Genomic DNA, 110,630 nt, shown 5'->3' with positions numbered 1-110,630 from the left:
AAAAAAAAAAAAAAAAAAAAACACTAGATTTTTAGCAACAGGCAATTGGACAGCAAATCTAGTTAGGGTAGAGAGACTGGTGGTTATAGCTCAACTGGTATTAATTAAAAGGCCCTGAGTTCAAAACTCCAGTACCACTAATACTTCTTTTCTTCTTTTACTTCTTCAACTGGGAATTTCCCATTCCCAGTTGTCCTGTTAAGAGACAGAGTTGGCCAGTATAACTAAAAAACACAAAATATGTTCCACCCTTCTCCTGCATATCCCCAAATAAAAATTTATTCAACAAACCTTTTGCCTGTGCTTATCTGTTTATCTGTTCTGGTGGAACAGATAGGATGCAGCAGTTCCCCAAAGTGACTACACAGCTGCAAATTAAAAGAAATTAGAAGACCAAGCACAATCTGCCAACCAAAACCTCAGCCTGGTTCACTGAAATATGACTGAACTTTACAGTCATTTTTGTTATGTGCTCACGTGAAAGAAACAAGACTCACATAATTTAAAATTAAAAGCTCCACTGGGAGAGTTTATTGCCCATCAGTTGAGACAGCCTTTTCTTTATTTGTATATATGATGGTTACACAATATTAATAATGTGCAGCTTAAACAAAAGTGCTAAAAATATCTGACTAAAAACATGAAAAAAGTGGCAAACAGGACACACAAAGTTGACGTAGTACATGAGAATTCTGACGTCTTGATTTACAGTTTATGGCCCCTAATCCTTAAACTATGCCTGCTTGTTATACTTCCTTATCTAGTTCTGTGGAGGTAATTTAGAATTTTAGCTCTCTCAACTTAGTTTCTTTTTCATTAAACTTAGAAAGGCTATCAAAATCCCCTATCAGAATAAATGAGTCGAGGCACTTACTCTTAAATTTAAGGGAAGTTCTGAACTAAAAGTACATGATGATGGGAGTGGAGGAAAGGAAAGTAATCCTAGAACTGGAAGTTGCAGTGACAGTTTCAAAAGGGTCAGCGTGGGACACGTTGGCTCCGGGAGGCGTTGGTAGCCGGGGAGTCTCTAGGGCAACATCAGATGCAAACAGTGCTTTGTCCTTAAGTCCCTCACATAATTTAAATTCCCCCTCTTGGATAGGAGCAACAGGCAAATCTAGTCTACAGCCGGGGAAGGAGGCGGGCGCGTGGTCAAGCTCTTTATCCCGCAGGTCCCCGCAACACTGAGCTGCGCATGCGCCTGGAGGCAGCGACCAGGCACCGGGTGCTCTCTCTCTCCCTTTCGCGCCTGCGCAGTCACCCATCTCGCCGCAGGCGACAGCTCACTATTTGGCAAGGGGGATGGGGCTGGGAAATGATTGGGGGGGGGGAGCTAAAGCAGGAGGCGCGTTTGTGTTTCTTGAATGCTTGGGATAGGAAGAAGGGACGCTTGACTACGCTCTGGCTTTCGCAGGCTACTAAACCCAGGGAAATGGGGCAGAGAATGTATGTGTGTGTTGTGGGTGGGGGAAACATTCGGGGTCAGTCACCTCGTAAGGGAGGCCCCCCCACCCCGACGGGAACCCCCCCCTCCCTCGACTTTCTTCCCCTCCCCCACTCACCTGAGAGCGGCGGCGACAGCTGCTGGTCCCCGTCCCCTTGAGCTAGCTTCATACTGTCCGCAACATCCGGGACCTGCGGGACCGCCGATACACAAATACACACACTCGGAGCGCGCACACTCACACACACATACACACACACACACTCACACACATACACACCGACACACACCGGCCGGGGCGTCCTGGCGTCAGCACGTAGACGCAGCGAGCGTGTACCCGCCGGGCCCCACCCCGCGCGGCCTCCTCCCCTGTTTCTTTCCCTTCCCCTTCCCGGGCTCTTCTGCCCCGCCTCTTTCTTTAAGACTCCGCCTACTTGCCCTAATGCGCATGCGTCCTTCCCGGGGCCTTTCCAGAGCCCCAGGATTTGAGCGGAGGGTGGGGCTTGGGTAGAAAGAGGCGGGAACTGGAAAGGGGTCGCGTGCGCGGCGAAGGAGGCAATGCGGAGGTGCGAGGCCTGAACAGATGCCAGAGCCGCCCAGGGTCCGAGTGGACAGTGGCAAAATAAAGGTATTTCACAACAGAAACTTTCCAAGCTGTTTAATGATTACCAACGGCCTTCGGATGAATCTGCTCTCTTTTTCTAAGCCAACCCTCTATATTTTTTAACTTTTATGGCCATGTCAGAAACTTTTTAATGAACCTTTCAAAATCTACCATCTGGGAAACGAGAACAAACAGGACCATTCTTCCTAAGGAAATCGGGGTGTCTAGATGCCCTTAACTGAAAGGAAGCCGATTCAAGGACAATTTGTCGTCCTGGATACCTGAGTCCTCAGCTGGCCTCACATCTTAGCTCCCATGGGCCAGAAGTGGTTCCCAAGCTGAGAAAAGGAAAATCTCCGAGCATCTTGGCCCTGGGAGAAATTAAAAAAAAAAAAAAAAGTACCTGCATTGAACAATAATGTCAGCATTGGATATTTGTTATTGCTACCGTTCTTTTCTTTAACGTGAACTCTATGAAAATAATTAATTCCTACTGAATCAAGCCCGATAGTTGCTCAAAGAGGCAATGTCTCTCTTCCATACTAAGATAATATCACTTCAATAATATACAAACGGGCATAGCATTGAACAAGCATAATGTCATGGAGTGATCTACTGTGGGCCCTGCCTTGGGAACAGCTTCCGGAAGCCTTGCTGCCTCTAGGCCTGTGGGATTGTCTCCAGGAGACAGGGCTTGCTGCCTCTTGCCACATGCAGCCTGGTGCCAGGTGGCTGGTGAGCCTGTTCAGCAGGGAAGGCTGGCAGCCCACAAACAAAGCCACAGGGGTTTAGAGAAAAACTTGACTGCCAGGTGTCTCCCACTTTCAGCTACAAAAGTAAATCTATAATCCCACAGTTGAAATTTCCCTAGGAATCCTTGTCAAGACATTCCAAAACTACGAAAGTATACACAACCTGTGTTCCAGACAAAGTGACTTTTATTGTAAATGAAGAACCTAAATGCTCCTATGATGTGGTTATTGTGTGTACTCCACTTTAAGGCAAAAAGTGTTTTTGTCACCTACTAGGCAGACACTTGAAACTTTCTCATTAGAATTCACCTATCATCTTTATCAACAGACATTCATTCCTTTAGCCAGAAAGATTTTTGGGAAAATTCAGAATACCCCATAATGACCCAGAAACCTGTTACTACGAACTGGCTCCTGTTGTCACTGAGGGTGTTTAACTACACATTTTTTGGCTTTAGATTTCCTAGGAAGACAGAAGAAGAAAAAAAAACAAAAGATTTAAAAGGCAGAAGAAAGAAAAAGATAACCCTGCAAGGAAAAAAAGTGGAAGTGGGTCACAGGGGTACAGAAAGAGCTGGAGAGAGGGAGTCCTGCTTTAGTTTCCTCATAGTTGAGGCAGACTTTGCTCAGAATCTGGGAGGGAACACCTCTGGGCAAGGACTCTGTGCCAGCAGCTTGCATAGACTGGACTTGAATCCCCAGTGACCTGGAAGGACTTGAGAGGTCCTAGGCTCATCTGTAACCCTGTGTGAAGTGTCTCCCATTTTACTTTGGGGGCTATATCACTCACCTGAGAAATGATCCCACCAACCTCTGTACAAAGGGCTTTGATTTGCCATGCAGCTGATTAAACGATTGTAGATGTCCTTGGAAGCACTATGTGGAAGAATTTTAAACAGCTTCTCCTTTTTAATATGCACTTCCTCTTTGGTTTTAATTATTTTGTTCCTACATTTTCCCTTTCAATTTACTAAAAATCTAGAAATGTAATTAGAGCAGAGGCTGGGCTCAGAGAAAGCTGCCAGGATTTCTACAGCATGATTAAATATACCAGACATCCCTTTAGTGGAGGACTAAAAAATAAGATTCTCATTATTATCTTTCCCTTATCCAGGAAAGAATCGGCATCACGTACAGATACGGATTTATTGAAAATGCAGCACTAATTAAAAACTTACCCAGCCTCTTGACAAAGGGGGGGCACAGTTATTTCATTATTTCCTCCATTTAATGTTTTGTTGTTATAACCACTACAAGCCAGAAGCCCTCCTCACTCCTCTTTCCTCAAAATAAAATTCTTCTTTCCTCATGAGGGACTTAATGAGGCTTTTATCTATGCAACAACAATCAAGCTTACAATGGCACAGATTCAATTCACTGTTCCTGGTGTTGGTGGGAAGCATGAAGAACTCATTTTCTTAATCCAAAACACAAATGACAAAGTGTTCATTGGCCATCATGTGCTAGGTCTGGACAAGGGATCTGTACCCAAAGACCCCGGGATATCTGGTATTTATTCTGCCAACCAGGATCTTTGGCTCTGTTTTACAGTCCAGTAAGAAAAAAAAAAATATGGTTTTCCCTTGAAGCTAAGGGGAATGTGGAGGCAGACAGGCCTGAAAAGTACAAATGCCTATTTTGATTACCAATACTTTAGAAAGATAAGCCTTTGTTCTCTGTACAGCTCTTTTGTTGAGCAGTCAGTAGCTGACAGAATTGGCCCTGGCACAATGGTTGCTGTGGTAGAGCCCTTTGTGGACCCTGGAGATGGATATACAAGATGAAAGACCCTCTTGAAGGTCTGTACTCTACACATGTCCAATCTACAAGAAAAAAAGAGGCAAGCTGGGCACTATTGGCTCATATTTGTAATCCTAGATACTGAGGAGGCTGAGATCTGAGGATGGAGGTTTGAAGCCAGCCCAAGAAGAAAAGTCTATGAGACTTCTATCTCCAATTAACTGCAAAAAAAACTAGAAATGGAGGTGTGGCTCAAGTGGTAGAGCACCAGCCTTGAGCAAAAAAGCTAAGTAAGAGCACAAGTCCCTGAGTTCAAGAGTTCAAGATGCAGTACTTGCAAAAGAAAGAGAGAGAGAAAAAAAAGAGAGAAAGAAAGGAAAGAAGGAAGGAAGGAAGGAAGGGAGGGAGGGAGGGAGGGAGGGAGGGAGAGAAAGAGAGATGATATGGTGATATGTCCAGGGGCATAGGTGTAAGACCATATACAAAGAAACAACAAGAACCTAATGATGAAGGCAAGCTGGGGCCATGATGAATTAATAGAAAATTGGCAGTGAACAAATTTCTATTGATTGATCATATTTTGTGAAGAAGCTGTGGTTTGCCTGGAAACTCAAGTTCAAACCAAGCACTAACACTATAATATAAGCAAGGATAGCTTATATATTCTATTATATCGATGGTTCATGTCTGTAATCCTAGCTACTCAGGAGTCTGAGCTCTGAGGATCACAATTCAAAGCTGGCCCAAGACAGGAAAGTCCAAGAGACTCTGATCTTCAACTAACCACCAAAAGGCCAGACATGGAACTGTAGCTGCAGTGGAGTAATAAACTCAGTGACAGCTCTTAGATCCTGAGTTCAAGCCCAAATAAATAAAGCAAAAGCAAACAGGAAAAAAAAAGAAATACAATTTTCCTCCCTCCTCACCTATCTCTCCAATCACAGAACAAGGGAGAAGATAATCCCCACCTTATCATATATGACGTGAGGCTAAACTGAAATTATGTTTGAACATAGTACCTAACATAAATAGGCCTACTTATTTTATGGGTGTGCCTTTGAATGTGGATTTGGGGTCTTTAGTCCCTACTCTCATATGAACCATGCTTATTTCTCTCTGAGCCATTTATTTATTTAACTAGTACTGGGGCTTGAACTCGGGGCCTGGGCACGGTCCTTTGGGGTTTGTGCTCAAGGCTAGCACTCTACCACTTGAGCCACAGTTCTATTTCCAAACTTTTAGTAGTTAATTGGCAATAAGAGTCACACCTACTTTTCTGCCCAGGCTGGCTTCCAAACAAGATTCTCAGATCTCTGCCTCTTGAATAGCTAGGATTACGGGCATGAGATAGGATTACAGGCCCCTCTTGAGCCTTCTTTAGAATTCTCCAGGAGGCATGGAGTCAAGGAAACAACACAGACTTCTCAGCTAGAGCACTGTTGCCCCTTGGAAAAGCTGTTTGCTCTTGGACCCAGTTTCCTGACATATTAGCCAGAGTTCCTGGTTCCAGAACCACAACACCTCAGGTTACATGAACCAGAACTGGAACTTACTATAGAAATATTGTATTGCTGATTTCCAGAACTGACAGGAACCAAAAAACCAGATTTGGAAATTCAACTGGAAGCCAAGGGCTGGTGGGGGAAGAACAACAAGCTCCTTTAGTGGGACAATCTGGTGAGGAAGTCTAAATGTTTGTCATGGCCACAAAATGCCACAAGACACAGCTCCATTGGTAGGTCACACTGCAAACTCCAAACCCCAGGAGGCAGAATCCTATTGGCTAATCCTAGGCCACATCCTTTGTCCTGACTACCAATGGGAGCTATGAGGACCAGCCTCACTGTGGTGGTGTGTGAGGGCAAGGTCCATCCAGGCCTCCTGCTCATTCACAGTTTTCTTCAGCTGGGACTCAGCCCCCAAACAGGAAGTAGATCAGAAACAGGACCAACCAATTTCCCTATCTTATCAGTGAACTGGGCCTTTCATCACAGGGAAATAAAATAGCACTGATTGACATATTTGTTCAGAAGTGCTTGGCATATAAAAGGCAGTCTGTCATTTTACTTCCTCTTTAATAAAACAAGAGGTTCAGAATAATGTTCTTACCTGGGTATTTGATTTCAATATGCTTTTAGATATTGAAGTTTTGAGTTTTTAACCTAAGAAAATGACTGAGAATCAGGGTATCTGAAGGGCAGGGTGCCAGGAAAAGAAAAAGCAGTAAGAGAGCAAAGGAAATGGTCTAATTAAATTTTACTATTTGATTATTATCTCCATCTCTGGTCTTATTTATCTTTAAGATGAGTCTAAAATTTATCTGATGTCATTACTTCAAAATAATATTAACTGGAAAAGCTTAATGTTTGCTGGGCTTGGTGACATGGGACTGTAATCCCATCACTCTGGGAAAAAGGCAAGAGGACTTTACTTTGAGGCCAGCCTGGGCTGCCTAGTGAGACTATATCTCAAAGGAAAAAAAGTAAGAAAAGAAAGGAAGGAGCTAGATGCAGTTGTTTATGCCTGGTAGAGATCAGGAGATCAAGGTTCAAGACAATTCAGGCAGAAAAGTCTTTGAAAAACCTACCTCAACCAATAAAGCTGGGTGTGGTAATACACACATGTCATCTCAAATAGTGGGAGTATAAATAAAAGTCTAGAAGTCCAGGCCAGACTCTAGTTATTAGAAAAAAAATAACTAAAAGCAAAAAGGGCTCTAGATTTGGCTTGAGTGATAGAGTGCCTGCCTAGCATGTGCTCTGAATTCAAATACCAATACTGCTAGGCACTGGTGTCTCATACCTATAATCCTAGCTACTCCAGAGGCTGAGGATTAAAGTTTGAAGCCAGCCCAGGCAGAAAAGTCTAGGAGACTTCAATCAACCAGCAAAGAGCCTGAAGTATAGCTTAAACAGTAGAGTTCCAGTCTTGAGCAAAATAAGCCAAGCAAGAGGGCAAGGCCCTGAACCCAAGCCCCAGTGTCAGTCGTAGCACAAAAGGAAAAAAGGAGAGAAAGAACAGTCCTGCCAAAAAGGAGAAAGGTTCATGTTTGTTTTAAACAACATATCTTACCAAAAAGTGATTGCATTCATTATTCTAAATTATTTTCAGGGTAGTTTTGGCTATTTGGGTTTTTGGGGGTCCTATTCTGAATGGGATTGATTCACCACCTGTTGCCATCCCCCCAAAAAAATTTTACCAAAATATAGATAATTAGTTTAACAAAAATGAAAATTCTTTCTGTCTCCACTCAAGTAGGAATTACTTTGGATTTTATAATTTTTAGATTATCTTTGCCGTGGCTCTACTTGATCAAGGTGAATTGATTTCAATTGAAAGTTTACTCTGCCTTACAATCCTATCTTAAAAAAGGAATTTAATCTAAAATTCAATTACAGCAGATCTGTGCCAAAGTGAAAAGTCAACTAGCACTTACTAAAGGCTCCCTGGCTACAGAGCTCTGCCAGGATACTACAGGATGAGTCAAAAGAAATCAAAAGATTGGCCCTATTCACAGACTTCTCCTTTCAGAATAAAAGAATTTATAACTTAAAGGGACCTTAGAGATTCTCTAACCCAGTAGCTTTCAAATGATGCTTGCTTCTGAGGCTCTAGGCTGCTGTAGATTTGCCCAAGGGCTCCAAGAAAATAGGAGTACCCATGGTGATGAAGTGGGTCTAGCCAAGACAACCTAGTACTCCATTCATTCAGGTCAGAAATTAGGTGTCATCCCTGACTTCCCTATTCTTCTGCTACTGTAATCACACAGAGTGCCTCTGGAATGCCTGTAAATCCTTCTTTCATTGTGTCTCTTGATCCATCCTCTACTCTCCATCCTGTCCCATTCAGGTTCAAGCTACCACCCTCTTTTGTCTGGACCACAAAGACAAAACACTCTTTGCACGTCCCTCTACCCATTCTTCACTTAGCAGTGGAGGCAACCAAACAAAAACTGAAGTTATTGTCACTCCACATAAAACCTGCTCATGCCTGTAATTCTACCTACTCAGGAGGAAGCTGAACTCTGAAGACTGTCATTAGAAGGCAGCCTGGACAGGAAAGTCTTTGAGACTGTCATCTCCTATTGCCACCAAAAAGCCAGAAGTAGAGCTGTGGCTCAAGCGATAAAGCACTAGCCTTGAGTAAAAAAGCTTGGGAATAGCTTAAGTGTTTGAAAAAAAAAAAAAAACGTAATTGAAGCCCCAGTACAAACACAAAAACAAAAATAACTATTTTGAATGGCCATTTTACCAATAAGACCAAACATAGACTTTGAACCACCAACGACAGAAACAGCCTTGTGTTCATTCGTATCAGATTGCTTTGTTTTCCATCCTCTGTCTAGCCACACTGGCCATCTATCCATTCTTGGAACCCCTCAAGTTCTGTGCCTGCACAGAACTCTCTGGAGCACTTCTCCCCTCGCTGATAACATGGCTGGTTCTGCGTCATCTTTCAGGTCACAGCTTCAATGTAATTTCACAGAATCTTGTCTGATTTCCAAAATAAAGACTTTCTGTTATTTTCTGTCATTGTACTCTGTTTACTTCCTCTGTAACGCTGAGAGCAATTGTTTTGCATATTCACTTATTCATAATTAGTCTCCCCTACTAGATTGGCAGTTCCATGAGGACAGGGCCCTCCTTACTTTTCTCTCCATTAAATCCTGGTTTCCAACGCCACGCTGACTATGGACAGAAGGCACATACTTACTAAGTGGATAAAAAAGACTTGGGCAAAGGGTACAGGCAGAAAGGGTACAGAAAGCACATGGTGAAAAAAAAAAATAGTACAGACAAACAATGATCCTCAGGCCAGAGAGGGGATAGCATTTTTGAGAAGCTCCCTGTACTGTGTCTGGGGTACAGAGACAAGCAGAAGGCTGTGGGAGATGGATGACAAGGCTTAGGTAGAGACAAGCAACATCTGTCCTCTGAGAGCCAACCCACAGGACTGGGAACAGGAGGTACTGAATTTCCCAAAGGGAATTTCCCAAAGGTGCTTTTTGTGAGCGAGGGGAGAAACCAAGGCTGGAAGCCAGCTGTAGAAGGCCACTATTCTTGGTTTTCCTCCCAGTTCTTTGGCTGTTCCTTCTGAGTCTCCTTTATGTGCTCTTTCCTTAACCATATATTTTTTTTAACTCAGGATCCCATGCTTGCACAGTTTGTTTTTCGAACTACTTGAACCATGCCTCCAGTCCCAGATTTTGCTGTTTATTTTTGCTGGAGATGGAGCCTTGAACCTTTATCCTCTAGATCTAAGTAGATCCTACGTAGCTAGGATTACAGCTGTGAGCCATCAGAGCCCCACTCCTTAGTCACCTTTTGAATGCTGACTTTCCTGGGATCCATTTCCTTCCTCTCCTTTTCATGCTTCTCCTCATCTGTCTAGAGATGACTTCTGCTCTGGCTGCACTGCCAGCCACTGCTCAAGAATAGTCCCAGTCTGCCTTGAGGCATCTTTTGCTCTCAAGCCCCAGATTTACGCACCCAGTTACCCACACAGTGTCCCATACACACCTAATAGTCAGCAATTCTAAAACCTGCTTCTCCAGGCTTGCCTGTGTCTCATCCTGTAGCTCAAGCCTGAGAAGCTTCCCTGACCACTCTAGCTACATCCAATGCATCATCACCAAGTGCTGACCATTCATCCTTTACTCATCTCCCACTTCTGCCCACTTCCTTCCATCTCTACTGACACTTCCCCAAGTGCTTCCCTGACTCAAGCAGCTTCCCAGCCTCTGGGCTTTTTCCTTTCCAATTTGTTCTCCCTTCTACAGCCAGAGTGAATTTTTTTTAATGCCAATTTGTCTGGACACTGGTAGCTGATGCCTGTGATACTAACTACTCAGGAGGCTGAGCTCTGAGGATCCCAGTTTAAAGCCAGCCTAGCAGGAAAAAGATCAGGAGACTCTAATCTCCAGTTAACCATCAAAAAGCCAGAAGTGGAGGCATAGTAGAGGACAGCTTTGAGCAGAAAAGCCAAGTGAGAGCAAGAGACCCCGAATTCAAGCTCCAGAACTGGTACAAAATAAAAAATAAAATGTCAATTTAATCAAGCCACTATTTTGCATACAAACCTTCAATCACGCCCATGGCCTTCAGAAAATAAAGTCCAGATTCCTTAATAAAACCAGTGGCCTCTGCTTTTGGCTTTAGACTGATTTTTCTCCCTTCCTGCAGGCTTAGCTATGGGTTTCTGGTCATATAAGATCTATTTTCAATTCCCTGAGTAGACCAAGTTCTCTTTTTAGTGTATGTTGTTCCCTCTCCCTGAAAATAGTCTTTTTTCTTTTTTTTTTTTGGTCACTTGTGGGGCTGGAACTTTGGACCCTGGGTGCAGTCCCTGAGCTTTTCAGCTCCAGGCGAGCACTCTACCACTTGAGCCACAGTGCCACTTCTGGTTTTCTAGTGGTTAATTGGAGATAAGAGTCTCATGGACTTTCCTGCCCCTGATGGCTTTGAACTGCGATCCTCATATCTCTGCCTCCTGAGTAGCCAGGATTACAGACATGAGCCTCTGGCCCAAGGCTGAAAATAATCTTCTTTACACTTGCTTTTCCCTGCCTTCACCCCCACCTCACCCTTGTTAATTCTCTACTGATTTTTTTTTTCCTGTAATGGGGCTAGAACTCAGGGACTTGGCTCTCTCCCCAAGCTTTTGTGTTCAACGCTAGCAGTCTACCTCTTAAGTCATAGCTCCACTTCTGGTTTCTTGGTGGTTAATTGGCGATAAGAGTCTCACAGACTTTTCTGCTTCTTCTGGCTTTGAATTGCCATCCTCAGATCTCAACCTCTTGGGTAGCTATGATTAGTTGATAAGCCACCCAACCTGGCTCTCTGCTGAGTCTTTAAGCTTCAACTTGTCTAGCTGTTCCTCTAGGAAGCTGTCAAATATCCCCATCAGTGGGAGCTAGCTCTTCCCGCTTTTTAACCTCAGTCTTGCTGTAGTTGCCTGCCTGATTCCCTCTCCATGTTCCTTGTGAAACTCAGTTCATCAGGGAGGGGATTTTCATTTCCTTTTTCTCTCTCACAATTCCAGTGCCAAGCAGCATTCTTAGCATATCATAGATCTAAGTGGGTGTGGAATGAGTACATGAATGAATGAATGAAATAAACATTCCCTCAAGTAGTTGGTTCCTGCTGTTTGGGGGTGTGGAAGCTTCCATTAGCTTCCTCTTCCTGCATCCATTGTTTGGCCACAGACTGGTCAGCAGCCATGTGAACCCAGAACACTCATCCCAAAGGTTCTTTGACTCAGATCTTCTGCTGGGAGCTAGTCTTCCCTTAAAAGGCCACCTTATCGGAAAGTGCCTCTGATGGCATTTATGAGCTCTATTTTTATCTGTATTGGAGAGCCTCAAAGTGAATTCCCAAGCCAAAGACATTAAACTCAGGAACGTGGATGAGCAAGGAAACATCTTGATGATGGCTTTGAGTCACAGCTTTGTTCTCTGTGGCAAGGACCTCCATCTTCCCCATTGCTGACCCTTGTTTTTAAGGACTGACTGACTCAAAAGCTTTCCATCCCACATTTATTAAAACTAGATCCTGCAGCACTTACTGGTGGGTGTGATAGTGTTATAGTATATAATATCCTCTGTCCTCGGCTGGGGTCTTTAGAGCAGAGAACAGAGTGGATGGCTAAACAACTCAATGTATATTCAAACTGCCTTCCTCCACACACCCTCCAAATGGAAATTAGTCATGAATGATGGAAGGAAATGGCTAAGGTGGCAGAGAAGAGGGGAGGGCTTCCAACCTGCCTGGCTAGAAGGCTAATTGGAAGAAGCTGTAGACAGAGAGGTACCCAGTAGGACTGGCAAGTAGTTGAGGGCCTGTACCAAGGAAAGGATGCCTCTTCATAACCCCAGACATGCCGAGTGAGTGATGGGAGAGAAAAAAAAGGAGCATGGAGAGAGGGAAAAGACGATGATGAATGACCACAGGAAGGGAGTATGGTGGGAGGGAGCACAGTGGAGGGCAGCAGGGATGGAGAAGAAGAAGGAGAAAGAGGGAGGATGAATATTTCCCCTTAAAAGTCCAAGTGGATGGGCTGGGAATGTGGCTCAGTGGTAGAGTGCTTGCCTAGCATGCATGAAGCCCTGGGATAGATTCCTTAATACCATATAAACAGAAAAGGCCAGAAGTGGCACTGTGGTTCAAGTGGTAGAGAGCTGGCTTTGAGAACAGAGAGGCTCAGGCTCAGAGCCCAGGCCTGAGTTCAAGCCACAGGACCAGAAAAAAAAAATCCAAGTGGAATAAGCAGGCTTGAGTCAAGTGGTAACCCCAGAGAGATTTTTTTGCAGTGACTAGAAAACCATGGGGATTAGATGCATGGATTTAAAATGAGAGGCTGGTTTCTTTCTTGTTTGTTCTGTTTGCTCATTATGTCTTTGGGAGTATAAGGGAGGGCACAGAAATGGAGGGACAAAGGGTGGACAAATGCAACAGTGATACTCACTGGACACTATGTTGAGAATGAACACTACCACTTGTGGGTAGGGATGGCAGGGAAAAACTGGTAGAGAGCAAGGGAAGGGGTGACATTTTATAATAACAATTTAACATTTTTTTAAAATGGTAGGCCAGGAAGGTATTAAGAAATTCTCTCACTTCTGGATTCTAGACCTTGATTTAACCTTTGGGAGTGGTGCCACATCTCTGTAATTCCAACATATGAGAGGCTGAGGCAGGCTGATTATGAGTTTAAGGCCAGCCTGGGTTACATTGTGAGACCCTATGTCAAAGAGAGATGTAAAAAAAAAAAAATAGGTCAGGTGCAAGTGGCTCAAGCCTGTGATTCTAGCTATTTGGGAAGCAGAGATCTGAAGGATTGAGATTTGAGGCCAGCTTAGGCAAAAAGCTCACAAGATTCCATCTCAACCAATAACTGCGTTTGTAGTATGTGCCTGTCATTGCAACTAGAGACGTGAGTACAAATAGGATTGCAGTCCAAGCTGGTTTAGTGGTAGAGTATAAGTCAAGACCCTATCTTGAAAATAACCAACACAAAAAGGGCTGGCAGGAGAGAGAGGGGGTGGGGAATAAAATAGACCTTGAATTTGCCACCATCCTTGCTCTAAGGAAAGACAGATTGTGTCAAAGGCATTGGAACTCAAGCACTGAAGCCACCTTGCTTCTCTCTGCCTTTTCCTGTAACCAAGCCAGCTCAGTTGAGGATACTTCCTCATTGTCTCTGCCCTCCCTTCCCCTATTCTCTCTCCCCAGGACCACACACACACACACACATACAGCCCAGGCAGGACTACAGCCTTTGGCACCCCTGCCTGCTTGGCCACTTGGGGTCAGAGAACTGACAAAGAGCTTGGCATCTGGGTGAGTCAGCCAGCACTGCCTGGGGGAGAGAGCATTTCCTGGAAAGTCTAGCTTCAAAGCTTCCGGCAGGCCACACACTGCATTGTGCCAGGTTTGGAGCCCCATGCCCTGTGAAGGCTGGGGGGGGGGTGTAATTTTTGGCTTTCAAGCTACCTCTCATCAGAGAGAAAGAGAGAGAGAGAGAAAGAGAAAGATACACACACACACACACACACACACGCACACACACAGAGTAGCATGTAACAGAAATTTCCACAAGCCAGCCTAGAGAGTGGACTCCAACTTACTGAAGCTGCCAGCTCTGCAATGTCCCACTCAGAAAAAAAAAAATGCATTTTCCTAGACTCCCTAGAGACTCAGGCCTAAGATGGAAGATCTGATTCCTAAATCATCTAGTTGCTTTTCAGATGAAATTTACTTTCGAAGTGTCAGATGCCTCCTTTTCAAGGATCTGCTTTTATTCACTGGGGCAGTGAGAATTCATGCCAGCCACCCTTCGTAGGTGTGCAGCAAGTCACCTCTCTGGATGAGGAGACGGCATAGCCATCTGGGAAAGCAGCCAGCTACTCTGGGGTCAGGTTCCTTCTCTGCTCCTGGGGGTTACCACGAGGAGTGGAAAACACCCCCACTCTTTCTTTCATTTGGGAGGTTTGATGATTCCTAAGCCCCTTTAGCCATTGCAGGGGTAAAGATCGTTATGATGATCTCAGTTTGGACAAGTGAGAAGAGAAAGCTTTTTATCTCTGACCCACACCACCTCTTGCTATGCAATGGGCACTCTGGTGGGCAGGCAGTGGGTGGCAGCAGCTGCCAGACACCTTCCCCTGAGGATGTATCAGTTGGTGCCAAAAGCCTATATAAGCTCTTTCTGATCTCGGTGCCAGTGGCTGCAGGTTCTGGAAGGAAGCCAAGAAGTCCACCATGAGCCCTGTATTCCCCTTCCTGTCATCATCCAAGAATGGGGAGGGCCAGCTCATTGAGTGGCTACTGAGAAAGGACCTGATGATTCTTGGACACATTTTCCAGCTGTCATACCTGTTAATATGGGAACTCACACTTGTATGCACACACACACACACACACACACACACACACACACACAGAGTCAGCAATAACTCTAGCGTCAGGCTTTCTTGTTCCATCTGTCCTGTGCTCAGAGCAATGGCAATAAGAACTTTAATCATTAAACTGTTGTTTCTAATTTGTCTCCGCCCTCCCCATCTCTAGGGGATATAGTGAGGATTGAACTCAGGGCTTCACACTTACTTGTTAATCAGGTGCTCTACCACTTGAGTCACACCTCCACACCTCTAGCTCCTTGTTGCATTGGCTATTTTCAAGATAGGGTCTTGCTTTATGCCCACCTGGCCTGGTCTGCAGTCCTCCTACTTGCAAATGCTACCTCACCCAGTCATCATCAAGATGGAGTCTCGGGAGTGTGTGTGTGTGTGTGTGTGTGTGTGTGTGTGTGTGTGTGTGTGTGTGTGTGTGTGTGTGTGTGTGTGTGTGTACTCACTCGGGCTTGAATGCAAGGTCTAGGCACTACCCCCTTAGCTTTTTCACTCAAGGCTGATGTACTTGAGCCACAGCTCCACTTCTGGATTTTTAATTGTTTATTGGAGATAAAAGTCTCAAAGACTTTCCTGTCTGGGCTGGCTCTGAATTGTGATCCTAAGATCTCAGCCTCCTGAGTTACTAGGATTACAGTTGTGAGCCACCCGTGCCTGGCTGAGTCTCTGGAACTTTTATGCTCCAGCTGCTCCAACTATGATCCCCTTGATCTTTATCTCCCAAATGTAAGTTTGAGCTACTGCTCCTAGTTTCCTTTCCTTTCTCTTGCAGACCTGTGTTAGAGAACTACCATAGCCCATTGCTATATTAGGTTCTAAAAATACAAAGATATAGGAACTCGAAATATGGATCAAGTGATAGAGCACCAGCCTTGAAAGAAAAAGCCAAGTAAGAACACAAGGCCCTGAGTTCAAGCCCAGAACAGGACGAACACACACACACACACACACACACACACACACACGTTCCAGTCCATCTTAGTCCCCCTTTACCCCCCTTTTCTCTCTGGGGTTTGATCTTAGGGTCTTACAGACTTGCTAAGCAGGTGCTCTTCCACTGAGACATACTTCCAGCTCCATTTTTCTTTGAAACAACAAATTTGGTGCAAGTAAGGGAAGTAAAAAGTCATTGTTCTCTGTAGTTAGCATATGGAACTATTGTTTGTCACGTCATATTCCACCCTATTAGCCTGCTCCTTCTCTATTAACTTAAACTTACTGCTTAATTCATGTATGTTCCTCTGCAATGATTGGGCAGCTGTTAGGATTTAAGAACCTTAACGTGAAAGCCATCCAAGGAGGGAACAGTCAGCTCTATTTGAGGTAGACCAGTTAACCCCTGCACTATGTCCAAGCATTTTGTTTACTGTCTCCTTTCCTACCACCCCCAATGTGAATCATAAAAAAAAGTCCACCATAGTGGAAGTGTGGCTCAAGTGGTAGAGCATTGAGTGAAAAGGTGAAGCAAGAGCACAAGGCCATGAGTTCAAAGCCAATCCCACGCTCACATACACTAATTATAGAATAAAGAGAAAAAAAAAAGAGGAGAAAGGAAAGACACTGGTGTGCTACTTTACACTATCCAGCACACAGCATAGTGTTCAGCACATGGTCCATCACGATACCTACTGGTGCAATGTGTTGAATGAATAGAGTTGCTAGAAGCACTAAATGGAAAAGGGAATTCCAAGCCAGAGGAACTCTGGGCACAAAGGCCTGAGAGTAAATAGCATCCAAGGAAACTGCAAATAGTTCCTCATGAGTAGGGGAGCTGGGAGTGTGAGGTGGGTGGAATAGAAGCAGGCTGGAAGTAGCAGGAGCTGAGACAGGAAAACACACTCTAGTGGGATCCTGAAGGGCTTTTCATGCTGCATTGAAAAGGTAACTGTGGAACTGGACGTGATTTGGGAGTGGAGTGACAGGATCAGGTTCTTTATTCACAGAAATAGCTCTGGCAGGGTGGTAGGGTAAGGAGAATGTTCCAGAGGAAAGACAGAAGCAGCAAATAGAATCTTCCAATTCAACACCCGCTTTCCCCTTCCTGAAGCCCCTGGAACCCGCCTGGGATCTATTTTAGGAGAATGGTGCCCCCTGACGACCAGGTCTGAAACTGCACCTTTCCTGGGCCATCAAAGGAAATTAGAAAAACTTTGGCTCTGAACAAAAGCACCTGGAAGCCTAATGTCCTTTCGCAAGTTGTGATGAATGTGAGTGTGCCTTCCTAGGCAGAGAGGGGCCCAGGAGAACATTTGTTCTCATGAAACCAGAGACATACCCAAAATTTATGTGTCGTTTATCTGATATTCAAATTTAGCCTAGGATTCTGTGTTATTTGTTCAATTTGGGCAGACATAAGAGAGTGACTACAGATCCAGGAGGAAAATGAAACAGGATGGGTTATTGACATTGGATATCTCTGTGTCCTCAACCTCCGGCCTCCACCACCCACAGCTGCCTAGGACAACTCTAATTGCAATTGAATCCAATTATCCCACCCTATTTGGGAAATCATGTTTAATTAAATGAGACTGTGTGGTGGACCACCTGGTGACACTGAAGAGAGTTGGGGACCTTTTTCATAGGAAAACAAATCTCCCAGCTTGATATGTCACAACACATACACTTTTGTAGGACATTTTAAGGAGTTTCCAGTCTTCATGGATAAGGGAGTCATTTCTGCTAGTACTGTGGCCTGAATAAGGCACTTCAAGAGTCCTGAGTGAAAGGAAACCACATCTGGCCAGAATTTAAATTAAAACATGGTGCTTCCATTAGCACTGCACACTAAAACAGAGAAAATCAGAAGTGGCAAGAAGCTAGTGCCCCTCCCTTTTGGTTAGTACCTGAACCACATTCCTCTTTTTCCTTTTCCCAAAATCACAAAGAGGCAGGCCTATTCAAACAGAAACGGCCCGTCCTGTGGGCTTGTGACTCAGTGAGTTGAAGGTTCTGAGTCCCACTCAGGCCCCCTTCCTGTCTGTCCTGCCATAGCCCACTGGCTTCAGGCCTAGGACTGTGCTCTGGCAGAAGTGGGTTTTTCACCAGGGAGTAGCTGTCCTCCAGATTATATTCTGGACACTGGGGGTGGGGGTGGAGAGGGGCTGGGTGATCAATGCCACAGTATGAAGTCACTAGGGGTAGATCTTGGGCAGAGCTCCCGGCAGTTTCTTGGAAACCTCCACAGTTTACTTTCCTCCTGATCCCACTGAGGAGCTGAGGTCAGCCAATGGTATTTTGGGCTCTCAGAATGTCCTAAATTATAGACCCTTCATTTCTTCCTTCTATTTTTGTCTGCATGCTTATTTCACAGGGGGGCTCCACTGGGCTGCACTGTGGAATGTGGGCTCTACACTGCAAGGTGTTGTCTTTTGCTTTGGTTGGTTTTGTTGTTTTGTGTTTCTGTAACTATGGGTTGAACCCAGGCAAGTGGTTCAATCTTTTTTTTTGTCAGTCTTGGGGCTTGAACTCTTGGCTTGGGCACTGTCTGTGCACTTTTCAGCTCAAGGCTAGCGATTTACCACTTGAACCACAGCGCCATTTCTGGTTTTCTGGTGGTTAATTGAAGAGTCTCATGGGGACTTTCCTGCTCAGGCTGGCTTTGAACCATATCCTGAGTAGCTAGGATTACAAGTATGAGCCACTGGCAGCTGGCTGTGGTTCAATCTTTGAACTATATCCTCAACCATTTTTATTTTTTGAGACAGGTTCTCAATAATTTGCCCGAGCTGGTTTTCAACTTGGATCCTCCTGTCTTAGCCTCCTGAGAAGCAGGAGCCAAATGCCACTGCACTGGCTCACACCACAAGTTGTATCAAGAAATCAGTGATGTGTGAACAGAAAATATCATTGTATGCTGAACACCTTCTGCAATCGAAAAACTGATTTATCATCAATATAACTGAATGATTGCCAATTACAACTTCTTTGGAAGAAGAGAGCTTTTCCTTGAAACACAAAGTCCTTTGCTAAACTATAATGGTGATTTTTTTTTCTTTGTAGGTCATGGGGCTTGAACTTGGGGCCTGGGCACTGTTCCTGAGCTCTTTTCCTCAAAGCTAGTACTCTACTTGAGCCACAGCTCCACTTTCAGTTTTCTGGTGGCAAATTGGAGATAAGAATCTCATCGACTTTCCTGGCTGGGCTGGCTTTGAACTACAATCCTCAGATCTCAGCCTTCTGAGTAGCTAGGACTATAGGCATTGAGCCACCAGTGCCCAACTGGTGATTTCTTCTTTTTTTTTTTTTTTCAGTGATGGGGCTTGCACTCTGGGCTTGGACACTTCCCTGCGCTCTTCAGCTCAAGATGAACGCTCTACCACTTGAGCCACAGCACCACTTCTGGTTTTCTGGTGGTTTATTGGAGATAAGAGTCTCACTGACATTCCTGCCTGGGCTGGCTTTGAACTGCAATCCTAAGATCTCAGCTTCCTGGGTAGCTAGGATTATAGGCGTGAACCACCAGAGCCTGGCTGATTTTTTTTTCTTAATGGCCTCATTAAACAAACAAACAAAAAAAATGGGCTAATAAAGGAGGATGAAGAGGATGAATACAATTGAATTAGATTGTTGTGCAACTATGAAAACAAAACAATGAAAACCTGTGGGAATTGTTTTGAGGAGGGAGATGATAAGAAGGGGTGAGATTGATTGGAAGATATTGTAAATGTGTGGAAATGTAAACGGGAAATCCCCCTCTGTATACCTATAATGTAAGCTAATATAAATCAATCAGTAAAATTTAAAAAGCCAGGCTCTGTTTGGTATTTCATGTCAGTAATCCCAAACCAGCAAAACCCTACATGATGAACTAAAACTGTAAGGATTGGAGTGTGGCTCAAGTGATACAGTGCTTGTCTAGCAAATCTAAGGCCCTGAATTTAATCAGTACAAAACAAAAAGAAAACACAGTATCAAACAAAAAGAGAAGACCTATGTCAGTCCCCCAAATTATTTGGAAATTCGGTCAGGAATTGCCAGAAAATCCCAGCAGCTGGGATCCATTGGCATAGCTTGCTGTTAAGATGAAGTAGACCTCTGGAGAGAGGCTCACTTCCATTTCCTGCCTCCCACAGAACCATGTGACTTGCAGTTGTTGCACCTTGATGGATTTCCAGCTCCCTATCCCAAATACAGGCAGTCTGCTTCTGGCCCCTCTTTCCATAGGAACATCCGAAGGATGAAAGGGCAGGCACTACAGAGCTAGGAGAAAGCAGGAGCTCTGTAAATATATTTGCTTACTGTTCCTAAGGACAGCTGGTGTGCTTTTGATGGGAAGTACTGAATGATCCTTCAGAGACCTGGGGTAATTTCTCTGCCAGGACACCTGGGGAAAACAACCAGCTCCACTCATAAAATGTGCAAACTGTCCCTTGATGAGTGGAGTCAGAAGGCAGAGGCAATGGGCGGAGATCCAGGAGGCGACCAGAACTTGGGGACATACCCAGGAACCTACTGCAGGTCACGAAGCCTTTCCTCCCCTAGATTTTTCCATGCCTAAGAAGTGCAGATGTTTGCTCTGTGGGCTTCACAGGGTAGTAAGGAGCCAGCTGCTACTTCAAGTCCTTTAAAAAACAAAATGTGATTCCTTGTTTTAAGGCTTTAACTTTAAAATCCTTTCCCTAGGATTGCATCCCAAATCAAATTTTGGGGGTACTCTGGCTGCAGGTTAAGAGATACACAGGAAAATGAAAACATAAATCATGTTACTGTGAGCTTAAAGGAGGTAGACCCAAACTTTAACCAAAATAGACCTGAGTACAATGAACCCCACACTGAAAACACGGCTCAGGAAACTTCCATGTTGGCTCCCTCCCCTCTGCACATAGCTGACAATTAACTGCAGAGATAAGTCCTTTGATCTTTAGAAACCCAAGGCACCAGGCTGCCCAGGGTTAGTGAGCAACAAGGCCTCTGTTTGAACTTGCCTAGTATCAGCCCTGTTGTGAGCTAACGGGAGTTCTGACTTCAGTCAAATCTGGCATGCTCTGTTCCCGTGAAGCTGCAGTTAAAAATGCCACCGAAACAAGCTGGCAGCTTACGAAACATTTTCAGGAACCTTCAAGTGGAATGACACCTCACTTGAAAGCCATTGTCCTGCAATGTGTTCTCATTGGAACTGACCAGAGGCTGGAGACAAGAGTGGAAAGGGGCACCGAGGCAGCTGAAAATCCCTCTCCCGGCTTGGCAGCGGAGCCAAAGCTCCATCTGCTCCTGCTTTCATCTTCCCACACTCTCCTGTCAAGCCTTACCATGCCCAGACCCCTTCCTTCCACCTGCATTACTGGACAGTGATTTGGTTTCCTGTCTCCCTTCATTAAACATGGGGCCCACTAGAGTGTAACTGCTAGTCCTGCTTAACTTGGAAGCCCCAGACTGCTTAGTGTGACACCCAAAAGGAAAGACAAGTTAGATGAATAGATGGGAGCGTGAGTGAAAATGCCAAAACAGGGTTTCCCAGCCCACTGCTGGAAGGGGCAGACTTGTTCCATGAGCCAGCCACTTCTCTGCAACCAAGTGAGAGCCACCCTGACCCAATGAAACTCACTGGGTTCTGCCAGCTAGCTGGGAATGGCAGGGGGACAAGTCTGATAGGCAGAAAGTTGTCTTCTTAAACCAGCGGGTCCAGATGATGCTTGCCTTGCAGGCCCCTAGTCCTGCTGAAATCCTCTACCTAACCAACCCACAGAATGCATGCCACTCGAGCAGAGAAGCCACTAACTGATGAAGCCTTCAGGATGAAAAAGAGGGGAGAGGGGTGGAGAAAGGAATTTCAGCCAAATGTACTGCAACTTCTCAAGAGGGAGTTCAAAATGAAAGGGGGCCTTTGGGGTCAGAGCTAAGGAAATATGCAGCCCTAGGGAAGGAGAAGAGTGCAAGTGGGGCAGGGCTTGAAAGGCTGGGTGGGGGTGCAAGGCAGCACTCAGGAAGGAGGCCGGGCTCCCATCTGGAGAGCCAAGGGGCTGCGGCTGCCGAACAGATGGAGGCCAAGTTGCAGCTGGTAGAAACGCACTTTCATGTGTAAAGTTTGGTCCTCGGAGGATTGCGATTTCCAACTCTGAAGGCAGCAGTGGGCAGGTGGCTCCACTCCATGCTCCGCCTTCTCCCCCATTACCACCCAAAAACCCGACAGCGGCTCAGTGCCAGGACTCAGCCACCATGCCTTCCGCCAGCCTCCTTTCAACAGGCAGAAGCTGGCATGGTGACACCTTGGCAAAGCTAAGGATGGCAGAGCACTGCAGTGCTTTAGCAGGGGAATAAAAGGGATTAATCCAGCCTCCCTGGAGGGGACCAGGTGGACTGAGAACAGACGGAAGAGATGGAGGGGGGAGAACAAGTATATTCGTAGACCTTGCAAAGCTGCTCACAGGACACATGCAGGGTCTCGGTAGAGTTCTGGCGGAGGGGTGACAGTGAGAACAAGCAAAAACTCAGCTGACCCTGAGGCTCTAGACTTATTTCATCCCGACCTTACGGCAGTTCTTAAGAAGAGAACAGAGTTCTCAGGTTTTTCATGACATGTTTGCCCGCCCAAGCTCTGGAGAAGTGATTTTTCCATCCTCTGGCTGTAATAGCCAGCAGCCACCTGTCTTAGCACATTTAGAGAGCTGGCCCAGGGGAACAGAGGCTGCTGGCACAACCAGTCTCTCAGAGCCCATCTTGGTCATGCACAGGCTAGTGGGGAATTACCCGACCAACCATGCTAACCACAGAGCAGCAGCGTGGGGTGCAAGCTTCAAGCTCTGCCTCTTCCTCTCTTTATTTGCTTTAGATTGTACTCCAGGTCATCAGGAACAGAAACTTCCCACGTTAAAATCCAGATGCCCCTCCCTCTTTTTCTCTTCCTTTTCTTTTCTTTTTTCATAATATATGATTTTGTGGCTTTTCTTTTTCTTTTTTTTAAAGACAGAACCCAGTCCCTTATCATTACTAAAGTCCATTCTCCCAAGAGATGTCACTACTGGAGAGAGCAACCAAAGTGTTCTTGGAGTGAAGGTAGTCTCTCTCTTGCTAGTGGGATGTCTTCTTTGCTCCTTTCCCAAACTTGGCATCAAGACCCAAACCTACAGAAAGCAGAAAATGAGCTCAGTTTTATTGGAGGGGAAACCCAATGATTTGAAGGAGTCAATTTTAGTTCTTCAAAACTGGGAAGTAGCTCAGTGGTAGAGTACTTGCCTTACATGAGGCCTTGGGTTCAATACCTCAGCACCACATAAGCAGAAAAAGCCAGAAGTGGCACTGTGGCTCAAATGGTAGAGCACTGGCCTCGAGCTGAAGAGCTAAGGGACAACACCCAAGCCCACAGTTCAAGCCCCACAACTGACCAAAAAACCCCACAAACTGGGGCTTTAAATAAAACTCACAACACTGATTTTATATGACCTTCTCAGAGATAACAGATTATGAAATGAAAAAAAAATCCGCCAAGATACTGGTAAATACACACACACACACACACACACACACACACACACACACACGTACGCATGCACGCGCGTATGCATGCACGCACACACGCACGCATACAGAGACTTAAGTGTCTGGCTGGAGGCATGGTTCAATGGTAGAGTACCTTTCCAGCACTGTGAGACTGGAGTTTAAACCTCAGTACTGCAAAAGAAACACAATCTTTCTCTCTCTCCCTCCCTCCCTCCCTCCCTCTCAAGCTATTTTTCTCAGCTCATCCATAGCACCATGAGTCAGTAAGGAATAAGCACCTGTCCTGTACAGGATCTGGGGAAGGCCACATTACCCAAAAAAAAAAAAAAAAAAGCTTTCTTTTTAGCACACACCTGTAATTCTAATTTGGCAGGAAGCAGAGATAGGAGGCTACCCTGGTCAAAAAAACAAATAGGGTATAGTGGAATATGCCTGGAATCCTGGTAGATGGGAGACAGAAGTAAGACGGTGGCCTAAGGCCAGCCCCAAACAAAAAGCCAGGGGCTCTAACTGGAAAAGTAAAGCAAAAAATGCTAGAAGCATGGTGCAATGTTTGTCTACCAAACAAAAGCCTCAAGCTCAAACCCGAGTAAAAAATTTCCCTCTCTGGGTGTGGTGTATACACCTGGTCAGCACTCAGGAGACTAAAGCAGGAGGGTTTTGAGTTTGAGGCCAGTCTGACCTTTACTGTGAATCCCTGTCTCTTAAAAAAAAAAAAAAAAAGTGGGGGAGGGAGTGAGTTCTCTAAAACAACTAAGTAAATCTCAAATACACAAGTAAATGTTGGGGAAATACCATACTAAAGCTCAGCCACTATTCTTTTGTGGCATAAGGAAGCATCTGCTCTGGGTAGAACTTACCTAAGAACACAAGTATAGTGCCCACCCACTGCATGGAGCTGATGGGGTTGGCGAAGAGGATCACAGAGGCCAAAATTGTGAAGAACTTCCGAGTTGTGGTGATGATAGAGCAAGTCAGGGGACCAAAATAAACAACTGTCATGAAGATGAAACTCTAGAGGGTGAAAGAAAGGTGGATCAGGCTGGTTATTGGGTGTCTTCTATGAAACTTAAAGACAGATAGATACCAGGAGCTAGGTGCAATGACTCATGCCTATAACCCCAGCTGTTTAGACAGCAGAGATCAGGTTCAAAGCTAGCCCAGGGAAAAACGTTAGCAAGACCTCATTTCAACAAATCAGGTATACCGGGGCTAGGAAGGTGGCTCAGTGGTAGAGCGCTTGCCTTGCATGCCTGAGGCCCTGGGTTCGATTCCTCAGCACCACATAAGCAAAAAGAAAAAAGCCAGAAGTGACGCTGTGGCTCAAGTGGTAGAGTGCTAGCCTTGAGCTGAAGAGCTGAGGGACAGCGCCCAGGCCCAGAGTTCAGGCCCCACGACCGGACCCAAAAAAAAAAAAAAAAAAAAAAATCAGGTATAGTGGTCACAACTATAATTGTAGTTACCAGGAGGCATAGGTAGAAGGGCAAAGAATGGAGGTTCTACCTAAAAATAACTAAAACAAAAAGGGCTAGAGGCATACTGTAAGTGGCAAAGTGCTTACCCAGCAAGATCAAGGCCCAGCATGAGGCTGTTGAACCCAAATACCAGTACTGCCTTAGCCCCCCCCCCCAATGCAACCTTTTTAGGAAACCAATGCTACAAAAGGGAAGTCAAATTGTCCTGTCTTTAAGAGGGCTGGGAATGTGGCTTAGTGGTAGACTGCTTGCTAACATGCATGAAGCTCTGGGTTTGATTCCTTAGTACCACATACAGAGAAAAAGCAGGAAATGATGCTGTGGCTCAAGCCTTGAGCAAAAGAAGCTCAAAGGACAGTGCCCATGCCCCAGGACGGGCAAAAAAAAAAAAACCAAACACTAAACAAGGGGGCTGGGAAGGTGGCTCAGTGGTAGAGTGCTTGCCTTGCATGCATGAGACCCTGGGTTCGATTTCTCAGCACCACATAAACAGAAAAAGCCAGAAGTGGTGCTGTGGCTCAAGTGGTAGAGCGCTAGCCTTGAGCTGAAGAGCTGAGGGACAGCACCCAGGCCCAGAGTTCAGGCCCCATGACCAAAAAAAAAAACTAACCAAGGAACTCACCTGACCCAGGGCACTGGTCAAGCCAAAGAGCACGATGTTATAGATGACAACTGGGTACTTTTCAGCAAAGCTCAAGAACTCCCAGAGCTCCCCAGTGAACAGGATTCCTACAGAGAAATGTCAAAAGGAGAATGGTACATCTTGTATGGCATACACGCATGCTTATACACCGTCTACTGAAGTACCCAAAGGAGATGGGGAGCAGAAGTATATGGAGTGAGTTTGTACTGTTCCATCATGCCTCTCAAGTTTCTCCCTTTTTATTTGATTAGAGAAACTAAAGACTTGATTTTCACAAGAAAGGCGAGTTAATAATTTACTTCAAACAAAGTGATTGCAAGCAGAGATCCTCAGCTACTGCAGGGACAGTAAGCGGCAAATCTCTAGCTCAAAGAAGTTCCTAACACAGGTCACCTCCAGAAGCTCCTCCAATGACCCCAGAGTGCTGCCCAAAATGCTCTCTACAAGTACCCAGACTTGAACAATTAGGGAACCTTGGTTTCAAAGTAAACACATTCATGACAAACTCTCTTCTATGTGTATCTAAGTTTGTTTCCTGTGAGCACTACACCAATACTCATTTGCCTCTTGAAAGGGAAAGCTCCCAGATACTCCATGTATTTTACCTGGCACAGATCTACCCCTACTGTGTTAGGTAACAGATAGCAACAGACCCTGCTAGTGCAGGTTTTTGGGGTTTTGGACAAAAGGGCATCTCGAACCAAGTCTGGTCTAAGCCTGTGCATCTGAGCCAGGGATGACTATATGAGAGAAGTCTGCCCTCTGGTGCTAGGTGGGAAGAACAGCAGAACTGCTCCTTACCACCTCCCAGTAGCAATGTCGACCAAAGGTTAATGTTCAACATCATGTGGTTGGAGCCTGTTTGGTAATGAGCTCGCATGTGGTCCTGGGAAACACCTGTCAGTCCATCCAGGGTCAAAGACAAGAGCTGGGAAAGAAAAAGGAACAGTCTACAGTGAGCTGACCATCAGAGTCCCTCCCAAACCCAGGACACAGGATTATAATCCTCAGGTTCCTCAAAATGCAGAGTTCACAGGCCAAACAGGAAGACATGCTATCTGTCCTTCTCCAACAGAATTGAGAGGCTGAGCCACATCATCGTACTGAATTCAGGAAGCCAACCACCTCCAAATAGAATGCCTTGAAACTGCTGTACATGAGACTGAAATAGGCTGTGTGAGCCACCCCCTTCTTTTGCTAAAGCTAGAAAGAAAATCTAGTCCCAGCAGGTTAGCGTTTTAGCTTGGAGTATAGTGACCCAGAGAATGAATTCTGTAGGCAGACTGCCTGGATTGGAATGATGACTCTGCTCCTTAAATAGCGTGTGATAAAGGGCAAGGGACTTAATCTCTCTGACCTTAATCTGTAAGATGTAGACTGCTGTAAAAAAATTCAATCAATTAACTTGTGAAACACTTGGAACAGTGCCTAATACACAATGACCCCTGCTGTATTATTTCCAACTCTGCTTCCATGTTCTTTAGAAACCCAGTTGAGAGAGATACTAATCCTCCTCAGCTCTCAAGTCTCTATGACTTAACACAAGGATCTGGACACAGGCCTCTGAATTCTCTTCACTAGGGGAGCTTGCCTATAGATAAATATTTCAGGCTTCCCATCAGAAAGGAAGTGCAAGCAGTACGACACCCTCTCCTGAGAAACACTGGTCTTCTGGCTGCCTTGGTGGGTCTGTCCTTTGGTTGACTTTGCCAGAAAAGGTTTCCCTCTTAGCAAGACCACATACCAGGAGCAGCTCTCCATAGCCAATTGTATGTTCTTCCATTCCAACTACTTTCTTGGGTTTGTACATGAAAAGGGCCACTCCAGCCACAATTAGCAACACACATAGGTACTTGGCCAATGGGTACTTCTTCTTCAAAAGAGTCACCCCGAGGAGCATGACTACAGTGGAAAAAATAGTGAGAAAAATTCAGGCATCCACAAGCATCAATGACCCCAACACCCTTCTCCTAGGAGCCAAGAAAGCCTCAAGGAGAAAAGAATGTCTGGGAAGGAAGATCTATAGAGAATAAAAGTAGGGGTGAAACATGTTGGCATCTAGATAAAGATGATTGAGCAATATTGCTGAGTAGAGTATAAGGTGGGGAAAAGGTAGAGAGCAAAGGTGAAAGGTCCAAGAAGGAATAAAGTAGAGATGGGGAACAGTAAAGAAAGGGGAGCGGTTGAGAGAAACAGATAGCCAAATTGAGATGACAATGTAAACCCACAGAATACAAAAATGAGTGAACATGTGAGGCAAAGTAGGTCTGCCTCTAGCTTCTACTGAGAATTACCAGCTTATGCACATCACGGAAGTCACACAGATGACAAGACAGGCAAGGAGAAGGCCTGGAGGAAAAGTCCCTGGAAAGGCCTATAATGGGATTTTGAAACAAAGAGGGACAGAGAACTCTAGCAGAGGAAGAAAAAGGACAGAAGATGGAGACCATCTTCTTCTGCTTACCTGGGATTGGCTTGCAGGATTTACCAAGGACCTGAAATTAAATTCAGCAAATAATTTCTGAGCATCTACGATGTGCCAGGAACTGTACTAGGTGCAACAATAAGATGAATGTCAGGCCAGCACCAGGAACCTCAGCCTCACAAAGCAGCCCTATCATGACCCAACCCACCACTAAACTTCAGCTGTTTATACACTGAATTCATCAAACACACTCTCTCAGGACTCTTTTATTTAGGTCATCACACACCTGAGGAAAGACTCCTTAGATAATTTCAAAACAATTTCTGAGCCAACCCTCAGCCCACCCTGAGGTTTCACCTGAGTTGGGTAGTTGACAAACTGTAGTGCTGAGTTGCTGGAGACCATGGCACCCAGATAGGAGACAGAACAGGCGGCATAGAGCCAGCTCCGAGTACGATCCACCCTGGCAGTGTCAAAAAACTGGATCACTGGGAGAAGACAAAAAAACAAAAAAACATACAAGAGAAACCTAGTGGGGCTAGGATGGACCACTAAGCAAAAGTTGAGGCCACATGAAAAGAACCTATCTGTCAAATAAGACATAAGCTATTTCTGTCCTCTTAGACTGGGAAATCTGTGAAAATTATTCAACTCTCCAATTCCATTTAAGCCTGACACGTGATCACATGCAGGGTGCATGTAGGGATTTCATTCAGTTCAAGAGAGGACTTATCTCTGCTGGTTGACTATAGGGAACAAAGAAAGCTCAAAACATGTTTGAAGCTGACACATAAAGGAAAGTCAAAGGAAAAATTTTTAAGTATTCTCAATAGAAATTTGGAAGCAAAGACCAATTCTCTGAACATCTGTGACTCAGAAGTTGGTCTAATTTGTGGGTATAATATTTTAATCTCACTTCACATTAGACTTGTAGACTACACAGAGTCTATATGAGGGTCAGGGAAAGTTAGACCTCAGAGTGGAATCAATCAATGCTTAATACCCAGAATGGGGGAGGGGAGTTCCCCAACAAAATATTATCTAAGTACTCACAGATCTTGGCAAACATAGCATTGATCACACACTGGATGAAGACCAAAGTTAAGGCAAAGGTGAACGTCTCCTGTTTGGCTCCCTCTCCATACTTTCCTCTTGTTCTACGATGAAGTGCATAACAGAGCAGAGAAATGAGTATATTTCACTTACTGTCATCTAGAATGCCTACAGCCACTGAAAGCTTTGAATTATCTTGTCTCTGGAGGTAGAGCAAGAGTTTGTAAGGGATATTAAGCTCATTTACAAAAGGAGTTGATGTAATTGGATCTAGATACTAATTACCCTAATGACTCCCCATCTTCCCCCTCAGAAAAAGAATCCGTAGAGGATGGAATTAGCGGAAACAAGGAAAATCAAGCAGTGGACCCAAGTACCCCAGGAAGAAGGTATCCAAGCTAGGAAACAAGGCTGAAGGCAAAACAGGCTGCCCACAAACACCTGGGGGTTCCAAAACACTTGGCTCGGGTCGTGGAAATCTGCTAGAGAATTAGAAGTCCCAGGTTCTTGGACTCAACCATGGTAAAAAAAAAAAAAAAAAAAAAAACCATGTAAAGGAAGAAATACTATCAGGTCCTGAGAACCCTAAACATTAAGTCTAGCGTTTTAGAATTATGGGGATAAGAGGAAAGCCTGGGGGCAGACAGGAGGCCCGAGCCCGGCCTCGGGCTGGACAGAGGGTGCGGAAGCGAGGCAGGTCCGTGTTCCCATTCCCAGGGGTCCGCTCACATCTTCTCCTGCAGGATCCCATAGTAGAAATAGCAGACAAAGACACCCAAGAAGCAGAGCGGCAGGCGCAGCCGGTCTGGCACCAGGGATTTGCTAGCGGCCATGAGACGCCCAGACGAGTCGACCGGAGACCCGCTCACAACCGGCAGCGGCAGCGGCGGCGAAGGCGGCAGCTCCAGGCGGACATCGCCGACCGGCAGCAGAGGCCTCATAGGAGCTACACGCGACCATGCCTTAGTAGGACCCAGCAGTCAACTCCAGAACTGCCAGCTTAGGGTTGCCAAGAGGAAAAGTCCTCGAAATCCAGAAAACACTTGATGAGAAAGAAAACAGGCTCTTGAGATCTTGGCTCTATTCCTGGTGGCGACAGAATTCAGCTTTCTCGAGGCTAATACCTCGATTTTTTATTTTCAATCAGGCAATGTTGAGGACCACTGCAACCCGGAGCTCGACGGAGTGGCCTAGAAGATACGCGGTCGTAGAGTGATGACGTATAAGGATGTGGAGGTCACCAATTGGTTGGGCTGTGCGAAGACAGACAGGTGGGTGGGGACGGGGGCGGTGCTGCCGGGGGAGCGAATTAAAAAGTCTCCGGGTGGACATCCCGGCTTCTCCTGGGTCCTAACGCCTTGAAACGTTTAAGGAGCCTCAACGCCCTCTAGCGGATGCCCACCGTCAGTGATTCAACTCCGCTCTACCAAAGTGCTCAAAACCTGGCTTTGGAGAGTCCTCACGCAGTTCCTGTGCTTCCTATACTAGGAGCAACGCAGTAGACGTCAGCTAGATCCGGGGTCTTGTGAGGGAAAAGGTGGGACAGTGTACACGTGATGCTTAAATTCTGAGCCACAGTTTTCCCAGTCTGTAAACTAGAAATCTTTAGTAAACAGCTTTGTCACCCCTTGACTGATCTGAGGATCAAAAGAGCTGAGTTTTATTAAAGTGTTCTATAAACTGTAAACGGTGCTGTGCAAGTTGAAGGGATTGTCATTACCCTTTCTCAACTCCTATCTTATTTTCTCACATCTTGGAAGTGAAAATGAAAGTTCACTGAAGTGAAATTTCAAGGCTCTCCAATTTACCAACAATGGACCCAAAACTAACTTCCTCCAGCATCTTTCACATTAAATCCCTCATTCGACCCCTCCTCCACCCAAGGGCTGTGTCTCCAACCTGCTGTGCCAAACTGGCAGGGGCCAGACTGACCCCGATTCTTTCCACTCAATCCCCGTGTATTAGCCCAATTCTCAGGCAACCAGTTGGACTCTAGGCTGTTTTGTTTCTTCTAGCTGCCTGCTCTTTGGCACTGACTCAGGCAAAGGAAGGAAACATTGGGCAGTACCACACCCATCACTAGAGGTCTGACTCACTAAGACTTTGGGGGCAAGCCAGCCACCTTAAGGGGGCTTAGAGAAGTTAGATCCAAGCCAGCGCTGGTGGCTCACGCCTCTAATCCTAGCTACTTGGGAGGCTGAGATTTAAGGATCACAGTTCAAAGCCAGCCCAGGCAGGAAAGTCTGTGAGACCCTTATCTCCAATTAACCACCAGAAAACAAAGTGGTGCTGTGGCTCAAGTGGAAGAGCATTTGCTTTGAACTGAAGAGCTGAGGGACAGTGCCCAGACCAGAGTTCAAGCCCCCATGACCTACCAAAGAAAAAAAAAAAAAAAGAAACAGAAGATCCTATCCTAGTCTACTGCCTCTTTTGTATTACAGTGGGGAATTCCCAGCATTTGCTCTCTTGCCCAGTGCCTTAGTCTACTGAATCAGTTGGCACATCCAGGGAGTCAAGTAATAAGTAGCTGGGATCAGAGATTTAGGTTCCAGTCCCAGTTTTGGTCTTTTTGCCAGCCATGACCTCAAACAATTCACTCGACTCAGGTCTTGTGAGATTAATGTGAATATAAAAACATGGGCAGTGGTATCAAATGCTAAGGTTTTCAATCCTAGTGCTCCCATTTGCTATCTGTCTGGGAAAAAGTCAATTAAAAAAATCTTCCCTCACCTTTCTCTCATTGAGTGGTTATCATATTTCAATAGCACCTCATGTAAAGCACTAAACATGATAGTTAGGATAGCCTGACAGAGGATTTGTCTTGAGGTCTTATAGATAAGACCCAGTGGTACTCATGATTGCTGTTGGGGTTCTCAATTCGCCACCTGATATAGTAGTAACAATGTGTGTTTTGTGAAAATGCTTTGTAAATTCAGGGCACTATCAGAAAGTTGGGACGGTTATTTCCACTTTCCCCCAAGAGCTCTTATAGAAGCAGCATTGGACTGAGAAGCTGCAGAACAAGAGCAGTTTCTTCCTACAAGGTTGTACACTGGGTTGTAGGTGCCCACTGAAATGGGAAGAGCCAAAGGGAACATAATGGTCTTAAAGGTGTACTAGGAGAATTAATCTTAATGACATCCCCTTATCTCCTTCCCTTTGCCAGTGCAAGGAACATTCACCAGGCCAAATTGTCGTACACTCCCTCCCACCCCCGCAGTCACCCTCATTTCCTCTCAATTCCACTCTCCAGAATCCAGAGCCTTCTCAGACTCAGTGAAGATGGGTCACATCCCCAATGACTTCCTCCCTCAGCCACTCACAGGCAACATCACACTTTTTTCTGGACAGACTTTACATGGGTCTGCTGTTTCTGTGTCTTGTGAAGAAGCAGGATGTCCGTCTAGATAGCACCCACACCCAAGGCATTATGTGTTTAATAGTAAAGTTAAATGAAACAACCAATATGATCCTGTCCATCTCCATTCCACTCCTCCCATATACTTAACAGAACTTCAAGCTGCTGGGAATCCTTATTTATTTGGTCTATTAACAAGATCTGCACACACACAAAAAAACCAACAACAACTTCTAAACACAAGATAAGAAAACTCAAACATTAACATTCTTCAATTGTGTGTAAGCTCTGCAATATGGAAATATACAAACTTCAAACAGCTGCAAAAATAGTGTCTTTGGGAGAAAATAGAGTTCTACATCGATACAAGAAAAATAGGCATTTTTCTAATCCAGCCTAGCCCTGGGACCGGTGGAGGGTTTGGAGCTACCACTGTCACCTGAAGGAACACTCGCTCTCCCTCTTCCTCCACCACACACCGGGGAGCTGGGCTACTGCTTAAGACAATCTTTAGTCAGGGTGAGGGTGAGATGAAATGCCACTTGGGAAAACATTTGGTTCCCCGCACTGCCAGCAGCTGAATTGGTCAAGTGTTATGGCCCTTTAGGGCCGCTTTGGTCAGTCTCCAAGAGGAGGGAGGCATGAGGATGGGTACTTATCTTCTGGTCTGCTCTTCTGTGTCTCTAGAGGTGGAGTAGGAAGAAAGCTGTGACATCCCCTCCCCCTCAGTCACAGCCAGCCTGCTCCATGCCAGCAAGAGCCTACTCTAATTCAACTGGACTCACACCCTGGGGTGGGGGACTCAGGACCTAGGTGAGTTTCCATCAAATGAGGGAAGTGGCAGGTACACAGGTGTTGAGTTTTGAGTTGCCCAGCTGCTAATGGAGGAAGCAAGTCCCCTCACATTCAGAGAGGCTCATATCCATCAGAAAGAGGACTCAGGGCTTTGACACAATAAACGAAAGTGCTCGAAGGTCGAGAGGGAAAGGCCTTCCCATCCCTCAACTCAGGGAGCTAAAGAAAGGCCTGCCACCAAGGCACTGGTCTCCGTAGCAGAGTATGTGTATGTGTGGAGGGGGTCCCCTCAGACTACCAAGGAGCTCTGGAAAAGTACAGACTCTTCTGATGGCGGGTTGTGCTGCCATGGCTCGAATGGCAGTGGGGAGGCCTTGGAAGCCTCTGGATCCTTCCGAAGTGGTGCTCTGGGGCTGGCAGGAGGAAGAGGAGATCCCGGATTTGAGGGGCAGTTGCGGAAGATGAAACCCATGCTGGGGAAGAGGGGCTTCATCAAACTGACAGGGCAGAAGGCTGAGCCGGTCGGATTGAAATGGACTTTGTTCTTGTCAGGACAGGAAGTCAGAAAGGCCAGATCAGGACCTGGGGACCTGGAGAATGAAGAAACACAAAGGTACACAGAGAAACAGCCAGTGAGGAAGGGTTAGACATGTCACTACAGCAGGGGAGTTGGATCTCTCTGCTCAAACAGATGGCAACTTGACCAAAAAATAAAGGCTATAGTCTTTAGGTCCCTCGGTTCTTACCATTTTTGTGTTGCACTGGGGATAGTACTGCACATAGCACTTCACAGGTATTTCGCTCATTTTAGGCAAGTACGCTCCACTGAGCTATAATCTATAGCCTATCCTCTCTTAGTATGGCTAAATAAGAAGAAATACAAGATAGCTAGAAACAGGAGAGATAGCTACCCAACAATGTGATTCTAGAAGAGGAAACGAAGGGATTCTTTCATTTGAAAGATGTCATCAGGGAAATGTGTCAGGAGCAGACTATTTGCCAAAAGTCAGAGCTCCAAGCACAAATGGCTTTCTTAAACCTGTAGTTGAAGGTGTGGCTCTCAGCTTTTGACCTATTCACATTAGAGCTGGATAATTCCCAGCTGCAGGGGTGGATAGGAAAGTACTTTAGGATTATTTAACAGCATTTCTGATCTCTACTCACTAGATGTGAGTAGTACCAGAATGCCCCAGGCTGTGACAACCATGTCTCTTGGGGTAGAGGTGTAGCTCAGTGGTGGAGCTTGCTTACCTACCATGTGTTTCCATCCCCAGTACCACACACACACACACACACACAAAAAGGTGGAGGGTGGCTCTTGACATTGCTATTATCTGCTGGGGACAAAAAAAAAAGTCTCCCACTGAAACCTACTAGCTTAATGAATCTAACTCTTGAACACATTTGAAAGATGTGATTGTGAAATATTTTGCTGTAAGGAAAAGACAGCAACAACCATCAGGATGGCAGTTAGACTGTCTCAGAAGACTTAGGTTCTAACTTATCATATAATCTTGGCCATATCTGTATAACCTTTACTGTGAGAGAAATGGTCTCTGCTCTTCTGAGTGTTAGGGGAAAACAGAAGGATGAAAAGCAGTTCAGCTAACAAATTCCTGAGTGAGGAATCCTGATGATAAACTAGAAGAGCATGTATGACTAGAGGGAAAGAAACCTGAGGAGTTGCTAGCTGTGAGGCTTCTGGTGAGAAGACAAATGGGCGGAGATGGTAAACCTTGGTCACTAATGGTACTATTGAAGTCTAGGCACCGAAAAAATACTCAGAATACAGATTGACACATTGACTTTCGTTTTAATCCTAGCAACCTCATAGTTTAAAGGCCCAGGAAAGAGCGAGGTGTCAGGTACAGCATGAGAAGTGGTGCCAAACAGTGGCAGGCTGGGGGCGAGGGGGTGGTGGTGTGAGCAAAGGCCTGAGGGCACAGGCACTCTGCAAGGCATCCTCACAGACAAGGGTTTAAAAGAATCCATTCTGGCTGGCGCTGGTGGCTCATGCCTGTAATCCTAACTATCAAGAGGCTGAAATCTGAGGATCAAGGTTCAAAGCCAGCCCAAGGCACAAAAGTCTGTAAAACTCTTATCTCCATTTAACCACCAGAAAACTGGAAGTGGTACTGTGGCTCAAAGTGGTAGAGCACTAGCCTAAAGCAAAAGAGCTCAGGGACAGCACAGCACCCACAACCGAAAGAAGAAAAAAAAAATCCTACTTTGTTGGGGGGTGGGAAATGGACAGGAGAAGGAATGTTCTTGGTGTGTGACAGACCAAGAGAACACAGAGCAATACTCAGAGAACACAAATGCAACTTGCAGGACCCTGAGTAGCTTGACCGCTTATCTGGGAAATCCAGGTGGTCTTAAGAAAGGGCAGCAGCAATGAGGAGGAAAATGTGGCAAAAGAATTGCTACATGCAAGAAACTTGCCAACAGATAAAATGCAGAGACCTTGGGAACTGCAGAGTTTTAAACCCAGATTATGTTAACAAATAATCGATGGACTTGGTGGTCCTATATGTGGACTACTTTGCGTGCGTGCGTGCGTGCATGTGTGTGTGTGTGTGTGTGTGTGGTCGTGGGGTGTGAACTCTGGGCCTGTGTGCTGTGTGTGTGTGCTGTGTGTGTGTGTGTTTGTGGTCATGGGGTGTGAACTCTGGGCCTGTGTGATGTCCTTCAGCTCTTCAGCTCACGGCTAGCGCTCTACCACTTGAGCCACAGCGCCACTTCCGGCTTTTTCTGCTTATGTGGTGCTGAGGAATCAAACCCAGTGTCTCATGCATGCAAGGCAAGCACTCTACCACTGAGCCACCTTCCCAGCCCACATGTGGACTACTTTAAAACCACTTCTGGCATCAAGAGTCTGAGAAAGAGTCAGGACAAGCAATAACCTAATTTTAGCCAGCATTTACAACGTGGACTGAGGGAAAGCACAGAGTCCAGTCTGCTTGAGCTACAAGAGCTGGTCTCTTCCCTGCATAGCACTCCAGAGATCCAGAGGCTTGAAGCATACCAGCAGCAAGGCTAGTACTAGTAAAGTCCTGCAGGCAGTGGTTTTCTCCAGAACTCCTACCTCCATGGTTTGTCTGCTCCCTCATTTAAGATATACTTGGTGCTCTCAATACCCCAAACAATCCCACACCATGACTAAACTTCCTGACTGCCATCAAAACCACAACTTCCAGTGTGAATCTGCCCAGTCCAATATGGAGCTGCCGGAGAAAATAAAAGAGTTCTTGGGTCTGCTGAGGGAGACAGTGTGGGCCTGGAAAGGTCCCTCTCAGCCTTTTGTTAAGGGGAGGGAAACTGGAAAGAGATCAAGCAGAATGGCTTCTGAACTACCCAATCAGGTTTGGGAATATTCCTTAGTCCCTACTTGTAAGGACTAGACATTTCTGTCTAGGAGTTCACAACACTTCATACTCTTCTCCCTCCCCCCCCCCCCCCCCCCCCCTCTGTGTCTGTTTCTCTGTCTCTCTGTCTCTCTCACTTCCTTATTATGGTCTAGCAAATCCTCATACCTTCCCCCAGGGATAGGGGTAAAAAATAGCAGAAACAAAGGTTAGGTTTCAGATATCTTTCTTTTCCAGCTCCTGCTGCACTTGTGGCTGCCATGTGGGCAGAGAACAGGTTTCTATGGAGATAATGATAAGCAAAGATTTAAGTGCTCAGGGGAGGTAATGTCAACAAGTTTGATCATGGAAAAAACAGTAATACTCATAATCTGATGTTGACAACACCTCTAAGACAGGAGAGACATCATGACTGGAGAAGGGCCTGTCAGGTGGGATGACATGGGGCTGGCCCTCCATCCCTCCCACACCTCCACTTGATGTACTCACGTGGCCTCTTCAAACACACGCACTCTCTCACAGCCTTCTGGGGGCTCCCGTTTGAAGACGTAGCTGTGATTGGGCCGAGGGGAGGCAGCAAAGGCAAGGACTGGAGACGGGCTGCCATCTTCAAGGAAGGCTGGGTGACCCAGAGAGGAAGCTGTAGACAGAGCAAGGCTGAGTCCAGTGAAAAGGAAGGAAAGGCCTCTTTTTTTCTCAGTTCAGGCCTGGGTGTAAAGGGGCAAAGTGGCTCTGCTAATCTGGTTGGTTTCTTTTATATTCTACCTTTAAAAATCCTACTTATTAGACAAGGGCCAGTGGCTCACACCTGTAATCCTAGCTACTCAGGAGGCTGAGATCTAAGGATTATAGTTCAAAGCCAGCCTGGGCAGAAAAGTCCATGAGACGCTTATCTCCAGGAAACTGCTTAGAAAAAGGTGGAAGTGGCACTGTGGCTCAAGTGGTAGAGCACTAGCCTTGAGGACAAACAGGCTCTGGGACAGTGTCCAGACTGTGAGTTCAAGCCCCAGAACTAGCAAAAAAAAAAAAAAATAGGCAAATAAACAGACACAGTCCAAGGGGCTTATGTGCTGATGGTTCACATCTATAATTCTAGTTACTCAAATAGCTAAGATCTGAGGATTGTAGTTTGAAGCCAGCCCAGGCAGGAAAGTAGGTGAGACTCCTATTTCCAATTGATCACCAGAAAACTGGAAGTAGAACTGTGGCACAAAGTGATAGAGTGCTAGCCTTAAGCAGAAAAGCTCAGGAACAGCGCCCAGGCCCTGAGTTCAAGTCCCATGACTGACATAAAAGGGGAGTGAAAAAAGCCAAAGGCTAGGATTTTATAGCTTAGTGGTAAGAATATTTGCTAAACATGTATGAAGTCCCAGGTTCCTTTCAAAGCCCTCTCCCTCCAGGAAAAAAAAAAAAAAACTAAACAAAACCAAAACCAAACAAAAATACATTGATGGGAAAAGGCCTTATACCAATTCTACATTCCAGGAGACAGATGGGGATTGAACCTCCAGACCTCAAGACTTATAGGAACCCTTCCTACCATCCTTCCTTCTGAAACTGCAATGCCCTGCCTGCCAGAATACCCCAGCTGCCTTCTTGCCACAGTCTGGAAAGCCTAGCCCTCCTTGTGGAGAATGCTCCTCCTGTACCAACTCCAAGAAGCAACCTTGACTCAACCCCACTCAGAGGATAAAATTTCTCTCACTTTCCATACCATGAATGAACTTTCCTAAGTTTCATATATTGACTTTATCTTTATGTGTATTTACATCACATTTATTCCTCCTTACACTATGCTCTATTTACTTATGTGTAGTGTTAGATCATGCTCTTTACCAACCTACCATGTAGACTTGCTGGGAACCTCACATCAGACAGTGTGGACAACAGGGATCCCTGTATTAACCTGTCTGTGAAGAGCTGGGGTGCAGGAGGAAGTAGATTTGGAGTCAGTTCAAGTGTCAGCCTGGGTCCATCTGAGGGATGCTGGGCAAGAGATACCTTCTCCTACTTTATATCATTTATAACTGCCTTGAAGCCCCTTGTTAGGAAATGAGTAGAGGGGATACCTGAACAGAGATGTCCTGGCTTTCCATGTTAGTCATAAGACCAGGATGGAAGGACTGCTTTTCTGGATTCTACTGAAGATTAAGTAAAAGTATAGGTGCAGAGACTTTATAAGCCACAAATCAGAATGTGCTGAAAAGCACCATTATTATTTTTGGCACAGAGGACAGAGTGTAGATGACTCATAGATAGTCTAGTTGGCTCAGAAGTCATAATGCTGGACCTGAGGCTGCTTGGAAGGAAAAGAGAGTGAAGCACCTCCTGTAGCTTGAAGCCAGCCCCCTGCTACTTCAGCTCCTCAGCTTACCTTTGTCACTGGGGAAGGATGCCAGCTCCTCAAGACTAGCCTGCCCAGAAGGCTGGGGGGATGCCAGGGCTGTGGAGGGAGAACTGGCAAGGTTGCCTGGCTCCAGGAGGAGGAGAGGATGATCGCAGCTGTCCCTCTGCAGAGGAGCCGGTGCCCGATGCCCATCAGGGACTTCAAGAATCTGATGGGGAAGGAGGGGAGACAATCAGTCTAGGCCTTCTCAGGCCTGTGGCACTGCAGTTAACCCCAAAGTGCTCCCTGTGCCCTTCCTGTCAGCCTGTATTCATATTACACAATGACAACAGTACACCGTTTCCCTAAGACATTTCTCTTTCTGACCTTGTTCACTCTAGGAGACACACACCTGTTCCTCCCACGGCACTTTATTCTTTTCCTTCATAGCAGGAATAATCATTTGTTCATGTGTGGGGTGTGACCAATGTGTCACCTCACCAGGCTATGAGCCTCACAATGTCAAGGACTCTTGTGTGCTGCACTCTGGAATAAAATGCTGAGTGATAAATGCAGTGGGACATAGTAGGGGCAAGGCGCCAGGACACAGTACATTCTGTGAGCCACTGCAGGACAAGCAGCCGATAGTTGCCATGGATTAAAAACCTGCCACTCTCCTTTTTTAAACACTCCACACTTGGGCTCCCTAGCTCAGGCATGTGTTTGAGTATATATGAAATTCTGCATGTATCCAATTTAAAACTCAACCAGGGGTAAATCATACATGGAAGCATATGCCCATTAGAATTATATTAATACTGGATCCAGGTGCAGTGGTTCATGACCCCTAGCTACTTGACAGGTAGATAAAGGAGTGTGGTTTGAGGTCAGCTAGGGCAAAAAGCTCGTGAGATGCTCACAAGCTGAGCAAGCATACTTGTACTCCTAACTCCACAAGAAGCAGAAATAGGAGAATAGTCTAAGGCTGGTCCTATCTGAAAAGTGTGAGACTCTATCTAAAAAGTCACTAAAGTAAAAAAGGCTGGGCACACATCTTAGGAGTAGAGCACCTGCTCTAGCAAGCACAAGGCTGAGTTCAAGCTCTGATAACACACACACACAGACACACACACACACACACAGACACACACACAGACACACACACACAACTGAGCTAGGCACTGGCAGCTCATGCCTGAAATCCTAGCTACTCAAGAGGCTGAGATCTGAAGATTAAGGTTTGAAGTCAGCCTGGGCAGGAAAGTCCATGATACTCTAATCTCCCACTAACCAGAAAAAAAGCCAGAAGTGGAGCTGTGGCGCAAGTGGTAGAGTACTAGCCTTGAGCATAAGAGCTAAGGAACAGCACTTAGGCTCTGAGTTCAAGCCCTAGTATCAGCATACACACAAAAAATACTGCTCAACTGGCATTCCTGAATTGTACTGTGTCAGTATGAAAATGTGCCTGAGACTGCAGAAAAAGTAGCATGTAATTCCGCCCTGGAGGGGGCAGGGAGAAGGCTCCCATGGCAACTGTGCATGAAGGAGAGATATGTGTCACCAGGTAGAGATGGCATGAGCCCATTGGTGTACTCTGGGCATAGCCACACTCACTCTCAGAAGCTCCTCTTCACCCTGCTCCTTCACAAACACCTCCTCCAGCTCTTGGTTGAGTCCTTCTAGGCTCTTGTGCAGACAGGGGCTAAGTCGCAAGACAGGGGATCCTGAGGAGAAGCTAGGAGAGGCCATCTGAGGAGAGGCAAATGCAAGAATTGCATGAAATCTAACACGTCCCATCCAGTTCTCAGTTCTGACCAGGGGATGATGGTCATGCCCATTCATGATTTAGTGACAGCTACAGATTGCAATAGGCCCATTCCAGTGGAGTTTTCTCTAGAAACTAGAGCTGTCAGAGGTCTAGAATGTGCTTTTACAGTCATTTGCCTCACTTGCACAGGGATGGGGGTGGGGAAGAGGTATTCAGAATAGCAAGAAGACCAGGCAAGTCCATTTTTGGACTAAAACCTCATTGTGGCCACCCATTTGGCCACCAAAGCATACAATGGTAGGGCTCAGTATTGCAAGAGCAGAGAGAATTCTGCTCAGCAGGAGGCCTACACTGGAGGACAACAGAAGGGTGCCAGTGGATGGCAACACATACTCTCACCGATCCCCGCACAGCATGGTCCCCTTGGATGGGAGAACCCCGTTCCTTCTCCCTCCCACTGCGGCTCAGCTTCGTCCTCTGCAATTGTTGCTTCAATTTGGTGATCTGGCAGTGGAGAGACAGAGACAGAGGGGAGAGGAAATGAAGTGGAGAAGAAAAGCACAGGGTCCTTGCTCTCAAGTATGTCCCTCCCGCCCCCAACGGCCAGCGGAGACACATACAAAGAGTGGGAAGTTAATCTTCCATTTTGGAAGAGACCAGTAGTATTGAAACTTGTGAAGATCAGGTCCTCAGACAAGCTGGATAACTAGACTCTTTGATTTTTCTTGAAGTACCACATATTCCTGAAATGGATCTGTCTCCATCTAAGTAAAAATACACAATGCTGGAACCATTTTGTCTGTCACAGATTACAAAGAAGTGGAATGCTATTCTGCTAAGAGCAAAAGAAGTTAGTGGTTGTGAATGTCAAAAGTAGCTCATTCCTTAAAGAACATTCTTGATTATCCCAAAGGCCTGAGACCAGGAAAGATGGAAATATATTCTCCCATTTTACAATAGACCATACCATGAAAGGACAAGCTCTCTAGAGGAATACCACATTTTGTCTTGACCCTGTAACAATTAGAAAATATCATTAACATTTTCAAATATTATCACTGTCCCATTTGTAATTCTGGACTTTCCTGCCACCCACTGGCAAATACTCAGGGATGCAGAATTACATAAATGGGAGCAAAAATGGAATTCAGAAATCAGATCCGCTGCCCATAGCTGCAAACTTTGGGATAACAGCCAAGGAGAAAGTACTTTTAGAATTGCCACTGTGGCTCAACTATACCTTGACTTTGTATCTTTAGTATGAATAACTTGCTTGTTTATCCTGATTCTGAAAATGTTAAATATTTATAAATTTCATGTTATCCTTAAACTTGCAATGCATTCACTTCATGTTTTCTCACTGTTCTCAGAAACTTCCTTTTCTGCAGGCATTGAGGATAAGTACTAGCAAGCAGACCCCGTCTAAGAGGTACCTTGTAACATGTGAACAAGTGATAGTTTGAGAACCCTGGAATTTCGTCCTATTTTTTTTCTTTTTTTTCTACTCAACCTCAATATCTTGACCCATTCTGAGGCAGCCGGAGGACCAAAGACAAAGCATTAAGGAACACAAACTAACTTTTGTCTTCTATTAAAAATAATGTTAGAAGGCTGAGAATGTGGTTTAGTGGCAGAGTGCTTGCCTAGCATGCATGAAGCCCTGGGTTCGATTCCTCAGTACCACATACACAGAAAAAGCCGGAAGTGGTGCTGAGACTCAAGTGGTAGAGTGCTAGCCTTGAGCCAAAGAGACTCCGGGACAGTGCTCAGGCCCTGAGTTCAAGACCCAGAACTGGCAATAAATAAATAAATAATGCTGGGGCGGGGTGCCAGGGGTTCACACCTATAATCGTAGCTACTCAGGAGGCTGAGAATGCAGTTCAAAGCCAGCCCAGGCAGTCATATCTGAGACTTATCTTCAATAAACTACAAAAAAAGTCAGAAGTGGTGCTGTAGCTCAAGTGGTAAAGCACTAGCCTTGAGTAAAAGAAGCTTAGGGACAGTGCCCAGGCCCTGAGTTCAAACCCCAGGACCGGAAAAAAAAAAAAAAGAAGAAGAAGAAGTAAGTGAGGTTGGGGACTCTCGAGTCACAGGAAACTATTTCCTATCTTGCTTTAGTTTTTGAACCCCTTATCCAAATCCAGCCTTAAAGTGAGAATGACACAAGAAGGCATCAGAGCTGTAGGCTCAGCCCTTCACTAGCAGGAGGCTTTGGGCTCCTAAACCAAGGTGATTAGGAGGCTAGGAGTCAGTGCTGCTCAAGACAAGGCTGGGTGGAGGCAAAGGAGGTGAGAAATATGGTTGCCCTCTGGGGCAGATATACTGCATGGTGCCAGGGGACAGAAAAGAGAGGCAAGAGGGTAAGTTACCTCTTTTCGGTGGTCTGTGCTACCCCAGGATGCTGAGCGCTTGTGGGTGGAGGAGCTGATCCGCTCACATTCCGGCTCTTGCCAGGACAGGGGTGTCTGCAGGGGAAACAGTAAGAGGGAAAGAGAGAGCAGCTTTGCAATAGGTCAGGGAAGCAGACATGCTTTCCTGTGTCAAGGCTGTGGCCTGTGAAGTTGTCTTGCACCTGCTCATCAACTAGCTGTACACGCCCAGGCTGCAGAATGCCTTCTAGGCAGATCCACCCCAGCCTACATCCTCCAGGAAGCCTTTCTGATGGCCTAATAGCGCTGCCCTCCTCTTTTATCTTTTATGGCTTTCATACAGGTTTTATAGCTCCCCAGGGGTGGACCAGGTACTGTCTCTCCTCTATCAACCAGCTGTAAAAGCATGACAAGGGGAACTCTACATCTTTCTCATACTCCATGTGTGCAGCACAGGCGTAGGTGCCTGGAAGTCTAAGCACGGTGCCTCAAGCTTTATCTTTTCCTACATACAGTATGACTGTAGCAGCCTCAAAGTCCTCCTGAATGAGCAAGGAAGAGACATTTTTGGAAAGGAGGGAGCCAGAATTCTGTCCTCTGTTCTGAGTTCTGACCCTCTGGCTTATCTTTTTTTTTCCTTTTTTTTTTTTTTTTTGGTCCAGTTGTGGGGCCTGAACTCTGGGCCTGGGCTCTCTCCCTCAGCTCTTCAGCTCAAGGCTAGCACTCTACCACTTGAGCCACAGCGCCACTTCTGGCTTTTTTCTTTTTGCTTATGTGGTGCTGAGGAATCAAACCCAGGGCCTCATGCATGCAAAGCAAGCGCTCTACCACTGAGCCACCTTCCCAGCCCCCCTCTGGCTTATCTTTACCATTCCACATCCTCATCCTCCTTTTTCTCCTCCTACTAACTCTCCCTCCTTCTCCTCCTCGGCCTTCCCGGTCCTCCAAAAGAGCTTTTCATTTGCCACCTTCCCTTCTCTGCTGCATGAAAACAAGGGACCCCAAGTCAGGGGTGGAGGGCTCACTTCCTGAGCCCCACCACCACCAAGGGAGGAAGTTATTGGCTCTAAGCATGAAGTCAAAGAGGCCCATATCCCTCCTTACAATCAAATCCTACTTCATTCCAAGAGAGGCCCAAGGCCTGTTCCTCTTTTATGTTCCGTGCACTTGCTGCCAAAGACATGAGGGCCTGGGAACCATCTCCTCCAAGAGATCTGCTGACCTCCCCTGAGAGCTGCTGCACACAGAAGGGGGGCATCAAGAAAACACAACTACTCACCACCCAACAGCTGCTGAGAGGAGCTTGTGGGGTATCTAAGCCAGTTGTGAGAGCAGGCTGTGTGCAACAGCTGTGTGGAGAGGAGCCACTGTAGGCTGAGCCTCTGGCTCTTCCTGCCCCCAGCTGTCCATGACCAGGACCTTTAGAGCCTAACTGTACAACACAGCCAGTGAGGGATGATGGTCTCAACTTCTGTGTCCTGATGCTGGCATCACTAGGAGCACATCCTGAGATGCAACCCCTACTATTCCTCCATCAGAAAAGGGCCGCCAGCAGAGTCCTCAGGGGACACTGGCTCTCAGACTCTAGAAACCAAGCAGCTGGTGTTCTTTCAAAGGCTGGTCTTTCTAAAGCAAACATCAGAGTCTCAGAAGAGGCTGCTGCCTTTTATGCTGAAAGGGAGCATGCCCATCTCTCCTTCCAGTCACTAGGACCTGGCCAACACATAACCATCTTCCCTTCCCAAGACACTAAAGCCAAATCCATAGATTATCATTTCTCCCAGCAAAGCTCTGAGGGTCACAGAGCCTGTTATCCTGGAAGGGTGGCAGAAGCCATGGGAGAGGATGGCAAAAACCATGATGCTATTTCCCTTCATCCAGGAAGATGCTGTGCTTATCAGTGAGCAGTGAGATAGGGGAGAAACAGCAAGCTGAGGCTGTCATTGGCTATTGATAAACATCTCTTCAAACTCTTCAACTTCTTTCTTTCAGTATATGTGAGGGGGTAGAAGGAGACCTGTTGGCTGGCATGGGAGTTCAGAAAAGATATGAAAACCAGAGCTGTTGGAAAATCTCCTCTAGCAATCCATTTTACTCCACCTTTCTCTGCTCAGTAACATTTTCCAACTATGGAGCATTCTGACTCGATGTTCTCTAAAGTCATTATTTGTTTGATATTTTTCTTTTCTTTCCTTCTCTTTTTCTGTGTGCAGGCACTAGTACCTGAATTCAGGGCTTCACACTCTAGCTGGGAGTTTTTAACTCCTAGCTAGGGCTCTACCAGTCAAGCCTCCAGTTCTGGTTTTTTGTTTTTGTTTAATTTTTGCTGGTTAATCAGAGATAAGAGTTGGTTGCCTGCCTGAGCTGACTTTGAACCTTGATCCTCAGATCTCAACCTCCTTAGTAGCAAAGATTACAGGCATGATCCACCAACACCCAACAATCACTGTTTTGTCTCAACACTCACCCCTACCTATAGGTAATACCTATAGGTATTACTATCTCTTCCTTCAGCTCAGATTCTTTGTCTTGCCCAAGCAAATTCATTTCCTTTTCTGCCTTCACCCTTGACCTCCAAGCCTGGGGTGAGGGTTTGGAGCCATCTAAGATGCTATGCTCTGTATCTATTCCCAGCCTTGTCAATGGGGAAGACTGTCTTAAGTTGGCTGCCTTGTGTTGGGTGTTCCTCTGTTCCGTCTTTTCCACCTAATAGGCTCAGGGTGTGTGGAGCATTCATGCACTCAGTGAGTATCTACTGAATGTATGATGTGTGCATCAGGTATAATTCCAGGAGGTGGGAATACAACAGTGCACAGAACAACAAAAATCCTTGACGAGTTTGTTCTAAACAGTGATAAGTGCAAAATCTAAAACACAACCCATCGAAGGGATAGAAAGGGATAGTGGGAATGCAATCTGAAATGCCAGGAAGTCCTCATTGGATAAAACCAGGAAGGAGGTGAGGGAGTAAGCCAGATGGACATGTGAGGTAGGAGCCACATGGATAGGAAACGAAGAGCAACTAGAAAGACCCTGCAGCAAGTCCTGCGTGTCTGAGAATCATGAAGCTGCCAGGGTGACAGAAGTAGAGGGAAGCTGGAGAATAGTGGGAGAGGTAGGTAGGTAGGAAAGGTTGAAAATAGTAGTGTCACAATGGTTGGTATTTTTGTGCCAGACCTAGGACTTGAACTCAGGGCCAGGGTACTGTCCCTGAGATTTTTTTTTTGCTGGAGCCTAGTGTCTCACTTGAGACACAGCTCTACTTCCATCTTTTTGGCAGGAGATAAGAGTCTCATACTTTCCTGCCTGGCTGGCTTCAAACCACAATCCTCAGTTCTCAGCCTGCTAAGGATTATAGGCACGAGGCACCAGCACCCAGCGCGGGTGATTTTTAATTTCTCTTTTATGCTTTTCAAGATTTTGCAGTCTCTAGTGCTTTAAATCCCCATAAGCAATAATATTAGTTATTCTAATTGTAAAACAATATATGTCCACTGTAAAATATCAACCAAAACAAAAGCAGGGGGCAAAAAAAAATGTAATTGGCATAAAAAATCAGGGAGCAGTTTTGTTTCCTTCAATCAGGGCTTCAATTATATTCTGTTAAATCCTCCTAAGTAACTGGGGTAAAAAAGGAAAAAAATATGAATAAAGGACGCACCCCTCCCCAAAATATTAGAAGCCTATAAATGTTACCTTATATGGCAAAGTTTTTGCAAATGTGAATCAAGATCTTCAGAAAGGAGGATTACTCTGGGATTATCTGGTTGGGTCCTGAATGCTATTATATGTGTGCTTATGATCGAGGGACAGGCAGAAGGAAGAGGATAAAGCAGTGTGACCACAGATGAACAGACTGCAGTGATGTGGCCACAAGATACCAGCAGCCACTGGAATCTGGAAGAGGCAAGGAGCAGGCTCTCACAAGAGCAACTGAGCTGGGTGTGGTGGTGCATACTCTAACCCCAATACTTGGGAGGCAGAGAGAGAAAGAGAGAGAGAGAGAGAGAGAGAGAGAGAGAGAAAGTCCAACCCGGACTACATAGGAAGAGACTACCTTAAAAAATAAAATAAAGAGATTCCTGAGACAACACAGTTCTGCCAGTATCTTGCTCTTGGCCCATGGAAATTGAATTTGGACTTCTGATTTATAGAACGTTGAAGGGAATAAACTGTTGTTTCAAACTGGTAAATACCAAGGTAAACTGGTAAACGGGTTGTTTTAAAGCCTCAGGAATACAACAGAGCAGGTTAGCCTGAATTTAAAGCTGTTTATATGCTGGCAGTGAGTATTGTTAAAGCAACATGTGCATAAATGTGGGCTTTAGCTCCTCCAAACTGTACTGGGTGTGTCAAGAATGTCCCCCTTGAGCTAGTGACTCATGTCTATTATCCTAACCACTCAGGAGGCTGAGATCGAGAGGATTACAGTTCAAAGCCAATCCAGGCAGAAACATCTGTGAGATTCTGTCTCCAAAATAACCAGCAAAAAGCAAAGTTGGAGGCATGGCAACCTAAGTGGTAAGACCAGCCAAGCAAGGAAGCTGATGAGTATGAGGCTCCGAGTTCAAATCCTAGTACCACCAAAAAAAAAGAATAAAGATTTCCTTCCTTCATTTTTAGTAGTCGTTGTTGGACATGTACTTTTCTTTTTTTCTTTTTTTTGGTTGGTCATGGGGCTTGAACTCTGGCTGCTGTCCCTGAGCTCTTTTGCTCAGGGCTAGTGCTCTATTACTTTGAGCCACAGTGACACTTCTGGTTTTCTGGTGGTTAATTGGAGAAAAGTCTTATGGACTTTCCTGCCAGGGTTGGCTTCAAACCACAATCCTCAGATCTCAGCTTCCTGAGTAGCTAGGATTACAGGCATAAGCCATCAATGCCCAGCTGTGACCCTCCTTTTCTGGGTCTCACAACAGAGGTCTGAATCAAGGTCTCCTTGGGGTACAGTAAAGTCACAAGTAAGGAAGATCTCCCATCCAGGCAGTCACCCTGGCAGTCAAGCCAGGCTTCATGGTATCACTGTAAGTGGTTATTCTAGATAACCAAGCAGAGGACACTTGTGTTCAGAAGACCAAAAGCTCAGTTTGCTAAAGGACTTTCACTGGAACAGACTTATTTCACACCCTGGCCAGAAGGAACAGCTGAGGAAAAAGCAGCACTGCTTACTAACCATGAGTGGCAGCAGCCAGCTGTGAAGCTGATGCTCTCAGATTGTGCCAAAGTGGACATGGTTATACCAAGAAAGCCTTGATGAGAACGGAGGTCCCAGAGGAGCATATGGAAGGATAACTGGGACTGGAGGAGTAGAATGCCTGCTCAAAGAGCAGCCCAATAGAGTAAGAAGGAAGGGCAGGATGGAACTGAAAATCTTCCACCCTGGAATGTCTTTCTCAGTATCCAATCAATCTAAGTTTCTATCTGGATTCTTTTTTGTGTTTTTTTTTTGTCGGTTGTGGGCCTGAACTCTGGGCCTGGGCACTGTCCCTCAGCTCTTCAGCTCAAGGTTAGCCCTCTACCACTTGAGCCACAGTGCCACTTGCAGCTTTTTCTGCTTATGTGGCACTGAAGAATCGAACCCAGGGCCTCATGCATGCAAGGCAAGCGCTCTACCACTGAGCCACCTTCCCAGATCTCTATCTGGATTCTTGTGACCAGCGGCAGGAAGAGTCCTTGTCTTCACTGTTTTCAGTATAGAAGCTCCCTGTGCAGAGCTGGATTGAGCCCCAGGAGCATAACCCACCCACATACCTGTGTGGAGGCAAAGGACAACATGATGCCTGGCCTTAGAGAGATCAGCAACTATCAGGAACTGAAATGCAGTCCCTTAGGACTCTGGACAAACAATAAGGCAGGAAAATACTTGGGGTTTGGGGGAGGGTGTCCGCTGGCCAGCACTGAGATCTGGGCTGCAGGTGGCTAAGGCTACCATCTCTGGCCTTATAATGGCTAGGAAACTCTCAGATTTTCCATTATTGCCCATTTTCAGATATTTGCTGCTATTGTCAAACTATATACTCAACAACTGGTTCTGGTCATCACTGGAAAACAGGCAATGTGCCCAGGCCCCTTCACCCACCACAAAGAGAAACATTTTTTTTTTTAAGTGTGTGATGGTAACACTGAATTATGTGTCATTACTGAATGTTACAGCACAAGCTTGGAAAAAGGGAAGGCAAGCAAGAAGGGATAGGAAGCCCTCCCAAACCAGCAGACCTGCTTCTGCCTCTGGTTTTCGGGGTGAGGCCTGATTCTGCCTCTGGTTTTCAAGGTGTTCCAGGAAGTTTGAATAAACAAACCAACTTCCATAACAGAGGCTTCCCCAATCTCACCTGGAGATTAGGGAGAAAGCAAGGCTTGAGGGTACCACAGTGTACGAGCAGCAAACGACCAGCAGGGGAACTTCGCTCAGTCATCCCAGTTGTGGTGAGCCCACTTCCTCCCTCCAGAAAAGTACAGGACTCAAATGCTTTGCACAGCAAGAAGGGAGAGAGGTGACCACAGCCACCAGTATGTGTTGCCATTGCTGGCCCTGGCCTGGTCTCAGGCCCTAGAAGGGGCCAGCCCAAGGCATTTAGTGGACAACTCTATGGAACTTACTGACCTGGGGGAAGGGTGGGCCACAGAGAAAAATGTATCCGGATAAATCCAGGAACCCAGCAAACATCCTCCCAGTCACCAAGGTACCTCCCATAGATAATGGGGATGCCATTCAGGGCTTTTCCTAGACCCTTTGACCACCAGCTCTGTGTCTACCTCCTGCTGAGCCCCAACTCTTCCCTGCATCCACTTTGTTCTGGGACACCTCTCCCATTGTTCCTCCTGGCTCAGCCACATGTGGTGACTCCTCCTTTCTACAATTAGCCAGTTCTCAAATAAGAACCATCCACACCCTTCCTGTTCCCCCTGTCTCAAATATGTGGTTAATCTAGCTCCCCACACCAAATCATAAAAGTACCTAAATACTACCCACTATACCCATTCAGATCTTCAACCATGAATCAGAAAGGAACCCTGGGATTTTGGGAACACTGTAACGGACTCAAGAACTGAAAGTTCTTATGTCTTCTGTCCTACAGAAAAGTCTACACAGCAAGCCTGCTCTCTAATGGCAGGTTTTCTGTGCTTGCTGCCCAGGTCTGAAACTGGCTTAAGAGTGGGCAGGGCTCCTCCTTTCTCTATGGGGGCTGGAGGAAAAACTGCTTAGCCTTTATCAGAACTATGGTTGTTAACCCCACTGCAAGGTAGGTCTCTGGGAGTGCCAGAGTTAATGTGGACTCTGGCTGTAGGCTTTGGGTAGCAGGAATCTGAGCACATGAAAGACTAGTAATGAGTGCCTGCCAGTTACAGTGGAAAAGGCAAAGAATAAACTACTCCACTGCTGTGCCTACAAGAAAAGGGCACAAGGCAGAGGAAGCAGGAGGAATAGCCTACTCACTCGAATAGCAAACACTGGGGAGAGGTCTACAATCCATCCATTTTGATACTTACCGTTTTCAGTGGACTGGGGCTGTATCTCAGTGGTAAGACCCTTGTGTACCCTGGGTTCCATCTCAACAAAATCTTTCAAGGACTTCCATAGATGCTGTTTCCCCTTTCTTCATACTCCCTCCATCTCCCCTAAACACTCTCCTCCATCTCCATTATCTGTGCGTAATTTCCCAGTGCTCAGAAAGGAAGGAACATGCTACTTAAGGAGATAGCAGGAGATACTCAGGCCTTCTCAGTGTTGCAGGGTTCAAGAAGGTGGCTTATGCCAGGCCAGGGCCTCAAGCAGGAATCTGAACAAAGCCCAAACCTAGAAGCAGAAATTTCCCAGAAGACCAGGAATGAAAGATGGGCAGAGCACATATTTTGGTTTGGATGCCTACACTGATCAGAATTCTCCCACCTCCTGCCTGCAGCCACAATATTGACAGGTTGCTAAGAGTTCCTCGAGGGCTGGAGTCTATCCCAAGGAAAGAGGAAAGCTGGATGGCTGGGCCTTGCCAGACCCATGGAGGCGCATCGCTGACCTCCGTCTTGCTGTGGCAAGAAGCCCAGACTTGTTATATAAAAGATCTGGCCTGCAGCTGGAGGCTGAGCAAAAAACACGCAGCTTAGAGCCTATGCCTTTCCAACCAGCCAGGGAATGTCGGAAGCCAACCCTGCCTTGGGTTGACAAAGAGCTAACAGAGGAGAGGGACAGGGACTGGGGGGCTTCCTAGAAGGCTGTAGCCAGAAATGCCTCGGCCAAAGTGGGATGTTAAGTTCACACACCTGAAACCACCTTAAGCCCTGCTCCTCCAGGAGACCCTCTTAGAGTAGGTACATCATCTAGCTTGAGAAGTCCCTCTGAAAGTCATGCCAAAAGTGGCACGTGCTCCCAGAGCTTGGGGTGGAGAAGCAAAGCCTTCTATTTTCCCTGCCTTGTCAAGGGAACACAGTGCTGGGGCTCCCAGGAACTCCATCTGCTACCTGCAGTGTGTTCTGCCTTAATCTGTTAATAGAGCTAATGAGGGCCCTTAATGTTAACTTGTTTTAAACTTCCTGTTTTAATTTCTATTGATTCAAGGTGGGGCATTCCCAGGAGAATCTTGCTTCTCTAAATTCTGTCAGACATTTGGCCCCATCTCATCCTTTGGCTGCATCTTCACTGGCCTTCACAGAACTGGAATCTAAACTCAGAGGCCAAATCTTGTCCTCATTTCCTTATTCTTCATTCCAACATACTAAGACCAGGCATAGGCATTCAAACACTCATTAATAACATTTGAAAATGGATCTCATTTTTAAAAAAAGAAAAATGAGAGAAAGAAAGAGAGAGAGAGAGAAGGAAGGAAGGAGGGAGGGAGGGAGGGAGGGAGGGAAGGAAGGGAAGAAGGAAAGGAAGGGAAGGGAAGGAAGGAACAGACTTGCTCAGAAGAGGAGGCAGAGTGAACTGCAGTAGGAAACATATCACCTGCCTTCCCATGACCTCAAAGTAGGCAGGGCAGGCACACTACACTCAGTGTTCAATTATCACTCAGAATGGAGGGCTGATGGCGAGGCCCAATGTTCTTTCCTTCCTGTCTCCACCTGTCCAAGCACAATTTAGGAATAAGCTTCAATTGCATCAAAAGGGAGCCTTGACTCTTATCAACTTAACTGCTAAAAATGTTCAAGTCCTGAATCAGATTAAGGAACATCTTTGTGGGCTGAGAAGGTGGCTCAGAGGTAGAGCGCTTGCCTTGCATGCATGAGGCCCTGGGTTCGATTCCTCAGCAGCACATCAGCAGAAAAAGCTGGAAGTGGCGCTGTGGCTCAAGTGGTAGAGCGCTAGCCTTGAGCTAAAGAGCTGAGGGATAGCGCCGAGGCCCAGAGTTCAGGCCCCAGGACCAACCAAAAAAAAAAAAAAAAAGAAAAGAAAAAACTTTGTGTGATTTCACAAATAAGATGACTTCTTGTTCAGACTAATACTATCTTACCCCAAAACTAACACATGGACTGGATGGTCCAAGATTCCTTCCAAGCTCAGAATTCTTAAGTGAGCCTGGCATTGGTGGCTCATACATGTGATCCTAGCTACTCAGGAGGCTAAGATCTGAGGATTACAGTTCAAGTCAGCTTGGGCAGGAAAGTCCATGAGACTCTTACCTCTAACCATCAGAAAACTGGAAGTAGCTCAAAGTGGTAGCCTTGAGCAAAAGAAACTCAGGACAGCACACAGACCCTGAGAGTTCGAGCCCCATGACCAAAAACGCAAAAAACCAAAAATTCTTAAGATGAGAAGAGCAAGTTAAATCAAATATTGAAGGGAGAGAAGAACCTGGTCTCCTGGAACCCTAGAAAGGGCTGTTGGCAAGGTATTGTGTGAGAGCTTCCTACTCCTGTTCCTCTATTGGGATCTATCCTGGGTCAGCATACTCACTGGACATTTCCTCCAGCTGTGTGGGGAATACAAACTCAAATGAATGCGGGCCTTAGTTTAATTTTAGCAAGGTCAATCTCCTCTTAAACCTAAATTCCAAAATCAGCTGTTGATTATCCACACATGAACCCTGAATGCCAAACTGAAAACCCCAGCAGCTTGATGCCTTTCCTCCACCAGGCAGGTGGAAGGCAAACTCATTTTCATCTAAATTTACGAAGAAAAACAAGCTGATAAACAGCAGGTGACAAAAGCTTCTATGTACAACCAAAACCCAGGACAAGTCATCTTGATGACGGAGAGTTGATGGGTGGGCCAAAGGCCTCCCAGCCCTCCCTCCCAATCCCTCCGGATCCCATTAGGAGAGAGCTGAGTTACCTGGGTGGCCTTGTCATTGGTACAGCAGGTGAAGGCCCCATCGGTATCCCGTGGCCACTGGCCCAGAAGGTAGGAAGTGAGGATGGTGTCCAGGGAGAATGTTCGTCGGACCTGGGGTGGCTGAGGCCTATACACTGACTTTTCTGGGGCCACCGAACATGGGACACTGGCTGAAAGAGAGCACAGCCGGCACGCCTTGACGTCAACATAAAGGAAGGAGATGTGGCAGCCAGCTTTCTCTCTTCTAGGAAACCTCTGGCTGCCACATCTTTACTTCCCTCCTGAGAGAATTTGAAGCAGCCTATAAAAACATATGCAGTCTAACAAAAGCTTTCCTGACCTAACTTTATCATTGGGAACAACTCATAGCATTTCAGTTTGAACTTACAGGTTTACTTTATACATGTATTCTATCTCGTTCCTGGTGTACGATAAACTGGGACTCCTAAGTCTGCTCACAGTTTCCTGAGAGTAGCACTGTTTCCCATCATAAAAAAGGGAACTCTATGTACATGGACAAAACCCAAACTTTCTTCCCTTTTATTTCCTGTCCTCTTCCCTCCTGCCAGCATCCACGGCAGGGCTGCTATATACAATTCTCACTCAATTAACTGAAGGATTGTTTGTATTTCCTTCAGGACTAGTTCACTCCAGGAAACCTGGGTGACTAGGTTGAGAACTGTATTAACTACTTTCAACAATCCACGACTGAGGAGTCCAGTTCAGGAAAACATCTAAGTGCCTTCTAGCTAAATGGGACAAAAATAATACAATTGTAAGTCCATTCATTTTATTTTACCTTGGTTGAAGATTTCAGAATGAAAACAAAAGCTCATACATTTGATAAAACTTAAGGACTCTGGGTCATCTGGAAGTTTCAGTGGTCCGGGGCTAAAACCCCAGCTTCCATAACCATATTCAAAACATTTCACTAATATAAGATCTCTAAAGGTTCTCTCCTTTAAACAGTACAAAATGCTTTCACCTCTGTAGTAATCCTTTGATAATTTATGTGTATATTAAGCACAGCAAAATGGACTGGGAACTGTAGGTATAAACAGACTTGAAGAACTTCATACTAAAAAGACACTAAAAGGTTGGCAGTTCCTCAAAAAGTTAAACTTAGAATAACTTAGGATCCAGCAATTCTATCTCTAGGTATATACCTTCCAGAAAAACGGAAAGCAAGGGCCTGAAAAGATATTTGTACACAGGTAATCATAGCAACATCAATCATGATAGGTAAAAAGTGGAGGCAGGGGCTGGGAAGATGGATCAGTGGTAGAGCGTTTGCCTTGCATGCATGAGGCTCTGGGTTCGATTCCTCAGCACCACATAAGAAAATAGAAAAAAGCCGGAAGTGGCTCTGTGGCTCAAGTGGTAGAGTGCTAGCCTTGAGCTGAAGAGCTGAGGGACAGTGCCCAGGCCCAGAGTTCAGGCCCCACTACCAGACCCCCCCCCAAAAAAAAAAAAAGTGGAGGCAACCTCAGATGATGCTAAGTAAAAATAAACTAGACACAAAAGCAAATGCTATCTATTCCACTTATAGTTCACTTCTATGAGGTACCTAGAATAGGCAGATTTCTAGGGAATAGGGATAAGGGCTCCCAGGGAGTGAGCAGAAGAAATGGGAGTTATTGTTTAATAGGTACATTTTCTGTTTCGGGGATAAAATAGTTTTGGAGCCAGTCGCTGGTAGCTCACAAGTGGCTGAGATTTGAGGGTCATGGTTTGAATCTAGCTCGTGCAAACAAATCCAAATAAAACAGTTATTTCCAATTAAACAGCAAGCCAAAAGTGGAGGTGGGGCCCAAGTGGCAAAGTGCCACCATAAGTGAAAAAAATCAAACAAGAACTCAAGGCCCAGAGTTCAAACCCCAGTACAGGCACAAAAAAAATCTGGAAAAGGTCAGTAGTGATGATCGTATGCATTATGAATGTATTTAATGCTACTGAATTGCAAACTGAAAATGCTTAAAAGTTTAAAATGATAAACTCTAGATTTTTTTTGTTATCACAGTAAAAAAAAGACAAATAATCATACACACTCCTCAAATTCAGCTAAACATATTAATGTATTATTTTGATATGCTTGTAATCAGTATAAAATATATATTATGTTCTGCTTTATTCTTCCCATTTCCTAATAACACATTACCAAGTTTTAACACCCCATTTTGGTTGTGTGTGTGGGTCCTGGGGCTTGAACTAGAGCCCAGGAACTATCCCGGAGCTCTGTTGCTTAAAGCTAGTGCTCTACCAGTTATAGCCAGAGCTCCACAACTGGCTTTTTGCTAATTAATTGGAGATAACAGTCTCATGGACTTTCCTGCCCAGGCTGGCTTCGAACTGTGACTCTCAGCCTGCTGACTAGCTAGGATTACAGGCATGAACCATCAGTACCTGGCTTCATTTCTGTTCATTTTTAAAGATTATGATATACCGGGCTGGGAAGGTGGCTCAGTGGTAGAGTGCTTGCCTTGCATGCCTGAGGCCCTGGGTTTGATTCCTCAGCACCACATAAGCAGAAAAAGCCAGAGTGGCACTGTGGCTCTAGTGGTAGGGTGCTAGCCTTGAGCTGAAGAGTTGAGGGACAGAGCCCAAGCCCACAGTTCAGGCCTCAATGACTGACAAAAAAAAAAAAAGAAAAAAGATTATGATATATTACCAACCTGTCATCTAAGTAATAATTTGTTTAGCCATTCCCATAATATTGGGCATTCAAGAGGACCCCTCTAGTTTGGATATCATAATATTTCTGTAAAGCTAACCTTACTCTCAATCTTTATATCTAAATCCCTGGCATAACTCTAGCTTATCTCCCTCAGCTATCAAATTTAAGTTAAAATAGTTACTTTATGCTTACATAAAAGAACTTTAAAAATGACTTATTTTAAAAAACAAAGAATTGACTTATAATTACAAAGTCAGTCAACTCCAATTGTAGAAAGTCCAGAAACATGAACAAAAAGAAAAACCCTCAAATCTCCATACTCAGGGATAATCACTGTTAATATTATGAGTTTTATGTACTTACTTTCTGTGGGTACATATACATATAATACTTCAAAATAAATGGGATCATACTGTACACATTATTTTGCCATGTTTTTACCTAGTATCAATACTCATTCCAAACCAAGCCGACTATAACACATCTTTTTTTTTTTTTTTTGAGATAGTGTCTTGTTAAGTCAGACCAAGCTGGCCTTAAACTCTAGATCCTCTTGTCTCTGCCTCCCTAGGGCTGTGAACCACCAGGCCTCCCAACGTGCTGTTTTAAGTGATCTTAACATTTCCATATTAAAACTCTTCAAAAAGTTCTTTCAAAGCCGGGCCTCAGTGGTTCACGCCTGTAATCCTAGCTACTCAGGAGGCTGAGATCTGAGAATCACAGTTCAAAGCCATCGGGGCAGGAAAGTCCTTGAGACTCTTATCTCCAATAAACCACTCAGAAAACCAGAAGTGGTGCTGTGGCTCAAGTGGTAGAGTACCTTGAGCTGAAGAGTTCAGGGTCAGTGCCCAAGCCCAGAGTTCAAGCTCCACAACCAACAACAAAAAAGTTCCTTCAAAGATTGGAGTCAAAGGACTTATGTTCTGTCCTCTTACTTTTCCTTTATGCATCACTTCTCTGGATGCTGGACAAAAGAACACTATGTATAATTTCCCATCACTGATCTGGGCCTTTCCTCCAAGGTTTGGCCCAGTGCTAAAACTGGAGCCATCTGTCAAGCCAGCTCAACTGCCTCTACCTCCACTCAACCAAGCCTCAGGATCCTGGGAATCCCCTGCAATGAGTGTCTATGAATTTTGTTTCCACATAATACATTGTACTCTTCCATGACATACCACCCTCTCTCTTGGTATTTGGGACTCCTAGATAATAAACAGCCCAAGGCTGAGACCTGGCTCTGTATCCCAAGTCTAGAGCATAAGGTTGGTAATTGTCAGGCACCCAAGGACATGAATAAAATTTAAAAAAATAATAATAATAGAAGGGTAAACCTGCCAGGTGCTGGGAGCTCACACCTGTAAGCCTAGCTACTCAGGAGACTGAGATCTGAAGATCATGGTTTGAAGCCAGCCTGAACCTCTTTTCTCCAATTATCCACCAGAAAACCAGAAATGGCACTGTGGCTCAAAATGGTAGAGCTCTAGCCTTGAGCAAAAGAGCACAGGGACAGCACGCAGCCCAGAGTTCAAGCCCCATGACCAATTAAAACAAACAACAAAAAAAGAATAAACCTCTAATTATACCCTGGATTCTGGTTTTCTAATTATACCCTAGATCCATGCTCAGCCTACTCACCTTGAGTAAAGACTCCATAGCTATTTGCCTTTTGTCCTCCTTTCTGAGGCTCTGCAGGGCTCAATCTCTTTCTTTCCTTCCCTGTGTCCTTGTCACCCAATGAGTTAGTAATAAGCCCACTAGTGCAACCCAACTTCATCTCCTACACCAGCATTTAAATCACTTTTTTTTTTTCTGTGCTGCATTTAACATTAAAAGTGGCAATCCAGGCTGGGAAGGTGGCTCAGTAGTAGAGGGCTTGCCTTGTATGCATGAGGCCCTGGGTTTGATTCCTCAGCACCACATAAGCAGAAAAAGTCAGAAGTGGTGCTGTGGCTTAAGGGGTAGAGCACTAGCCTTGAGTTGAAGAGCTGAGGGACAGCGCCCAGGCCCAGAGTTCAGGTCCCACGACCGACCCCCCCCCAAAAAAAGTGGCAATCCAAATTTCTAGGAGCTTCTGCCCATGTAAGAAGCCAGCTCAGACCCTGTGGGCTTCCGTCAAATCTATCCCTAAGAGTCCAGTGATGAGGCAGGTAGGACCTCTGGAAAGAAGCTTTGCAACATTACATAAAAGATAACCAAAGATGCAGGTGGCAAGCAGGTGAGCATACAGGCTAAAATATGATCCTAAGGGGCTACCTCATCCTTGTATCAAAGGAAAAAAATTGACTGCTGACTGCAGGGTGAAGAAATAAGCTATAGGGAGAAAGATCTCTGGGGCCCCCTACTTCTGTCCCCCAAGTCACTGTGATAATCTCCTTTAGTACTTTCAAGTTGGCCTCATCCCCACAAAGTACTTCATGCGATATAACTTTTTACTTTATTGTCAGCTCCAGAAAGGGTTAGGAAGAGACTGAGGAGGAAAACAAAGCATAGAGAATTATAGTCTCAGGGGGAGGGAAAGTGGTAGAAAAACGAGGGAAGGGGAAACAATATTCAACAAGAAATGTACTCATTACCTTATGTAACTGTAACCCCTCTGTACATCATCTTTACAATAAAATTAATTTTTTTAAAAAAAGACTCAGTCTGCCAGCTGAGCACCAGTAGTTCATGACTATAATCGTAGATACTCAGGAGGCTAAGATCTAGGAATCACTATTTGAAGCAAGCCTGGCTTTTCCCATGAGACTCTCATATCCAATTAACTACCAACAAAGTGGGAAATGGAGCTATAGCTCAAGTGGTAGAATGCTAACCTTGAGAAAAAAAATTCAGGAAGAGTACCCAAGCCCTGAATTCAAGCCCTAGGACTGGCACAAAAAAAAGAAGAAAAAAGGAGAAGAAAGAAGAAGAAGAAAGAATTATATTCTCTGCTGCCACTCTAAGCCTCCTTTCTTCTAGGTCAATTGTGCAACTGTTCCCTGAGTTCACTGCCTCTTGCACTGCAAACACTCACCAAGGTTTCAGGGACACCTGCCTGGATCCCTGGAGGATGGATTGCTTTTTAAGCCCCATTCAGGGATAACACATCTAGGAGGAAATAGCAGATCTGACCATGAGGTTGGCAACATCTTTGTTTTTTTGTTTCTTGAGGAAGCTTTTGGAACCTGGTGTCAAAGATTCTGTTTGTCTGAGACAATTTTAACCACACTCATTTTATACCAGTTTCTGTTCAACAAGAGTTCAGTTTCAAAGGTTCAAAAGGTTCAGTGATCCTAGTGGTACTTTGTTCCCAGTACTCACAGTGGTAGGGAACACTCAGAATCCTGGAATTTAGTATGAGAATCTAACTACTCAAATTTTGCTCATCTACATTCTTTCTGACCATCTGATTCACAAAGATTCTGTGGTCTTCAGGGATCCTGACTTCTCCATATATATGATCATAGAAATTGTAAAAGGAGGGCTGGGAAGGTGGCTCAGTGGTACAGTGCTTGCCTCGCATGCATGAGGCCCTGGGTTCAATTCCTCAGCACCACATAAGCAGAAAAAAGCCCGAAGTGGTACTGTGGCTCAACTGGTAGGGCACTAGCCTTGAGCTGAAGAGCTGAGGGCCAACACCCAGGCCCAGAGTTCAGGCCCCATGACCAACAAAAAAAAAGAAAAGAAAAGAAAAGAAATTGTAAAAGGGAAATAAAAAAGGAAGGAGGGATGGAAGGGGTGAAAGGACTGAGAAGAGCACTAGCAGCCCATGCACATGGCAGCCTCTGCCACCCTCCCCACTGCAGACTGCCAGAACCTCACTGTTTCCAAGTCCAGTTGGAATCTCTGCATTTGCTTCTTTTCCTTAGCTGAGGAAATGGCTAGGCCTCAGCCTTCTCTCCATAGGGACCACATCCCTGCACAGGGGGCTGGCTTGCCTCTAGCTTGCCACGAGACAGAATTACCTCTGTCTCAGAGCCCTCAGCAAGGCACCAATGCCTGCCCACACTCCAAAATTCTTGGCATGTCCCAGTGCCTCTGAGACTAAAATGTCATGTTTCTTTCATTCCTAAGAAATAAGGGAGGGGCCCTTTTATAAGATTTTAATAGGAAAAAAAAATCTGCCTCTTATTTCATAAACCTCCCCCAAATGGTTTGGTAAGCACCTGCTGCTTTGAGCACCAGAACTGATTAAGGGATAAACCAAGGTATTAATTTCCCCCAAATGTAACACAAACCAGAGCCAAAGTCAGACAGTGATGTGTTTCTGTGCCATCCTTAAAGGGGCCACAGGCTGGCAGGCATATTGTGGCCCACAGTATCTGGACAAGGACTAAGATGTGAGCAAGAGTAGGTTTTCCCTAGCTCTGTTTCACTGTGATGTGTCTTCCGCCAACACTATCCCCCTCACTGGGCCCACTCCACCTCTGCACCCAGGGCATCATCAGCCTGAGTTGCCACCCAGGGATGCTAGGAGGCAAAGAAGAGATGAAAACATTTTACTCCTTTAAGGTTGAAGATGGGGGTGCAATGGGGAAAAAGGAGACTACCCAGAAATAAGTGGTGATTAGTTTTAGCCACTTTACCTATAAATAACTGATTTTTTTTTTTTTTTGTCGGTCGTGGGGCTTGAACTCTGGGCCTGGGCGCTGTCCCTCAGCTCTTCAGCTCAAGGCGAGCGCTCTACCACTTGAGCTACAGCGCCGCTTCCAGTTTTCTGGTGGTTTACTGGAGATAGGAGTCTCACGGTCTTTCCTGCCCAGGCTGGCTTTGAACCGCGATCCTCAGATCTCAGGCTCCTGAGTAGCTAGGATTACAGGTGTGAGCCACCAGCGCCCGGCAAATAACTGATTCTTTTGGTCTCCTGGAAGGCACACATCTTTAGTGATAAGATATCCACCCCGCCATCCCCACCCCTAGTCCTAGGGCTTGAATTTGGTGCTTGGGCACTATCCCTGAGCCTGTTTGTGCTCAAGGCTAGCACTCTACCACATGAACCACAGAGCCATTTCCCGCTTTTTGTCAGTAGTGTATTGGAGATCTCAGCCTCCTGCATAGCCAGGATTATATGCTTGACCTACCAGTGCCCGGCCAGGTTCTCTTTACTAGTGAGTCTAATGCAGTCTTGGACACCATTTGAGATAAATGATGCAGGGAGAATATAAAGCAGCATAACTGTACATGGTGGCACATGCCTGTAATTCCAGTTTTTGAGAGGCTTAAAACAGGAAGATGGAAAGTTCAAGGACAGCCAGAGTTACATAGTGAGATCCTGTCTAAAAAAAAAAAAAAAGCAATGAAGGTGCTTATAGAATTGGGTGGCAGCAGGACAGGTCAGCACTTAAGTTCTGAGTGAGACCAACCTCAGCTGAGACCTACCTTAGCTGAGGATGTCTGCTAAGAAATCTCACATGTGGGCTGGGAAGGTGGCTCAGTGGTAGACTGTTTGCCTTGCATGCATGAGGCCCTGAGTTTGATTCCTTAGCACCACATAAGCAGAAAAATCTGCAAGTGGCTCAAGTGGTGGAGTGCTAATTTTGAGCTGAAGAGCTGAGGGACAGAGGCCAGGCCCAGAGTTCAGGCCCCATGACCAACAAAAAAAAGAAAGAAAGAAATCTCACATGTGAGTGTAGTTGTGGTCATGGCCCGTGGGCTTATCCTTCCCTTATGTGCAAACTGGAAAGATCTGAATAGTGGGTTCTGCCCTGTGTGATTATGGCTAAAAGATAGGAAGTGTTGAGAGGTGACAACGGTTGCTTGTGGTTGGAGGATGAACTGGTTTCATTTTTGGAAAGTACCCCTCTCAGATTTGGGAAATAGCACAATCAGCTCTTGTATCAGAGAAGAGAAGGCCCTATCATGACAGGCCATGACAAAGCAGCAGGCGCTGGGGCACCAACTGGGTGGCTGCTGTGGGAGGGTGGAGTGTCCTGTTTACAGCACCATGGGGTATTATCGGCCCATCGCATGCAGCAGCCTTCACAGCCCAGCCACCTGGCGAAGTACCCTGGCACCAGGCCAGGCCATTTCACCATGCAGCTGAGCAGTGGCGGATGCTTTGGTTCTAGGGCAACAGCAAATGGAGAAAAAAAAAAAAAACAGCACACACTGGAGATAAGAAGCCTTAGGTACTATCTTCCAGAGCCACTTGGCCCTGTCTCCCAACTGCTACGCTTGTCTGGCTTTGAGGAGAGGGGCCAGGAGTAAGTGGTCAAGTGTCTGTCTGTTGATGGATAGTCAACAAGATCAACAGCACACATAGCAGGCAAGACATTGAACCAAGGGTGAAAGTAGGGCCCAGCACACAAGAACAGATGGCAGACTCCTTCAGGAAGCAGGTTGGCATGCCCACTGTGCACCAGCTCTGTGATAAACACTGCTGATACAAGAGGAGTAAAGCAAGAAGCTGCTGGCAGGGTCCAAGTGGAAAGGCTGATGCAAACGACCCATCTGTTACAGTTACCCCAGCAGGAAGCCCCCTTGAAAATGCCCCATCAGAAGGGCCACCAGTTCCTTTCTCCCATTCCGAGTCCCTTACTGGAAATCAGCTCAGGTCTAATCACACCAGCCCTGAGGAATCTGAAGAAGATGACAGCTCTTAGAAGGAGAGGACTGGAGAGAGAAAGGAAGATGATGATTCAGGAAATGAGACCATTGGAGCTGTTCTTCTCAACTTCACCACAAGCAGACTGTGGGGTGGGTAGTGTTGAGCAATTTACCAGGAGAAATCAGCCCAGGACCAAGAGGCTCTGGTTGAACATCTGGGAAGGCCATTCCACAACTTCACTATCTTTGGAACACTGCAGTAGAGAGATGCTTGGGATACAGACAAGACTTCTCTGTAGCCCTCTATTAGCATAAGGCCTAGTCATCCCCAAAATACCCAAGAGGGACTACAAAAGAAAGAGACAGCCAGTAAGATCTTAGGCATGGCAAAAACTCAACAACTAGCTGGTTCAACAAACAAGTTGTGATTCATCTTGTCTTGTTGTCAGTCTTTGAAGCATTATTAGCACTGCTCTTGTAACCTCTGGTCTTAAAGAGAAAATAATACTTATTATAACAGAAGCAACACATATGTTACAGAAAGTAAGAACATGATGAACCAAAAGTAAAAGACAAATATGCAATGGCCCACTCAGAGATCACCATGGTGTGGTATCTACCCAGCTCTTCCTTCATGCACACATGTAGGCATATAGATTTTTAATAAAATCAGATTGTATAGGTTTTTGTCCTTTTTTTGTCAATTACCTTTGCCTAGGGAGGAGAGGCAGGCAGGGACAGGACAATATGGTTGAACATTGAGGGAGCAGGTCCTGCTCTAACACGTTCCCTTGTGATGTAATACTTTTATTTGGGAATTTGTGTGTGTGTAGTATGCATGTGCGTGTGCATGTGTGTGTGTGTGCTCATGAGCACATGTACTGGTCCTGGGGCTTGAAGTCAGGACCTGGGCACTGTCCCTGAACTTAACTGTTCAGGCTAGTGCTCTACTACCACTTGGGCCATAGCTCCACTCCAGCTTTCTGGTGGTTAACTGGAGATAAGAGTCCCACAGACTTTCCTGCCTGAGCTGGCTTTGAACTGCAATCCTCTCAGATCTCAGCCTCTTGAGTAGCTAGGATTACAATGCAGGAGCCACTGGCACCTGGTTTATTTGGACACATTTTAATCTGGAAAAGAACAAAGTAAAACAGGGATTGAAAATTCTAAATACTTCCCCAAGAACAGATTTGCAGTGAGCAGAGGAAGTTCCTTTGAGTAGCACGGCAGGGATTATTATTCTATTTCAGGACATGTGCTGGGATTAAACAATGTAGGCGTTCTCCTGCGCTAACTGTGGCCCAGGGCCACCTAACTGCTTAACTCAGAGACGTGGGTTTCGAAGGGAAGTTGTGGTGAAACTGAAATCTTCAATATGACTATTCAAGAGTTAGAAGCCTTCTGTGGAAATCCCATGGAGACCCCATTCATCCCAGCTGGTAAAATGCAATCTGGGGCTTTGAAGAGTTGCTCCCACCCAGTACTGCTAGGGATTCAACTCAGGGCTCTGAACTATATAATTCCCCAGCCCTGAATACCTCATTCAATACCAAGTCATAGCTAACTTTAACCACAACAGGGAGAAGCTCAAAAAACTAGACTCAAAGGAAAAATAAGTAACATTATGTTTCCCTTACCAAGAAGACTAATTATCTCAAAAAAAAGTATAACGGCAAACCAGACACCAGTGGCCCATGCCTGTAATCCTAGCTACTCAGGAAGCTGAGATCTGGGGATTATAGTTCAAAGCCAGTCCAGGCAAAGAAGCTGAGACTCCTATTTCCAATTAATGATGATAAAAGCTTGAAGTGGAGCTGTAGCTCAAGTGTAAAGTACCACCCTTGAGCAAAAAAGCTCAGGGATAGTGCCCAGACCTTAGTTCAAGCCCCAGGACAGGTACAAACATCCACAAAAAAGAGGAATGGAGGCTCTTAAGTCACCTAGCCCAGGCCTCCCATTTCCCTAATGGTCTATCTCCACCTCCATCTCTGTCTTTCTCTCTCTCTTTCACACACACACACACACACACACACACACACACACACACACACCAACAAAAAAGAAAATGGTATTTGTGTATACCCAAAGACCTTCTCAGAAAGGCCCTCACTCAATCACTAATGCTATATTTAAGTGTACAGCTCAAGTGGAGCCAATGAAAGCATTTTTAGCTACATATCTAACTTCTGAAAAATGCAAGCCACATCTGGAGAGACTGGACAAGAGAAATCACTCTAGAGTTATCACTGTGAGAAGAAAAGGTGAACACTAACTCTGCATCATCCAGGAAACAAAGGGTAATGCCAAAGCATACACTTTTTTGCAACAGCAAAAAAGTAGACTACAGCCCACTGCTATTTTTTTTTGGTGGGGGGGTCTAGTCGTGGGGCCTGAACTCTGGGCCTGGGTGCTGTCCCTCAGCTCTTCAGCTCAAGGCTAGTGCTCTACCACTTGAGCCACAGCGCCACTTCTGGCTTTTTTTCTTTTTGCTTATGTGGTGCTGAGGAATGGAACCCAGGGCCTCAGGCATGCAAGGCAAGTGCTCTACCATTGAGCCACCTTCCCAGCCCTCTCACTGCTATTTGTTCAATTCTCAAAAAAAAATATGCAGTTAGAAGAAAACGAAGTACCATGAACTGTTCACCTTTTTTTTTTTTTTTTGCCGGTCCTGGGGCTTGAGCTCAGGGCCTGGGCACTGTCCCTGAGCGTCTTTTGCTCAAGGCTAGAACTCTACCACTTAAGCCTAGCACGATTTCTGTTTATGCGGTAATGAGGACTCAAACCCAGGGCGCTTCATGCATGCTAGCCAAGCATTCCACCACTAAGCCACATTCCCAGCCCAACTTTTCACCTTTTATCTGAATTCTCTGAAGAGGAGCTCTATAGAGTATCAACTTACTTAAGACAAAACATCATCAGTTATTGATTGAAACATGCTTTTCATGTAGAATGGACTGGGTTTTGCAAGAATAGCATATATAGCAAGTAACCTCACCCCTGCCCCATTTAAAAAATAAAAAATCCTCACTCCTTGGTTTCTAGGGAGTAACAGATTTCTGAGTGACCTATAAACTCAAAGAATAGGTAGATACCCTTCATATCATCAAGTCTCAGCAATCTGATTCTTATACAACAGAAAAAAGATCACAACACTCAGTCATCTCTTATGTTGTTTGTTTTTTTAAGAGAAGTGATAAGGGAGAACTGGAGATTGGAGAGGTTTAGATAAATCTTGCAAGATGATAACTGTGAAACTGTACTCTGATTTGTTCTGAATATGTGTAGCTCACACAATCATAGATTCCTCTTTGGGAGACAGAGAGACAGAGCTTCCAAAGTGTTATAAAAGGTGAGGTGACATCCCCATGAAGTAAGGTGAACTGATTTCTCCAAGGTGAAAGAGTAAAACGAGGACCCTTATTTCTCAAACCTAAGACTTTTCAAAGTACATTTCCAGCACTTACATTGCTTTACAAGTGCAAGGTCCCTACTTCAAACCCCAATACTGAAGGGAAAAAAAAAGAAAGATTAAAAAAATAGGTAATTTTCAAATAATCAAAATGATTTCTGCTTTAACCATGATTTATTTTTAGCTCTATCTAGCCTACCTTCTCCCTGCAAGTAAACCTCCAGGACGTAATATATACTTAAGCAACTAATGTTTGATTTAGTCAGTTCACGTCACATAAAATATAAATGCTGACTAAATTTGATAGACTCCTTTTGTTGCCTTCCCTCAATATCCCAAAAGCAACAAAAACATTTTTCTTATTCTTTTATTGAACTGGTCATATCAACATGTATAGCCATTAGTGTTAATCAGAAGAGTCAACAGGTGTCAGCAAGGTTTGGTAGTACCTGCCTATAATCTCAGCACTCTGGAGGCTGAGGTAGGATAATTGAAATTTCAAGGCCAGTCTAGGCAACATAGTCTAGTTATGTTGTTGTTTTGTTTATTGTACTGGTCCTGGGGCTTAAACTCAGGGCCTGGGTACTGTGCCTGAGCTTTTATGCTCAAGGCTAGCATCCTTCCACTTGAGCCACAGTTCACTTCCAGCTTTTTGGTGGTTAACTGGAGATAAGAGTCTCACAGACTTTTCCTGCAATCCTCAGATCTCAGTCTCCTGAGTAGTTAGGATTATAGGCATGAGCTACTGTTGCCTGGCTGTTTAGTTTAAAAAAAAACAAAAAAAAAACGAAACTGTAATCTTTGCTACTTGGGATTCAGATATCTGGAAGGCAACAACACTTCAAGGTTAGTCCAGGCAAAAAGTTCATGAGACCCCTATCTCAACCAGGCATGGTGGTATCTGTCTGTTGGCCTAGCTACAGGGGAAGCTCAATGGCTAAGCATGTAAGTGTACAACTACAGAAGTAAAATGGCCTTGACTGTCATCTCAGTTCCATGGGGAACAGAAATAAGAGGATTATAGTCCAATCCAGCCTAGACAAAAAACAAAACCTTGTCTTGAAAATGGCACAAATAGGGTTGGAAACATGATTCAATTGGTAGAACACAGGCCTAGCAAGTATAGGACCCTGAATTCAAATTCCAATATGGCCAAAATTTAAACAAGACAAAACAAAACCCAGTCAGTAGAAATCAAAACCACTGGGCCAAAGGTCGTCAAGTAGAGCATATTTATACAATGCCAAAGTATCACCTCATAAAACACTTTCTAGGAGACTAATGTACTTTTTTATAGTGGAAAACTTCCTGGTCATCATCTTAAGTGATCAAACTTAGCATGATTAGAGTGTAGCTTGGTGGCAGAACATGTGCTCAGCATGTGTAAAGCTTTGAGTTCAATCCCCAGCCGCCCTTACTCCACCCTCAAAAAAACGTTAGTACAATTAGTTATGGACATTCTTGCACTATATGCAAAATGTCCTCAAAATGGTTATTGTGAAGCCCACAACTTAATTCATAAAATGCTCCTGTCAGGAATATTTAACCTAATTCCAATCAAAACCAGACCTGACTTCCCATTTACAGGAAACATGGGATAGGAAAACAAGTTAAATGCCACAATGAGGAAACAGGCAGAAAAAATTCAGAGTGTGGAAGAGTTATGATTACTTCTCAAAGTGTTATAAAAATAGAAAACAAAAATGAGGGATAGAGGATACTTCTAGATACAGAAGCTTTTAACCACATGAGATTTTTTTATTTAGTCCTAAATCACAAACAAAGCAACCAAACAGGAAATGTGAAAAGGGACAGAGTATTAGAAAATATAAAATTAGTTAATTTCCTTATGCACAATAATGATTATGTACAAAAATGTCCTTATTCCCAGGAGATGCCATTAAGGGCACAATGTATGATATTTGCAACTTACCTTCAGATAGTTCACCCAAAAAGTATGTGTATGGATGCATATATATGGGTATATCTAGACACACATACATATACAAGATTGGAGAAAAGATAAATAAGATAATTTTGACAATTTAATAAATGGGTATGCACAGTGTTCACAACTTTCTGTATGCTTGAAATTTTTCCAAAATAAAGTTGTGAGAAAAAAATTAATGACCTAATTTGAAAAGACAAAAATTCTATTCAAGCCGGGCACTGGTGTCTCACGCCTGTAATCCTAGCTACTCAGGAGGCTGAGATCTGAGAATCACAGTTCAAAGCTAGCCCAGGCAGGAAAGTCCGTGAGAATCTTATCTCCAATAAACCACTAGAAAATGAAAGTGGTGCTGTGGCTCAAGCGGTAGAAAGCTACCCTTGAGCTGAAGAGCTGAGGGACAGCACCCAAGCCCAGAGTTCAAGCCCCACAACCAACAAAATAAATAAATAAATAAATTCAATTCATTCTCCAACAAGCTCTGAATGCTTTAGCATTTCAACCTTTGCAAGTTTGCAGCCAACTTCAATTGGGGCACTGCTCTGAACTCCTAAGTATAGGAAAGAAAAGGTGAGCAAGAACTAAAACCATGAATGAGATGCAAGGAATAAAACTCCCAAAATGATGTAAGTCAAAGCAAGGTAGAATAAAGATTCTAAGTGAAGGAAGACATTAAGAATGTTTTGTTGGGGGGAAGGATGGTAAGGGGGAAAAAAGGAGGAGGCAACAACGCTCAATAAGAAATGCACTCATTACCTTGCTCGTGTAGCGTAACCCCTCTGTACAACATTTTTACAACAAAAACATACAAAAAAAATAAAACAAGTGTCATGGAAGGGGTACTGAAGAAACACTAGGTTGAACCAAGTGATAAAGTCAAATAAATAAGGACAATGAAAAAAAAAAAAGAATGTTTTGTCATCCCAGGAACAAGACCAACACTGTAGGCAGAATTAGAAGTTCCTAGGGATTCAGAAATATGGATAAAATTGGATATGTGCAGCCAAATAGACCCCTGAGCATCCATATGTCATTGCTGCTCTTCAAAAGGAAACTAATGACTGAATGAGCTCCTAGGGATCGGTAAAAGTGGCTTGGTGGGATGGCTAGCTAGATCCCAGTAAGAAGGTAAAAAACTCATTAGAATTGATCAAAAGACTATTCTGGGTGAGTGTAAAAATGAAGGACAGCAAAAGGCTTTAGCCTTTTGTCTAGCTAGACAAAAGGAAGAACTTGCTAGTCAGAATCAAATGAGAAAAATTGCAGTCTGCCTCTGAACAGGGCCAGGGAGAGAAGATTGCATGTCTCAGCTGTCTCGATATTCACCCCCTGAAGGCAGGAGGTATCACCAGATGAGCCTGAGCCTCCTCTAGTTCTAAACTTCGTCAGCTATAAAAGGGTAAATAAGAGATGGCTATTGGAATGTCAGAACCCATGCTATTGTCTGGGGCAAGATGAATTACGGAGAAAGAGAAACATGGCATAAAGTCAAAAAGGAGACTTGTCTTACCTAGGCTGCTTAGACACAGCTGTGTTATGGACTCCCAGATGATCTCTCCCCCATGTAGAAGAATATAAATAGTGCTCAATTTACCTGTGGCTAGCCACAAGCAGAAGGCCTGGTCACATGACTGAGCAAGCAGGAGTAAACCACCAAGCAGTTCTCAGAGGGCAGACAGGTTTGCTATACCTCACTAACTTGTGCTCTGTCAGGAACCCCTGCTCTTAACCCTGATTCTGACTCATTCTGCCCTGGGCTGCAGGAGGAGGGAACTTATAAGGACCAACTGCTCAGTTAGGTTCTTCAGAGGTAAGAAGGAGTCACAGATTCTGCTGGCTTCAGGATCTGTGATCCAGTTAGGGTCACTCTCCTCAACCCTTACATCCTTGGAAACCTGGGTGAACTTTCTGCTCCCACATCCAGAAAGTCTTCTCTGATCATCACTCCATTCAGTCTCTACTTTGTATTCCCAATTTCAGAGGAGACACCTAAAAGAATACTACATCCTACACAGAAATTCTTTCCCTGGGCCCTGACCTTCTAGAACTAACCTCAAATGAGTGGCAAGTTCCCATGCTATGTCTAGCTGTGGAAAAAACCCAAAATGTGCTGGGCGACATTCCAGGGCAGCCCCTGCTCCAGAGCTCTGGTCTTGCCATTTGTTCAGATTTCCTAAGAGAGGCACAAAGGTTACACCATGCCTCTAGAGTAAACTAGGCAGAAAAGCAAATTACATGGCCCCTCCAGAAACAGTCTCCTACCCTCAACAGATGTCTGAGGCCACTGATGGCCTTTCTAGCAGAAGGCTGCTCTGGGATTACCTCTCCACATGGGCTTCCAGAAGCAGAGGAGGGTGTGACAACATATATCACTGGAAGGTGACACCATCTTCCCCCATATGCGATGGATGGGCTTTGGATCTGGTTCAAAAATCAGGAGCTTCTTTTATCAGTCAGGTAAATAAAAGGCTTCTCCTCTTGAAGAAAAAGGACAATTTAATCCAGGGAAACAGTGTGGCAAGTTAATTACCCATTAATCCTCTCCAAATCTCTGGGAACAGGAAAGTAAAGACTCAGCTGTCACCATCATCTCCAAGCAGATAGCACAAGCCATTTGTAGAGCAGCTCTAACAGAGGTATCGAAGCTTCAGACAAACTCCCCAAAAACCTGAAGGACAATCTTCTTTCATCCTTCTCTACCTTCCTCTGGTTTTGGTTGTCATCATCCATCATTTACTTTCTTTTTGCCAGTCTTGGGGCTTGAACTCTGGGTCTGGACATTGTCCCTGAGTTTCTTTTGCTCAAGTTAGCACTCTACCACATTAAGCCACAGCGCTACTTCTGGCTTTTTCTGTTTTAAGTGGTGCTGAGAGATTGAACCCAGGGCTTCATGCATGCTAGGCAAGCATTCTACTGCTAAGCCATATTCCCAGCCCCACCATCATTTACTTTGGAGTAGGAGCCAGAATAGTGCAAAATATGGACAGAAGAAAGAAAGAGAAAATCATGGGGATAGTATATAACTCAGTAACTGAAATGCTAAGTAGTATTACTAAGGTAATATTACTATATTACTAAGGTAATATTGATGGCTGGGGAATAAGCTGGATCATGGGGAACTGGGTTGGAGGCAGGTACTTCACTGCATACTTTAGAAACCTGTTTTTTCTAGGTTAACTAGAATAGGCCTTACCTAAGAGCTCTGGCAGTTGGGGGAGGGGAGGATATACTACAAAGTAATAATAATGGAGCAATTCACTGCCTTCAAGGAGCACATATAGATGTTCAATGTTCTCTGTTGTGAAATCACAGAGCTGGAAACCAGCAGGGTCCGATCCTCTAACTTTGTCTGCCTACCAATGATTCTCACATCCAGCCTTCCTTGGGCTAGGGCTAAAAGGAAGCCTGACTGAAAGGAACCATTCCTTTGTGGATGAAGTTGTAACTCCTGGTCCATTCCCTCCCCGAAGACCTACCACATTCACAAAGGCATGAGTATACCAACTGCCTGGTATTGAGCAGAAGAGAGTTCTCTGGCCCTAGGCCTGTAACCTAGCATCATTTTTCTAAATAGAACTTGCTGCTTTCCCCCTCAAGCTATAAAGATGAAGTATCTATTACTCCATGGTTGTAGCACAGAAGAGCCTTCCAAGTCTGTGTGTTTTAAAAAACGAAGAGCTGAGTGGAGAGTGCTTAATCCTGAAGTAAAGGAGGCAGCTCTCCCTTCAAGGTACTGGCATCCAGAGCATTCTCAGTGTGGCACACCCACTTGGCTGCTAGGACAATGTGGGGGCATGGGCTGCTAACTCATGGCAACAGATACCTACCTAGTCAGCTCTCAAAATCTGATGCTAACCCTATCCAGCTCGAGAGGTAAAAAGACAAGCTGCCGTCTCCTGAGAGGTGGCCTACTACAGGTTCAATACCTGAGCCCAAATTCTGCCTCTTCCCCAGTGTTAGGTAAACTCAGAGGAGTCCCATAAATTCTCCAGGTGTCATTTGTTTCATCTGTTAAACAGGGGAGAAGAAGAGATGTTATAAAGATATAGAAGAAAATCTCCATTTAAAAAACTTCCAGTAACCAAATTCATCTAGCACATACTCATTGGTTAAGCATTGTACTTGGAAATAACTGTAAGAGTCATAGATACAAGAACAATAATAGTAAACAGAACACCCATATAACCTTAACCTAGATGTGCTTATTGACATTTACCCCATTTGCTGCACTGTTGACTTTTCTTTCATGTGCATGATGTTCTTACACACACTCACATTTTATACCTACATATTCATATCTCTCACACACACACACACACACACACACACACACACACTGTCCTTCATGAATTTTTGCATTGTGTTGTATTTGAAGACAACTGGGAACTATAGGAGGCTGGAAATGAAGAGAAAGCAAAGTCAGCCTTGTTCCTAGGCCCTGCTCCCTTCCTTGCCTGCCATGCAAACAGCATGCACTCCAAGACCACAGAAAGTACAGGAAAGTAACATGAGATGGTTGGTTACTTTTTCTTTCTTTCTTTCTTTCTTTCTTTTTTTTGCAAAACAAACCCCACAAAAAGACAACAACAAAACATTTACATGAGCCATAGAAACAACTTTATTATAGACAAGTGGGTTTTGTGTGCATATGTGTGTATGTGTGTTGTATAAGTGGGTTCTGGGGCTTGAACCCAGGTCTTAGGTGCTGTCCTTGAGGGTTTTTTTTGCTCAAGGCTAGTTCTAGCCTAGCCACAGCTAGCCACAGCTCTACTTCCAGCTTTTTGATGGTTAATTGGAGATAAGAGTTTCACATACTTTCCTGCCTTGGTTGGCTTAGAACCATGATCCTTAAATCTCAGCCTCCTGAGTAGCTAGGATTATGGGTATGAGCCACCAGTGCCCAGCCAAAAGTGTTTTTGGTACTATTTGTTATAGTGAGATTTTACCTGATGAGGGTAGAAAGTAACTGAGAGAGAAAAGCTCACACAAGCACATGGATATTAGAACATTAAAGAATGCTATGGCAAAATCTGCTTTGCAGGTTAAGAACTACCCATGAAACTGCACAGAAGGATAGACATCTCCAAGAAGGAGACCAGACAATTCTTCCTGATACCAAGACTAGGGCTTTCTCACAAAATTTAAGTCACTGTTGTTCTATTCCCCTTACTGGGCACTATCATATATCATAAGGACCTCATTCCCAGTTAAACTATAGCAAGGAGGAGACATGCTCTAGCAGATCACACGCCTCAGGCTTCTTTCCCATCCAAAGTAGGGGAGGATACCACCTCCTTGTACATTCCTCTACAAAGAAGACTAAGTTGTTATCATGACACAGTGCTACTTGCCCCCCCACCCCCCCCCACATACAAATGTACCACCCACATTTTTCTCCAGGTGGTTTTTTTTTTAATTCATAATGTCACACACAAGGAAGGCACTCTCTCCTATAAGCTCCATCTTATCATGTCTTCCTAACATGGCCCCAGATTAGTAACCATGACCCCATAGAGGCAGAAACACCCCATCTTCCCTTGAGCCTTATCTGCCTTTTGTTATCTACTCATTCCATACGAGAACTGCATATCTCAAGTCAGCTAGAAACACTCAAAAGCCACTACCATATTACACATACCATAATGTAGTCACCACCATCATCTTCCAACTATTTATAATTATTTATACCCCACAGGTAAAACAGATGTAGAAAACCTATAATGTGCATGGTCTGTTTGGGATACAAAGGATCAGACTACTTTGCAGCCCATTCTCTCTCTCTTTCTCTCTCCCCCACCCCACTTTGTATTCAGATTGAACTCAGGGCCTGGTAGTCTCACTTAGCCTTTCACTTAAGGCTGGCACTCAACCACTTGAGCCACAGCTCCACTTCTGGCTTTTTGGTAGTTAATTGGAGATGAGTCTCATAGGCTTTCCTTCCTGGGCTGGCTTTGAACTGCAATCCTCAGACTCCTCAATAATTAGGATTATAGGTATGATTCACCGGCACCTGGCTTCTCTCTCCCTCCAACTATTGACACAAGGTCATGTTATACAGCTCAGGGTAGCCTGGAATTTGCCGTGTAGTCCAAGCTGTTCTCAAACTTGAGGTCCTGCCTCAGCCTCTTGAGTCTTTGCTCCTAGAATACAGGTACACAAACTGAAGGAAAACGAAGAGCCTTTTGGGAAGAGCCTTTTGCTTAATAAAGCAAAAAGACGTTATCAGTCACATGGTCTTGGTCAAGTTATTTCCTTTCTAGGCCTCTATTTCCCAATCTGCAAAAAAAAAAAATCCAGGAAATGATAATCCACCTATAGGACAGTTGTAAGAATTAACAATTGACGGGGCTGGGAAGGTGGCTCAGTGGTAGAGCGCTTGCCTTGCATGCTTGAGGCCCTGGGTTCGATTCCTCAGCACCACATAAGCAAAAAGAAAAAAAGCTGGAAGTGGTGCTGTGGCTCAAGTGGTAGAGCGCTAGCCTTGAGCTGAAGAGCTGAGGGACAGCGCCCAGGCCCAGAGTCCAGGCCCCATGACCGGACCCCCCACCCAAAAAAAAAAGAATTAACAAAAGACACCTGAGTATTAATTGTTAGTAGCAAAAGCCAAACAAATGGAACATACTGTCAAAACTACAACTAGCTACAGCCTCTGAAAAATACAGGTGGATTCTGGAACTTTCCAGAGTTGGGATTCACAGGTTCTTTCTATGAAAGCAGCTGTTTCATTTTCTGCTGTGAATACAAAACTAACTACACAAGATGACTGTTCCACTAAGAAAGCATCCAGGTGTTGCTGTCAAGGTTAAGATGAGTGCATGCCCCATGGATGTAGCTGCCACAGCCCACTTCTCCCCATACTCTCAATCCACTCTATGCCATATTTATTGTGAAAACCCTCTGGGTGCATCCTTGTCTATCATCCACATGCTATCCACGCCCACCCCACTCCCAGCTTGTATGTCATATCTGATAGGCACGAGTTAAACAGACAATTCCCAAACGGGGGCTGTGAGGCAGGTTTCTGCCAGCCTGCAGCTGTGGGGCAGGGAATGCACGTGTTATCAGCAGTGGTTTTCTCAAAGCCGTGTGGGCGATCAAACATGCACTGAGAACAGAAAACTCTTAAAGGGAAGGGAGTGTGAAGGAGGGAGGAGGAGGTAAGAGAAGCTGCCTATTCTTCTAGTCACAACTTTACTTTGTTCAAAGTTATACCCGGCTGGGCTGGTTAGCCACTCTGACATCAGGCCCATGGTTGGCAACCTTAGGACAGGGAACACAGACTCTGGATGACAGTTTAAGTATCTAGTGTTTGAGGAAGGACAATGAACTCCTCCTTCCTGCATAGTACCATTTGGTGGAAGGAGGAGGAGGAGAACAGCAATGACTGGTACCACAGGATATAGCCTGACAAGAAACAGGGGAGGGGGGATTTCAGCCTGACTGCAACTCAGAGGCTACCCTAGGGCTCATAGGTAATTCTTCTCCCTGACCTTACTTGCTATATATGATATAGCATCACTAAGAAGTTGGCATCAATCTACCCAAGCAAAAAACATCCAGCCCTTGTCTCCTATCTCCTTGGCCCATCACCAATAACCACTTCTAAGCCTAAATCCAGATAGCCCAACTTTTTTGTTGGTGGTGGTGGTGGTCATGGGGTCTGAACTGTGGGCCTGGGCACAGTCCCTCAGCTCTTCAGCTCAAGGCTAGCGCTCTACCACTTGAACCACAGCACCACTTCTGGCTTTTTTTGCTTATGTAGTGCTGAGGAATTGAACCCAGGGCCTCATGCATGCAAGGCAAACACACTACCACTGAGCCACCTTCCCAGCCACACCTTTTTTTTTTTTTTTTGCCAGTCCTGAACGCAGGGCCTGAGCACTGTCTCTGAGCTTCTTTGCTCAAGGATAGCACTCTACCACTTGAGCCACAGTGCCACTTCGGCTTTTTCTGTGTATATGGTACTGAGGAATTGAACCCAGGGGTTCATGCGTGCTAGGCAAGCACTCTACTACTAAGCCACCTTCCCAACCTAGCCCAACTTTTTAACAAAATCATAACATAATCTTACACACTGGCTGTTTCCATGGATCATACCTGTTAACTGCCCAAGTTCACTCTCTGGCTCAAAGAGAACCTACAGCCCTAGCAATGACATCCATGGAAATGCCACGTCTTTGCCACCAGCTGGGCTTCAAGCCCAATGACCAGGATGAATAGGAGACCAGTGATTTAAAGAAAGAGAGAATGCTAACACTTGAGGTGGGGGTGAAGGAAGGGGAGGAGTTGCCTTGCAAGTAGCTACAGAGTGGTATTAGAAAGGGGGAACAGTGCATAGGGACTAGAAGTGGGAAAGACTAAATACAAGTGAGACTAGGAGGAGGTGTGGCTCCCTCTCCCCACCCCACTGCCTTTCCAGCAACTCAATCCAGCAAGTATTTATTGACCATGACACTCCCCATCTGCCCTGGCCCTCCCTCTGCAAAAACACTCAAATCTGTTCAAGCTGCAGGGTGAGTTCCATTGCTCTTGAACTTGAAACATGAGGTGCCTACCTCTTAAAAAGGCAGGCATACAATTTCCAGGATGGAGCAGAAGGGACTATGGAAGTTTAAGAAAACTAAGGAACACAGCAGATGAGACAAGACTATATTTTTTTCTTTTATTTATTTTTAATAGTGCTGGGTATCAAACCCAAGGCCTCCCACATGCTAAGCATATGCTCTACCACTCAGTTACATTCCTGGCCTCAACAATGTCACTTTTGAAAGGGAAGTGAGAGAAGACAGTAGAAGTTTAATTTAACTTTATAGAGAATACAATGGCCAATTTTTTTTAAATCCTATTTAAAACATCCTTGCAGTTCTGTAACTTCAGCGCACACTGGGCATTTTATTCATTCTGGGATGCAACAGCATCTGCCTTTAGAACTGTGTATCTAATTCTTGCTTGGGCTCTGAAGGAGGTAATACCTCAGTGTTCTCCACAGGTCTTCATTTAATCTGGATCCACTGAAGAAGTTGCCAGCCATTCACAGGATAAGGAGGTCAGGTAGAAGTCCTGCAAACTTGTAAGTGCCTTGCCAAATACTGTCTACTATCTAAGAAGCCACATTCAGGCAGCCCCAAGTCATAGGTCAATTGCATCAGAGCAACCAAAGCCCTCAAGAAGAATCTTCCCAGCGCCCCAATCCTTTTATTAGGAAGCTGGAAACATAAACTGCTAATGTGCAGGCAGGGCTAAGCCAAAGGCACTCTATCCACCCCCAGTGTCAGCTATCTGCTCATGACCAAACCCAGACTTGTGTGCCTGAACAAAGCAGGATAAATGTCTGTACAAGGTCTGGACTTCAGTTCCAGGTTCCCTGGGGCTGGGCTTGAAGTTTTCTTATTATAAAATACTTTGATAGCATTCTTTTAAGTTCATTAAAGCTGCCCTTGATTGGCTGTGGTGCTCCCACACAGTAAGTCAGTTGAGGTTTATTTGGGCCTGAGGGTAAACACTTAAAATGACTCTAGAACTAGGCATTCAGCTTTGTCTACCCTGGGGGAGAGTGAAGTATCAGAAACCCAGGTAGTTTGGTGGGCACCATGAGCTGGAGGCCTGTGTGTTCACAGCCAGCTGTGCCAGAGTTCCCTACCACATAGTTGTGCTCATAAATGACAGCCCTGGCCTGAGTTCCACATGTCTGCAAAGGAACTGGAGCACAGATAATTTATGAACTTCAAACAGCATCCCAAACTCTTTCCTCTCTGAGATCAGAATTTGTTTTTGACCTAACCATGTGAAGAGATTTGGCTAATGTTTGGTTAATTCATACCCTGCAAAACAAATAATGAAATCCTCTGTGAGGATATAATTCAGGCAGAGAGGAAAGCTGACCAGATTTCCTATTCAGCCTTTCTTGGCTTCTACTCACGCTTCCCTACTCCCTCTTCTAGGACGGGGAAGAGCAAATTCCATCCTGGAGGAGGGCAGAACTTATGAAGCCATGAAGAGATTGTCTACTCTCATTGACTCGCTGGTGGGCATCAAACTTGAGCTGGGAAGAACATACCATTTTCTCTTCCAGTGTCTAAAAAGGTTACAAACTGCCCATAGAATAAAAGCTAAGTCTAGTCAGAGCACTTGAGCAAGGGTCAAATAATATTTGATATATGTGTTCATAGGAAATCCAAGGGACTGAGAAGGCAGCTCAGTGGTAGAGTGCTTGCCTCGCATGCATGAGGCCCTGGGTTCGATTCCTCAGTACCATATAAAAAAGCCAGAAGTAGCACTGTCGCTCAAGTGGTAGAGCACTAGCCTTGAGCTGAAGAGCTGAGGGATGGTGCCCAAGCCCAGAGTTCAAGCCTCACGACTGACCCCCCACCCAAAAAAAAAAATCCAAAACCAAGCCGGGCACCAGTGGCTCACACCTGTAATCCTAGCTACTCAGAAGGCTGAGATCTGAGGATCACAGCTCAAAGCCAGCTGGGACAGAAAGTCCATGAGACTCTTATCTCTAATAAACCACCAGAAAACTGGAAGTGGCACTGTGGCTCAAGTGATAGAGCACTAACCTTGAGCTGAAGAGCTGAGGGACAGTGTCCAGTCCCAGAGGTCAAGCCCCACAACCGACCAAAAAAAAAAGAAAAAGAAAAAAGAAATCCAAAATCTGATTTGCTTCCAGAATATGCCTGTGAATCCTTTAGTATGAATCTTTAGTGGAAAGGTTCTCCTTGATAGTAAGAACTTAGAGGTGATACATGTGGTACTGGTGGCTATAAGTCTGTAATCCTAGCTACTCTGGAAGCAGAAATCTGATGGTCATGGTTCAAAGCCAGGACAGGCAAGAAAGGAGAAAACTGGAGTAGAAAATTAGACTTTTATCTCCAACTAGCCATCAAAAAGTCTGAAGTAAGATGGGTTTTAGTGGCTCACGACTTAAATCATAGCTCCTCAGGAGGCTGAGATCTGAAGATCGTGTTTCAAAGCCAGCATAGGCAGGAAAGACCATGAAACTCTTATCTCCAATTAACCACCAGAAAACTGAAACTAAAGCTTTGGCTCAAAATGGTAGAATGCTAGCCTTGAGCCAAGAACCTCAGGGACAGTACCTAGGCCCTGAGTTCAAGCCCCATAGCCCACCAAAAAGGAAGGAAGGAAGGAAGGAAGGAAGGAAGGAAGGAAGGAAGGAAGGGAGGAAGGAAGGAAGGGAGGGAGGAAGGAAGGAAGGGAGGAAGGAAGGAAGGGAGGGAGGAAGGAAGGAAGGGAGGGAGGGAGGGAGGGAGGGAAGAGCGAGCCAGAAGTGGAGCTATAGCTCAAGTCAGAGTTTGAGCCTTGAGCAAAAAAAAAAAAAAAAATTTGCCCAGGCCCTGAGTTCAAACCCCACTACTAGTAAAAACAAACAAAACAAAACAAAACAAAAAACCTACTCAAAAACACCTAGAGATGGGCACTCTATTTTTTTAATAATTCCATCATAGCATAACCCTGTGGTCCATCATTCCATTCAGTATGCTCTGATCTCAACAGAGAATACAAATAGGTGTTTTCTTAGCGTCTATAGTCACTTTGGCAACACTCCAACTATCACTGTGAAGTTTTATAATCCTGCCTCAAGTTTCCCACCAATCTATATTTGGGACCAGAGGGAGTGATGTTACCTTACCACCACACCCCACTGATGCACTCACCTCTCCTCTATTGACCTTAAAGGGATTATAATCTCTTACATCTAAGGTTATATAAATCAAGAACTTCCCATACTGTCTAATCCTGTGCTATCCAAAAACATCCTAAACACACAGAACCCTCACTATTTTAGGTACAAAGAGATAAAGATAGTTGGGAAATTGGCACCAGTGGTGACATCCTAGAAATTGGAAGCATTTCATTTCAAGGATGTCATCATTGGTGGTAACATTTACGTCAGGTCCTTCGTACATTTTGCTGACCATGAGCTTGGAATTGGCAAAGCTGTCAGATAGCAGTTAGCAATGTCAGGCTAGAAAGAGCCTGGGTTTTAATGTTTTCCAAATAGAAGCTGCCTCAATCACAGGATGTAGAAAGGCAATTGTACCTCTTATAGAATTTAACTGTACCCCCAAGTCTCATTATAGCAAAAGAGTTCCCTGCCATAGACAATTTCAACTTTTATCTCTAGGCTGTTTTGGCACCAGGGTTCAGGAGGACCAGTCTGAGGAGGATTCTTCTCTCTTGATCATCAATATATCACTTCTTTGATATGGCTCCATACCTATCTAAATACCCATTCCCCTAAGGGCTAAGTTTTCAAAGCATTTTGAGGAAAGGAGTTTAATAATTATCAATAGCTTTTTTAAATAACAATGCTGCCTTATATTCACAAAATTGCCATGCTGGGGAACTTAAATATTTGACATATGACATAAACTGTTCTTCCTATGTCCCTATGGGGAAATCAGTATTTTAGGACAACCATAACTACTGCCAGCTCTCAATAACCTATTCAGAAAACGAAAAGGTAATGAGAAAAACGGAAAACAGGAGATATTCCTAAAGTGATTTCCATCTGATTTTGAAATGTATTCACTGAAAACAGTTGGAACTGTGAAGTTAAGGAGAGAAGGAACAAATTTGCCTGACAGTTAAGCTTTATGAAAATTCAAATTAGCTATGTCTACTGAACACATGTCACCTGACAACTGGAGGCTGGGAGGAGTCTAGAGTCATACATGCTGATCCTCTACAAAGACTGCAAACTGACTGGAAACAGATTGTCCCCTTTCTCCTAAAAATTAGTAGGGAATACAGGATTATTAGTTTTCTTTCCCATCTCAGGGTTTTATGAGGAGGTCTGAATTCCACTCATTTGAAGCTGATCTTTACATAGGAGTAATTATAGTTAGGTACATTGTTAGGGATAACAGTAGGCAGAGCTTTCTATAAAGAGCCCCATTTAATTAATTAGGATTTTTTTTTTCTGATCACAGGACTTGAACTCTGGGCCTGGGTGCTGTCGCTCAGCTCTTCAGCTCAAGGCTAGTGCTCTACCACTTGAGCCATAGCACCACTTCTTTATGTGGTGCTGAGGAATTGAACCCAGGGCCCCATGCATGCAAGGCAAGCACTCTACCACTGAGCCACCTTCCCAGCCCTTAATTAGGATTTGTAAGTACTTAGTTCTACCACCAACAGTATAAAGGCAGCCAAAGATAATGCCTTAAATCAAAGTGGCCAGGTTTCAATAAAACTTTATTTAAAAAACAGACATCAGGCCAGACAGTTGCTCAAGCTATAATCCCGCTGCTCAGGAAGCAGAGATTGAGGAAATCATGGCGGGAGACCAGTCTGAGCATAGAAGTTTGTGAAACTCTTACTCAATGTCTGGGAGCAGTGGTAAGCACCTGTCATCCACAGCAATATCCTTAGCAACACAGAAAGCACAAGTAATGGGATCACAGCCTAGGGCAGCCCAGGTACAAAGCAAGACCCTATCTTAAAAATAACCAAAGCAACCAGGTGCCAGTGGCTCCTGCCTGTAATCCTAGCTACTCAGGAGGCTAAGATCTGAAGTTCAAAGCCAGCCCAGACAGGAAAGTCTGTGAGACTCTTATCTCCAAAATAAACTACTAAAAAACCGGAAGTGGAGCTGTGGATCAAGTGGCAGAGCACTGGCCTTGAGCTGAAGAGCTGATGGACAGGGCCCAGGCAGAGTTCAAGCCCCATGACCAACAAAAAAAAAAAAAAAGAAGGTTCTGGTGGGTTATAGAGGTTCTAAGGCAGCATTTAGCTCCAAAGCCCTAGTGGGGCTTTCTATTGGAGGGATAAGTAGCAAAGCTATATTAAATTTATCTTCATGGGGCTGGGGGTATAAATCAGTAGTAGAATCCTTATCTAGTATATAAAATGGCTCAAGTTCAATCCTAGGCACACAAAACAAACAACAACAGTAAAAATGCATTATTTTCATTCTAAAGATGGGTAGAATAGAACCCAGAAAATTTTGCCTCCTAGTCGATTTTGTTTTGTCTATTGTTAATAGTCCTGGAAGAACACAAAGTTAGCAGCCCCTACCTGACCTAAGATACAAAAGTGAACTTAATTCCAGGGCAACTGCAGTAAGAAATTTATCCTGGTTCCTATTACCCACTCTTGGCTAACTCTTAACTTAGACTTGACCCTTGTTTTTCTCTTTACTCTCTGTCTTACTAACTCCTTGCCCAGTCTCATAAAAATGAAATTGTTCCTCACTTGATGAAGACATTCCTTATGGATGAATGATCGCAGAAGGTAAATTCACTCTTTACACCATAACCCTTTATACAAGGCCTAATCTATCTTGTCAAGAACACAGCAGGGTGTGCAGTGTGAGATAACTGCACAGTGGAGTGTTACATCATTTTGGGATGAGAAACAGAAACAGTGACGACACTTAATTGTTCCTGAAACCCAGTCCCAGCTCATATGCTTTTTCAAACAGTTGGGCTTCAGAATGCTGTTTAAGAGAGCTCATTTTAAAAGATGAGGGAATAAAAATGCAACAGGAGGCCTTGAAATTCTGAAACCTGCAGTACTGGTTTCAAACCAATCTGGGTTTGCTCTTTGAAGCCTGAAAAGGCAATGGGCTCTAGCCAACAGTGCTCTCACGTTGGTTCAGCAGAGGGAATAACAATGTAAGCAGCCACAAATACTTCTAACAGCATCTTATGTGTTCTAGGCACTGTCCTGAGCACTTTGTTGATTTATTTGATTCTTAGCATGTAGACATTATCACAGATGAGGAAAGTGAAGCACAGATGTCAAGTAACTTCCCCAAAGCCACACAACTAGTAAATGGCAGAACCTGGATCTGAAACATAGGCATCGTGACTACCGACACCATTCTCTTAAAGTGTTTAGATAGTAAGGGGTTTCCTTTTTCTATTACATATGTGCTACTAGTCTAAAGAAAACCACAGTTCATGAAGCCACATTCCAAAGCCATGTGAAGGTTGAGAGTAACATACAAAAGACCTGATGGGCTCCAAACCAAAGACCAAATGCATTCCCTTAATTTCTGACCACAAAGAAGTCCATTGGCCCAGGCTACTCTTATTTATTTATCTATTTTTGTGCTAGTCTTGAAGCTTGAACTCAGAACCTGGAACTTTTGTACTCAATGCTAGCACTCTAGCACTTGAAACACAACTCTACTTCTGGCCTTTTGGTGGCTAATTGGAAATAAGAGTCTCATGGACTTTCCTGCCTGGGCTGCCTTTGAACCTCCATCCTCAGAGTAGCTAGGATCACAAGCATGAGCTACTGACACCTGGCAATCAATTCTTTTACTTTTTTCTTTCTCCTACCTTACTGAAAACCCACAGATAATCTCACTATACAAAGAGAAATGCTTTATTAATTCCTGAACATATTAATAGGTGGAGAAACAAGGGATGAACCCAATATATAATGAGTCCACTAAATTTTTCCTGAGCCACCTGGCAAGTTATGCAGAGCTGCAACTATGTTTTCATCAGTATGTTAGGACCCCTGACCCTACAAAAGGAGCAAATCATGTAAAAGACCCAAGCATCCAAACCTACATTCTTCCCTTTTGCACAGCACCTACCAGTGTTTGTCCTTTATACTAGCTATGTAGCATGCACCAAATAACTTCTCTTAAAATATGATTGCTAATCAGTTTCCAGCTACTACACAGGAAAGCTTTCTGTTGATTTCTACTGAAAGTGACCAAGGTTCTGGTGCTTGTTGTTCTAATAACTTCCCTTGGTTTCAAGGAAGCCCAAACAAAACCAACAGGTTTGTAGTCTTGTGGTTTGCTTTACAGTTCATGATAGGCATAAATTTATCTAGGCATTGCCTTCTTCTACTCCACCAGATTCTACAAATACTTTTACTGCTCGGTCACCATCTTATTACCAGATTTTTACCAAGTTTCTGCATTCTAAAATGTGATATTAAGATACACAGTGAGGTCCAGAAAAACAGGAGGGCATTCTACCTCAAAGACCTCAAAGACCATTCCTATCTAGCAAGCCACTGTAACACCTATAGTTTCCAGAGGAGGACATGCAGCAACTAAGATTAGCAATCTCCAGAAGCTCAAGAGACCATGGTTTAGACAATATCATTAACTGTTAAGATGACAGAGCCATGACTTTTGTACATTTGGTACAGACTGGGGCTTTGGAAGTGTGCAATGATCTTTTCACATCTGGTGTAAATCAAATGCAAGCCTCACTTTCAACTTACTGCCAACCTCTTCACACAAGTAGGTTCCTTTTCCGTTTCTAAGTGACTGCATTTGTGGGTCCCCTCACAGCTTTGAGTGTGAAAGCAAGGTTCAGCTTGCTCCTCCTTAGTTTCTCCACACTCACCATACACTAAGTTACTATTAAAACAAAAACAAAACAAAAACCTGTTTCGGTGTTGTTCAGAGTGCAGGGTATTTGCCACAACATATTTGATTGCAGCCCTCACCCCACTGCCACGTTGGCTGGCAATGCTCAGGACAATACAACATTGGGGGGAGGGGGAGGCAGAGGCAAAATGCCCAAGTCCTAAACACATGCAGGCACAAACAGGATAGTTGGAATCAGACAGCCATATTAAGCAGGTCGACGATCTGGGAACCTACAACTGTAGGGACTCGGAAGCGGAGCATTTGCACCGCAGTACAAACCGTTAAACTAACTTATTCCAACCGGCTGTGATACAATCTGCTCCAGAAGGTGGCATAAAGGGAAGCGCACGTGAAGTGGTGAAGTGGTGGAGAAAGGAACTCCAGAGCTGTAGAGTGGGATGCTGGGGCCAAACTCAAGCTGGAAAAGTAACACATGGCTCCACCAGGCTCTCCTCCATGCCCCTCCCCCTCTCGTGCAGACAGACGCCCAGCGCCCACCGGCTCCTCGCTCCCAGCACAACCCACAGCACAGGGCGCATCCCCCCCCCGCCCCCGCCCCTCCTCACACCTCGTTCCCATCCCCCGAATCTTCCACTCATCCCCGTACGGCACTTCTGCCACTTTTCGGTTACGCCCCCCAAACTAGCCTCGGTCCGCCAGGTTCCTCCCCTCACCTCCCGGCCCCAACTCCGGCACCCTCAGCCTCTGCGCTGCACCCCACGTCCAAAGCTTTCCGCTCCTCCGCCCTTGAAGACTTTGCGCGCCCCACCACCACCTTTCCTCGCCCCCCGTCCACTTTCCTCTAACACTTCTCCCGGTACCCCTCCCCCCCGTCCCCTTCACCCTCTTACCCCCTGACCCCCAACGGCTCCTCCCCCCGGCACCCGCTCCAGTCCCGGCTCACCTGCACGGCCACCCCCGTCCCGGCGCTGGTGCGGCTGCTGCAGCTGGAAGGGGACTGTGGCCCTGAGCGGCTGCAGCCCAGCCCTGGGGGAGCCGGCGGGGGCTGGTGGAGAACAGCCCCGCCGGAGTCCCCCGGCCCCTCCGCGCCCCGGCCCCCAGGAACCTCCGCCCCGGCCGCCTGCTGCGGCCCCTGCCATCACCCTCCCGGCCACCCGCCTGCCTCGGCCCCACAGCGAGCCCCACACAGCCCCCAACCCCCGCCGCAGCTACTTATCTGCCCTACGGGGCGGTGATCGACTCTCTCAGCTCAGAACTCTAATTGGCCTACGGAGCCCCAGACTCCACCTCTCAACCAATTAACTGTGAGATCTTCCGTTTCCAAAGATGATTGGTCGACGTTCATAGCGATCCAACCCAAGACCCCACCCCCACCCCAGTCCCCGCCTGCTTCCTTACACCCAAGAAGGTGCTGATTGGTCCTACCCGAGGAGGGCTGGTTCTCCAGAGCCGCCAATGAAAAGTCTCAGGAAGGAGGAACGTTACACCCAGACCAGGTAGTATGCAAATATGATGTCACGTGACGTCAAGCTCTGCAGGGGGCGGGCCTGGGCGTAGGTTGTAATAAAACACTAGTGAAATTTTTATAGGGGTGGGGTGTCCAACTTTGAGCAGTTGAATCCCAGTAACATAAAGAAAAGGGTAACTTCAAAAGGCATTACACTTAGTTTAACTTAAAAACATAGTTGTAATCTTCATAGGATCTCTGTGGTGCTTGCTAAGATTCTGCAAATTAATGCAAAGCTTGTAAAACATTTGCATGTGATTTGTATTATACTCTCACGCTTTATAGCTACCTTGTCTCACGTGACACTCAACATTTGTCTTTCTCCACGTTTCCATCTCTCTACTTCGATAACAACTATTATCCAATGGATTGGAACTCTGAAAGGGAGTTAAGAATTTTCTCTTCAGAGTGGTCCACTGGAAGTCTATTTTCACAGAGTGAAAGGAACAAAGTGACTGAGAAACTTGCCCAAGTTTGCATAGTAACTCCATTAGCAAAACCTGGTCTTCCCTGTTCAATGCTCTCTGCCCTACAAGTCAAAACAAGACTAATGGTCCCAAAAGAGAATGCAAGCAGTTGTGAACATCACATGCTATAAAATATATGAAGAAATTGAGGGAAGAAAACAGCAATTAAGTACTACTAAGAGTCATTACTCTTCAAAAGAAAAAGATATTATACTTAATATATGTTAATTCATTTTGTTCTATATTGGCAAAAACTAGTCAATCAACTCTGGATTGTCTGTGATTAGGGACCATCCAAGTAATTGGATAATTCTCTCTAGACTTATATTTAGCTGAGTTCTATTTTTGATCTTGCTTCAGATTTCTTGAAATCTATTTCTGTTTTTGCCCAGCGTAGTGTTAAAAAGAAGGTATTCCCTAAAGCCACACTAACTAATCAGAGAAAGGAGGTAAACTGGGAACACGCTATGAGGCAAAGAGAGGTCATTCTGGGATTAAATATTGAAAGCAGACAATACTCAAAGTGGGAATTGAAGTGTTGGTTGAATATTAAAATTAGCCTACATCCACAGAACAAATTGAGGCAATAGGACATACTATAGAAAAGTTTTCTTTGCAAAGACAGTACTCTTGCAGGTGTGAAGGATTTGCTTCAAGATAGACAAATTCTATCTCTTCTCTTTTTAATTGGGTTTAGAAATGCTATACTCCTTTTCCATAAAGAGGACAACCTTACCAAAAGCAGACAGAAATAAACAAAACTGATGAACTGATAAAGTTCATTAGTCATTAGTCTGTATAAAAAGCCAGAAGTAGGGCTGGGAAAGTGGCTCAGTACTTGTCTCACATGCATGAGGCCCTGAGTTCGATTTCTCAACACCACATAAACAGAAAAAGCTGGAAGTGGCACTGTGGCTTGAAGGGGTAGAGCACTAGCTTTGAGCTGAAGAGCTGAGGGACAACACCCAGGCCCAGAGTTCAAGACCCACGACTGACAAAAAAATTAAAATAAAATAAAATCAAAAGCCAGAAGTAGAGTTGTGGCTCAAGTGCTTGAGCACTGTCTTTAAGTACCGAAGTTCAGAGTCCTGAGCTCAAGCGCGAGTACTCTACCGCCCCCCACATACACACACAGACAAATATGCTAGAGTGCTTGCCTAACAAAGCTCTGTGGTTCAATCCCAACACTACACACACACACACACACACACACACACACACACACACACACCATAAATTATATTGTCTCTAAATTTCATTCAACTCAAAGTTTTCATGCACTTAAAAAAAAATCCTCATGGTGGGTGCTAATGGCTCACAACTGTAACCCTAGCTACTCAGGAGTCTAAGATCTGAGGATCCCAGCTCAAAGCCATCCTGGGAAGGAAAGTCTGTGAGACTCTCATTTCCAATTAAGCATCAAAAAGCTGGAAGTGGGTCTGTGGCTCAAGTGGTAGAGCACTAGCCTTGAGCGAAAATGCTCAGGGATAGTGCATAGGCCCTCAGTTCAAGCCCCAAGAGCAGCACTAAACAAATAAGAACCTTTATGATATTCCAAAACCAAGTTAATAGGAATCAGGGCTCTGGACAGAAGAAAAAAGAGACATTAGAAATAACACCGCACCAGTGGAACCGGTGGTTTATTCCTTTAATTCAAGCTACTCAGGAGGCTGAGATCTGAGGATCTCTGTAAGAAGCCAGCCTAGGCATGGGAAGTCTGAGATTCTTATCTCCAATGAACTACCAAAGCAGTCAGGAGTGGAGCCATGGCTCTCGTGGTAGACTGCTAGCTTTGAGCTAAAGAAGCTCAAGGATAGTGGCACTGTGGCTCAAGCGGTCGAGTGCTCACCTTGAGCTGAAGAGCGCAGGGACATTGCCCAAGCCCAGAGTTCAAGCCCCATGACCAACAAAAAAATAAAAAAGAAGAAGCTCAAGGATAATGCTCAGGCCATGAGTTCAAGCCCCAGAATGAGCACAAAGAAGAAGAAGGAGAAAGAGAAGGGAAAAGGAAAAAGAAAAAAGAAATGAGATAAGGAATTGAATCTTCTGAGTCCAGAAAGTTATGGTCTTTCCTGATAAATTGCCAGCAAAAAAAACACTGAAGTTAATCCTAGCTAATAGATCAGAAGTCAGGCATGCATAGGAGAATTCTGCCCTCTCTTTATAAGGTATCATGCCCAACCAGCTGGCTCTTGTTCCCTTCTCTATCTTTGATGGGTTCTCCTAGCCTGGGCATGATGGGATGATAAGGACGTCATCTAAAGATAAGCCTGAAAAAAAAAAAAAAAAGATCAGCCTGTTTCCTCTAATGAAAGAAGCCATAGTTATTGCTTTGGAAAGACTGTGTGCTGCTAAGGAGAGATACCCTATTTATAAAACTATCTATTGCTGGGCACCAGTGCTTTATGCCTGTAATCCTAGCTACTCAGGAGGCTGAGATCTGAGTGTCATAGTTTGAAGCCAGCCAGCGCAGGAAAGCCCGTGAGACTCTTATTTCCAATTAACTACCAAAAACACTGAAAGTGGAGCTGTGGCTCATGTGGTAGAGTGCTATGTTTGGCAAAAAAGCTCAAACACACACACACACACACACACAAATTTCTTTTGTGTGCTGGTACCAGAGCTTGAACTCAAGACTTTGCACTCTCATTCAACCATTTTGCTGCCACATGCCAGGCACTGATCTAGGAATTAAGGAATAGCAATAATATTCAAGGTGCCCAGCAGACCTAGAAGACTGCAAACTGAAGCAGCACTAGGTTAGATGTTATTCTGACTAAGAGATATGACCTGGTTTCTACTTTAAGAGACTTTGGGTTAGCAGGCATTCAATAACATAGAAAGTTGAGGATTATATTTACTAAGTATGCCAAGTTTTTCATCTCTCAGACGCTAAGTTTTATGGGGTTCCAACAGCAAATGTTTGAATAGTTGATCCCAGACTACTCTTGGTATATACACAGTGGTCACAGATAAGTGATGGCTTAAAGAATTAGAAGTGTCCTACAGATACAAGTCAGAGGTTTAGCCATTTCCTAAGCAGTCCCTATCTGGACTAAGATCCAAAAAGCTGTAGGATTCTGAGGTATTACCAAAGACAAAAGCCTTTGGGGGAACTGTAGCAGATAAGTCAGCAGAGTTATCTGGCTGGCTATTGAATAGAGAAAGCCTAGAGTTGCCATTTTCAAGAGGAACTTTGTAGTTATGAAAGTGCTCTCTGGCCCTGTACCTAGACATCTTGAGTTCTTCCCTGTGGCTCATTTATGCCACAACAACCCACAAGGATATGACAACCAGTAGCAATTGTTCGGCACAGACTAGAAAAGTTTTGCTATTCCTTGGCCTCTAAGGGATTATCTCTGAACTTCCTGGTAAATGTCTGTGTGTTTACATAGTTGGCCCCTGAGTCCCAAAATAATAAGACAGAATATAAGATGACGCAGACACACAGTGTCTCTTTCTGACCTACCTCCTTTACTCAGCCTCTGTCTGAAATGTCAGGCCCAGCTCCTCAGGGAACGAAATCCTGAGGAAATGGGGTCAGAGCTGAAGGAGCAGAACAGCCGGAGAGGGAATGGGAAGGAGGGTTGAGGGAATGAATGAGGTTATGGGAACAGAGTAGGGAGGGGGTTCCTATCCCTCAGCACCTCTTCCCATTCTGGTAGCCTCCCTCTCCCTGTTACTCCCCTTCCCTCCTATCCCCAGGGTAACCAACTGGCCTGGATTTTGACCTTCCATATTTCTCCGACATATTTCATTTCTTATGTAGCCCACTACATTATGTCTTCTTTGTTACTTTCTCACTCCTCTCCACTTGTACTAGGTGATGTTTACTCCTTAACTCTCCTTTTGCTCTAACTGGTAATCTAATTTTCTTGTTAAACTGCAGTTTTTGAAAAGACTTTCCTTATTCCTAACAATAGAAATTTTCAAATCTGCAAAAAGTAAATGCATGATCAAAGATCTTTTATCAAGCCTAATGACACTCCATAAAAAATATAATTTATATTTGTTTTTTAAAAATAAGTAGCCATGTGTGGGTGGTTCATGCCTGTAATCCTAACTACTTAAGAGGCTGAGATCTGAGGATTGTGGTTTGAAGCCAGCCTATGACACTCTAATTTCCAATTAATCATGAAAAATCCAGAAGTGGAGCTGTGGCTCACATGGTAGAGCACTAGACTTGAGCAGAAAAGCTCAAGGACATTGCCCAAGCCCTAAGTTCAAGCCCCAAAACTGGCACCAAAAAAAAAAAAAGTAGAAGAGACAGTAGAAATTGTATGTGATTCAAACCCCTCGTGTTCAAACCCCACACCAGGGAAAGACATGCCAAGGGTCCCTCAGCATAACAGAAGCAGGACAAGGGACCAGGTCTCTTGCATTTTGTTATTTATGATTCATTAAAAATATAACTTCTATGGGCTGGGAAGGTGGCTCAGTGGTAGAGCGCTTGCCTTGCATGCCTGAGGCCCTGGATTCAATTCCTCAGCACCACATAAGCAAGAAGAAAAAAGCCGGAAGTGGCGCTGTGGCTCAAGTGGTAGAGCGCTAGCCTGAGCTGAAGAGCTGAGGGACAGCGCCCAGGCCCAGAGTACAAGAGTTCAGGCCCCCACAACTCACTATATATATGTAACTTCTAAGAGGAACAGAATACTAATATATGCTACAACATGAATGGAACTTGAAAACATGATGCCAGGTGAAAGAAGCCAGATACAGGCTACATATGTTCAATTCTGAGTATATAGAATGCCCAGAAAAGGCGAATTTATAAAATAGGAAACAGATCAGTGGTTGCTTAGGTTGCTTAGGTGGGAGCAGGAATTATTTGCAAGTGAAACCTAAACCTGAATATACCTTAACAAAAAAAAAATAGAATAATACATGTATAATGGATGGATTTTATGGTGTGGAAATTTTATTTTAATCAAAGTGTTTCCCAAAAGAAGGGATTTAGATAAATTTATAGATTATAGATCCATAGCAATTTTTTAGGGAAATGTCTTAAGAAACAAATTTATCTATTCCCTTGTGATATTGCTGAAAGGTCACTGTGAGAGATGGAAGATACAATTTTATTTTGTTTTGTTTTTCCAGTGGTAGGGCTTGAACTTAGGGCCTGGGTGCTCTCCCTGAGCACTTTTGCTCAAGGCTAGCACTCTACCACTTTGAGCCACGCACCACTTCCAGTTTTCTACTGGTCATTGGAGATCAGTCTCACAGTTTTTCTTGCTTGGTCTGGTTTTGAACAAGCGATCTTCAGAGCTCAGCCTCCTGAATAGCTAGGATTATAGGAATGAGCCACCAGTGACCAACAAGATGTAGCTTTGGACTATGGAATATCTAGGTTGGTGTTTCTAATTTTTAAAAATAGGCTAGCCGGGCGCCGGTGGTTCACACCTGTAATCCTAGCTACTCAGGAGGCTGAGATCTGAGGATGATAGTTAAAAGCTAGCCCAGGCAAGATAGTTCATGAGACTCTTATCTCCAATTAACCACCAGAAAACTGTAAGTGGCATTGTGGCTCAAATGGTAGAGCGCTAGGCTTGAGCTGAAGAGCTGAGGGACAGCGCCCAGGCCCAGAGTACAAGCTCCACGATGGACAAAAAAAAAGAAAAGAAAGATAAGTTTCCAAGAGTAACATGTATGTTTTGACCATTGCCATAAAATCCATCACTGTGCCCAGCATAAAGGAGGTACTTCACAGGAAAATGAAGTAATATATATTATGATTCCACTGTACCATGTAATTTATGGTACCTTTGGGATCCAGCTGGTTTCTAGAGAAACACCTTGAGGAAAGTAGTTTGCAGCCTTCCCCCCATGCCCAACTTTCCCAGGCACTCCCACCCCAGAGAGAAAATTCTTTGGAGGGGAGATACTGATTCAGTACATCACAAGCAGACTGTGAGTAAATCAAAAGACCTATTTTCTTTACTCCTCCTCTATAGTCCTCTTCACTCTATTATTCCCACTTCCTTCAAGTATGCCTAAAAAATGTAATTACAAGCCGGGCACTGGTGGCTCACACCCGCCAGGAAGGAAAGTCCATGAGACTCTTTTTATTTTTTTTTGGGGGGGGGTCTGGTCGTGGGGCCTGAACTCTGGGCCTGGGTGCTGTCCCTCAGCTCTTCAGCTCAAGGCTAGTGCTGTACCACTTGAGTCACAGCACCACTTCCAGCTTTTTTTTCTTATGTGGTGCTGAGGAATTGAACCTAGGGCCTCATGTATGCAAGGGAAGCGCTCTACCACTGAGCCACCTTCCCAGCCCCCCGTCGTGAGACTCTTATCTCCAATAAACCACCAGAAAACAAGAAGTGGTGCTGTTGCTCAAGTGGTAGAGTGTTCTCCTTGAGCTGAGGAGCTCAGGGAAAGCACCCAGGCCCAGAGTTCAAGCCCCACAACAAAAACAAACAAAGTAATTGCAGCTGGATACCAATGGTACTCTGAAGGCTGAGATATGAGGATCAAAGTTCAAACCTAGTCTGGGAGACTCTTATCTCCAATTAACCAGCAAAAGGCCAGAAATGGAGCTGTGGACCAGCCTTAAGTGGAAAAAGCCAAGCAAGAAGGGAAGGCCCTTGAGTTAAAGCCTTTGTGATGTCACGCGTGCGCGTGCGAGAGAGAGAGAGAGAGAGAGAGAGAGAGAGAGAGAGAGAGAGAGAGAGATTATTATTGTTTTTCTGGAACTTGGTAAATGAGATTTATCCTCTTCCTGCAGCTCCATCTTTTACACCATTGTTTGATTCAATTTCCAGTTGATATGTCCTCTATCAGACACATGCTTTGCTTCGGACTGTGGTGTTTAGTTTGTAGCTCATTATTGTATACTAGCTTGTAGGCAGCAGCTTTATAATTTCTTCTGAGCCATTTCATATATTTTGTCCTTTTTCCAAAATTCTGAGTAAAGTGACCCGTGAACTCCAGTATTTCTTATCAGCAGTGAGGGTAAGCCACTGCATCTAGCAAGGTCAAGTTGATTTTTATAAGTTGAGTATTTGGCTGTTATTCCAACAAAATTTCTAATCCCTCTTGAAACTTGAGGCTAAAAGCTCTACATACTAGAAGTGTAAAAACTCCAGAGATTTTGGAGGTATGATTTTTGTTGTTGTTGCTGTGCTGGTCCTAGGGCTTGAACTTAGGGCCTGGACACTGTCCCTGAGCTTTTGTGCTCAAGGCTAACATTGTAGCACTTGAGCCACAACTTCACTTCCAGCTTTTTGCTCTTTAAGTGGCAATAAGAGTCTCTTTGACTTTCCTGCCCAGGCTGGCTTTGAACTTTGATACTCAGCCTCCTGAGTAGCAAGGATTATAGGCATGAGCCACTGGTGCCTGAAGGCATGATATTGTTGCCGCTTTGTCTTTTTTCTTTTGTGTATGGTAGGCAAGGGCTCTTCCTTTAAGCTATAACCCCAGCCCTTTTTTGAATAATGCTTTTGGAGTTCCTCTTTAAGGCAAAGAATAAGGAAACTATAAACGCAGAATTAGGTATAGGGCCTCGTAAGGAATCTGTGCAGGAGAGAGGCTCTGATTTTACATTTCATTCCACCACTGTCAATCTGCTTGTAATTGAAGGAATGGAGACTACTCACATTCTAGCCATCTCTTCAGCCCTGACTGAATTAGGTGTCCGTTCCTGGCTTTTCCTGTCGATTTCCTGTTCCTAACACATCTATTCCAGAAGATGGCTCTGGCTCAATAAAATGGCCTTGACAGCAAAGTTTTTCTAATGAGAAAGTCTCAAAAGGCTGGGTTGGCTTTCCTCCCATTTAGCAACTTGGTAGCAATTTCTTTCAGAGTAGGTGATTTCTCTTGCTATGCATGGCTCAGGATGAGAGACTTATATCCAGTTCCAGAAGCCCTGATGATTCAATGCCTCAAGGAGTTGTGTGGTGCCTCAGAAGGCTCTGGAATGTTCCAGTACATTCCACCAATGGCCTCTGTGACCCCAGCTTCCATTCAACTTTGGCAAAAGCTGAGTAGTTTACAAAGTAGTCTGTATGCTGGTGGGGTAGGAAGTAGCTTGGCCTTGCTTCTTCCCTGCCACTCTGATAATATCACATAAGCTGGCACCTTTCCTAGAAGTCCCACCCCAAAAGCTCCATCCAATTCTCTAGCCTCCTGAGTGTTGGCCTAGAATGTGGAGTCAGAGTATAGATACCAACTCAGTCGATTCAGACTTCTTCCCAAATACATGAGACACCCTGGAATTCCTGTGCCAGTGGTGGCTCTGAATTCCAGAGAAAGCCCAAGAAGCCTTTTCACCTATACAACAGTAACACCAGGAAGGAAGTGACATAACCACACCATGACATGTGCCACTACTATCCAGAATAGAAGGAAACTTATACTTGTTGGAAGCATACATTCTCACTGAACCACTGTCCTCAAGACCATGTGACATAGTAGGCACCATATCATGGGTGAGGAACTTGAGCCTCAAAGAGATTAGGAAACAGGTTGAAGGTTATATAGTGGAAGTGACAGCTCCACATGCTTCCAGACTGCATGCATAATCATTACAACAGGACTCCATGCATTTGATCAGAGGGAAGATCAGACATGTTTTACCCATTTCCCTGCTTCCCCAGATCTAAACTCTCGAGAACTTGATTGTGTTTCTATTAGTCAGAAATTATAGATCTGTCTGGTGGGATCTAGCTGTAGGAATACTTTATTGCATTGTTGTGTCTGTGTCTAATGGTTAGACTAGGGCCAAATCCATTCCCATTTTCTGAGCTCCCTATTTTCAGGAAGAGAAAAGGATAGGGGGCTCCCTTTGAGGAGAAGCCAGAAAGGACCAAAGAAGGTGGCAGGGTAGTGCTGCCCTTTAAGAAAGTGCCAGCATGAGGGAACTAAAACTCTTAAGGCAGTACTGTTCTAGGGCAAGTGAGAGAGCTCTTTGTGGGGTTAAAAGAGAAGCCACTAGAGGAGGCCTTAGGGGAGACTTAGTAGAAAAGGATGAGAGAGAAGGTAAGAATCTATCCAGGCCTAAAAGTGTGTTTTAATTTTGAAATGATGAACAAATCAAAAGAGAAAAAGATTCAATTTTTTGACTCTGTCTCCCTATCTCCAGGGTAGAGCAGTCAAATAAGGGAATTCTTGCTGGATTGTGCTCTCCAGTGCCAGAAAATACTGGGTACATTGCCTGCCCAGCCTGCCAGAACACTACTGGGTAGTGGCTAGCCTCTGTGCCTGGTATATAAGTGATGGGCACCCCCGCCTGCTGCCCTTTCTCTTTTTTCTCCATGCATAGTTTGAAGCTTCTGTCAGGAACTTCACAGTAGAGATGAGGAAGCATGGTCCTCCAGTCAGTATTTAATACTTGGTGATTTATAGGAATTGGAAGGATAAGGGTAGGAAGCCAAAAGAAGGCCTGAGACTAGGTTTCATGAAACATCAGCAAGCCATTGACCAGAGCAAGGTATCAATTTTCTTGACACCTGTGCCTTCAGGCCAGCTTTGGGATAGGATGTTGCCTTTACCCTTTCTGGGGCCCAAGACTCTGATAGTATTTTGTATGAGACCAGTGGAACTAGCTGAAATAGCCTAACAGACACTGGTTCAAGTCCTCAACTTTTTCTTTAAGCACCACATTGTTGCAAAGAGCAAGAAATAAGTGAGTGGCTCAATAGCTGCTGGATTTAGAGGATTTACTTTTTTAATGTACAAGAATTCTTTTGAACTCTCCATGGCTTCAAGGAAAACTATTTGAAATGTCCCTTCTTATGAGGCCAGCAGGTTAAGTGCCAGGGATGAAGGCTAAATGTCAGGGATGCTGGTTGTATGGATTCTTGGGAGCAAGGCTAATGGTCTCCCTGCTGTGGGCTAAGGAATACCAGGCCCAAGCACTGGTTGCCCTGAGAGATCCAGCCATTTTTACTTCTGATTGAAGGACACCACCTTCTGGGATTTTTCCTTCTGTGGTGGGAAACGGAGTAGAATATACCCGAAGGATCAAGAAGACCTATACACAAGAGTATGGAAAGCAAGGAAGGAAATCACATCGACTCAGGGAGAGAGTGAAACCAGTCAGTGATTTATACAGTTTGAATTTGGTCCCTGCTGGTGGAAGGAAGATGCGTTTTGTGAAGAGCTGCATGGTAATTGCCCTTCATAAGGAAGATCTCAAAAGGTCAAGGGATGGATCTTGAATAGCCTTAATGTCCCTGAAACAGTCCATTGTGTGGTTATTGTCTATACATGTAAAAGGAACTCTCCTTGACCCTATTCATACTTTTCTTCTTTTGCCTCTGGAGTTTCCCAAGTGAATTACTGCGTACTACCTTATCCCTAGATCTAAGTCTATCTCCCTTTAAAAAATTGTGTGTGTGTGTGTTTGTGTGTATACTGGTCCTGGGGCTTGAATTCAGGGCCTGGATGCTAACCCTAAGCTTTTTGCACTCAAAACTAGCACTCTACCAGTTGGCTTTTTGGTAGTTAATTGGAGATAGAATCTCACAGACTTTCCTGCCTAGGCTGGCTTTGAACAGTAATCCTCAGATCCTAGCCTCCCAATTACAGGTGTAAGTTATCAGCACCCAGCTTAAATTTCAACAACTACTTTACACACATCTATGGAGCCCCTACTGTGTCCCAGGCATCATGCTAGGTTTGGGGGATATGCAGATAAATAAAACAGTCTCCTTGGGGCTGGGAATGTGGCTTAGTGGTAGAGTGCTTGCCTAGCATGCATGAAGACCTGGGTTTGCTTTCTCAGTACCACATACAGAAAAAGCCAGAAGTGGCACTGTGGCACAAGTGGTAGAGTGCTAGCCTTGAACAAAAGCAGCTCAGGGACAGTGCATAGGCCCTGAGTTCAAGGCCCATGACTGGCAAAACAGCAACAACAACAACAACAAAAAGTTCCCTCCTGGGGAATCCACAGTCTTTCCTTTTCTTTTTTTTTTTTTTTGTTGGTCATGGGGCTTGAACTCTGGGCTTGGGTGCTGTTCCTGCACTCTTCAGTTCAAGGTAAGCACTCTACCACTTGAGCCACAGCGCCACTTCTGGTTTTCTAGTGGTTTATTGGAGATAAAAGTCTCACAGACTTTCCTGCACAGGCTGGCTTTGAACCGTGATTCTCAGATCTCGCCCCCTGAGTAGCTAGGATTCCAGGCGTGAGCCACCAGTGCCCGGCCCTTCACAGTCTGGGTTTTCTAAAGATTTCCCTTAGCGAGCACCTTTGGATATGACAAACTAATCCAAACCTATCCTTTATACTTCATACACATGGATCATAACCTCAACCTCCATTTTTTCTAGTCTTTTTAATTTTGCTTCATATGGTAGCTTCCACTTTGACCAATTTGAATGACCTTCCTTAGACTCTGATTTGTCTCTCTTCTTTTCTCTCTGTGTGTGTGTGTGTGTGTGTGTCTTCTTTTCTGTGTGTGTGTGTGTGTGTGTGCCAGTTCTAGTGTTTGAACTCAGGGCCTGGGCACTGTCCTTGAGCTTTTTTGATCATGGTTGGCACTCTACCATTTAAGGTATAGCTCTACATCTGGCTTTTTGTTTGATATGTCTTTCTTATCAAGTAGAATAACCTACTAAGGAATATAGGCACTGTATTTCACATGCAAATACTCTAAAATGTATGACTATCTTAACTGATCTCCTTTATTTGTATACTCATCATTTATTTATAGACTCAGTAATTACTGAATGCCTACTAAGTGCCATACACTGGCAGGTGCTAGAACTGTAATGGTAGGTAGTATGAACACTGCCCTTACTCTTTACCATACTGTGATATGGCAAACAATACAAATGCCTCACAAATATGTCACTACAAATGGAGAAAAGTACACTGTGCAATCAGTGTACACATGGGGACTCTGATCTAGTCTGGAAGGCTCAGAGCGAGCTTTCTGATCTAGTCTGGAAGGCTCAGAGCGAGCTGATATCTGAAAGATGAATAGAAGTAGGCAAAGCAGCATATGGGTAAAGAAAATTCCAGTCAAAGTAAAAAAAAAAAAAAGCAAAGATCCTGAGGCAGAAGGAACCACTGCATCCCTAAGGAACTGCAGGAAAGTCAATGAAGGCTATATCCCTGAGAATAAAGCAGAGGTTTGTATAAGATGGGTCTGAAATTAGCCAGAGGACGGATCAGGAAAGACTGTAAGCCATGTAATCATCCCACTTTGGATAACAAATAGAATGAAAAGCTTCACAAGCTGGGCACTGGTGACTCACAACTGCAATCTTAGCTACTCAGGAGGCTGAGATCTGAGGATTGTGGTCTGAAGCCAGCCTGGGCAGGAAAGCCCATGAGACTGCAATTGACTACCAGAAAGCCACAAGGAGAGCTGTGACTTAAGTTGCAGAGCACTAGCCTTGAGCACAAAAACTGAAAGACAGTACCTAGAGTTCCAGCCCCAGGACCAGCACAAAAAAAAAAATCTGCATAGAAATAGAAATCCCTTTTTCCCAGGTTACTAATGTTACTTACTTGTCTGAAAGGAGCAGTATAGAGCCTGAACTGCTAGGAACTTTCCTAGTACCTTAACAAGATGGGGCTACATCTGGCTAGCATTAATGGACCAGCTCCAGCTTACAGCTCTCAGGCAAGTGACAGCCACTGCCAGGGTGGACAGAGGCAGGGTGGAAGGTGGGTGGAGTGCTTCTGCCTTAAGTATCAGTGTCACAATGATGTCTGGAACAGCCCCAAGACTACTTTTGGAAAACTCTGTCATGTACACCCTCCACTTAAATGGTCTCCTTACTCTGCCTTCCCCCCTATAGCACCTATACTCCCCACCCAATCCAGAGAACCTCTCTGGATAAGAGCTCTACCTCTACCTGAGCCTTGGTTCTAGACCTAGTGAGTTTAGGGTCCCCATCTGTTGGGAACTGTGTATCTATATGTACATATACACATATCCTTAATTGTTTTCCAAGTTCTAATGGAAGCCAAAGGGAAAATATAGGAGTTTAAAATGGATGAATTCATGCTGAGCCTTTCCTTTTATCCTAGATATATCATTGGAGAAGGTGGCTTGGTGTAGTGACATCTGCTGGCAAGGCTTGGCAGGTAATAAAATGACCAGATGCCCACTCACTCTCATGGAATTTCCATACTAGCAAAAAACAAAAAAACCCTTAACAGTTGAGCTTGTGCTGGAGTTAATAACTTCAGATTGTTCCTGACCAACTAAGAGTTCAAGGTTGCGTGTTTGAACCATGTATAAACTACCCCCATGTTAAGTACAGAAGATGCTTTTTCTTAGCTGTAGCTTGCATCTCTCACATTGGCCAGTTGGTTCACATTTGGGTACAGTTAGTCACAAAGGAGTTTGAATAAACATATGTAAATGACTGAGGGAGCACCCTATTCCTAGTCACCATGCCTGGTAAAGCATCTTACAATACAAATTTTACAAATGGCAGAATATTTTTCATCCTACTGTGGTTGGCTTGAGAAACAAAGTTTTTCCATGTCACCAAGAAAACAAGTGGCTACAAAACCATCTTTATGGTTGTTATAGTGGGTGAGAGTAACCTTGGCCTTTTATTATTATTATTATTGTGAAAATACTGTACAGAGGGGTTACAATTACATGGGTAAGATAATGAGTACATTTCTTTTTTGGGGGGGGAGGAGGTCCAGTCGTGGGACCTGAACTCTGGGCCTGGGCGCTGTCCCTCAGCTCTTCAGCTCAAGGCTAGCGCTCTACCACTTGAGCCACAGCACCACTTCTGGCTTTTTTCTTTTTGCTTATGTGGTGCTGAGGAATCAAACTCAGGGCCTCAGGCATGCAAGGCAAGCGCTCTACTACTGAGCCACCTTCCCAGCCCCACAGTGAGTACATTTCTTATCAAGCCTTGTAGCTTCCTCCTTTGTTTCCCCTTCCCATCCCATCCTCCCCCTAATCTTGGCTTTTAAAGTGGCCTCTTGGGCTGGGAAGGTGGCTCAGTGGTAGAGTGCTTGCCTTGTATGCATGAGACCCTGGGTTCGATTCCTCAGCACCACATAAGCAGAAAAAGCCGGAAGTGGCACTGTGGCTCAAGTGGTAGAGCGCTAGCCTTGAGCTGAAGAGCTGAGGGACTGTGCCCAGGCCCAGAGTTCAGGCCCCCACAACCGACCAAAAAATAAAAAAGAATAAAATAAAATAAAGTGGTCTCTCAACACCTTTTCCTTTTTTTCCCCTTAGTGTTTATTAAGGGGTTTCATCGTGATATTTCATACACATTTATAATGTACTTTGAAAAATTATTCCATTGCTTTTTCTTATTTCTGTCCCCTTTTTTTAAAAACAACTTTTAAAGGGTCTCACTATTCCATCTTCATATATGTATCTAGATTAAGTTCTGGGTAAGATAGTTCATAACCAATCAGTACTGGGGTTTAACTCAGGGCTGGGAACTGACCAGGTAGGTGCTCTACCACTTGAGTCACAATACTAGCCCTCAATATTCTGAGAGCAGACTTAACCTGCTTAACTGCTGTCCTCTACATCTATGCAGATTGTTCTCAATCTCAGAGTTTCTCAACAGCACATATACTTGGCAGAGGTCACTACCAGTATAATTGGAAGGTCAATAGGAAAGAGGTAGCCAACTGGGAGGGGGTGGAAGGGTGAGGAGTGGGTGGCAGGGCTCAAGCCTGTAATCCTAGCTGCTCAAGATTAACCACCACAAAACTGGAAGTGGTGATTGCAGCTCAAGTGGTAGAGCACTAGTCTTCAGCCAGGATCCAGGCCCTGAGTTCAAGCCTCAGGACTGGCATGCATGTGCACATGTATGGGGGCATGTGCATGAATGCACACAGAATATTTCTGGGTAGTAGTAAGATTAAATATGGATTATTTTCCTTAAAAACATTATTGTTATTATTACAATGTGTTAGTGATTTTTGAAGATGTGGAAGGGGCTGAGGACAGTAAAGTCATGCTCTTCTAAAGTCTTCATATATATATATATATGTATGTACATATATATATATATGTACGTACATATATATATGTATGTACATATATATATGTATGTACATATATATATGTACGTACATATATATATATGTATGTACATATATATATATGTACGTACATATATATATATATGGTCCTAAACTGACGGGGGAAGGCACATAGGGGCTTATGCAGTGTACATTCAGCTCCCAGCTCAATATCTAGCCAATATCAGATGCTCAGTAAATATTTAGTCAGAGAATAAATAAAAATGCCTTCAATATAAAGTCTCAACCTATGGTTTCCGGGAACATGCCATCCTGGGAAGGAGGAATTTGGTTTTACTGAAATCAAAATATGAAGACTAATCCATAATGGCAATTCCCTAGTCTTCTGGGTAAGTAAATTTGAGCTTGGAGAACCCAGAGAGAGACAGTCTGTTAAGGAAAACCCAATTATACTGAGGAACATATGTTGCCCTGAGGCCTCTGCTACCATAACAACATCACGTAACTATAACTACAGCCCCGAGGGCTCTGGCCCTGTCAAATATGGAAAAGGATGTCTTCATCCTAAAACAGCTTTGTGCTCAGATTGACTCCCCTAGAGGGCTTGGATCAGGGAAGTGAGGTAGATAAGTGGAGGAAAAGGGGAGATGAAGGGTAGGGGTGGGAAAATAACTGTTATTGAAATAGGATAGTGAATTTTTAAAAAGCAATTTTCAAAATGTGGTTATTTGACTGTTTAGCTTTGGTGGTTATTTATAACCCCAACTGGAGAGGCCAGGAACTGTGCCTGAGCCTGCTGAGATCTGTCCAATAATTTCCTCCAGGGTCGGATGGGGGTCAGGGGCAAAGGGTGATTCCAGAACCAAATTAACAAATGTCCCAACAGTAAGAAGAACCCCAGGCCATCTCCTATAAGAGAGAGAAAGAAAAAAAAGCCCATTAGAGATTGTTACAACATTATTTTTAAGGTGCTACAAATAATTTTTTTTTTTTTTGCCAGTCCTGGGGCTTGAACTCAGGGCTTGGGCAGTATCCCTGAGCTTCCTTTGCTCAAGGCTAACACTCTACCACTTTGACCCACAGAGCTACTTCTGGCTTTTTCTGTTTATATGGTACTGAGGAATCGAACCCAGGGCTTCATGAATACTAGGGAAGCACTCTACCACTAAGCATATTCCCAGCCATGAAAAGATTTTAATATGAATTCTGCCTGCATCATAATCTTTGAAACTGTCCCATGGGACAGAGACATACCAGAAGTTAGGGGATGCACTTGGCTATGCTAACTAATATTGTTTAATAAAGGTCAAGCCAGGTATGGTGACTCACCTATAATCCTAGTAACTCAGGAGGCTAAGACCTGACAATGATGATTCAAAGCCAGCCTGGTCAGTAAAGTCCATGAGATTCTAATCTTCAGTTAGGCACCAAAAAGATGGAAGTAGAGCTGTAGCTCAAGTGATAGAGCCCTTGTCTTGAGAGAAAAAGCTAAAGGACAGTGCCTAGGACTTGAATTCAAGTCCCAATACTGGCACACACCAAAAAAGGTCCAAGCATGCTTACTTCATAAAGACAGTTTATCTGCACACAAAGTAAATGTCTGTCCTTAACCTTGCCTAGGCACAAAACTGGACAGAAAAAGAGGATTGAATTCCCCAGTACTGGAAAGGGGAGGATGTAAGGGCTGCAGGGGTAATTATTAAAAGAAAGGCTTAGAGAAAAGAGCATGGCTGAGTCCTTGTCTTTCCTGAGGCAACATCTTGCAAAATGAGATAGAGAAGATTAAATTTAGTGACATACCACTTACTAAAATCCTAGGCAGAAGGGAGAAGGTGAGGGTAATGTGGTCAACTAGACAAGGCTCCCTTCCAGAGCATCCTGTACTTTTTTTTTTTTTTTATCGGTTGTGGGGCTTGAACTCTGAGCCTGGGTGCTGTCCCTGAGCTCCTGAGTTCTTCAGCTCAAGGCTAGCACTCTACCACTTTGAGCCACAGATCCACTTCCAGTTTTTGAGTGGGAGATAAGAGTCTCACAGGACGGCTGGGAAGGTGGCTCAGTGGTATGAGTCCTTGCCTTGCATGCATGAGGCCCTGGGTTTGATTCTTTAGTACCAAATAAGCAAAAAAATCTGGCAGTGGCTCTGTGGCTCAAGTGGTAGTGTGCTAGCCTTGAGCTGAAGAGCTGAGAGGCAGCACCCAGGCCCAGAGTTCAAGATCCACGACTGAAAAAAATTAAGTAAGTAAGTAAATAAATAAATAAATGAAAAGAGTCTTACAGGGACTTTTCTGCCCAGGCTGGCTTTGAATTGCGATCCTCAGATCTGTCTCCTGAGTAGCTAGGATTATAGGCGTGAGCCACTGTAGCCTAGATAATCTTTTAGGCAGCTTACAAACATAACTGAAGAGGTATGACACAGGAACTGGGAAGGTGGCTCAGTGGTAGAGCACTTGCCTTGCAAGCCTGAGGCCCTGAGTTCGATTCCTCAGCACTACATAAGCAAAAAGAAAAAAAGCCAGAAGTGGCACTGTGGCTCAAGTGGTAGAGCGCTAGCCTTGAGCTGAAGAGCTGAGGGACAGCACCAAGGCCCAGGGTTCAGGCTCCACAACCAGACCCCCCCCCCAAAAAAAAGAGAGATGACACAGATACAAGTAAGAAAATATACAAGGGCACACACAAAAGACTGCCCTACTATCACAGGCTGATTTCAGTTCTGCCTAAGGATATTATTACAACAGCATTTTAGCCAATCTCTTGCCTCTACACTCTCTGACACTCTCATCATTCCCCTAACAGCTGCTAGAAAGAGACTTCTAAAATATAAATCTGATCATGGGTTTGCTCTGCTTTAAGTCCTTCAGACACTGCCCACAATCTCCAGTCCTGTTTCTCAGGGTCAGCTCCCAGGCCATGAGTTTAAACCCCAGGAACTACACTTTACACACACACACACACACACACACACACACACACACACACACACACACACACACACACACACAGACTCATACAGACACAGGTTTTTTTTGTTTTAATAGGAAGCCAGAACATCCAAGGGTGATGTCAGGATCACAACAGTAAGGGCAAATAAAAGTAGTGTAAAATTAAATGCATGAGTGCTGAAGTTCAATGAAAGAAGAAATCTAGGCTAGGAATGTTGCTTAGTGGTAGAGTGCTTGCCTACCATGCACGAAGCCCTGGGTTTAATTCCTCAGTGTCACATAAACAGATGGTGCTGTGGCTCAAGTGGTAGATTGCTAGCCTTGAGCAATGAAGCTCATGGACAGTGCCCTGAGTTCAAACTCCAGGGCTGGCAAAAACAAAACAAAACAAAAATCTAAACAACTTCAAATAAGTTCTTTTTTTTTGTCAGTTGTGAGGCTTGAATTCTGGATCTGGATACTGTCCCTGAGCTCTACAGCTCAAGGTGAGCGCTCTACCACTTAAACCACAACACCACTTCAGGTTTTCTGGTGGTTAATTGGAATTAAGGGTCTCAAGGATTTTCCTGCCCTGGCCGACTTTAAACCATGATTCTCGGATGTCAGCCTCCTGAGTAGCTAGGTTAAGAGGCGTGAACCACTGGCGCCGGGCTCAAATAAGTTCTTATGTTCAGTTCAACCCAAGTATGTTATTCAAAGCTATTTATAGTAAGCACTAAAAGCTAAATACTAAATAGTAAAAAACTGCCCATGTCAACAATGGCCCAAGATATCCCCAAGGACCATGCTGGCTAAAGGTCTGGGACTTTAACTACTAAGTCTTCCGTTGAGCCATCAATTTATCTTCTGCTGCTTTGTTCTTTTAAGTCCCCCTGATGGAGCACCACCTTAGCTGGCCTCAGGTTGAACTTTGAGTCCAGAATCCTAACTTAAGTGACCGAGCTTGCCTGGATTCCACCCCGCTGCTTTGGTCAAGCCTCGATTCTCTAAAGGCTTTTCCTCTAGGGAGGTCCAGTCGCCAAGTTTCCATATTCCGGCCTTTTTTTTCAGGACCTTTCTTCCCAGTTTAATATCCTAGACCAACTAAACTGCTCGTTGGTAGGCATTCTCCTGTTTAAATACCCAATCGGTTTGGGACTCAAACTTCACCAAAAATATTCCTTCCTCGTTTCCCGCCCCCGCCCTCAACTCTTATTTCACCCATCGGGATTCCAGAGGTCATTTTGAATGAATGTGATTCAACAATTCTCCCACCGTGTACCCTCATATTTAAGTCACACACACCCCTCCACTCTACCGCGGCCACCTAGTGTTTTCAAGCCAAAATACAATAGGGCTAAAAGGTGGGTGCTCAACGTAGAACTAAATTGGGGATTCTTTGGAACTACAGCTCTTGGAAAATGGCTTTGCATCATACTTGCTGTTCGCTTAAGGGAAGGGCAATGTCTCCTCTAAGCAGACCTAGGAAACTTCCTCATGATGGCCGCCTCCCTTTCGTTCTTTATAATCCCCATCACCACCCGCTTTGGGGCAGGCTAGTAAAATACAGTTTCTCGTGCAAAATGCCACTTCACAATTTCGAGTTTATAAAGGATAAACGGAAACATTCTTTAGCCAACTCGGCAACGAAAAGGTTAAACTCTCTGCAACCTGACGGATTCTGGGAGTTTCCTAGCTCCACTCCAGAAAGTAAAATGACCAGGAAGGCACATTTTGCCCATGGCAAAGATGAAACCCGTTAGCTTCATTAGGTTTCAGCCCCAAACAAAAATGGCAAACCACGCTCACCAAGGCTGCCACTCACCTAACTAAAAATGGCTGGATTGACGGTTCCAGAATGGGCGTCAACGCCTGCCCGATTCCAAAATGGCGCCCGCTGGCCTCACTAAAAGGCGTTAACCTCCCAGCATCCTCCTTGGCCTTTCACGTCAAGTGACGCGACCCCAAACGGAAGTGAGGGAAAAAGCGCTTCAGCCCGCGGCGCGTGCGCAGAAGGGTCTAGACGCTGAGAGGCAGGAGGCACTTGGGATCGTCCGCAAGATTGGGACTGTTAGAGAGGCCGCCACGGAGCCCGCCGGAGCCACCGTTCCTTCTGCTGCTGCCGCCGCTGCCCGAGTTGGAAGCGTCGGGTCGCAGCCGCCGGCAATGCCGAGAAGGAAGGTAAGAAAAGGTAGAAGAAGGATGGCGGGTTTCCGAGGATAGTCGGCTGAGTGCCGTGACGCACTTGGCCACGCCTCGAAGTTGTCGGTTCTAACTTCCCGCTCCCCTGAACCTCGTTTAGCCACCCTCTCTTCTCTCGGTACCCGTCAGAAAAATGTGGGCCCGACTCTGGTCTCGGCCTACGCTCGCAACTATTCCCGCCCTCGGCTTTCCCGGATCGGAGGCGTTCTTACTGTTAATTGGCCGCTGTAACGTCTTTAAGCGTATTGATTGGCTAATGACGCCGCCTATTTGGGCCCAACGGTCACCTGCCCGCGTGCGGGGGCGGCGTCTGGACCAGGCCCGAGCTTTCCGCGACTGGTTGTAGAGAACGGTCCTCCTTCTTCTGATTGGTGATTTTTCTCAGTCTGTCCCGTGGGGAGGGCGAGATTTAGCGGGGCCTTGATTGGATGGTCCTTGTCCCGCCCTTCGGGATGCTGATAGGTTCAGAGGCGAGCTTGGGAGGCAGCTTTCCTGTCCTGGTGAGAGGTACAACAAAGCGGAGGTCTTGGTGGTGGGAAACCAGCTCCCCCTCTCGAGGGATCCTAGTTCTGATCTGAAGCAGTTAAAGCCTTCGTCCTCCACTATTTGCTTAGTTTGCCATTGTCGAAAAATGAAGATTAAACACAAGCGCGCGCGCACATACACAAACTAGAAAAGTCTTATGAGGCGACTGTGGAAAATCTTCGTCTCCTTTTTACACGCAGAGGCCGACCTGGAGTGCTTTTAGCCCGGCAGCTGCCGTGCCAGAGCCAACACTCTTACAGAACAAACGTTAGGCAAGTCAACAGATGTTTATTGACCAGTTAACTAAGTGCTGGTTGCTGGGGGATTCGGAAATTAATTAGGCATAATCCTGGCTTTAGGATATCTCAGTCTAATGGGGAAAAACAGACTTATAAATAACCTTGCAAAAATGTAGTGAATCCTCTACTTGGAGGCGTATTACAGTGTTATAGTAGGGACAGTGAAAGAGTAAGATTGGAAAAAGGTATTAGATTGGAAGTAGATTGGCAGAGACCAGAAAAGAGATGAGTTTCAGGGTCAACCCAGGTCAGAGGTCATGTATTCACCTAGCTGGGCAGTTAGACCACATGACCTTTAAGAATCTTTTATTCTGGTGATTTTTCTGTGACTCTTTACTCATATCTGTACTTATATTTGAGTATATTGACTTGTATTTGGAAAACTGGGAGATATATTGTGCTTTGAAATTTCTCTTCACAGACACTTTTACAAGTTAAATATTTGTGTTTTTAATGTATTCTACAATGGTCCCAGTTAGGCTAGAGGCATGGCTCAGCTGTAGAGAGCCTGCCTTGGAAGGTCCCCAAGGTCAGATTTCATTATGGCAAAAATAATAAAATGACTTGAATTGGTGATATTTATATTAAGGCATATCAAATGCAAACATACTATTGGTGCTATAGAATAGGTCTCCAGCCCCCCTTCCTGTGGTTTCCAAGTACAGTGAGTTCTTTAGTAACTTATTTGGTGGCAAACCTGTAGGCTACTTATATTTTTTATGTATCTCATTTAAGTTGTGTATTTTGCTCCAGAAGTAATATATTTGATTATGGCCATTACTTGAAATATGTGTGTGTGTGTGTATACACACATAAAGTGCTGTCTAATACTAAATACTGAAAAAGTTATGAATTTCAAACACATTTAATCCTGAGGGTTTTATTCTTTTGGTGAAGAATTGGGACTTGGGGGCTAGAGGCATTTAGTTCAGCGATACAGTCTACGTTACCATCCTCAAATCCTTGGGCTCAATCTCCAGTACCAAAAATAAAAAATAATTTGAAGCTTTGTAGTTTTTTTTTTAATTTTAAATTGTTATAAAATTGGTGTACAGAGGGTTTATAATTTCATAAGAGAGGTAATGAGTTCCTTTCATTTTAGACAGTGTTTCCCCCTTTGTTCTCTCCCAGTTTTTCTATCTTGTCCCCACAAGTTGTATTTTCAAAATGGTGTCTAGTGAGTACCACTGCTGCATTTATTCACCCTTATGTCCTTCCATATTTGTGCCCCTTATCCCCACCCAAAAACAGTAAAATAAACAGGATAAAAAAAAAAAAGAAAAAAAATCCTCAGGTTTGCATTTCCTGGAGTTCATATCTTCCCCCTCCCCGCCACCCTGCTCCAAGCTCTTTGCTCAAGGCTAGCACTCCACCACTGTGAGCCACAGGGCCACTTCCGGTTTTCTGGAGGTGAGAAACTAACTTATCAGTCTCATGGACTTGCCTGCCAGGGCTGCTGAATCACGATCCTCACTCAGTAGCTAGGATTATAGGCATGAGCCACCAGCACCCAGCTGGAGTTCATTTCATGTGAATATTATTTTGTATGATCAGAGGCACTGAGGCATTACACATCAGTGTTCCCCTTAGAGTATCCACCTCTGGTGTCACTGTGTGAATGCCTAGATGTAGTGTTTTTTTGCAGATAATTTTCCTTTTCACTTTATCAAAGGGCATAGTGAAACATTAGAACACCTACCTGCTCAAGCACAGAGAAAGCCCTGAGTCCAAACACTCCTACTACCCCAGAAAAGAATTATGATATTTTGAATGATGCTTTTCTTAACAACAAAAAAGTGACTTAGTTTTTTTTGTTGTTGTTATTGTTTTTTTGGGAGGGGAAAGTGCTTTTATTTAGTCTTGGTACTGATCTCCAAATGGAGTTCAGAATTAGTGATAATATTTTACATTTATTAAGCAAAGATGTCTTATTTGTAGATTGTTTCATTTAATTGCCCTAAGCAAGGGGAGTTGGCTTTGGGCAGGGAGAGAAATGCTTGTGGGATCTTTTGTTAGGCTTGAGCTTGATGTTTCCAGAATCATAGTGTTCATTTAATTCCAGTGCTAATATCTGAATCTATGTTGTTACAGAGGAATGCAGGCAGTAGTTCAGATGGAACCGAAGATTCCGATTTTTCTACAGATCTTGAGCACACAGACAGTTCAGAAAGTGATGGCACATCGCGCAGATCTGCCCGAGTTACCCGCTCCTCAGCTAGGTTAAGCCAGAGTTCTCAAGGTAAAAGTGTTTGTTTTTCTTGACTAGTACTCACAGCAGATTAATTGGTCATATCATGTTAGCTAATATGCAAATTGCTCTTTGGAATGGTATAGATGCCATAATCTAGCAAATTAAAGGGCAAATACAGAAGTGTCAAGTATTTAAAAAAGTTTCTGTTAGATTCAGTTCCAGTTCCAATTTGTATATCCCCCTTTCTTTTTTCTTTCTTTTTTTTGGGGGGGGGCTTGGTTATGGGGCTTGAACTCTGGGCCTGGGCACTGTCCCTGAACTCTTCATCTCAAGGCCTGGGCCCTATCACTTGAGCTACAGTGCCACTTCCAGTTTTCTGGTGGTTAATTGGAGGTAAGAGTCTCACAGACTTTCCTGCCCTGGCTGGCTTTGAACTACGATTCTCAGATCTCAGCCTCCTGAGTAGCATGAGCCACCAGCGCTTGGCTAAACCCTGTCTCTCCCCCCCCACCCCTTTTTTTGTGCAAATTCTTTATTAAGTGATTACATAATTTCACAAATTTCACAGTATTGTGGGATAGTGATACTTAGTTAAAGTCACAAACACATTCTAACTTTCATGGGGCAAAGTGTCTATCGTGATCTATAAAGTTTATGAGTTCTATAAACTTTGACAATACAATTATTTCTTCCACATTGGATGATATGTTAATTTCTTCCCTTTTGCATAGTGTCAACTGTTCCCTCTTTCCCACCCGTTCCCACCCTCCCATCACTGCCATTGAGTTGCTTAGTTCATTTTGATCAATGTCCATTGCAGCTGATGTGTTCCACTGTTGTATGTTTTTCCTGATTCCCTCTAGTTCTGTGTCCTCCTCCTAGTTTCCCTCCAGTGTGCACATATATACCATATATGTGATCAGATGAGTGGAGGTCATTTGTTTCTTAAGTCTTGTTAACTTTGTTGTATCACCTTATGTTTTGGATTTAACATCCACTTATCAAGGAGATCATGTGCTGTTTGTCTCTTTGCTCTTGGTTTATCTCACTAAACATGATTTCTTCTAGTTCCATCCATTTTCCTGCAAATGCCATTATTTTCTCCTTTCTAATGGCTGCATAATATTCCATTGTGCATTGTGTATAGATACCATAATTTTTGGATCCATTCATCTATGGTGGGGCATCTGGGTTGTTTCCATGTCCTGGCTATTGTTAACAGTCTTGCAATAAACATGGAGGTGCATGTGTCCTTGTATATTGGTTTCTGTTGTTCAGGATAGATGCCTAGAAGTGGTATGGCTGGGTCATAGGGGAGGTCTATATTTAGCTTTCTGAGGACCCTCCACACTGCTTTCCAAAGTTAACCCCCCTTTCTTTTTTTTTTTGAGGGGGGTGGTCCAGTCGTGGGGCCTGAACTCTGGGCCTGGGTGCTGTCCCTCAGCTCTTCAGCTCAAGGCTAGTGCTCTACCACTTGAGCCACAGCGCCACTTCCG

General features: G+C 44.7%; 4 protein-coding genes across 10 annotated transcripts in view; 1 reads left to right on the top strand and 3 right to left on the bottom strand.

Annotated features, from left to right (window-relative positions):
* Window positions 1–1,814, bottom strand: part of Spop (speckle-type POZ protein) — a 91,949-nt gene extending 90,135 nt beyond the window's left edge. The window contains exon 1 of one of the 2 annotated variants that reach the window (XM_013038080.1): window positions 1,563–1,814. The gene's annotated coding sequence lies outside the window, so the exon portion shown is untranslated. The remainder of the gene's footprint in view (window positions 1–1,562) is intronic. The other variant, XM_013038081.1, reaches the window with a different exon arrangement.
* Window positions 1,815–22,679: 20,865 nt separating this feature from the next.
* Slc35b1 (solute carrier family 35, member B1) lies at window positions 22,680–29,960 on the bottom strand. The gene is made up of 9 exons (XM_013038124.1): window positions 29,710–29,960; window positions 28,981–29,084; window positions 28,285–28,415; window positions 27,967–27,997; window positions 27,247–27,404; window positions 26,304–26,430; window positions 25,482–25,588; window positions 24,245–24,398; window positions 22,680–23,008 (listed from the first exon to the last, which is right to left on the bottom strand). Exons 1-9 carry the CDS (start codon window positions 29,919–29,921, stop codon window positions 22,956–22,958), a joined length of 1,077 nt encoding a protein of 358 aa, XP_012893578.1. The 5' UTR covers window positions 29,922–29,960; the 3' UTR covers window positions 22,680–22,955.
* Window positions 29,961–32,508: 2,548 nt separating this feature from the next.
* On the bottom strand, window positions 32,509–85,247 carry Fam117a (family with sequence similarity 117, member A). 6 transcript variants are annotated; one of them, XM_013008826.1, is made up of 12 exons: window positions 85,052–85,118; window positions 84,427–84,565; window positions 83,986–84,135; window positions 71,708–71,789; window positions 70,104–70,258; window positions 53,226–53,395; window positions 42,962–43,057; window positions 40,986–41,096; window positions 40,439–40,573; window positions 38,873–39,053; window positions 36,988–37,138; window positions 32,509–33,723 (listed from the first exon to the last, which is right to left on the bottom strand). In XM_013008826.1, the coding sequence occupies exons 5-12, from the start codon at window positions 70,168–70,170 to the stop codon at window positions 33,423–33,425; spliced, it is 1,212 nt and encodes a 403-aa protein (XP_012864280.1). In that variant the 5' UTR covers window positions 70,171–70,258; window positions 71,708–71,789; window positions 83,986–84,135; window positions 84,427–84,565; window positions 85,052–85,118; the 3' UTR covers window positions 32,509–33,422. The 6 variants fall into 6 exon arrangements, with proteins under 6 accessions (XP_012864280.1, XP_012864283.1, XP_012864281.1 ...); XM_013008829.1 differs by having other exon boundaries at window positions 40,992–41,096; XM_013008827.1 differs by having other exon boundaries at window positions 83,997–84,135.
* Window positions 85,248–105,947: 20,700 nt separating this feature from the next.
* The window catches only part of Kat7 (K(lysine) acetyltransferase 7), a 45,199-nt gene continuing 40,516 nt past the window's right edge, over window positions 105,948–110,630 (top strand). The window contains exons 1-2 of the mRNA XM_013036788.1: window positions 105,948–106,098; window positions 109,035–109,182. Coding sequence (XP_012892242.1) covers window positions 106,084–106,098; window positions 109,035–109,182 — 163 coding nt within the window. The 5' untranslated portion in view covers window positions 105,948–106,083. The remainder of the gene's footprint in view (window positions 106,099–109,034; window positions 109,183–110,630) is intronic.

Source organism: Dipodomys ordii, unplaced genomic scaffold (assembly GCF_000151885.1).
Source record: "Dipodomys ordii isolate 6190 unplaced genomic scaffold, Dord_2.0 Scaffold7, whole genome shotgun sequence".
NCBI classification, from domain to species: domain Eukaryota; kingdom Metazoa; phylum Chordata; class Mammalia; order Rodentia; family Heteromyidae; genus Dipodomys; species Dipodomys ordii.
This window is presented reverse-complemented; position numbering and strand designations above follow the sequence as displayed.

Coding starts and splice junctions, on each gene's coding strand:
- Fam117a (XM_013008825.1), bottom strand. CDS start 85,247: ATGGCAGGGGCCGCAGCAGGCGGCCGGGGCGGAGGTTCCTGGGGGCCG. Junction 41,097..42,961: donor GCACAGACCACCGAAAAGAG/GTAACTTACCCT, acceptor CTCCACTGCCAG/ATCACCAAATTGAAGCAACA. Junction 33,724..36,987: donor CGTGTGTTTGAAGAGGCCAC/GTGAGTACATCA, acceptor TTCATTCTCCAG/GTCCCCAGGTCCTGATCTGG.
- Slc35b1 (XM_013038124.1), bottom strand. CDS start 29,921: ATGAGGCCTCTGCTGCCGGTCGGCGATGTCCGCCTGGAGCTGCCGCCT. Junction 29,085..29,709: donor GGGATCCTGCAGGAGAAGAT/GTGAGCGGACCC, acceptor ACTTCATCGTAG/AACAAGAGGAAAGTATGGAG. Junction 28,416..28,980: donor TGCTATGTTTGCCAAGATCT/GTGAGTACTTAG, acceptor GTCTTCTCCCAG/TGATCCAGTTTTTTGACACT.